Source organism: Xiphias gladius, chromosome 7, assembly GCF_016859285.1.
Source record: "Xiphias gladius isolate SHS-SW01 ecotype Sanya breed wild chromosome 7, ASM1685928v1, whole genome shotgun sequence".
In the NCBI taxonomy this organism is placed as follows: Eukaryota; Metazoa; Chordata; class Actinopteri; order Istiophoriformes; family Xiphiidae; genus Xiphias; species Xiphias gladius.
This window is the reverse complement of record NC_053406.1, coordinates 25,457,727-25,581,451: the sequence shown is the minus strand read 5'-3', so window position 1 is coordinate 25,581,451 and position 123,725 is coordinate 25,457,727. Positions and strand designations below refer to the sequence as shown.

At 40.1% G+C, this 123,725-nt stretch overlaps 5 protein-coding genes and 1 long non-coding RNA gene across 9 annotated transcripts; 2 read left to right on the top strand and 4 right to left on the bottom strand.

Annotated features, from left to right (window-relative positions):
• The first annotated feature begins 4,985 nt into the window (after positions 1–4,985).
• Positions 4,986–8,187, top strand: si:dkey-182i3.11 (leucine-rich repeat transmembrane neuronal protein 4). Its single transcript, XM_040131309.1, is given in 6 exon segments — positions 4,986–5,051; positions 7,186–7,642; positions 7,645–7,760; positions 7,762–8,027; positions 8,029–8,138; positions 8,141–8,187. Coding segments are annotated over 6 exon segments (1,062 nt in total).
• Positions 8,188–8,564: 377 nt separating this feature from the next.
• LOC120791677 (gastrula zinc finger protein XlCGF57.1-like) lies at positions 8,565–17,254 on the bottom strand. Of its 3 annotated transcripts, none has more exons than XM_040130231.1 (8): positions 17,125–17,254; positions 15,655–15,753; positions 14,528–14,747; positions 13,224–13,294; positions 12,401–12,526; positions 11,789–12,074; positions 10,507–11,252; positions 8,565–9,970 (listed from the first exon to the last, which is right to left on the bottom strand). In XM_040130231.1, exons 1-8 carry the CDS (start codon positions 17,233–17,235, stop codon positions 9,704–9,706), a joined length of 1,926 nt encoding a protein of 641 aa, XP_039986165.1. In that variant the 5' UTR covers positions 17,236–17,254; the 3' UTR covers positions 8,565–9,703. The 3 variants fall into 3 exon arrangements, with proteins under 3 accessions (XP_039986165.1, XP_039986163.1, XP_039986166.1); XM_040130229.1 differs by having other exon boundaries at positions 16,890–17,184; XM_040130232.1 differs by lacking the exon at positions 17,125–17,254 and adding an exon at positions 16,536–16,757.
• A 2,323-nt stretch (positions 17,255–19,577) lies between these two features.
• On the bottom strand, positions 19,578–23,927 carry LOC120791676 (zinc finger protein 431-like). Of its 2 annotated transcripts, none has more exons than XM_040130227.1 (4): positions 23,675–23,927; positions 22,005–22,344; positions 21,454–21,516; positions 19,578–21,072 (listed from the first exon to the last, which is right to left on the bottom strand). In XM_040130227.1, exons 1-4 carry the CDS (start codon positions 23,834–23,836, stop codon positions 19,598–19,600), a joined length of 2,040 nt encoding a protein of 679 aa, XP_039986161.1. In that variant the 5' UTR covers positions 23,837–23,927; the 3' UTR covers positions 19,578–19,597. The 2 variants fall into 2 exon arrangements, with proteins under 2 accessions (XP_039986161.1, XP_039986162.1); XM_040130228.1 differs by lacking the exon at positions 23,675–23,927 and adding an exon at positions 23,531–23,662.
• Positions 23,928–28,511, bottom strand: LOC120791675 (oocyte zinc finger protein XlCOF6-like). The gene is made up of 4 exons (XM_040130226.1): positions 27,915–28,511; positions 27,142–27,530; positions 26,696–26,765; positions 23,928–26,494 (listed from the first exon to the last, which is right to left on the bottom strand). The coding sequence occupies exons 1-4, from the start codon at positions 28,330–28,332 to the stop codon at positions 24,912–24,914; spliced, it is 2,460 nt and encodes an 819-aa protein (XP_039986160.1). The 5' UTR covers positions 28,333–28,511; the 3' UTR covers positions 23,928–24,911.
• Positions 28,512–36,605: 8,094 nt separating this feature from the next.
• On the bottom strand, positions 36,606–107,105 carry LOC120792235 (spectrin beta chain, non-erythrocytic 4-like). The gene is made up of 42 exons (XM_040131308.1): positions 106,961–107,105; positions 106,335–106,486; positions 105,444–105,617; positions 99,572–99,663; positions 99,340–99,420; positions 98,874–98,989; positions 98,556–98,668; positions 98,150–98,337; positions 96,014–96,131; positions 95,601–95,759; positions 94,505–94,807; positions 94,031–94,181; positions 93,138–93,274; positions 91,844–91,993; positions 91,052–91,420; positions 90,705–90,919; positions 90,451–90,588; positions 86,700–86,940; positions 86,089–86,247; positions 85,149–85,279; positions 84,782–85,007; positions 81,738–81,940; positions 79,854–79,944; positions 73,155–73,301; positions 57,738–58,001; positions 54,627–54,851; positions 53,876–53,965; positions 53,268–53,546; positions 52,773–52,903; positions 51,841–52,045; positions 51,312–51,557; positions 50,567–50,701; positions 49,817–50,061; positions 48,954–49,092; positions 48,079–48,163; positions 47,673–47,869; positions 46,388–47,421; positions 46,148–46,208; positions 45,290–45,546; positions 40,646–40,816; positions 38,712–38,754; positions 36,606–38,549 (listed from the first exon to the last, which is right to left on the bottom strand). Exons 1-42 carry the CDS (start codon positions 107,103–107,105, stop codon positions 38,250–38,252), a joined length of 8,106 nt encoding a protein of 2,701 aa, XP_039987242.1. The 3' UTR covers positions 36,606–38,249.
• On the top strand, positions 61,674–70,146 carry LOC120791659. Its single transcript, XR_005707714.1, has 3 exons — positions 61,674–61,736; positions 62,258–62,355; positions 67,055–70,146. It is a non-coding gene; the product is annotated as an uncharacterized LOC120791659 (long non-coding RNA).
• Positions 107,106–123,725: the final 16,620 nt, after the last annotated feature.

Here is a 123,725-nt window from a genome sequence, read left to right as displayed (position 1 = left end):
TACCTTTCTGGAAAACAACACAGGCTATTTCCGTCTCCAAAAATATCATAATCGCCGCCTGGTGGCTAAAATCTACGCATCACCTAGAGATAAAATTATTATTATTATTATAGTTATTATTATTATTATTATTATTACTGTTGTTGTGGTTGTTGTTGTCTTTGCTCTTACCCTTAGGACTGTGTGGTGTTTATATCTGTTATGTTAGAAATGTAGTTAACAGTTTTACACACCTACTTAATGTTTGTTCTACGTTGCACTGTGGTCCTTAGCATTGTGGGGGGATATAATTTCTTATTTCTTTTTCTCTTTATGTATGACATGCCTTTATGTGTTAATGATAATATTAATAATTATTATTATTATTCATTGAAATTTTTTATTTTGAAATATATTAGATTACAGATCTCTCATATGCAGCAACTTTTCCTAACTCTGTCGACCAGTCCTTAAAAGGAGGCTTAGGTATCACAAAGGCCAGTTTCAAAGATTGTATCATTTTCAAGATGCTCATCATATATGTTGATATATTTACCCAGACCAGTTTAGCTTTCAGACAGATACTTGTGTTATGTTCCGTTGTTTTGTTTTTTGTCAAATAAATAAATAAAAACATAAAACAAAACATATATATATATTTGTGACAACATCAGAAAACACCATCCCTCACTCCCCCTCCCCCCATGTTTTTAAAGGCACAATCACTTCATTCATGGAGACATGCAGTAGTGTGTCTGTGTGTGTCTGCATTCATGTGTGTGTGTGAGAGAGAGAGAGAGAGAGACATTAATGTTACCAGAAGTTCTTGGAGACTTCCTACAAGGAAATCTGCCTCTACCTCATCTGTGTTTGTTGGCTTCAGAATTACGATTAAGCATAATAAAGACCATTCAACCAAAACTTATTCACAAGTTACAGGAGTAATTAAACAGCAGGCCTAATTACCACGGTTGTTAAGCATTAACAGACCAACACAGTGGTTTTCATACCATGTTATAACTCCTGATACCTTTTTTACATTTCAAGGTTGCAAGTCACACACTCAAAAACAGAAATGATGGAAAAAGACGTGATATCGTATCAGTTTGAAGCATAAAAATATTAAAACAGCAACACTGGATGGCAAGATGGCTTCGCAGTTAGTGAAACTCTCCTCAGCCTGGAATACAAGGATTCAACCCATACCAACGGATAGAGTATTTGCCTTTTTATCACTGTTTCACATAAACAGAAAACCATCAAAACATGCTCTAACAGCATATAGGTTGTTTTGTTTATTTAAAAGATCGTGTTATTGCACCAAACCATGAGAGTAAAGTTTTATTAAGATACATTCTGATGTTATTAATATGTAGTGTGCAGTTTATAAATTCTGGACAGTAAAAATGTGAACCCACAACTACATTCTGCCCAACTATAAACCTACAAAACATCTGTGTTCTAGCGTAATGTTGATTCATTACTAGTTTAAAAGGTCATTTTCTCTCTCAGAATGGTGGCTTTGAATTGCAGTGCAGCCCAGAACTTTTATCTTATTTTTTTACGCTGAAAAACAAATTTCCATATGCATGCTCAAATGGCCCATATAGTTTTAAAAATCTGAGTCCATTCTGGATCATAGCAAACTGTAAACCTATTTAGACATGGGGCTGAGCGCACCCTGATGTATCCATCACCGGAAGATTTGTGAACCAAAGCAACCAAAACCCTCGGACCAGCTACTCTAAAGAAGAAGCTTGTTTATTTTTCTGCCTCCTTTCACATGTGCTGATAATCAATTGGTTCACCTTTCCTCTCACCTCTCATCACCGGTGGAGAGAAAAAAGAGCCCCAAAACTCATCAGCATGGTCGACCTCCACTGATGGTGAAGCTCCCAGCTTCTGTCTCCCCACACCAAACTCTACTAAACACTTTGATGTCTGTTCATTTGTTCACATTTTCTGTCTGGTGACGTGTTGATTTAAAAGCAGAGTAGTGAAACACAAACTCTGTATCCATTTGAAAATTATTTTGTGTTGACATTTTGCCTTAATCAGCTCATTGACAGGACAGAATCAGCAAAGATTTGGGAAGTGAGATTAACACATTTCATGTTAGGTCCGTGTGATTCACAATCTTACGTGATCATCTGCTCTGCAAAGGGGAGCTGTGGTGCAATTGTGTAACTGTGATTTTTCCTTCACATATTCTGTCCAAAAAAAACCAAAAAGCTCTCCTGCAAAGGCACCATGTTATTGTTAAAGAATTTGACCTCATTACTCATTATCTTTAATGATATTAAGGGATCTCTTTTTTTTGTTGCATGCAACATAATGCAAGCCTTGATTTGTGCCCTGTAAACTGCCTAAAAGTTGTTTTTTCTTTGTCAAGCAGCTTTGTTCCTTGTTTGTACCAGAAGAAGTCTACACGCACGCACACACACACACACACACACACACACACACACACACACACACACACACACACACACACACACACACACACACACACACACACACACACACAAAAAACACAGCTCCGTACGCTGTTAAAACCAAGGTCTTAGCTTAAATATTTGAAGAGCAGTAGCCACCATTATGATATTATATCACTGTTCCTATTTATTATGGGGGATTGGTATAAAAATTAGGATAAAAAACCCAAATTATATACATTCATAAGTATTAAATCTGATTTCAGTATAAATATCCCCTCCCTCACCACCACCACCAAAAAACAAAAACAAAAAAAACCCAGCATGGTCATTTTGGAGGAAGTACTTTGCGGAGCTTTTTAAATGTATTGCATTATACAAAGAGTTGTTTCTGTATTTTTGCCTATTCTTATTGATATAAACAGGGCGGATAAAATATTACAAGCATCTGTTCATACAGTTAAATCTACACCTCTAAAAACGTTTCAACAAAAACTGATCATTATAACCTTCAAGAGAGTAGGATTTAAGGCACAACTGTTGTATTAAGCTGCATTAGTTTTAGCTATAGTTGTACCCATTAAAATGGCAACTGAGTGTATATTTATCTTTAAGGGACACTTTTCAGACTGATCAAAAGAACATGTCCTCACATGACTAAATTACAAATTAGAAACAAATCTTACCTGGACTGATCTGGACCTGTTTGAACGCACCCAGGGCCTCATCCTTCCCTCGCACCCCTGCTTCCTGGTTATGACTGAGGCCCTCAGTGACCTGAACCCCTGCAGAGTAAGGGGCCGACGCTGGAACAAGCAGGTGGGCAAAACACAAGCAGATTCACTATCATCCCTCGGAGCACAGAGGAAGAGAAAGAGATTTACCAGGAGAGCAGAGTGCTGCCGCTGAGAGAGAATCGATGCTGGAAAGAACAGCAGAGCCTGTACTGAACACTGTGTTACAGGGTACACCAGCATCATTAGCATCACTGTCCGGTCAGCTGTGCATAAACCAATTAGAGGAAAAAAACTGGATGTTGATCAATACATCTAATGGTCTATGGAAAAGGAAGGAAGGGGAGTGAGTGTGCTTCAGTTGTTTTCTGCATTTGGTGGTGATGTGTGTGTGTGTGTGTGTGTGTGTGTGTGTGTGTGTGTGTGTGTGTGTGTGTGTCTGTCTGTCTGTCATAGGATACTTTTGGGGACAAATATCAGTTAACCAGTTAATCAGGGACGGCTTGTTCAAGTGGGGACAAAAAAAGCTGATTTTTGGATCAGTGGTTAAGGTTAGGGTTAGTCAAGTAGTGGTTATGGTCAGGGTAAGTCTCCAGGAAACTAATGCAAGTCTACATGGTGTCCTCAGAAGTGACCTCGATCAACATGGGTGAGTGTGTGTCTGTGTGTGTGTGCAACAGCTAGTGATTTGTGCTGCTCTGAGCACGTCAGCAGGGATTGATCCAGCCATACTGACCCTGAGGACATCAACACACAAACAAACACATATTTGTGTACTTTGATACTTGTGAGGACCTTCATCGACATGGTGTACTCCCTGGCTCTTCAGCTCAATTATCACAAGCACATACCTTATCCAACCCTTACTCAGAACTTAATATAATTTTAAACTTAATCCTAAAACCAGGAATTGACCCTCAAACAGCGTTTTAAAAAAGTGCGGAAAGGACAAACTAGCCCTCCAAAATCTTTTCACTCTCCAGGTCTAAAACTATAACTGGTCCTCACTAGGACAGAGGCACAGGAGCATCTTACTATACATGTGCAAGAACCTCAGTAATTAATTTCCTAACCCAGACCCTCACCTCCATCCTCACTTTCATACACCTAAATTTGAACCCTAACCTCTGACATTATTCTAAATCTAAACTAAACCACAATCCAAACTATTTAGCTTTAGATATGAGCTACTAACCCCTCCGCTGCAATTTCTCAGTGGTTTTAAACACATTTCAGTAGTGTTTATGCCTTCAAAAACGGGGAGGAATCTCCTGAGGTTATACTAAAAAAAATGGTTGCATAATTTTTTTTAGCATTCTATTGATTTTTGCACAAATTCCTGCTTCAGGTGAAGATTTAGCTAAAATACATCAAATCAATAAAGTCTCATCAGCCATTTGTTTCCTAAAAGCAGATTCATCCTGATTTTTCAAGCCCTTAACGACCGACCCATTGCACTCTGTTTAAGGCCAAACCGCTTGGTTACTTCCTCCAAACTAAAGTTATTGTTTTGATTTAAACTGTGTATACACCATTCGGTGTTGTGGCTGATCAGGGTAGGTATAAATAGCGTACATTTTATTAAGTACTGAAGGTGGAAAAACAGTGATCTTTTTTTAAAGAAGGGTATACCTGCCAAAATGAAAATGCTTTCTTAAAATGTCCTCCTGAAGGTGTAAAAAAAAAAAAAAAAAAAACTCAACCTGGCTCTCACGTGAATACCAAAACACAAACATACTTGTCTCCTCTTTAAATTGGCAGGAAGCCAGTTGTACTGAGCGTTGTCTTTGCCAATCCCCCACACTTCCTCCTAACATGCCCTGAACTGTAATCTGGAATGGATTACAGCCAGACTGACCTACTGTACAGCCCTGTGGCTGTTCAGCCAGCCATGCACCAGACAGTCAGTCAAAGGCACAGACTGACGTCATGTACAGGGATTTTAAAAGGAAACACACACCAAACAAACAGAATATATATTACAAAAAAAAAAACAAAAAAAAGCCCATCAGGAAACATTGGTCTTCTTCACTAGATTGCTGGTTTCCAGTAATGTGCCATAAAATGCTAAGTGTGCATGTTTGGTTTGCAAATAGCAAAAACCAGCTGATTTTACTGATGAACCTCTCCTCAGTGCAAGAGTGTTGATCAATTCCATTGTGTTCTGTAGTCTTTGGTTGCAATTTAACCTGCAGGTTTGAAGGTGACAATGAGCAAGAACTGCATTTCAGAAAGCTGGAACTTGAATGATATATACACGATATGTGCCTCTCGCATCATTCAGAAAAACAAAAAGATTCTTATAAAAAGAAATGGGCAAACACAAGTCTGAACGCCTCTCTTTCTGTTTCTTAACAATCACAGTGTTGAGGTGACCTAAAATGTGGACGTCCAAGAAATAGAATAGACTGCCATCTATTGGTTAAGCAGTAAGAGTAATGAGACACTGTACATGTCACTCTGCACTGGATCCTTTTCATAAACCCCAATTTTATACCAAGCAATAAATATATAATCACACTGCAATTAATTATATGTCTAGTTAATTTTATCTAGATAGTCCAATATCACAAATCACAAATTTGCCTTGAAGGGTTTCACAATCCGGACGGGAAACAACGCCCTCTATCCTCGCACCATCGGTTCAGAAGGAAAAACTCCCCAGAAGAACCCTTCAACAGGGAAAAAATACGTAACTGTATATTTAAACCATGGTCAAGCAACTGTCAACATTACAAATATGGACAGGAGTTCACATAAGCTAAACAAAGCAAAGTTTCTGTCATGCAATGAAGAGAACACATAGTTTAACACATCATGCCCCTTTTAAATACAATGTTTTCTATATTTTGCTATCTATCTGTCTTTTACAGCTTAAACTCAACATACATTAATTACCAAGGCACCATGGTTTAACTGGTTATTGCTCCCTGACTGAGAATGGTCAGTGCCTTGGAGCCTTGCATGTGGTCAATATGACGTAAAACTAAAGTACTCATTTTCTGGGGCACCCCAGTAGCCTAATGGTAAGGGCGAATACCGCAACATCCATGGTTTGATTCCTGGCCGAGGAATCAGTTCATTTCCTTTCACTCACTCACTCTCTCTACATTTTAACTGTTAGATAAAGGCAAAATGCCAAAAAATTAACCTAAAAAAAAAAGAAAAAAAGACTAAACTACATTTGTGAAACCAGTCTGGTATTCTATTCTGCGAGCCTCGGGCAGCAGAATCTGCTGAAAAGATCTTTATTGCTGGAACTTTAGCCTTCTAAATAAATACCTCTTGGGTTTTGATTATACTAAAATCTAGAAGGAAATGTATTGGACAGTTGGGCTGCGTTCTCTCTGGAAAGGTATTTAACCTTTACTTAACCAGGTAATCTCACTGAGATTAAGATCTCAAGATTTTGCAAGAGAGACGTGATTACAGAGCCACCTCAGAGAAAAACAAACAGCTTCTCTTTCTGCCTACCTAAAGTGGGGCCTTCACGAATCAGCAAATCATTATGGTTCAATGAATACGACATGCAGAAACAAAAAACTAAAAATCTATTCAGAACACAAACTTGCACAAGCACTTGTCGAGAATATTAAGAAACTTTTTGTGCTGTTTTCACTCAGTGATTCCTAATTTACTTAATTCTCTTTCAGATCTTGTTCTCCATAATGAAAGCCAACTTGAAAATTATATTTTTAATTCAATACATTTAGCTAAAATTATTTATTTATTGGTTGTACAAAACATTTTTGAATTTTCTGCTGTAGCCAAACATGCTATCAGCCTGAACTGTGGGCTCCTTGAGCCTCTTGGTCTGGATGTCATACCTCTGCCCCCCCGACCTGCCAATGTCTGTACAACCTCACCCCCATTGCATGTCAGGAGAAAGGATTGGGCCTTATCCATGAGCTGCCAAAGGTCACAGAGGAGCTGTACATCTCACACAAAGAGATGCAGGAAAGACCCAGGCGTGGGCTGGAGAAGCTGCAGTCTATGAAACATACAGCCGCCTGAAAATGCTACTTTGTGTGTGATAGTGTGATTTACTGTCCAGACTCAATGAGCTACAGCTGTAGTACAACCGCATCCTGGAGCTCCATCCTGCTCTGCTCACTAAACTCAAGTCACTAAAGAACTTGCACTTGGAGCACAGCGCTCTGAGGTTCCTTCCCACAGGACTTTTCCACAGGATGAGTGACCTCAGTGACAACCACATCAGCCCTCTGCGTCACTCAATCTTCCATGGTTCGGTGACAGTATATTCGCTGACGCTCTCTCATAACCATCTCTCCCGTTTACACTCAGACCAGTTTAGAGAGCTTATCGGTTTAAAAGATTTAAAACTAGACGGAAACCGTACGGGTAAACTTCCTACAAGCCTGTTCATGAATCTAGCAAATCTTTCAACACTGGATCTGGTCAACAATCACCTCTCAGGGCTGTCTTCTGATGACTTTGTAGGGTTAACCCACTTTAAAGAGCTCAGTTGGAACTTTATCAGCTCCATGACATCCCTTTCAACGCCTTCCATCTCTTCCACAACCTCCGCAGGCTTTTGCTAAGGAACAAATGACTGGATAGTTTACACCCTCACTTCTTTGCCCGGCTTTCGAAAACTAGCAGAACTAGACCTGGATGGAAACAAGCTGGATGACTGGCAGCCTAATGGCTTTCAAGGACTTACAAACCTCGAGAAATTGAGTTTGAAGTCCAACCAGATCAGAACAGTGGAGAGTGGGGCTTTGTAGCCTTTGAGAAAGCGTAATGCTGTCCGTCTGTCAGGTAATTTGTGGGACCGTACCTGTGCAAGTGTTGTCTACAAGACAAGCTAGGAGATCTGCTTCTTCTGCTCTTCTCGGGACGGTTTCTCCAAATGTTTCATCACCCCTTACTGAGGATACAGCCCTCTCACACCCAGCAATGCCTCCCTTGTCACAAGATTACTGCACTGCAAATGCTGCAAGCGGCTAATCACCTTCATTTCCTCTAGAAATGCCAATCTGCTCACAATGTTTCTCATAGCTGTCAGCTCATCGTGACATCTTTCGTAGTGGTTTTATCCTCTGTAACCTTTTTTTCCTTTCTGTGCTTTTCATGTCTGCCCTTGGTTTTAAAGTATTTGCTCTCTAATCTCAGTATACTGTAATTTTGAATATCAATAGATGCATTGTGTTTATCGGATTAATTCAAGGAACATTTATACAAATCAGCTGACAGGGGATTTGTTTGTGAAGGATGTGCATGTGTTCGTGAATGCTGTCAGAACTGGCTTGACAACCGGGGGGAAGTCTTGAATTGTTGAGTGCGCTTGTGTGTGCATTCGATTTTGACAATATACCAGTCAAAAGGAGAGAGATTTTTAGCTCTTTATGTTTCTTAAAATGAATTATGAAAGTCATTAAAAGAAAAAGACCCACAAGATTTAGTGTTTATCCATTTGACTAACAGTCAAAAAGCTGAGAAATAACAAATACTCACTCTACAGGAAAGGTTGCAGATGAAACATTCTTAAAAAATAACTCTGTCAGCATCGGTTTTTGTATTTTCTCAGTCAGCATATCAGTTCTTCTAATGCACACAAGGCAACTTTGTTTCCAAAAACTCACAGTTGTATTATGTATTTTAGTTATTATCTGAAACAGTGTTTGGAGAAAAGACAAGAAAGCACTCTTCAAGTTGGTTAAACCATTATCAGCCATACACTTAAATAATGTTTAAAATCCTGAAAAAACCTAAATGCAATAAAATCAGTCAGTCACAATTCCATAGTTTTTTATGGATCAGGGTTAGAGTTCGACAGCTGCCAGCAAAGTACTGCTAAATTTTAACCGTGGCTGGTAAGATTGTTCATGCTACCTCTAGTAAAACTACGTCTCTGAAAGTAATGAAAATGTCTTTTAAACTTTTAAATCAATTTGCCACATTGGTCACTGGGCCAAAAGTTTTGGATCATATGCACTATTAACCCATTTTTCAAAAAGAGCCTATTCATTTGCTCTGCCACTGGTCCAAAAGTAGAAGAATGACATCGACTCTTCTACTCTTGACAAAAATGAGTGATTAGTCAGTCCATTTAATTTAAAGGGACATTTAAGTTTTTTAGAAGCCTACAGAGCCAATCTTTAATGAGGATCGTTTTCATTCAATTGTGGTATGAACAAGTCTCACTCTATTGGCTTTTCTTTGTACCCAGGCGCAAATCATATGGGCTGATTTTATTTCAATCCTTCTTGATAACAAATTGAAACTTTGACTACACTTTTCCGGTAACTACCAGCACAGTGTTCAGATAAAGGCCTAAAAGGCCCTCGATACATGCAGGTTGCTCCAGTGATACCATTATATTTTGTGATCCTTCAAAACACATCATATACTTTTGATTGCTCTCCTTAGTTCTGACTATTTTCTTTCATTTACCAGCAGTGTTTTCTTACATGATTTTAGGATTAGTATGTGTAATCCTTATAGTTGGTTGCTATACAGTTGGTAGTAGGAACCTTACGCCATCTGCTCTGCCACCAGGGCAGACGTCTCATTGTCAGTTGCCGTTCTGCATCAGACGTAGAAACACTTGTGGTCTTTCAGGTTCCTCAGGTAGGAGAAACTCTTGCCACACTTGTCGCACATGAACTGTTTCTCCCCGGTGTGTATTTGCTGGTGGGCCTTCAGGCTGTTGCCCTGGTTGAAGCTGCGTCCACACGTGTCGCAGCTGAACGGCTTCTCCCCAGTGTGGATACGCTGATGTCTGTTCAGGTTGCCCGTGTTGCTGAAACATTTCCCGCATGTGTCGCAGCTGAACGGTTTCTCTCCTGTGTGGACCACCTTCGGAGGAGAAGGTTTAAAGAGAAACATAAGGATTACACCCCATCTTTCCAAACCATCTGTGGTGTGGCTATTTAGAAAATTAACTCAGCTTGTGTTGACATAAAACTGGGTTTACAAAACGGGTCAATACTAGAGTGTGTTTTGTGTCTAATTTACACAACCAGTATCACATCCACCGGAGGTGTGTTTTCTTGCATCTGTAACCACACACAACACCAATGCCAGGGTGTACTGAAGATAACCCGAGTACTCCTTTACATCCTTGCAGCAGGGTGAAAACATTATCCACTGTAAGTGGCCCAAAAAACGTGTTACAGTTTTCTTACAAGTGCCTGAATCAAACTAATTATATTCCTCTTTGACCGCCTAATGCTTTTTTTGGCAATGGAGTCCCACTTTGAACTTTTGAGCTGGTAAATCATGGATGTTGTTACAAACAAGCAACATATTTTTGTTCTCATGCCAACAGCAAAGACACAAGACACTTTTGTTGAACCCGTCCATTATGAAAACAACAGTCAATGTAAACCTACCTGATGTGATTTTAGGCTGCTGTGTTGTGTAAACATGCGACCACAGATGTCACAGGAGAAGGGCCTCTCCCCGCTGTGTGTCTTCAGGTGAATCTTCAGGTAGCTGGAAGACTTGAAACTCTTCCCGCAGAGCCCGCAGCTGTGAGGCCTGTCTACTGTGTGGTGCTGCTGGTGCGAGCGCAGGTCAGTGATAGAGCTGAGACGCCGGCCGCAGAGCACGCACGTGCACGGAATAGTTACTGCATGCGTCTGGAGGTGTTTGCGTAGCGAGTCGACGCAGGCCACAGTAGTGCCGCAAGCCACGCAGGCCAGTGAGTTCTCGCCTGAGTGAGAGGTCTTCTGGTGCATCTTCAAGGCACTCTTCTGGATGAAACACTTGCCGCAGGTCTCGCAGCTAAAGGGACGCTCACCGGTGTGTATCCGCTGATGGCCTTTCAGAGTGTCGGCCTGGTTGAAACTCTTGCCACAAGTCTCGCACCTGAATGGCTTTTCCCCTGTGTGTATGCGCAGGTGGCGCTGCAGGTTACCTTGTATTGTGAAGCTTTTGTTGCAGTACTGGCAGTTATAGGCCCGCTCGCCCGTGTGGACCATCTGGTGCATTTTTAGGCCGTGGGCTCGGTAGAAGCTCTTCCCGCACTGTTCACAGCAAAATGGCCGGACCTCAGCGTGGAGGCGCTGGTGGTTCCTCAGGAGCTGCTTCAGGGTGAACCCCTTCCCACAAACATCACAGGTGTGTGGTCTCTCGCCTGCATATGGGAATAATTCATACTCTTAACATTTGTAATGAGCACAAATCACGTGACCAGAAGTAATGTGAACGTGTTCACTCGCGATGAACAAACACAAAGAATTATCGCCCTGTTTTGCAGGTCTAGTGACCTTTTAGCTCTTTCTTTGTCTCAATCCAATTTTGCTGTATGATTGAGTCTCATTGTTCTCATTAACCCCATTTCCAGCAGCAACAGGTGGCAGGTATTTTTAGCCAACAAGTCTAGGGCCCACTGTGCACTACCTGCCCAGGCCATACAGGAGGCAGACAAAGTTAGAAATTAGCTGGTGAAGAAAGTGGAAGATCTAGCAGCTAAAGAACCAGAACAAAAAAGAGAGTGAATATTTGATTTACACTCACTAATAGGCCAGAAACACATCTCCAAATCAATGTGTAAATATATTTCCTATGTATGTTTATATGGATGTTTCTTAACATGATCACCGTGACAACTTTATAAGGTGATAAGATGTCAGGTCTGCTGGTTTATGTCACATAAAGCTGTACGCTCACCCGTATGAAGTAGCATGTGTGCGTTGAGGCTGCGCTGGAATGAAAAACCTCTGCCACACTGAGAGCAGTGGAAGGGCTTCTCGGCATTCGCCCCGTGGACGGCCTGGTGGGCTTTGAGCTGCAGCAGTTTGGTAAAGGTTTTCCTGCAGTGTTTGCAGCTCAGAGACTGCTGGTTCTGACTCTGACTCTCCTTCTTTGCTCGACCTCGGTGAGACTTGGGCTTTACAACACGTTTAGTTCTGGTGGTATATCCTGGGTCACCATCATCTGGATCTTCTGGCTCCAACTAGAAGAACAAAATGACAATTTGTCCATTCATTTCTTTTAACCCACTGTTTCTTTTCTTGATTTTGGCAGTGGTGGGCTGATGCTTATCCTATAATACACTGGCTAGAAGGCAGTTAATCACATGCTTACCGCAGACTGGCCTTTACCCTCACATTAACACATTTGGGCCATTGAAGAAATCATTCTTAATAATGAAAAGACAGACTATATATGTATGTTAAATTCTTTACATAATAAAGAGAGACAAACAGGCAAAAAAGATCAGTAAAAATTATTTAAACTTTTTAAATTACAAAAATATATTGAGGTATTCACAAGGTCGACCTGGTAGTCTGGGTCGTCGTCATCGTCCTGACCCGCTTCGTCTCTGCACTGACCAGAATCAGAAGATGCCTGGTCAGCGAACGCTTCCAATCCTTCCTCCTTTATTACTACTGGTTGGACACTGTCCTGAGAGAAAGACAGAATAAGGACATATGGACAGATTTAAGAATTTAAATGCATACAAACAGGACTAAAAATAAAAAGAAATGGGAACCCCTCTTGACCTACAGTTGTTTTTTCATGGTTCGGTCCAGAACCCATAAGTCCAGTACAATGGTATTTTAAATGATACTCTGCTCCTAACTTTGTGGCAACAGATGGGGGAGGACCCTTTCCTGTTTCAACATGACAATGCCCCCGTACACAAAGCCGGGTCCATAAAGAAATGGTTTTTCCATTTTGGCTGACTGTGGGCCAGCCCCCTATCAGTGCTGGACCTCACTTATGCTCTTTTGGGGCCTGAATGGGAGCAAATCTCTCCAGCCATGTTCTGAATGATTGTGGAAGGCCTTCACAGATGAATGAGGCTGTTTGTGCAACATATTTATGCCCATGTTCACTAGTCACATATGGGTGAAATGTTTTAGTGCCAACATACTTTTGGCTATATGGCTTACCAATAAAACAAACAAACAGCTTAAATATCATTCATTGACATTTGGCATTTTAATTGCCCATGTTTCTTTAAAAATCCTATTTAATTCGTCCTATCTGATTCATCAGCTGTAATTAATAAGTGTTAATGGAGTGTGAGGGAAAGAACAGGAAGTTGGAAAAAGAGACTGATGCATGAACATCTGTGTGAGACAAGACGGGAATTTACCTCATAAGTTCTGCCTTTCCACAGGTGAATTATAGGTGACCTTTTCACTGCAGTATCACCAGTAGCCACAACTGTAAAAATTCCAGAAGTTATTTATTAGCACTTTTGTAGCAACTTCTGCTTAATTAAACCAAGTACAACGGAGACAGTCAATCTGTCACTGCAGACTATGTCAACTTCTTTTTGGTAGTAAAGTGCTCTAACATCAGTGTAGCTCTTTTACACAGTATTGAAAGGAGGAAAAATGGTTGTCCTAACACACACAGTCATTCCAGATTTATAGCCTGCTTTTTAACCCAGTTCTGCCAATCACCAAAGTCAATGGGAAGAATTAGACTTTAAAGACTCAGACTTCGAAAAACGTGGGAATTAAAAAAAATCTCTGTCAAAGACTGACTGCTGTCGATGTCAGATGAGCTAGTGGTCAAAGAGGAAAGTTGTCCGGATTAGTTGCTGTCTATCCTCGTTTAGTGTTGTGTTAATTATTTAATTCCTATCCTTCCCTACAAAGTTAAATAAAAGCATAAGATAATGACAAAAAGAAACTGAGGAAACATGCATTATTATCTTTAGTGTATCCTGATGTAGAGGTGGATGATATAGATTGATTAGTAGTGAAACAAAGGGCTTGTTCACTCAATTTAAAGGAATAGTTCCATATTTTGGGAAAATTAAAAAAAAAAAAAAAAAGAATGTAAAAAAGGCAATTTGCCCTTTTACATGGCCAAGACCAGTTACTTTCTGGAGTCTCTGGTGGTTGGCTGGTAACTGCTCAAAACCATGAAATAGTCTGGCACATAAACCCGTGTAAAACAGCTAACTGTCGTTTTAACATTTTAATCTCCCCTCCACATCTCTGTGCTGATTAACCAATATATACAGATACACCATTTTAATTAGTGAGCATTAGAGGTGTTGGTAGGTGGATTTTGTTACCTTTGGACGGAGCCAGGCTAGCTGTTCCCCCCTGTTCCCAGTCTTTGTGCTAAGCTAAGCTAATCAACTGCTTGCTTTAGTTTTTTATTAAACGGGTAGATATGAAAATGTCGAACTTTTGTTTTAACCTTATGTCGTGGAGTTCGAGTTTTGATAAACACAAAATATAGTTCCTATTCTTTACTGGGCACTACAATTCCTTTTTTCAACGAAAATTATGAAAATACAAAGGTTACTTGCAATTTTTGTCATTAAAGATGATGTGTTAAATTTCAAAATCGGTCGTAATGCATTATAGGCAACACACCTGATTTTCCACTCAGTGTTTAGTTCAGACAAACAACAGAGTGAAAGGACAAAGTCATCACCTCTGCGTCTCTTCCTCCCTGTGTGGTGGCTGATCTGGACAGTCTCTCCTTCTGCTCCGTTGGCTGGAGCACTCCTGCCCTCCCTCTGTCCGCTGCCTCCCTCCGTCAGCTCCTCTGCTTCCTTCTGGCCTCTGCTACCCTCCAACACAAGCTTCAGCTCTGTCTCTGCCACCTCCAGCCTCCTCCTCAGGTCCTCAATCTCTGCCACACCCTGCGACACCTACAAAACAAAAACAAACTGGCTTCTTAAACCGAAATCAAGACAAATTCAGGATTTGATGTGTTTGTATCTACATCTACACTAGGCTTGGGGGATATAACAATATATATAGTGAAATTATATAAATTTGTCAACATTTTAATTTCAAATTTCTCTTCTTACATGTTGAGATTTGGTCAAATTTTTCAGCACTGCAGCATTTATTCTCGATATTGGCCAAATCCAAAATCAGCACTTAAATGGGCACTGGCCAATACTGTGGAACATCTAGAGCTAAAACTATTAGATGATTGAACGACAAAGTGATCAACAGAAGATTAATCAGCAACTATTTTGTTCATTGACAAACCATTTCAGTCATTTTTCAAGCAGATGTTAAAAATTTGCTTTACATTATGGTGATATCTTTGGCTTTTGGACTGTTTGTTTGGAAGAAAACAGCAATTTAAAGGACTTGAGATGGAAATTTACTGATGTTTTATAGCTCAAATGATTAAGCAATTGATTCAGAAAATGATTATGAAAATAATTATTAGTAGCCGCTCTAAAACATCTTTATTAAAAGGTTTCTATAGGAAAGATATACGTTGTGTCAAAGTTGTTGAAATTCCTTCTCCCACAGGTAAATTAATAACCCTTCAGGATATATGGTACCATATCTAGAAAAATGCATGCCAGGTACAGATATCTTTCAAATTTCTCTAAATTTCGGTGTAACAAACATAAATTAGAAACCCACTTCAACATCATTATAACATGCTGTAATAAGGTCAATACGATTTAATGACACCCTTTCCCGACAATAATAGATAAGACCGTAATCTGAAAACAAAAGACATTTATTTTACCAAGGTGCCTGCAACAGGCTTCTGTGGACAAATATATCAAAGCAGTCAAAGTGACGTACTTCTAACTGCAGCAGAGAGGAACATTCATGGAAAAGCTGGCAGATCTTCTCCACAGTTTCTCGAGCCAGAGACGTCATGAAGACATTCAACTGGATCACCTGATGGGAACAATACAGGCCGCTGTTTGAGGCAGTTAAACACTGGGTGATTACGTATCGAGTGTCATAGCAGAATAAAGGGGTGAAAAAATGAACAGACCATTTGACATAATCAGGGAGAGTAATAGGTACAGTCTAGGGATTTGAAATAATTTTCCAACTCAAAATATGATCAACTTATTTCATATCAGTACATTACACTTGTAAAAAGGGCAAGTAAGGATATGGTGCAATAATAAAATATTATGATTATATATGGTTAATTAAAAAAGCAAAAGTATATATGGTGCAAATAAAAATATTATGATTATATGGTTAATGTTTTCTTCCTATTGGACCAATTAGGACTATTATTCTTATTTTATTTATACCTTATTATACTGTATGTCATAGATAGATTAATACTGAGTCATCAATGTGTGTTTTACTGCTGTATTGGATGGAGATGGAGTTAGTTTTAATTGTATTGTTTTTAGTTAGTCTTAATCAAGTAAATTACAAGTACCTAAAAACTGTATTTATGTACAGTACTTGAGTACATGTACTTAGTTACTTTCCATCACTATGTAGAAGTACAATGTACTTTAAAACACTATGAAATACAAGTAGGCCTAGCTTAAAATTGTACTTATGTACAGTATATGAGTAAATGTACTTGGTTACTTCCCACCATTGAACGTACTGTATATCATTATAAATATAAAATATTAACGGATAAATCGATCATGGTCATGGCACATAAGGGCGAGTGAAACCTGTAGCTGAAAGATTTGTAGACATACAGCAGATAGATAGGCCCGGGCCTTCTGTCCAACTCAAAATGGCGTCCATAGATGGACTCCTCTCGGTCGATGTGGTACCTTGATCAACCAGACTTACGTGTTTAAGTTGAACCTAGCCTGAATATACGCTCCACGCTGAATAACGGCGCTGCGGTCAGCAGTAGTTAGAGTTTAGTCGTTGAAAGCTGACTAAAGCAGCTAGCTAGCTCTTCTATTTCTATGATCAGCTGGTTGTCTGGGAGGGAGCGTCAACACAGAGAGGATTACACAAAAACAACAACAACAACAACAACAGCAACAGCAACAGCAGCAACACAGCTCAGACTGACTGTGACCTCTAACAATTTAACGTACCTTATCATCCGAGCACCCGTGTGTGTTTTCAGCCGTAACTTTGGTCATTTCTGTGACAGTCGCATTGACCATTATCTCCAAAAGGGAGCCTACCTGCGCCTCCAAATCTGACATGCTGGCGAATTAATATGTTGGCTTTAACTGCCGCCGCAGTTCTATAATTTTATAATGAAAACAAATAGCTTGGGGTGCTACAATATTGTGGCTATGGTGAAAAAACACAAAAAACTCGTACCACACACAACACGTATTCCACCTTCTTCTTCCCGGTCGTGTTTTTCAAAATAAAAGCAATCATACTGGGATTACCAGCCGTGCAAATCAGGCACCTGCCCAGAAGCTCCATGTTTACTCCATGTTTACTCCATGTTTACTCCACGTTTACTCCACGTTTACTCCTGTCTACATAATTTGATTGATCACAAATTTGTTATGAAATGGTAAGGGCTACAATATCAACTATGACGGGTCCTCCAGCGTCCATATTTAGCATTAGCATGTAGCATTGTCTTACGTCAAAATGTGGTATTAAGACTTTCACTGTTTTAGTTTGTATTAAACTAATTTTTTGTAAAGTTGTCTTTCATCAAACTGCTTTATTTTTTCCGTGTCAAGTAATTAAAACGTATTTGCATTTTTTTAAAAATGACGATTTATCAATTACAAGTTGCAAAATTGTTGCTTATTAATTTTCTCTCAGTTAGCTAATCGATTAATCAACCAGTCGTGTCAGCTGTAGAGTACTGGTTGGTTTATGGGGAAATAATGGAGCTTTCACGTATAGTTGGGCTAAAACAAGAAGAAACAAATGCAAACACAATGCTGTTGAATTCCCACTTCTTATGGACATGAGTGGCTATGTTTCGATTAAGTTTCGTCTTCTTTAGGTAAATATAATGATGTGATGGTGAGTAAGTAGTCCGGATAAATATTACATCAATACAAGTTTGAAATTGTTTTAATTCTGAAAGTCCTTACCGGAAGCATCACTGTGGCATTCTGTCTCCCTTGACGCGGCTGACGTGAACGTATTTAAAAACGCGAGTGTTTACCGCCCCCCGGAGGCCAAATTAAAGAACTGCAACACTACATGACTTTATGCTTGACATAGTCTTAGTCAGTACAGCAATAATTAAAATCAATACATATATTATTAATAGTGTAATATTAGAAGTAACAACAATAATGGCAGCATTGTTAAAACTCGTATTAGTAAAGAGTTGTTGTTTTCATAACAGTTTACTGTTGACATGTTGTGTTTTACTGCCCCCACTGGTCACAGCAAAGAGAAATAGCAAGGCAGAACGTCAAGTCAGACAGAGCTACGTTGTAGCACTTCCTGTCGCCGTTTTCAAAATAAATTGAATGGCCAACTCGAAGGAATTAAGAAATGAATTAGCAGAAATGATCATGAAACCTTTCTGCTATTGAGAAGTTAATTCTCATTATTCTATCTTAGTCGTTTGTAGTAACCTCAGTAGCGTGCGCTGTAATAACGCACACCTTGTTATTAAACAGTATGAAGCCCTGCAAGATGTGTTCAAATAAACAGCCTTGCACAAGGGGACATTTTTTAATGTTTTGTCTAAAAAACAAAACAAAACAAACAAAACCAAAAAAAGTGAAAGTTTATTGCTGACACCAGAGCAACTGACGATTGACACTTTATTAATTTATGGCTAATCAGAGATATTCTTACTACTATGAATATATACATATCATTATTAGTGTGATTATTAAAAATGTCAACAGTAACCGGTATTATTAAAACTGTATGGATAATTAATTCCACATTATTCGGGTGAATAACAGATATTTATACACATTATTATTACTATTATCCTTTGGTTGTGTCAGTCAGATTATTCATAGCCTTATTATTATTCGTGTGAATAGTTAATGTTTTAATAAAATACATGTTATCAAAGAATATGAAATGGACCAATGCTTCCCATTAAACAAAATAAACTGATAAATAAAGTGATGTGCACTGTAAAGGGATGGTGGGTGTCCTTGGCTTTGAACGGACTTCTTTAAACTTTCAAATTAAAGGGCTATCATGTCATCACCTGGAAGGCTTTTCAAAACAATGACATATCAATTCAGAGAATTTAGTCTCGTTTACACAATATTTATTCTATGCACTTCGCCGTTTTGAATTTATCACAATCCAACATTGAGGGGAAAACTGAAAATATGAAAATGAAGGGTCATATAATTTAAAGCAACCTTTATTTAAATGCAGAATATTTGGGTTTATATTGGCTGTATCTTCAGTTGAGGACACTTGAAAGTTCACAATTACGCATTTGATGGTTTCATAAAGTTGAGAAAAATAGAAACAATTTATTAATGAGAAGACGCATGGAACATGTAAATTATCATGTAGTTTTAATGGCCAGAGTTGAGTTAAAACTGTCATAATGTCCAAGGTAACATTTTCTTCAGGAAACGTTTATCAGAAAATCCCATCCGATGGAATTGGTCCGGCTAACACACCAGGTTTCTTCTGGTATCGGATATATGGTACTAGTGGTATTTTTTGGTTTAGTTTTAGTTCTACAACTGGTCCTGTTTTGGTTCTGGATTTCTTTAGACATCCCATTCATTTCAGGACTGGGTGTTTTGTCCTGACAGAAAATAACAACTGAAGATCAACAAGTGAGTCTCTTGCTGCACTGCAGCACCGTGGAATCAGTGCTTTAGTTTCAGGCCGTTGTGAGCGTGTTCCCAAGCATTTTCTGACATTTCTCACTACAGTTATGTCTCTTGAGCAGCCTTGATTCTGAAAACCCGAGTCCACAGCTGCTGCAAGAATACGGTCTCTCTCCTGTGTGCACCTGCATGTGAAACTTGACGTGTCCGAGCTGCCTGAACCTCACTCCGCAAACTTCACACTCGTACGGCTTCTCCCCCGTGTGGATCCGGAAGTGTCTGAGGTAGTTTGTGTAGATCCTGAAGGCCTTGTCGCACCGCTCGCATTTATGTGGTTTCTCTCCCGAGTGCTGCAGTTTGTGGGACTTGAGAGCCTGACGGATGATGAACCTCTTCCCACATGTGTCACAACCGAACGGCCGCTCTCCCGAGTGGATCCGCTGATGGTAGTCGTACGTGGCTTTGTAGAAAAAAGACTTCCCACATGTGTGGCAGTTGTACTGTGTCTGACGTGTGTGGATCAGCTCATGTCTTTTCAGTGAACCCGCAGTGTCGAAGCCCTTGCGGCAGGTCTTGCAGCTGAACGGCGTCACATCTACTGTCGTTCTGTCCCGTCGGTAGATAACTCTGCGGTTACCTCGCTCCCGGGTGCGTCTTCTGATGACCTGACCCTGTCTTTCGTCGTGAGACACTTTCTGGTGTTTCAGCAGCTGGCAGTTGTACAGGAAAGTCTTTCCACACAGGTCGCACATGAACGACTTTGAAGCACCGTGAAGAAGCATGTGTGCTTTCAGCTTGTTGTCCTGAATGAAACGCTTCCCGCAGACTTTACATTTGAACGGTTTTTCACCAGTGTGAATACGGATGTGTCTCTTCAGGTTGTGCTGAAGGGTGAAGCCCGCCCCGCAGGTCTCACAGGTGAAGGTTTTCCCTCTGTGGACCGACTGGTGCGTCCTCAGCGATCTCCTCTTTATAAAAGCCTTGCCACACTCCGTGCATTTGTAAGGGTGGTCTCCAGTATGAGTGCTTTTATGGCACTGCAGGGTGAAGGCGTACCTGAAGCTCTCCCCGCACTCTGAGCATTTGTGTGGCTTTTCGGTGGTGTGGACGACCTGATGAGCCTGCAGGTTGTGTTTCGTTTTGAAGCCCTTCCCACACGTGGAGCAGATGAACGGCCTCGTGTCCGTGTGTACGAGCTGATGAGTCTTCAGGTGCATTTTTGTTTTGAACTTCTTCTCACAGAGCTGGCACTTGAAGGTAGCGTACTTCTTCTCTTCGTGGCGCAGCAGGTGGTACTCAAAGGTTTCTGTATTCCTGAATTTTCTAGGACACTGGTTGCAGGCGAAGGGCCGCTGTTCTCTGTGAGTGTTCATGTGCTTCATCAGATGAAACTGCCGGTTGAAGCTCTTGTTACAGACGTCACATACAAACATCCTCCCTCTCTTCTTGACCTGTGCTTCCTGTGCGTCTTGGCTGTCGGTGTTTTTGGATTCTGCCATGTTCGTTGCGGAACAATCCTCTGCAGTGTCTGGACAGGAGGGGAAAAGATCAAAGTTACCACACGTGTCCAGAGTGACGGCACTACAGAGGCAAAACCAGGAAGTTTTGTGGTAGAAGGAAAAGTTTTGACACATAAAATCATTACCTTAACAAACTGAAAGTGTTGAGTTACAGAAGCCATTCTTATCTGCTAACAGTCACTGACCAGTTGTAGAACAACGAACTTCTCATCAATTACATATTAAAACTTACATAAGAAATCAAGGTTATATTCTGATTTGAAATGTCAGACCCGAGTCAAAAGTCCCAGACATCACTGCATTCACACTTTATTCAATTATGTTTAGTAGAGTCCTCTTTCCTTTGGATTAATGCGGTTTACTTTCACATTTACTATTTTAAATCTCACCTTGTCTAGTTGCTGGTGAGGACTCAGCTTCAGAATTCACCTCCTTCGTCGACTCTCCACCGTCTGAGCAAGACGTTAGTAGTAAAGATTACAAATGAAAACGCATTAGTCGTTGCTGAAGTCAACCGAAAATGTTGAAAATGTAAATGTTCTGTTCCCTAGTATTAATAAAATATCCGCTGTCGGGTCAAAGTTTCCTCCAAAACCAGAGGGGGAGAATGTTTTCTAGAGCTGTGAAATCCCAACTCTCAATCACTGCTGCGCAGAGTAATATACAGCCTGTGATGTGCAGTTCCTCTCTGTATTTGCGAGGGGAGTTTTGCTGTATTGCAATGATAACACTTTGAAGCTAATCCTGAGAATGCCTGCCTGCTTTATTGCTTTGGATGTCACGTTAATTCCCATTTTTTGCAATTATAGATCATATATTGTTATTTCTTTTTGTAGACCGCAAACATACCCAGCCTTAGTCATCCTGCATTCCCCACTTGCAATAAACTTTGAATAGGTTTAATATTTTTGTCTGGTTTTCTCCATTAATGGAAACTTACCAGCATCTTGTCCACTCTGCGTCCCAGCAGCAGGCGACGAATCTGTGGCTCCCTCTGTCACTTTATCTGTTTTTCTTTTTAACCTCCCGAATGGCTTCAACGTGAAAATCAGCCCACTCTGCTCGAACAGGACCGGGCAGCCGTTCAGGACATTTTCTCTCCACATTCTGGCATTTTCAAAGTTTTCCGTCACGGTCTTCAGCTCGCTCTCCAGCTGTGCCACTGTGGCCTTCAGGGTCTTGTTTTCGTTGTGCAGCAGTGAGGACAGTTGGGAGAAAATGGCGTTGATCTTTCTCGTCGCCTCCCGTGCCAACATTTCCACGACACTGTCGAAGTCTGGCTGTGAGGATTAAAAGAAGGCCATCGCCATCGTTTATTAGAAAAGATCTATTACATAAAAAGTATCTGATCTTGATATAAAGATGTATTTAAAGTGGACACAAGAATCTGATGTTGGTCATGCAAAAGCTGTCACATTGATTAAAAAGTCACAAATGGATAAAAATTTAATATAAACTGGTGGTATGACTGCTGGATAATAATTTAAAAAACCCCCAATCATACTATACAGTGATTATTGCCTTATAAGCAGTTAAACCGATGATCAAATATAGTTCATCAATAATACAGTAACTTTAGCATAATAATTAATCAGATCACAACTAATCTTTACAGGTAGACAGTAGTCAGTGGTGTTGACGTCAGCAAAGAAAGTGATTCATAAGCCATAATTATAATTTAAATTAAATAATTTATGAATCCAGGACTGAATTTATTTTACCACCAGTCCACCCTTCTTATCACTGGACGGTGGTAACCCACCCTGTTGTTTATCAGTCGTCTTTAACACAAAACAAACAAAGTTATTTAAAAACCTGTAATAAGAGCCTGCTACTATATATATATATATATATATATATATATGCGAGTAAGTAGCTTATTAGGTACCCAGACCTTCATTTTTCCCTTCATAACTTTATCTTATAAATAAAGGACTAGCAAGGAAAGTTTCTGTGTGTGAAATGTGTCCGGGGGTTGGCAGGGATAATTGAAAATGAACGTACTTATTATCACAACCGATACAGAGTTAAAAAAAGAAAAAAGAAAAAATGAAGATATTTAGAGACACTTTGGTGGTATTCATTTGCTTGTGTTTTCTTAAATCGCATTGCATCGAGCTCTCTCGGCCACCGTACTAGCTAGCTGTGGCGCATATCGCAACCCATTTCAGAAAAACACCACCAAATCCAATTAACCACAATGTGAATAAGGGTTCTTTGTTGTTAAATAATAAAGTAGGTCCACTTTTAATACAAAATATCGGGTTTCGTATGGCTTTATACATACAAATGGAGCCGTATACTTGCTACGCGACAGTTGAAAAATTCGCGAGAATATTTTCCAATACACATATAATGAAGTATTTTTTAATATAAAACGGCCCCGGTACCGCGCCGGCATTCCGGCACAGTTCCGCAGAACTTTAAGCAATGCGTAAATGTTAGCTTGCGGCTATATAGACTGACATTCCGCCATCTTTGCTGGGATGTCGCGCTGCTTGATTTTACTCTGCCGGTCCAATCTCCCCCGACCACAACATCTCTGACCCGCTTGATCAACATCGACGTCTTATTGAACGGTTGCGTCAACAACAGAAGCCGCTCGCTCACCTTACGTCTCGTATTTGCCTCCGTTTTGGAATTTTCTTCTCTTGGTTTCCCGATAACATCGGCAGCCGTCTTTATGACAGTCTCCATGATGGTATTTGTTTCCAAGTAAAACACTGAGGTTTCTGACATTTTGCCTTCAAAGTTCACAGCCGACTCTTTCATCGGTGGAAACAAGAGTCGGCGCCATTGGCTCCGGAAATGGAAGTAGCTCAAACGCCAAACACCCTATTTCAAAATAAAACTCCCAAGTTGCTTCGATTGCAAATTTTCTTTAATTGCAGTGACGAACGAAAAATAGTTTACTCGCCGCCGGATTGTGTAGACCTGTACAAGTTACAAGTTAGATTTTTACTTTGAAAATAATTACATCTTGGTGGCATTCTGTTTGATTATTGTGAACTCAAAACATAAATTAGTACAAATATAACAAAAAATTACCTTGATCTTCACTTCAATATCAACTCAACTTGTAATAGAGAAAAAGGTTCGGTTCCTAACTCTTCCTAAAACAGAAAGTTGGCATTCTAGTGGCATTTATCACCTTCACAATATCTGCAGAGGCGTCTTACCTCTATTACCTCAATAGCTCCATTTCACACATGTGACTTTGAGATTTTTTTTAAACGGCCACCATGTCCTATAAAAGGTAAACGGCCCCATCTGTTTTTCATGAATTCAACAGCTGAGGTTACTGAAGCAAAAAAGAAAAAGAAAAGAAAAAAACGAGCTATAAATGCCACGAACAATGCTGCTCACCTCTACTGTAAGTACTCTGGATGAGAGCAGAGCTGCCACTACTCACACAATCAAAATCTTTATTAAATGCTTTTGTTTAATCCCTTAAATCTAATAGATCAAGAGTAATGGCAAGTGCGAGTTAGCAGAGCCCTGAAGTGTTAAACTACTACGAGGACAAACAAGCACCCCTTTGCCACTGTGAAGCTATCACAAGCAAACGTTTTGTATTTTCACTTAACTGCGACAACTGAACATATTTTCAAAACTAGAACAGATCAATTGCTTTTAAATAGAGTGAACTACACCAGCTCTCAACAACAGATTACAAAGATGAGTTATTTTTGTCAGTGTCACGCTCGTTCAGACGAGAAATATTTAGTAATTTTCTAAGTAATTTTCTTTCCCTTAACACAACATATCGCTTCATTTATGACTTTATCAGGTTCGCACAGGTTCTCCCATTCGTCGATCGGCTGAGCGTACTGGTGGCCACATCAACCTATGACCCGTCGCAGCTGTGCTTCTTCAGCTGCCTTGAATCGGAGAAGCCGCGGCCGCACTGCTGGCACGAGTAGAGCTTCTGCCCGGTGTGGACCTGCAGGTGGGACTTGAGCTGATTGGACTGGTGGAACTTCCTGTGACAGTACAAACACTCAAACGGTTTCTCGCCCGTGTGGATCCGCAGGTGCCTGTAGAAGTTCCCGTCCGTTCTGAAGGCCTTGTCGCACTGGTCGCACTTGTACGGTTTTTCGCCGGTGTGAATGCGCTCGTGCTGCTTCAGACTGCCGGCGTGGAAAAATCTCTTCCCGCACACGTCGCAAACAAAGGGCTTCTCCCCCGAGTGGCTTCTCTGATGATAGCCGAAAGAGTATTTGTTATGGAAAGACTTCCCGCATATGCCGCAGTTGTACTCCTTGTGCTCACTGTGGCCTCTTTCGTGAAGTTTGAGGGAACACGCGGCGCTGAAACCTCTCAGACATATTTTGCAACTGAACGGTTTGACCAGAGACTTGTTTCGTCGTCTAGTCTGGAAAAATCGCTGCGTGCCGTCTGCCTCCTCATTCCTGTCGGCATGCACGTACCTCTGATGTATCAGCAGCCTGCAGTTGAAGAGGAAGGTCTTCCCGCACAGATCGCACATGAAAGGCTTTCTGGCACCGTGGATGAGCATGTGGGACTTCAGCTTGTTGTTGTCCGAGAAGCTCTTGCCGCACTCCTGACAGGTGAACGGCTTCTCCCCCGTGTGAATGCGAAGGTGCCTCTTGAGATTGTTGTTCAGGCTGAACCTCGCGCCGCATATGTGACAGGTGAAGGGCTTCTCACCCGTGTGGACCACGCTGTGTCTTTTCAGAGCAGTGCCGGTCCTGTACGACCTGTTGCACACAGTGCACACGAACGGAGTGATGCCTGTGTGTTTCCTCTTATGCACCGTCAGGGAGTGGGCATATTTGAACGTCTCGTCGCACATTGTGCATTTGTATTTTTTGGTGTTGGTGTGAACCATCTGATGGAACCGAAGCGTGTCCTTACTCTTGAACTCCTTCCCACACGTCCCACAGCTGAACGGTCTTTCCTCCGAGTGTACGGCCATGTGACACTTCAGCTGGACAGATGTCTTGCAGGTCTTGTCACAAAGCTGGCACTTCAGCATTTGCTTCCATTTCTCGTGGCGCAAGAGGTGGTTTTCTAGAGACTGCTTGATTCGGAAAGTTTTCCCGCACTGATCGCAGGCAAACGGCTTTGGCGGTTTCATCCGCTGGTGACGCTTGAGGTGATTCTGAAGCGACTGCTCTTTTCTGTACGATCTTTTACACCGAGGGCAGGGGAAGGGCAGGGGGGCTTTGCTCGCCTCATGACGCAAAAGGTGATTCTCCAGAGACTTCTTTTCCAGGAAACTTCTGTCACACTGGTCGCATGGAAACGGCTTCTTGTGGACCTTCATGTGTTTGTTCAGTTCACCTTTCCAATGAAAACCGACGTCACAATGCTCACAGAAAAAACGCTTCACCGTCCGGGACTCTTTCTTTCTAAGCCTTTCACCGGAGTTGATTTTATTCTCTTCAGCGCTGTTGCCAGTGGAAACTGGAAAAGGAGGGAAAGATTTACAAAATTAGTGTAATATTATTCAAAGATTTTAATTCAAGGGGTTTTTTTTGTTGTTGTTTTTTTTTTTTTTTTAAAAGGAGGGATGCATCCTATACCTATTGCAAATCCTTCCCAAACTCAAATGAGATGCGCACATCCATTAAGGAGCCACAGTCATGTAATGTAATGTAAACAAACCTTTTTCAATTTTAAAAGTTGCTCTCCTTGTCCTCCTTGTTCTCCCTGGAAGTGCCTCTTCCACGGCTTTCTGTAATACACAAGGAAATAATTTAAGTTTAAATTAAAAGTTGGTTGTACGCAATGATATGCTATCAAAACCTAAACGGTGACGGCTTCCTCTGCAGCACACTTCGTATTATGACACTGGAAACATTTGAGAATTTCTTTTTGGCTCACTCTGTAGTTTAAAGACAGCGACACTATTCATAGAGCCTTTATTGCCTTGAAGTACACATTGTATCGCACCAGGATGGGAAATAAACACCACTGAGATGGATACAAGTACGCAGACACCCTGTCTGGTCCAAGCTAGTGTCATCTGAAAGACATTTTTTACAAATGAAAACCGACAGCACAGTAACAGTTTGGGTATTAGTCAAACTCCACCCAGTTCAACGCCCGACCTTTTCCTGCGCCGAGTCCAGGCCACCGACGGCGCCGGAGTCTGGACTGGGGGCGTCTTGAGGCGTAGATCCTGGCGAGGCTGCCGGCTTGAGGATGAGCTGCGTGGTTCCCGCCGTTTCGTGGGCGGCCGACGACGGCGTGGGGGGCCGGGTGACGACTTGGCTGGCACCCACCAACAGCACCGTGGGAGCCGGGCTGACTCCGCCAACAAACACCATCGGGGCTACTGCCGGTTTAGGGACAGTCACAGGTTCAGCCGTGGGGCCGGGAATGGCTTCACTTTGAGCTGAAAATGCTGGAGGGTCTGGGGTGGACTCCTTTGCAGCATCCAGAGGGGCCGCAGGTTTTGGGGAAGCTTGACTGGTGCAGACTGACAGCACTGGAGCTCCTGTGTTGTTTCATAGAGAGAGACATAATGTCACACAAGACTCATTTCATTTCTTAATGTGCACTGGCTCGTTAAATGAAGAATTAACACGGTGACTGTTTGGCTTTTTTTTTTCAGTGCGACTAATCGATTATCTCAACGGCCGCTGATTATTTTTCTGTCGATCGACAAACTGATCCATCGACTAATCGTTGCAGCTCTGATTGGAATTAACTGTTGCAGCAGCCTTAATGGCCTTTACTCCTCAGCTGCAAACATAGATTAAATATACTTTAGATGACTTCGTCCCAGCTCCCATGTTTTTGAACTCAGTCTGGCTGTCATACGAGTTTCACGTCTCCACCAATGGAGTGACCGATCGGTTGATTGATGAGTGCCCCTCACCTATCAGTGAGCCGTCCTGCAGCAGGATGTGGGTCGGACCTCCCTGAGTCTTGTTGCTGCTCTCACTGATGCTCTTCAGCTCCTTCTCCAGCTGCTCCATCTCTCTGCCCAGCTGACCCACTCTGGCCTCCAGCTCCTGCTCCAGCTGCCCGGCTTTCCTCTGCAGCACGTCCTCCAGCTGCTCCACTTTGGCCCGCAGAGCCTCGTTCTCCTCAAACAGCTCCGAGGAGAACTCCGTGAACACTTTGTGGATCTGAACCACCAGACTTTTCTCTATCTCCTGGACTTGGCCGAACTTCGCCTCTTCCCACTGCGTGTGGGGCGCCTCTCTCGCCCAGACATCCCTGAACACCGACACCACCGCCTGGACGGCGACTTCCACGATCGACGCTACTTCGCTGCCGAACCTCGCCTCCATTTTTCCCCGGATTAGAAGCTCAGCCCGTGGAGTCCGCAAGCTCGTAACGCATCTTTAATGTTAAACAGTAACTTGGATCAAATTCACTTGGACTTTTAACGCAACAGCCGTATACCTTCCGCGTTCACGTAACAATCGCTGCCCTATATGGCGGCCTGTGCTCCCCTGAAAAGATTCCGTACTGCATATCCGTTTCCGGTGTCACATCTACATTCCACAATAAAAGCTCCAAACACCCTACGAAAATCAGCAGGCGATAATAACTAAGATATTGTATGGGGGGGATAGAGCTTCATAATTACTCTTAAAACAGTGATTTTATAATATATTTTCTAGGGAAGCATATTTGTATAATGACTGTTTTGAAGTGTGCTACTTCATCATCATCATCTTCGTCAACATTAACCACAGTAATTCCTGCACACACCCCTCTACAATCCTCATCAATTGTGCTCCATATTACTGCAAGCTACTGACTGGTTCTGGTGTCTTTATGGAAGTCGCTGATTGACTGAATGGTATCAGAAAAATCTGCATCCGTGTTTCCCCCTTGCGGAAGTATGAATATAATATAACATAATATAATATAATAGACATAGAACATCTATCTGGAAACACTGATCCAAACCGAGACATTTTCATCAACAAAGCTCTACATTCATTTCCAGTGAAGAAAGAAAACACTGACTATATTTCACAATAAAAGCTCCAAACATCCTACTAAAATCAGCAGGCGATAATAACTAAGATATGGTGTGGGGAGAGAAGCTTCATAATTACCCTTAGAAATAGTGATTTTAGAATATATTTTTCTAGAGTAGCATACAGAGGGTTTAAAAGTCTGAGGCCAGGACCCCTCTGTATATGTATACTAGCTGACTTTGAAGTGCACATTTCTTTTGTATGTTGAGGCTGAAGTGGCCCACTAGTGTAACCGTGTTTGTTCTTACTAAAACACACATCTTTATTTTTGATGGCGCTGGGATCAAGGCTGGATTACCCACTGGGCAAAATGGGCAACTGCCCAGGGGGCCCAGAACCTGAGGGGCCTCAAAAGCCCCAGGTTTATCCACTCCGCTGGTTTCGGCAATCTGATCAGTGACAAAAGTATGAAGTTATTAGCACCACTTAAGTACATTAAAAAGTAAGGTAGGTCCTGCATTAATAGCTAATTATCTATCCCACTCTCGTGGAGGGCCCCTGCATGAAACTCTTGTTTTAAGACCTTTATTATTTCAGTTTATACGGTCTTTGTGTGGACCATATTTCTATGTTCCTAGTCCTGGTTGCGCATGACTTAATGGGAACTTACACAACAAACACAAATTACTATTCAAATAATTTGCATTGATATAGCTTTTTTCAATCCCCTCATTTAAAATTATAAAAATTACATCTCCTTATTCTCCTTCACTCTTACTGAGAAATCTATGACTATGCAAATTAATTAAAGTTAATTTAAAAAGTTTAACTGCTGGATACAAGATGTCTCCCACCCCTACTTCTTGCCTTAAACTCAGATTTAAACTAAGCACGGAAAAACTCCCCCTCTTCAGCAGATGACTGAGAGATAAACCATGGCTGAGAATCACTCCCAGGATAGGGGTTTGACACTGATCCACTGTACGATCTGTTCATGTGTAATTCAGGGTATGAGACTGTGATTTAACTGGGACACTTAACTTCCATGTTGTCCCTGCAGCTTTAGCAGTACAAGGCTGGATAGTTCTCAGTAATGTTTGGGCAAGTGCGCATCCAGTCTACTTATGGAGACATTGCAGATAAAAGTGTAAGTCTGGGCATCATATACACAAATCATTTTGAAAGAATTATACCTACACTTTAATAGAATTAACATTATTATAAATGTAGACATGTTTTTTTGGCTCTGTTGTTTATATCATGGACTCTGAAAAGACTGTACAGGAACTCATCCCTTGGTCAAATTTAGTCCCAATGAACATCAGCAAAGAAGGTTTTTGTTCTTAAATATGCCTAAATACAGAAATACACAACAAAAGGATATTTTTGTGGGGGATAAATCCTAGGCTATACAAATAAACCTGACTTTAAATAACAGCCCTTTTACATTCAGCGTGCTACCTATGATGAAATGAAATGCAAGAGAAATTACACTGGTCCTCACTTTGTGGCCTCCTTTAACCTCCTGTAAAGCCACAGACCTCAGTTATCTGTGTCACAAAAGACACACAAACTTTTTCTGTCCATATCACAGCTTGTATATATCAATTCAAAGAAACGACTCGAATCGAGTCAATGATTCGCAGTTCGGGTTCTGGTCATTTTATACGTTGTTGCTTCATTCGTTCACCTTTTTCCATGTAGGTAGTTTGTGTCGCCCCGGTATGTTACAGTGATGCATAGTGGAGGGATGGGACTTCAAGACATGCACAGACTATTTCATTCATGCAACCCCTTTGTCCTGATGTGTTTGTGTGGAGGACGAGCGGATCGTTTTCAACCTGGTTTTTGGTACAAATCAACAATCTCACTTCAACACAGACTCAAAAAAGTTAAACACAACAAAGACAAGGTTTCAGTTTCCCAGTGTCACCATGGATAAGCTTATTTCTTATTTCTGTTTTTACAGAAAATACTCCTGAGCAAATACGTTGTTAGACTATCGGGTTGCTGTCAGCAGGCGTACAGAGATAGACAGGCTGGGGGCAGATAAACAGTGTGGGGGTGGGGGGGGGGAGGAGGAAAAGTTTTTTTAAAGCGAAATATTCAGGTTCACACCACTGGACTATCTCTGTGACTGACTGGTTAACTTTAAATAATAACATATAAATCTTTAATTGAAATAATTTTGAGCACAACAGTTTTGGGCTTGTTTAATGTAGAAAAGTGAGTTTAAGTGAAAGTCGATGTCAGAAGTCTGTCTGATGTTTCTGGAATCGTCCTAATGTTGTGAGCCCCAACAATCTGGAGCCCCAGAAGAAGTAGAACAATTGCTACAAATGACAGGCTAAGACCATCTGGCCCAGATCGTTGTAGTTGCTAAGATTATCTCAAGACAAAATAAATAATGCCTGCTGAACAAAAAAAATGAACAAATGAATATGTCCAACTAATCCACAGAAGTTTACAGAAATGGAAAAGCCTGTTGAAAAGTGTCAAGTGCAGCCTCATTAACTGTAAAGCTGTGGACATATACGACAATAAATCTAATGTAACTTCCTGTAAAAAGTCTTGTGCTTTCTTTGTTTTAAAGTAGATATGAACAGTGTCTGTGTCTGTACATAAATAAAGCTGAGAGTTGAGTAATCTTGTGCAGTTTTGTCAAGATTTGTACTCATGAATGAATCTTTCTATATCGACTGTCAAGAAGGCCTTGAAATATTCACTCCAAAAATGTTCAGCGAGTACAGCATGTAGCCCACACACCATGGATGCTTAAACCCATTTAAACTGATGGTTAATTTTCTCTTTAAACAGTGATTTTAGTCATTCTGATCATTCTGTAAGAAAACTGGTATATTTATAGATATTAACCCTCCAATAATAGAGCCACGTTTCCACAGAATCAGCCTCTCTGTCACTGTCAGTGACGTAACTCCACAAAACATCTGAAGTTCTGAAGCTGAAGTTCTGTGTCTGCAGTTGAGTTCAGGAGCCCTGGACACGTTCCTATTAATGAGTGGTTAAATTCACCACCCATGATTGTCCTCAGAAAACACACTGACAAAGGCTAGACTTGAAAAAAAAAAAATACTAAGAAATTTAGGTTTATTGCATTCACTGTCATCTGAGCCCAATTCAGAGTCTTAATAATTTCTTGTTATTATATTATAAGGGCAGTGTGCGTGTACTAGATTTTTTTGTCTGGACATTGGACCAAGCAGCAGGAATTTTGATTGACATATGATGAGCATGTTGTGAGATGGCTGTGGCCTTCTCAGCTCTTCTGGTAACATGTAAAAAAAACATGAGGTATTTTAAACAAAATAGCAACAAAACGCACAATTTCATGGAGTTTTGTCAAGAGAAAAAAAAAAAAAAAAAAGTTAAAATCAATGCACAAACAACTGCTCCTGATATCCTAACATGTTAACATGTAAGTTTCCTGGATCTGACGTCCCTGCTGGATCCCAAACACCACTGATCATCAGGCCTCAACTCTGCAACAGGCCAGCATCCCTAGTACAGAGAAAAAGTTGCATTAGGTCTCAGGTCATTGCTGACAACATAATCATCATCTACTTCATTATCTTCATCATCAACATTCCTGCCCACACCCCTCTACAATCCTCATCAATTGTACTCCATATTACTGCAAGCTACTGACTGGTTCTGGTGTCTTTATGGAAGTGGCTGAGTGACTGAAAGGTACCAGAAAAATCTGCATCCGTGCTTCCTTCTGCTGAAGTATATCACGGTATAATGGTATATAACAGTATATAATGGTGAATTTATATGAAAACATTATATAATATGAGATGTTACATCTCAGTAAATAAAGATGAATTTTCTTACTTCTGGTTTTGATTTTTATTGTCTTTTGATCTGAGAGCAGGAGGAAACACTGATCCAAACCGAAACATTCTCATCAACAAAAGCTCTACATTCATTTCCAGTGATGAAAGAAAACACTGACTATAAAAACATTAATGATAAATCAAAAGGTATTTTATTCGTCAATTCATCTCGGCTGACAGACTGAGGTTGATGTGAACAGAACAGCACAGATGCACACAGACAGGCAGGGTACCTCCTTGCTCATCCAAAACCATCAATGTTTAGATTTTTTTAAGCAAATCTAGACATTTTTGTTTGGTACTTCAGTCAGTCTATCACGATGTTACCCATGTTGACTTTCACATACCTGGTTGTTTTCTGCTATCAGCTGCGTAAAATGGTTCAAATTACAAACTGTGTGATGTTATCTGTTATCAAGTTAGCCGTACCCTGCATGTTCTGTCCTGTGTGTGTCTACAGCAACAAGGTGTGTTAGTTTATTATGCTGTAAGATTCATAATCCAACAGTGTTGCTTTACACATGGAAGGTTTTCTCATTCAAAATTCACCTTTTTTAACTCTGACTGTTTGTTGTGTCCAACATGCATGTAAATGATTGCATTGATCTGGCATTCACTCCTAATTTAGATGCATAAAAAGTGTTGGAAAAAAAAAAACAGATTAAAGAAAGTTACAAGTTCCCATGACATGTTTTATGATGAACACAAACCAGACCAACAGGTCAAGAGAGAATTTAAAATCCTAAAGTGAATAAGGTACAACCTAAAAAAACAAACAAACAAACAAAAAAAAAACCCAACAACACAGGAACAGCCAGATATAATAATACTGTTAGCTCATCATCTCAATATTACACTTTTCAGAAAAGGAGAAGATGATTAACTTTACACTGGCAAATATTGATTTCTAAAAATATAAAACAAATTCTGACTGGGATTCTTGGTCTCTACAGCCGTGGAAATGACCTGCTGATGGAAGATGATGTAGTTTAAAGTCCAACTGAAATCACATCTAATAATTCCTTTTTGGAGTCAAAAATGTTTTGTTTTGCTTTTTTTTTTTTTTTTTTTTTTTAAATTGTCAACAGTTTTTTTTTATTATTAAAAGAAAGAAAATATCAGAAATGCTCCTTTTTGCCCCCACAGCTAGAGGGGCGTGTCTTTGTTTGATTGACAGCAGCTGGCAGGGTCAGCTCCAGTTACGGTGGCAGGAGAACAACGCCGCCTTCAAATGGAACCCGTGAGCTCATGGTTACGACACGGGAAGTCGTATGTTTGGCTTTCTTAAGTGGTGAGAACAACCCCGCTAGGCAACGGCAACATGGATGCCAAAAACTCCTGCTGTTTTACAGTTTGCAGTCATTACTTATAGCTAAAAAGCACATTAGCTAATATTAACTGTTGGCGTCTAAAAGCCACAGAAGCTAACAATTTAGCAAGCTAGCAGGTGGGTAACATAATGCAGGAAATGCAAAGGCATAATGACAGAGGGAAAATTAGGCCGTTGGGAATATCAACGTTTTCCTCAGACATATTATAAAATTACGATATATTATTACGTTAGCATCCAATGAAAAGTGGGCCTCCGTGGCCTCTGCGATTTCTTAAGACATCAGCAAACGCATCACAGTTCGTGAACGCAGAGGTCCAAGTTTGTGAATACCACGGGGGCCTTGAAGTCTTTCCTCTTGAAAAACACTGACAACACTTCAGTTTAAGCATGAATCTCACCTTTGTGTAGCTTGTTGAAGTTTGTTTTTTTCAAGTGTGGAATGGGGTCACCGTTGCCCCTGGTGGCCATTGGGGGAAAAAACACCCACTGCACCCTGTGGTTCTCACCAAGTGTCAAGTTCCAGTGGGTGTTGTTCGCCCTTCGGCCTCAGGGGTCAGTAATGAGCCCATTACAGCTTGGCGTACCACAATGAGGCGAAGAGGACGCCACATAGAAAAAAATCACTTGGACAAGTGACACAAAGTGAGATTTATTCTTTACCACAAGTGTTTTCAAACAGTTCTCTGTTTTACAAGAGAAAAGACTCAAATGGAGAAGACTAACTGGTTGGTTTGGCAAACGTTTGTCTGGTTAACCGCAGCCCCTCAGCACCACTTTAAAATGTGCTACATGTAAGTTTTTGCTATTGCTACACAGCCAACATTAGCATTAACAGCTGTTTACTTACCAAGAGCTTCAGCCATTGTTGCGTTTACAAGGCAAGAAGTTAGAATACGCCCTCTGAGCAGCGCTACTTCAGTAGAAGAAAAGAAGTGATAGAAATAGAAGCAAAACAAGAGTTAACATTGGCGTTGCTGGAGACAGCTCTGGGCGAGTAAAGGAATGACCTTTGATGCTGAACTTGCAACATTTCTTCTAGACTGGTAAGTAAATAGCGGTTAATGCTCACGTTGGCTATGTAGGGATAGCAAAAACTTACATATACAACCTTTAAAGACCAGCGCCACAGCCGCTTCCCTGAGCTTTTCTGTGGGACTTTCCGGGACCCATGCCTTGGATGAGACAGGGCTAGGTTGTTGTTCAAAGTCTGTGGTGGCAGCTGCTGACTGGCTGGCTGGCTGTCAGTCAGTCAGTCAGTGTGTCCATCTGCTATGCCTGTGATAGAGTGCTGACATTGCTGCTTTAACCAAATACAGTATGGTTTAAAATAGAGCAATTTGACTACAATTTGCTGTATGGAAATAGGTTATGTACGTAGATGTAGATCTAACGGTATTCTGAAAAATTAATGGAAAAATAGGGGATGCCATCCTGAAACCTAAAAGTATAAAATATGAATTTATCCCTTTTGGTTTCTGATGTTTTCTCAAATGAAAAGAACAGATGTGTGTGTGTGCTGTAGCAGAAAAAAAACCATGCAGTATAATTTCAGTTGGAATTTAACTGAAAGAATCAACAGTAGAACTGAAATGAACAATATTTTCAGACAGTAGAAGTGATACTGAAACAGCATTTGTATTTGGAAGGATTTTAAGAGAGGATTTTAAATGCTATCTGACCAGGATGCTCCTACCAGGGCAGGAAAGTAACTTAATTCTGCCCATCAGCCTCCGTGGCTGGTGCTTCACAAAACCCCTCAACTGCATCTACCAGTTAAATAGACTTTGACTATTCTCGCTTTCCCTTTTTTCTGTCCTTGTTTTCTTGTTGTTTATGGCTTTCTGGTGAGTTTACAAGAAATTAAACATAATCTGATGTGTGGATGCAGTGTCAGTGGGCAGCAAAGACGAGCTTCTATAGACGAGTGATTTCTCTCCAAGCAAAACATGCAATCTCACAACTTCACACAACCCCTTTTTTTTTTCGAAATATTTGGTCAGTAATATATCTTGGCTGTCACCTGTGTGTCAGTTCATTTACTTATTCATTCAGTCAGTCATTCATTCCTGTCTAACTCTACACTGATGGGATTTTGTAAGCTCTGTAACCCCATTTATAACCTTTGACATGTTAGGCCTGATGAGTTCTATATTTCTGCGTCTGTGTGGGTGTGTGTATGTGTGTGTGTGTGTGTGTGTGTGTGTGTGTAGATCTATTGTAGATCGGACGTGTCTGGAAGACTGAGGTGGCGTCTGAGGGGACAAACATACTAACATGTGAAGCACACGGTAAGCACACAACAACATAAATAACCTGAGAGCTATGGAGACCCCGGGAGCGGAGAGCAGCAGCACACACGCACACACACACACACACACACACACACACACACACACACACACACACACACACACACACACACACACACACACACACACACACACACAAGCACGCAGCCAGTCACACACACACACAAACAAGATATTTTGAATTCTGTATAAAAACGGATGCAACGGATTTGCGTGAATAAATCAGAGAATATCCAACAAGTATTTTGATGTTGTAATAGAATAAAAGAGTAGATGAGGCCTATTTTCAGCCTGAGGGCCTCATTCATTAAAAACATGCCATGTGCAAATTTTGTGCTTATGACCAAAGCCAAAAATGTGATTTATGAAAAACTGATCTTGATGCTAAAATCAGCAGGTTAAAATGAACTTCACCACTGTTTTTAAACATATCAAAACTTAAAACTCTCCACACTTACCCAAAATAGCAATAGCAATGCTGTAATTTTTTGTGCAGTTTTATCAGTTTTTTTAACGATAATAAAAGAAACATCAAACAGTATTTTGATGAATGAGGCCCCTGGGAACCACAGTCTACCATTAGTTTAAGTCCATCTGTTTCTGACCCCTGATCCAAGAACTGTGCATCTGTCTTTATGAATTAGACAAGTGGACTGCAGCAACCAAGTGGTCCTGTAGTCTTTTTTCACAGGATAAACACTTGGTGACTCATCTGTACTTTGATTCTAAATAAATTCACATGACATAAACAAAAGAAAGCTGCTCCATTTGCTCTTCCCGGGCAGATTTCCAACATTAAACTTAAGAAAATTTCAAGCAAATTTCAGGGTTGTGATCTTTCTTAAGGTCAGGATTTCAAGCCTTTGGATGTGTTTCCACTCATTTCTGAGCAACGATAAAAAATTCCTGCTTTACTCTCGTTTTGACGTTCACTCCGGTCGCCGCTCTACTCCTCTCTTGTCTCTAATCATCATCTTTCCATCTTCCTAAAATCAGCACAGCAGCTAATCAGCAGTGTTGATTCATCCGTGATGAATTTAGATGGATGTGGTATCAGTGTTGTTTGGTTTCAAAGTAAAACCAATTTCAATCTCACGTGTTTTCATGGCTAGAGCTCGAGACAGATGGGACAGAGTGGAGAAAACGGTCAACAAAAAAGGTTTCTTTAAGTTTGTATGTTGGTAAAACATTTTGGCATAATTTCATTCTCTTTCGATTTCCGAGGAGGAATAAGACATAGTGTAGGATGTCTCAACTTACAGACGGATAGATACAGTAGATAGGACAGACGGACGAGAAATACATACAGATAGAGCTCATCTCATAGAAAAAACAAACAGTATGTGGAACAGTATGAGCTACGTTTTATCGTACTACCAGCAATCAGTAACAGCCTTCAAGTTAACGTGATACGTGTCCCGTCTCTCTCTTGCGTTAACGCTGCCCGGGGCACAGCGGCAAGAAAATTCCACCCTCGACAGTTCTCCAAAACAGGCACCAGCGGGGCGCCAGTGACTCCGTGTCTTCTCACAGAGACACAGAAGAGAGAGAGAAAGAGAGAGAGAAAGATGTCTCCTGCTCCAAATTCATCCTGTCCGTCCTATGAGTGAGCCTGGGTCAATCCTTCTGTCCTGTGTGTCACTTTCCATCCAAACACAAACTCTTTGTTGACAGTGTTGGAGGCAGAGAGAAGGAGGGGGGCGTTCACTACCAGTCTACAGCCCCGCCTCACATCCGGAGTTCATATGCTTCATCCCGACCAATCTGTCGCCCGGCTCACTTTTTCTTACCGGACTTTTCCGAGCGCTTCACGTCCGACTTCCCGCCCCGATCTGACCTCTCCGACCGATCGCCTCTCTCCCTCTCTTTCTCCCTTTCTTTTTCTGCCCGCTCGATCCGCTCGGCCCGGTCCGAGCGCTCTCCACCTCGCTCTGACCTGTTGTCCGCCTTGCTGCCATCGCGGCGCGTACCCTCGTCGGTGGATGAGGTAGTTGGTTGGGGCTGACCCCATTTGGCAATCTCCTCGTGCTCCGAAATACTGGCGGTGATGTTGTTTACCCACGTTTTGAGGTCCTCCTGGAGGGACAGAGGTCGGGGAGAGGGACCACACATGTCAGCTGATTTACTGTTTACGTTTCCGTATGTTCATTTAAGTGTTTGAGTGATCATTGAAATTAATCCACTGTTAAAATTCCTTCAATTATTCCGATGTGAACAGAAACACAAAATATGTCTCACCTCATCTTTAGCATGAAACAAAAACTCGCTGCCGTCCTTTGTTCTGCAATGAGAGGAGAAGACTCGAACTTAGAAACAGTCTAATGCCAAACATGCCCAGTGGATAATTGTAGTTTTTTTTTTTTTTTTTTTTTTTAAGACCTGGCTCATAGAGTATTTACAATTAAAGGGGGACTCTCGCAATTTCAGTGTGTCACTTCCGTAAAGTTGGAGGACTCACAACACACACATTTGAAAAAAGAAGGGTCAAAATCAAAGCAACAGAGGCTTTGATATCCCGACTTTGAATCAAGCTCCAAAAACACTTGATCCTGCATTTCCCATGATGCTACTCAATAACACCTTTCTTTAACTGCCTGGTGAAAGCCTTTGTCTTTCAAACTCCACAGATCCTGTTTGCAACTCACCAAGCCCAGGCTGAGATAAACGTGATAATATCACCAGTTTCACTTAAGGTGTTTTGTTGGATGGGATTTTCAATGAATATCAAAATGAAGAACCAGAAATTTAGCATTGGAGGCTAGGTCGCTGACTACATTAGCAGCTAGTGCACTAGCAAGCAAAGTAATTTGCTCAACCTTGAAAAAACCTCCCAAAAAACAGACAGTTAAACCATCTACTCAATCATGCATAATGACTGCAAACTATGCCACAGGACTTTTTACAATTTTTATTTTACCTGTGGGAAAGCAGTGTAGGAACGGCTGACTCTACATTGTGCCTGCTCAAGTTGCCGTTGGTGGACCACGTAAATTCATCAGTCAAAGATCCCCAGAGTTGAACAAAACATGAATGCGCCAAACTCACTGCTGATGTAGATTTGGTACAGGTCGGATTTGGTGCCAAGTTATGCTGTTAAACTATTGGTGTGATGAGTGAAAACTGACGCAAGGAGCAGTGGTGTTGCACATAAATCTGGGCCCTGTGCATGTGTAGCCTCAGTGAGCCCCTTCCCCCTTTAATACATCAGTTGTCACGCCTGTACAAATAACTGAATCAACAAGTAAACACATGCATCTGTAGTGGTTAAATTAAGATAATCAATAATGAAGTGTTTATAACACATTTAAGAAAATATGTACGATCTGAAATCTCAGCGTATTTCAGCCTATTTTCTCAACATACTGTAATTACTGTGTGAAGCTTCACAATATTACGGAACATTATTTTGGCCAGTGGTTTTAGGTTTTTATTATTCTCTGGGCATAAGACAAAGATAGGAAGCCATCTTACACTGGTTCTACATTTAGAAGAATTATTTCATAATAAAAGATAACTGAAGAAGATTTCCCTGGTCTTTTGTTTGTAGGTTTTGTTTTTTTTGCTGAAATAAATTGAATTAGTTTCCAACAAGTGCTAGCTAGTTCCTAGCCTAGTCTGTTGCAACATAGAGGAAACATTCTAAAACATTAGAAACTTAAAGGCACAATCCATATATAAACAATGGTTCTGAAACTGAAGGCAATGCTGCTTCATTTATCAGCAAGCTAACTATTATAATATTACCTAGCTAACCATGTTATAAACCAATATTAAACCATTCTGAAACACTGATAGCAAATTGGGTTCACAAAAGTCTGGTTGGTTCTGGGACGGGAGAGGCTCCGTTGTTGTTTTAGATACAAAAACTGTATATGTTCAGCCAACAGTAATGGATTACTTATAATGCTAATGATTTAAAATTTCAAAATTGCAGGTAAAAAAACAAACTTGTAATTTCAGGTTTTCTGAAGGTCCTACCCATGTTAGGGCCCTGGGTACTTAATTCCACTATTCACATCACTACTGCGCCCGTGCTACAAGGAGGGCAAAAACAAAATCCACTCTAAAAGAGTTGCAGATTTAACACTCCCACACAAAAATCACATTCGTGCCTGTGGTTAAAAAGTAAAAAAAAAAAAACAGTAAATGTGAGTATGAAAATAGCTCCTCACTTGAGCGTGAAGACGTTCTTCTTCTTCTTGTAGCCGTTGGTGACGTCACAGTGGCAGTGGGAGAGGTTGAGCAGCGGCTCGTTGTTGTAGGGCGTGGTGGTGTTCTTGGCGTCCTTGTAGAAACCCATCTCACCTTTGTTCAGCACGCAATACAAGTTGACCCATGACCTGCTGTGGTGTGGGAAGGCCGGAAGGGCGAGGGTAGGCAGAGTGGAGGAGGAGGGGAAGGTGGAGGGGAGAAGTATGGGGAGGGTGGGGAGATGGTGATTGGGGGGGGGGAGATGTGAGGAGTCAGGTAGAGCTGCAGATTCGCTCTCGCTCAGCTAACACCTGACTCACCTGACCAGAGCAGACAGGTAGGTAGGCGGGATGGACCGGCGCCAAGAAGGAAGGAAGAAACACACTGCTGAACAAACACAGACGTACGCACAAACGGATGGACGAAGGAGGAGGAGGGGGATGGACGGGTGGGGAGGGAGGCTACGTACAGTTTGTGTGTCTGTGTGTGACGTGCGTGGGGCTTATATATGACTTACCTTGGAGGAGACGAGAGGAGCAGCCAGCAGCACCATGAGGAGAGGAGAAATGAGAGAGAGGAGTTTGGTTAAATGGCATTTTGGCAACAACACAACTTAAAGTCTGGTCATGCATCTTTTCCCTCTGAGCACGTTTACATGCACAGAGCATTCCAGTTAACAACTTACACCCAAATATAGGTATTATTCAGAGCAAGCTGCCTCTGTGCAGCTTATTATCCCGATTTCAAATACCTCTGTGAGCTAGCAATTGGAAACACAACCTGGACCGGAGTAGACCAACGCTGCATGTGCTCTATCATGGATGAATTTAAGAGAAGATAAGGGGAAATTATGTCTCGGAAAACTATGATAATGAATATGCTGAAGTTTTTTTTGGGACGGTGTCTTTTTTTGATAGTCTCACTAGGAGTCACCAGTATCAGAAATGTTCAAATTATACACACAGGTTTTTAAGAACAACAACATTTTAACAAAGAGAAAAGAAACCACTATTTTGCAGGTTAATGTTCATTGTGAACATTGTGAAAAGTAGTTTAACATTTTTTTTTTTACTACACAGCCTTTTCTGGAACTTCCAACTGGCTGAACTTCCAACACTGGATTTTTGGGGCTGATACCGATATCAGTATTTGGGAGTTTAAAAAATCTTGACAATGATATATGGCCAATAGTTTTTTTTTTTTTTTTAAATATGAATGCATAGGATAAAGAGCAATCTTGATAAAGATTAACTGTATTTGTTTTTCAGAGAACTGTTACTAATGGTAATTTTAGAGCTGAAAATTTGTCAGTGCTCTCTGGTGAGACTTTATAAAGGTGAAGTGTTTCTGAACTCCCTTAAACCTAGATAGAATAGTAGTACATTTCTGTACTGATATTTTTTGTTACCTATTGGCCAGCATATACACTGATACTGATTAATCTGCAATAAGTCAACATCGACCTGTCTGGTTTAGAAGTCCAGCTCTACTTCAAACCTCATCTTAATGGTGGAAAGTTCTGGTAAAAGCTAGTAACAAACATTTTTTCTTAACCATTATTTTCTTTAGAATTCAACAACAACATATCTCATCAGTCTTGGCCACAGAGATGCTTTCTAAAGGTCCATTTATACTGTGTGATTTTGGGCTGTCCCGGACGGAAGTTGACAAATTGTGAGAGAAATGTGCTAGTTTGGTGGTCCTAGATCGTACTGCGAGACACGTCCACAGACAGTGTCAGAAATTTAGGGCCAAATTATCACCACGTGACTGCTGCTGTGACCCACGTCTACAAACCAACTGACTGAAATACAACATGAAATGACAAAAAATTCAACAGCAAGCTAGCTGCTTCTGCTAAAGAAACATTTTTATCTCAAATTCCTTTTGCAGAATTGAACCTCCATGTTGCCCTTATTTCACGCTCTCCTCCTTTTATTTTGAGCTCTTGTGATGCATAGGCCAAAGTTTATTTATTGTTTAGCTACATTATCAAAAAATGAAAGTGGGTGATGCAAGTTAATGATGTGTCTCTGCTTGTATGTTTTTTTTTGCACCGCTGGCATGCTGCAAAACAGACATACAGACTGACACAGACTACAACCAAGATTTTCTTAGACCCATCTCGCACAGTGTGACATCCAATGAACCTTAAAGAGTTTGTGATTGCAGAGCACAGTCACCAGAAGCCTCATAGGAGCTGCAGTTGTTGTACTCTAATAAGAACTTTTATCTTTGTTAAAATAAAGTGTTCAAATATTACTATCCTTTACAGTAGTATTTTTTAATCTATTTTAGAATATGGAAAGAAAACCTTGAGAGCATGTTTCAGCATTTCAGAAAGACTGATGAAAGAATCCTTTAATTAGAGACTGACCAATGACAGCTCTAAGCCAAAAGTGATGTGAAACTACTGTCAAATATCAGATTTTTATACCAAGATATGCAATCAGTCATTCACTTCATTAGGCTGATATAAAGAGTAGACACCATTCACACATTTGTTAAAAGTAACACTTGATTATCCTGAATAATACCAGAATATGAATGTGCATATAAACATACCCAGTGTCTCATCATATAGCTATGTAAAAGAGACAGGTTGAATCTCAATCTTTCCTCACAGACTACCCTCTCTTCCTCAGTATTGACTGGAGGAAAAGGTCTGAGGGCCCTACCTGCAGATCCTGTCCTCCAATCAAACTCAAATCAAAAAGAGAGCATACAATAAGTCAAATGAGGAGGTGCTTGGAGATTCACATGTGTGCAGATTTAAGCCATTCAGGATTATGCTTTACCTTGCCATGTACATAACAGGGCATGTACATACGAGACATTCGTCCATTGCCTTGAGTGGACGCGTGAGTGCGACTCATCCTTAGCTGGAAGGGGATGAGCTTTTAGTTGTGCGTGGTCAGCCCAGCCACTAGAGGGAAGTGCAGAGAGACTTTGCCGTCTGTGTCTCTCTGGAAGAAGCAGGGCAGTCGTCTGTGGAGGCCGGGGAGTGTGTGTGTGTGCGTGCGTGCGTGCGTGCGTATGTGTGGGCAGGCTAAGCGACTGCTCACAAGGCAGTGTGCGCCATCAATAGCTTCATCAACCTTCACTCCCACAGCATTCATCAGCTGGCCAATCAGTCTGCTGGCCAGCAAACCACTCCTGCTGTGTTTGATTCTGTGTTAGATCAAGATGGTAAGCATCATGCATGAAGTTTCCACAGGCTGTGAGATTTCTGTGAACTTCTTTTTGAATTCATGTAGCTCCTGTCTTCAAATACTGATGCTGATGATCAGAGACAACATACATCATATATTATTCAGAAGCTGCAGCCTGATATGAGAATAACATAGGAGTGTCTCCTGGTGCCATTATCAATGGGATATTTAGATATCTGCATGCTTATCTTTCTTTATTAGGTGACTGCTTAAATGTGGACAAAACTACACAACTACAAACTTAGAAACTAGCGTGCTGCTTAATACGTAATGTAGTGAGGCAGTCTGAAAGATAATAATGATGGATTATGATATGACTGATATGATTATTCCTAAATAGAAATCATCATCTGTAATCTGCCACTATCAACTGCCAGGCACTGCAACTTCACGTTGTTTTGGAAGAAAAACAACTTCATATTTTGAATGCTGAGAGATTGAGGATGGTGCTGAGAGAAGGCAACGACCATCACAACAAGTAGTGATACATTACAAAGTCACTACTAAATCTTTCCCCTGGATACCAATCTTCATTATGGTACTCATATATTTCTGTCAATTACAGGAAACAGAAAAATATGCCACAAATCTGCCAATGTTAAGATTCTTTGGAAGCGGACAGAAACTGACTAATAGTTCCACTGTACAATAAATAGGCAAAATATCCAAATGTCATAGGAACCCTTGAATCTGAACATGTAAACCTCAATGTCCGCTTGATATCAGAACATACAGTATGTATGCTGAGAAAATCCAAAGCTTTGCTGAGTATTGTCTATATCATGTCAACCCACACGCTGAGGCAACCAATGAGGGACCATGTGTCGTGATCTGAGCTGGTGTCAGTCATGCATCCGTTCAACATGTGTCAGCGGAGTGTGTTAGCTTGGTAGCTTAACATGCTAAGGTCATGCTCCTGTCATCATTTCTGGAATCCGGAAAATGACGGGGCTGTGACGTCATGACACAAACAGACAGCAGGCACAACTACATGTGCTGCAGCCAACATGAGTCAAACAGTATTTAAAAATAATTTTTTGGCAGTTTGTTTTACCCGATTTCAGTCCTTGAGGAAAGGGGTTTGCAACAATCGACAGTAACGATCAGAAATTTTAAATTTAGCAACAACATGGTGGAATGTAAAAGACATGTTGGTATCATTTTATGTGAAAAATAATATACTTGACAATATTTGAATTGCTCTTTTGTGGTAAACCCCACCCATCTGATACCCTTGTACAAGTCAGACATTACCTTCCTGAAGTACCAAATTAAACTTTAAGCTTTATTTACAAATACTATTTGACCATGCACAAGTCTGATACTCATGACACCAGTGTCCACCCCGCCTCTCTACCACTCCTACCATCTTCTCCACGTGTTATGATTATTATTATGACCCTGAACACCCACCTGTTGGTGCTCTTCTTCAGACTCTCGATGTCCAGTTTGCGGAAAAGGAAGCCCTCATGGTGTGCGGTGTGTGTTGGTGGCTGGGGGACTGCCGGGCTACTTTGAGCCGGAGCAGACCTGGACCGGCGCGTCGGATCTCCTGGCTCTTTGGGTCGCGGTCGTCGCCGTGGTTTGGGTCTGTCCCGAGCTCGAGGCCGGTCAGGACGGGAAGACTTCTCTGGTAACCCGTTGGGGAGGCGGGGCACCTCACCACGGGCCTAAGGGCAGGGATGGGTGATAGAGTCAGTAGCAATTTGGTTCATTTGATTTGGATCACTTTTAAGTCTTCGATTTCATTTGCATTGCTAAGTGTGTTTTTCTCACCTAAAGCATGTATGATCTCGCCGTGATTCCCACTGGCAGGCTATCAGGGATCACTCTAACAAGTAACCATAGTGACTTATCTACCAGTATTATCCAATTTACATATATGTTGCTCTACATAACCGCGTTTTCTCTGTCTAGATAGATGATTCTTTGTCTAGATAGCTAAATCTTAAAGTGAAAACCCATGAGGCACAGTATGTGGTACAAGTAGTTGCTGCTGTTCATTTTCTGAGATGAAAGCTTGTCAAGCTATTGTAAGATTTAAATTCAGTTTTAAGAACACTAGAGTAAACTTCACCACGGATTGATGTAGTGATCTCATGAAAAAAGTGATGAAAAAAATATAGTGGTGGTATGGCAAATTTGTTTTGTCTTCTATTTTGTCTTGTATTAAAAAATCACGCCCAAGTGAGCTAAAAAAATATAAATCAAACACTGAGTATTTTCAAACACTGTATTTGAATGAAATGCACAACACATAAAAGGCCAGACCTGTGCTGCTTCTCTTTCCTGCAGCTGCTCTACAATTTCTGCCAGGGTGGATCTCTTTTCCCTGTGGAAAAAAAAACAATTATACAGTCACTCTTCATCTAAAGAGCTGAGGATAAAAATATTCAGTTATTCATATTCTTTCAGCATGTTTTTTCCTGCACAATCACTAAAAATGCTACATAAATGACACAAGACCAACCACACAATTTACAAGACACCTCAGGACGAACAAAGTCTCACCCTCCTCCTGAGCGTCTGTCTGAGTGCTCCTTTCCGGTATCATGCTCACTGGATTCCTGTCTCTCCATCCGATGTCGGTCCCTCTCTCTCCGCCGGCCCTCATGGCCCCCATGGCCTTCCTGCTCGCTTGACGTTTGTCTCTCCAGCGTCCGTCTCTCCCGCCTCTCGGCCTGTTCCCTCCACACCTCCTGAGGCAGCTCGTCCCTACGTGCTTGGATCAGCTGCTCACTGGACAGCTGCCGTTCTATCTTTTGGTCTCTGTGGTAAGTGTGTGTCTGGACCTGGGGCTCAGCATGGCCCAATGGGTCAGTCCTGGAACCCCGAGGCCCTCTGGTGGGTTCACTGTGTACACGCTCCCGACTCGGCTCCTGGAGCACCACCTCGGCCATCACCGCCACCTCTGCTCTCTCAGTCCCTATCTCTCCCATCATCATCTCTCTCTCCCTCCCCCTCTCTCTCACCTTCTCCAGCCGACTGGCTATGATCAGAGGTGTCACTGCGTCATCCATGTGTTTGATTTTGGGTTGCCTTAGATACGGGGATGATTTCACCTCCAGTTCCCTTGCAGCCTGCACTGGCTGGAGGTGATTCATCGCCTTTGTCGCCTGGTCTCTTGCCGTGCTGACGCTTTCTCGTACCTGGTTGGCTGAGACTAGCATGGCCGCCGTGGCAATAGATGCGATCGAAGAAGGTGCGGGCTGGCCTAGTCCTGCGGCCATGCCCACCACGCTGCCATGCCGTGCCTCCAGGGTGTGGCGGTAGCTGGAGCCATTCATCACAGGGGTGTAGTTGGCGACTGTCGACCCCAGCCGACGAACCACAGAAGAAGGAGAGGGTGTAGGGGTGGCAGGCGAGGGCGAGGGAGGAGAGCTGACTTCGTTCTGTTCATAGATTGTCTGTTTCATAACGGGAGAGATTGGGAGGCGGGGGAGGGTTGATGGACTGGGTGAGGCATCTTGGGGGTCCAGGAAGACTTTACGACCCAGTAGAGGGGTTGGGGGTAGTTTACTTTGCTCTGCTTTCAACTTTTCAACCTGCAGAAAGAAATGGAACCAGCTTTAAAATCAAACTGAGACTTATTGTCAGCCAGGACTTCGACATGACTGGATGATATTGAATATTTTATGGAAACATATTTCTCTACATTGGAAATCCTCAGCTCTTAACCATCGATTATAGTGTTTCAGAACTTACAACTTAGCCTTTACAGCAGAAAACTCTCTCTTACACTGGCCAGATTGTGCGTGTATTTACATGATGATGATGGTGATGGTGACGATATTACCGTGGTGAGTCGTCGCAGTGAGCTGAATCGCTCCTCCCACGTGGCGGCAGCTTTGCGGAAGGCTTCATGTCGACGAATCAGCTGCTCCACCTCGTCTACACTCCCGCCAAGCTCGCAGCTGTTGATGAACGGCTCCTGAGCAGTCAGCCACGCCTCTGCCACCACCGCCTCCTGGGCGAACTGGTGAACCTCCAACACTGAGGGGAAGAGGAGAAACAAAAATACCATTCAAAAGGAAATAAAACTCTCTTCTACTCTCTTCTTTATCTCACATTCTCCCCCTTAAACATTACTTGTGGATTTATACTTTATATGTGTGTGTCTTTGTGTTGGTACATCTGTGTATGTTTATAAGCTTTAAGGTTTGAGTGTGCGTGTGTGTGTGTGTGTGTGTGTGTGTGCTCACATTGCTGTAAGAACTCCCAGTGTTTGTCCCACTTCTCAGACAGCTCATGTTCCTTAGCAATCACCTTGTCCAGCTTCTCCTTGATCTGCCAATCAAAATCAGCAACATCAAAATCCCAATATACCAGGAATCAGACTCAAAATTAGTGCTAAAATATGCACTAACCATGTACAGGATATTTCCTGGCACTTCTGCTGCATATATCTAGAGAATGGTTTAGTTTTAGTTCAGTTTCTAGTTACGGTTTTAGTAACTTGCTTTTATAATTCTATTTTCTTATTTACCTCTTTGTGTTTTATGTTGTTTTTGTTTTGTGACTTTGTTTTGTGATTTCCCATTGGGATTAAGGAAGAACTACATTCTTCCATCCATCCATCCATCCATCCAAAAATGGAAGCCCCAAATCATCATCACGGTTTCTTTCTGCAGCAGTTTGCAGACCATGCATATTGTACATGCTTTCATCCTGGAAGGTCAATTTTTGTATTTGTAAATAAATCTCATACCAGAATTAAAGACTTTTACATGACTTTGAAGTACTTTTTGGTAAAATTCAAGGATGGGTTTTCATCTGAGAAGTCTGTGCTGTTTGAATGAGAACATCTTCTGGATTTTAAAATTATCGTACTTTTAAGCCCATCCATTCTTTCTCAATAGTTTTAAGGCTTAAATCAAAAACATTAATGGATTTTCAAAATCCATGGGACTCGTCAACATCAGGAATCTTGTGAAGGAGATGCTATGTAAAAATAATTGAGTTTAATTTAAATTAATTTCTTTTGAACTAATAGCTCCTGCAGAAAACTAGTTTCCCTTGTGAATCGTAAAGGTTTGACTGAAGTAAATAGTCAAGTCATCATATTTCCTCATCACACCTCTTCAGCCGCAGGGTTTCTCACAGCCAGCAGGGTCTTTCCCATCTCGATACACTCCAGTGTGCTCCGGCTGCGAGCCTCCACTTCGCTCTTCAGACTCTGGTGATAATTCATCAGTACCTCTACTGAGGACACGTCCCTGCAAGAACCAGATAGCGCACAGACACTTAGCTCACCAATACGCAAACACCAACACGCTGCTTAGTTACTGGCGACCACACTGTGCCATACTAAGCCACATCACACCAAAATGGTATGTCTTTACTGTATTTTAGAAGAAATAAAATAATCATCCCAATATAATCCATGATATGGTCATAGTCATACACAGAGAATGTTAACAGAAATACAGATGTGCTGTACATGTGTTTGGACAAGCATGTTGCTCAGAGAGACCTTTAATAAAATCTTTAGAGTAATTAGGGTTTTGCATGGATTTGCTGATCATTAGAATAACATTGCAGCATTTATTAACATGATCTGTTCCAACAAGTTTTGTCTGAAATGGTTTGATATAGATTTATTTACAACAAAGAAGCAGTCTGTCATTTGAAAATAGGGATGACCAACTGCTAAAACTTAGTAAATATTGCTGTGTGAGCTGCTTTAAAAAAAAAAACGTGCTCTTGGCCCAGATCGCAGATTACACTGGATTAAAAAAATGCCAGTTTTCAACCTAATTTTGACCCAGAGTCCAATGCAAACTGTGAGCTACAACCATAAAAACATACAGCATGCTGAAACTAGTACCCCGCTTTTTCTGGTCATTATAGATTATTTATTATCCTGTATTCTCCTACCACGTTGATTTAACCCTGAGGTTGACACACATTCTTTGTTCCCTGCTCCTGTGATGAAAATACCTGGGCTTCTCTCCTGTTCCTATCTGACAGATGATCGAGTCCATCCACATGATCTGATCTCGGACCATGCCAAAGAACCTGAGCTTGTCTGTCTCGGTGGTGATTTGCACTCGACACTCCTCACAGGACGTCAGCAGCTCTTTCCAGTTCTGCATCACTTCATGCTCGTGGCATGCAATGGTTTCGGCCTTCTCGCCGGCATACACCGTCCTCAGCTGGGCCGCGCTCTCCTGTAGCTGGCGCACCTGGAAGAGCGGGGAGAACAAATTTTAGGAGGAAGCCAAGCTGAAAAAAGGAAGACATCAAAAAAATGGAAAGATAAAGAGTTTGTTTTCCAAATGATGCAGATGCATTACAAATGACCATCAACGTTCCTACCATACCTTTAACACAAAACTCTCTGTACAGTAGAACAAAATTTGACAAAATAGAGTGGAATATCAGTATACCGGGTAGGGCAATTTAGTCCATGCACACTGGGGCTTTTGGAGTGTATGAAGGCAAATGAAAATAATAATCATAAACATTATTGCTATTTTACTGATTCAAAACGATCATGGATGCTAAACAAACATCCACTGGGTAAGTAAATGTGAAAGAAAGAAAAATAAGCATTAGAAAATGTCATTGGACCATTACAGAGTTATCATCGCCGCGGGAAGTCTTTTTTTCCCTGCATGAGTTCTGAGGGGACTGAATATTGAAGCAGGTGATTTTAGATGCCATCTGTTCATGTGCATGTAGCTGTACCTGCGTGACCAGCAGCTGTATGTCCTGTTCGAAGCTGTGCAGGAGTCTCTGCAGGGAGCTGGTGTTGGAAGTGCTGCCCTGTCGAGCCCGAACTTCTGGCAGTCTTCGATGTTTGTCCTCAATCTGAGCCAAAACCTGGAGAAACAACCAAAAAAAAAACAAAAAAAAAACATAAAGCAGTGCAGAAGTGTTCCATGTATACTGGTATACAGGTATCTTCCAGGCACACATTAAGACACACTGACTCAATTTTTTGTAGTTTTTAACTACCTCCACTGTGGGTTTAGGAAATTTCATAAAATCTTTTCAAAACCATAAAAATTAACTCAAGAGTAGCTATCTATTGACAGTGTGGGGCTCTAATGTTTCTCCTTTGCAACAATTTCTTGTCATCTTATCATATCCTATCATCATCGTAAAACCTGGACAGAAAAAAAATCAATGATACTAAAATTCTGCTTAAATTAAAAATACCTTCTGCTTGGCAAAACAATCAATTGTGTGCTTATCTGGATGCATAATCAGCAGCTTTTTTATATTTTCTCCCTTTTTTCAGATTTTTCATGTTGTCCTCACCACGAAACACTAAAACTTTAGATGTACATGGGCAAAATAAGTTGAAATCAAACTATTCCTTTAAAAAAAAAATTAATTTTTCAAAACACTACATCATATCGTTGTCTTTGTGTCTTTTTTGCATTTTACTGTATCGCTCCACATCAGCTTTGTTCCTCAGGCACCTTACCTCTCTGCAGTCGGAGAAGAACTTGTGCAGTTGGTGTGAGGCGGCAAGCATCTGCGCCCGGGTCTCCATGAGCTCCAGTAGGTCGGCCCAGGCCTCATTCACCCCGTCCTTCCATTCTGCGATAGTAGCGGCCTCTGAGTGGCCGTAGTCGATGAGCTCGTCCACCATCTGGTTGATGGCTGTCACTCGTTCCTGCCCCACACTGCCCGTCTCTGATGCAAACTCTGTGAACTTCTCCTGCAGGACCTGGAGGTGTGGCAGGGGTGAAAGTAAGAAAGGAAAGGAAATATGAGAAGAACAGAACAAAAGATCTAGAAATTTTTTGTTTTATATTGTAAGTAAATGAACATCTATTATTCTGCGTATTCCTTCACAGAGCAGATTTATTAGCTGCTGTTAATTAATAATTAACAGGTGTAACTTGATATAATAAATGATCAAGTGAGACCAGTGCTGTTTTTTGATTTCAGTATGTGACTTGTAAAAAATGTATTATTCTTTCCTGGTCACCATCTATCGACACACTTACTGTCACATGCTCAAAGTCTTGACCCAGTTCGGGCGAGCTGGCAACCACCTCCCTCTGAGCAATCCACTGCTCCAGCTCGTCCACCTCTCTGTTGAGCTGGTAGAGCCAGTACTGCTGCTCCAGACGGCTCTTCCTCTCCTCCACCAGGTCCTTCAGAGAGACGTACAGACGGTCGATCTGTGACTGGCGCTTGCTGATCTGCTCGCTGTCAACGAGAGAGGAGAAAGTGTGTCAGGTCAAGTACAAAAAAAAAACCCGAGGAGGACTATAATTTTCAACTTCAGTTACATGCAGCAGGTATGCAGGCGCTGGTGCTTTACTTGAAACCATAAAGACAGTCTCAATGGATTAACACTTTGTGAACAACCTATATTAAACTTTCCACTGCTGCAAGAGTTTTTTATGTGAGTACCATTTGCCTTCATCTTTTATTTACAAGAAAAAGGCAAGAATATAACGTCAGAATATTTGCAGTGCTGACAGCAAATTTTTTATAAAGAAATCATTGTCATTGTCAGGATTAATAAAACACCAAACAACCTTTGACCAATTCTAAGTACAGAAATGCATCAATGTGAATGACAAATCTTAGGCTGAATTGCTGAATTGCAATTTTCTTTCAAGTGTTTTATGTTTTGTTAGAAACAAAAATTGCTTGACCTGTTGCTTCTCTTAAACCATTGCCAAGTCCTGATATTTGTCTTCGACAGGTCAAACATAATCAAGTAAGGTGAACTGAAAAAACGCCAGTCCTTAGATATCTTTTTTAGATTTATAATTTCAAATAAAATAAAATACTTTCTTTTGTGGTTATAATGCAGAAATACAAGCATTCCTATAATTTATTTTGTGGTAAAAGAAAATCTCTCTTAAGTCGTGTGGGTTTGTGTTTATGTGTGTGTGTGTATGTCTGAGTGTGTTTACACACTCACCAGTCTGGATGCCCCAACTCCAGCAGCTGTCGACACTGCTGTGATAGCAGGCCGATGGTCTCAGCATAGTCCTCGATGGTCTGTTCCAGGATCAAGTGCTTCTTCAGCAGCTGCAGTGTACTCGGCTCATCCTGGAGGTAGAAGGAAATGACACACACGAGGAAGAGTTTCACAAAAATAGTATACACACAGCATAAATGCTCAACCCTGCCTCTATGTAAAAGCCTATGTAAAGAGAAAAGTATCATGCTCAAATTAGGGTTCAACAAAATGAGATGAATGTCAGAGCATGTCGGATGATTTTAGATAAATCTTTTGTGTCTATTCCTTTCACAGAGACTTGTGCAGCTAGTTCTTCTGACTCAAACTTTATGAGGAAATGATTTCCTGGTGATAACAGACTACATGCAGTAATTTTGAAAACACATAATGAGCAATTTATTAGTTGTTTTTTTATTGAAATGCTCTGCATGTTTCAGACAATCACACACTCACCTTCCCCTTCTCCTCGTTCATCATGTGCAGCTCCTGCTCACTCAGCCAGGCCTCCACTTCGGCCATGTCAAAGTAGTACTGCTGGGCCTGGTACATGGCATCCAGGACCAGTTGCCTCCTCTCGGTTTCAGCCCAGAGCACAGCCCACAGCTGGGCCAGCTGGTCGTGGCCAGCCCTGACACAGTCGGCCTCGGGGCTGCGTATGGAGGCGATGATCCCTGCCCTGTCCAGGACGTCATCGATCCTGCTCCTGTGGCCCTGCAGCTCTCTCTGAAGTGTCTGGAGGAGAAGCAGAGGGCAAGGCCAGGACAACACAGATGATGGGTTAAAAGTTTTCTATGTTGTTCAAAACAGAACAATGATGAGAGGATGCACTGTTGTACAGGAGTAAGGTAAGTACATCAGTAGCTACATGAGAAGGTGTACGTGGAGATAAATTACAGCTTGGGGCTGCACATCATGTTTATCTGTCACATATTACTTTTTGTGACTTGACCACGGTGGGTCAAAATTTGGGGGGTGATGATGTATCAGTGAGGGAGCCAGATTTAATTTATGAAATAGTTAAAGGCTGTGGTTAGAATCATCAGCTATTTTGACTGTCTTACCTGATTCTTCTTCATGAGCTGCTGGACTGCCTGCAAAGTGGAGCCATGCTCCTGAGATGTGGCCATCGGGAGGCGCTCCTGGACCCACAACTACAACCGCAACAACACACCGTAGTGAATATTTCTAGTATATGAGTTTTTGAGAACGCATGTCTGCACTGCATGTACGTTAAATGTACCATTATATAAAAGTATGTGTGTGAATCTTAAATCGAAGAGATTAAAAAAAATTGTACATAAACCTGTCAAGTCCCACAGTTTGTTAACAATTTATATCACTGAGAAGTTAAATGTATTTTTTAGTAAGTACTGAAATAAAAATATAGAAATATCCTGCAGAATCCCATTGATAATTATTAAATTATCTATTGGCTGTGATCATACGTCAGTTGAATTTACAGGTGGAATTTAATTAAGCTGTAGAAATATCACAATATCTTTTAAAAGAATATGGACACATCTTAACAGTGTTTGTCACTACAGCAGGGTTGAACTGTTTTGGTTGGACAAAAAGATTTAGGTTTTCATTTTTCAAATGTGTTCGTATAGTCTGAAAATACAAAAATGATAAATTATTGTGAAAATATGAGTCACAAGAATTAATCCGTCAAGTGTTCAGATTGTAACATGAACAAAGACAGTATAATACTCTCTGAAGGCCCCCTGTTTCCATTATGATGTGTATGACTGTGTGTTAGTGTGTGTGTGTGTGTGTGTGTGTGTGCGTGTCGCTGACAGCGCTCCAACTCACAATTTCATCCTCCAGGTCTCGTCCGACTTGGTGGACTTCCTTAGACGCCAGCAGGATGCGTCGTCTCTCTTTCAGCGGCTCGATTAGACGCACCATCCTGGCCTCCACAGCGGCCTGACGCTCTGCAACCGTCTCCTTGATTTGTGTCTGCTGAGGGATGGAGGCTGCCTGCACCTGGAGCTGCCCCACCTCCTTATACCAATCCTCCATCTGTGTCTCCAAAGTCTGAGGGGGAGGAAGAGGAGGAGAAGGATGGTGGAGGAGAGGGGGAGTAGAGTAGAAGTTATCAAAGGAAACGAAGGAAAAGAGGATGTGTTGATTAGGAGAGAGATGCAGGTAGGTGAAAGGAAGAGAGAATAAATTGGGTGGAGGTGAATAATAAATATGTAGTCATGGGAGAGGAGGTAAAGATGGGATGAGTGGGATGTAAAGAGTGTGACAGAAATGCAAAAATTAGTAGTTTGTTGTTAATTTGACTGCAGCTCTCGATTGACAATAAAACCACACGTGTAGTTGTTTTAAAATGTTTTTTAATACTTTTTTTGCCTCAGATTTTCATTTTTATTTTACATTCGATTTTAGAGAAATTTATAAACCAAAATGATCAGATTTGTAACTTACCATAACAATATTATCAAATACGATATAAAAGTGTAAGTATAAAACATTTACGGTTTTTATATAGTGTATAGTTGCACAGTTATGAGGAAAAAACACTGCACCACGTGGTGTAAACTTTTGTGGCCCGTCTGAAAAAGACACAATGACACAATCACAGTAATAATTTATTCATAATTGGTTGCTTGTAATCATTAAAGTAAAAATGATAGAAAGATCACAACAGAAATAATAACTGCAATCCTTGTATCGATAAAGATTTTAGATTATTCCAATACACTGAAGTATGTCCTGTGTTCAGTTCACTGAAATTTCATAGTTTAATAAAAGATGGACATGAAAGCAAAGACGAGACTGAATATAACCCAAAGCAGCAAAAGCATAGTTGACAGACATGAAGTGTAGTGAAGCTTACTGTACCCCTTGTCAGGATGGATGCTGGGTAGTGGAGTTTGGTTTGGAGTTAAGATGATGTGGGAAAGCAGTGCTAATGGCGGCCTGTTAAAGGAAGCTGTAAGCGGCATGCTGTAGGAGAGGAGAGTGAGAGATGTCTGGTGAAATGATGAGGTAATGAAAGGATGAATCTGTGTGTCAGCCCAGGTCACACCTGCCTGCTGTTTGCTGCATAAAGAATCCAACGCCTCCAAACCATTGCTGTTGGAGGTCAGGTGAAGATTTACATCCCAACATCACATGTACAGAAAAACTAGCATGAAAGTAAACCTATTGGATATTTATTTGTTGAATATTAAGTTATGGGTCAGAGTATAAACAAGATAAGTTGCAGTGTCACCACATTGTACTTGTGTATGGAAAATTCATTGGCAGCAGTTTTACCTCTGACTTCAGAGCAAGGTCTGTTGTTGTAATCAAAAACACTGCACTGCAAAAGTTTCTGCAAAAGTCAACCCTCATCTTCACCCCACCATTAGAGACAACAGAACTTTAATCCTGCTGCTTGGATGTTTCCAACTACAGTGCTTGCGTTTGCGTCAATCAATTTTTAAAGCATCGCACATTATTTGCTCTGATGATCGGGAGAGTTTCATGATTCATGATTCATGATTTCAAGGCCTGGTCTGGGGGAGATTAGTGTGAACATCTGAAGCCAAGGACGCCATCTCTATGTGAAGAGATATTTTGCTTCCTGTACCCTCCATAGGCCTTCTGCTACTGTATGTAAACGTGAGTAGTTAGTAATTCCAAATAAAAATGTAAGTAAATAAATACAAAAAAAAAAAAAAAAAAAAAAAATAGTAATAGTAATAGTTGGGGGTAAACTGGAGGCTCTTAGTTAATGTTTAGATTTCATGTTGATTAGGTTTTGGTTAATGGTAAATGGACTGCACTTACATAGTGCTTTCAACTTGAGAACGGCACAAAGTTCAGTATTACAAGCTATGTCAACAAAATAAAAATTAAAAAAATCAATTTCATATTATTGTTGCAGAGATGTAATTTCTCACTGCCCTCAAACAGTCTGAACTGAATAACACAGGAAGCAGGTGCTCAATGTTCAATATTTAAATAAAACAGACATTTTTAGATGATTCAATGCTAGTTTGTAACATAAACTGAATTAATGCTCAATCAGCATATCCTATAGTGAAATAACTAAACACAGGACAGAGATGAAATGTATCCAATCAGTCACAAAACAATCTTAAATATACTAAATAAAATCAATAAAAACTACAAGATCCTGGAAGCTGTATTTAAAAATATACTAATCAATAACTTTCATTCATCAGTATCTGTAAAATGATCTTGGGATGAAACTGGGATGAAAGCTAACTGGGTTGGCATGGAGGCTTCTGTTGTTTCCAACAACCATCAACACAAATTAAATATGAATGTTGGTGTGAAATAAAAGAGCCTGACGTCGCTGAAATGAGATGAAAAGCTCAAAGGAAAGTATTGCAAACAGTGAGGAATGCTGTTGTTAGTCATTTTCAAACATGATGTTTTGTTTAAATGTTAATGAAATGATGCCATCACTGCGTGGCGATAACAATGTAAACAGTGAGTCATTGTGAGACAATTCAACATGTAAGAGGCAGAGCGACAGAATCATATTCACAACTTAGGTCAAAATATACATCATGTTTTTGCTTGCAATGCTTCAATAAATCCTAGAGGAAATAATGGGCACCGGTCATCTCTTTGGCTGCTTCTTAGACTGATAAAAAGAGCTACAACAAGAAACAACACAGACAAGAAACCGAGCAGCAGTGCCATTTAAATGAATCTATCTATATAATCTATCTTATATGTTGTCTTGTTTTCCTGTGAAACACCGAGTGGTTTTAAGCTTCTGAGCCTCCTCTGATAATGAATCCAATGAAAAAAAAAGAAGAAAAAGTCAGATCATTATTTGGTTTAACTGTCAACACTCTACTCCGCCACAATTGCATAATCATTACTCAAAAAGGTTGAGAAACAGTAAGCTAGAGGTTAGAGAAATGGAATTTTAACCAGGGAGTTTTCTTGTACCTGTAGTTTTTTGAGCTGCTTGTTGACAGTGGTGAGGTCTTGTCCTTGGTCCACGTAGGCCAGTTGACCCTCCAGCTGGCCCAGTCTCTGGTCCAGGCTTTCGTAGCTCTGCACCAGCAGGTCGGCCTTGTTGGCCTCAAAGAGCTGGCGGGCTTTGGCCTGAGTGGTGCTCTCCAGATCCTGCCAGCACTCCCTGATCTCCTCCAGCTTCTTCCGGACCACAGGGCTGAGTTCCGGCTTCTCCTGGATCAGCTGCTGGCCCTCCTGGATTGACGAGCGGAGGGAGGAACACAGAGGGAGAGGTGACAACGAGGTAAGACTCTTCATTTCAGAGGGGATTATTAAAGGTGTTAATGGGATACATATAATAATTAGTCTATAGTGGAACGTGTAGAAAAGAGCATGTGAAAATATAACACTAGAAGTAAATATTGAAAACAAAACACACTTGAATTACCAAATGTTGCACCATAATCACCACGCTATATTAAACCCAGCCTGTTATGAATAATCAACACCTTTTATCAGTGAAGGTATGTTTCTACACCACACCTGGGAAGTATCAACATAAACTCAAACATTTTAAGTATACAGTATGTCAGTTTCAAATTAATCACCGTTCCTCGTCACTATGCAAATTTATGCCCAAGATACTCGAATCAGATCATCTGCTCTGAGAAAATAAGCTCATGAGATTCAGGCCGGAAAAATCCAGTTTCTAGCGTGTGTTTTTCTAACTGTGTTTCTTAAAATGAGGATAAATGCTTCAAGAAATGCTGCCTGTAAAATCAAATCACAAAATAATAAATATAAAATAAACAACGATAGACAGACTAAAAAGGACTGGTTGAAGACAGAAGAAAGTAGTACACCATGTGTTGCAAATAAAGAGGTGGAATTTATACTATTTTCAGTGACAGATTATGATCACTTTTATTATTGATTAAACTAGTGATGACTTATCTAAAATAATTAACTGTGTCATCTATTAACTGTCAAAAAAAATAACAATCTGTGAACGTGAGCAATTCAGTCCAACAGACAATCAGAAAACCTAAAGGTATTTTTTTTCATACTGATACAGCGGGACAAAATCTTCACATTTGTCAAGCTGTAACCACACTGCTTTAACATATGGTATGTTTACATGTTTAAAGAAATGTATTGTTGTAAAAGCAGTTTTACAATTTCAATAAACTAGTCAGCTAACGTGATACACTGAAATGTAGAGCTGCAACTTTTAGACAAGTAACTTACCACCAGGTCAACCACCATAAATTTAATTAGGCAAGTTTTTTAAGCAAGAAAGGCAAACTATCACTGGTTTTAGCTTCTCAAACATGAACATTTTCTGGTTCTCGCAATTTTCTATAATAGTAAACTGCTGATTGCACAAAACAAGACATCTGAAAACATCACCGCCAGCTCTGGGAAGCTGTAATAGGTATTTTCCACAATTTGCCAAGTTTTTTAGACCAAATAATTAATCAATTAATTGAGAACATAATTGATAGAAAAATCGATAATGACAATAATCATTAGTTGATGTTCCATTGAAATGTAGTATCTAAACATAATTATAACCAGTTGAGGTCAAAATATAAAGAGGCATCAATCCAAAGCTTTTCCCTGTTTCCTCACATCCCCAAATATTCGCTAAGTCTTATGCTGGGATAATTAGGTGCAGACAGTGTGGAATTGGGTTAGGGTGTGTGTGTGTGTGTGTGTGTGTGTGTGTGTGTGTGTGTGTGTGTGTGTGTGTGTGTGTGTGTGTGTGTGTGTGTGAGAGAGAGAAGAGATTAAACCTCGCTGTATTAAAATGCCTCATAAATTACCTCACACTACCCTCCCCCCCCTCTCTCTCTCTGTGCTCTTTTTTTCATATTTCTGCCCCCCTTTTGTACCTATCCTGTTCTGAACCCCCCTTTCACACACACACACACACACACACACACACACACACACACACACACACACACACACACACACACACACACACACAATGTACATCTGCTCCTTTTGGGTTTTTTTTCTATTTAGCCTCCCCCACAGTGAAATCCTCCCCCTATCCAGTTGTAAATTCTTCTTGTGCAGCCCATGTGTTTATATGTGTGTGTTACAGAGAGAAAGAGGTACAGAAAAAAAAGGCGGGGGGGGGGGGCAAACAAAGAAACAAGAAACCAAAGAAGGACAGAAAGAAAGGTTGATTTATTTACCTCTGTGTCAAACTTAAAAAAAAACAGTGTTGAGGAAAGGAACTTTAAACCTTATCTTTTTGATGCACTACACAGTAACTGATGACATTACAAAGTTACTATCCATTTAGTGTCTAAGGCATTCTCCTTTTTAAATATACAATAAAGTAATGGTGCAATATGTCTGCTAATGGCTATACATGTGAAAAAAGATTAACATTGAGAACTCCACTTGTATTGGAACACTTGAACAAAAACAAAATGTAACTAGTATTTATTCACATTTATTAAAATAAATGCTTTTAGTGTTGCAGCCATACATCTTGGACATATGAGGATTGTTAGGCAGCACATTAAATTTTGATGTGTTTAATGTGTGACCATTAAAACTTTAGAAATGATGACAATTAAAACTGCATGATGCGATAGAAGCATAACAGTTCTATTTTAACTTAATAAAAAACTAACAGTCTATGACCATGCTAGCAGCCCTGTGAGACTGTATATAAAGGCACAGTGCTGCTTTTTTGAAACTATTAAGCAGGTAACTTTTGCAAACGAACAGAAAACACAAAGTACAACTGAGGCTGATTCGATTCGATTTAGTTTTTTTTTTCATCTATCTGATTATGAACTTACCAACCAAAAACAAATGAAATTGTGACTGATGCATGAAAAAAAAAAAAATTTAGAGAGGGGGGGGGGGGGTTTGTACCCAAATTTAATGAAGGTGTGTACCAAAGTCATTAGGATTCATCCCCTGGGAACCATGAATGTTATACAAAATCTTTTGCCAATCCATCTAGTAAATATTTATATTTCACAGGATAGGTGAAAACTAAACTCTGACCTACTAAGGGGGGAAAGGGAAAAGGGACCATCACCAAAGTCGAAAGGATTCATCAGGAACCATGAATGTGTTATACATCCAATCCCTTTCCAATATTTATATTTATTATATATATTGAAACAGGGGTGAAAACTAACTCTGACCTACTAGTGGTGCCCAGGGGAAAAGGCAGGGATCACCAAAGTCGGTAGGATTCATTCTCTGGGAACCATGATGCACCGCACCACAGACAGACTGACATTGCCAGCTGTGCTGTGGAATGTGGCATGGCTCTAGAATGAAATGCTACAATAAAAAGTTAAAAAATTATTATAAAATTTATTACTTACTAGTTAATATCACAACAAATTAACTCAGAATAGAAGAATTAAAAGTTCATTTTTGTTTCATGTTAATCTACCTCTAAAGGTAAAAAAAAAAAAAAAACACATAAGTTATAACAACAAGTAATAAAAGTTAACATTTTTAGTAATTTTTAAAAAATTCAAAAAACAAATACACAATTTTTCCTTTAAATTATATAAATTTTTTTAAATTTACTGGCTTACTCAACTTACTGTAGTTTGGAATTAATTTTACTGTGAAACAAAGATTTTGAAACTTCAGTACAAATAAATTACTGGCCTGCCTTTTTCTGACCCTGCCTCTTTTTCTGACTTTCTTTCTGCAAAGACTAAACTTTCCAGCATTTGGTGTTTGGCAGTTGGTAGGTTCAGATTCTGCCTGACAACAGTAAAGTAAAGTACAGCAACTTAAGCAGCGCACAGGCCAGAGGACCCCCACCACTCAACATCACACACAGAGAACTCATACACACACACACACACACACACACACACAGAGCTGCTGATGATGATAAAAACTGGGGCACTCACATACCACCACAATGGGTTCAGTCGTGCTGTGAGAGCATGGGTTGGGAAATCTCTGTTTGGGCAGCCCCTAGGTGTGAATGTGAGTATTATAAAAAAACAATTATATAACAACAGATACAAAATTAATAAAACAAATAAACCAATGTTTTTTTTCTTCTTGTTTCTTTTTTTTTTTCTTTTTTTTTGGTTAATTTTTGATATATGATTGTTATATAACTGCATTAATGTGAATGAAAAAAAATATAAAAAAAAATAAAAAAATATATCAAAAATTATTATAAAAAACCCCATATAATATATACTGTATATAAAATATATATGGGTATATTATGTATATAATATAAAGGTATATTATATACATACTAAATATGCCATAACATATTTCTATATATATAATATTATATTAAAATAAATACTAAATGTGTGGAAAAAAATAAAAATAAAATAAACTGAAAAAATGTAAAATAAAAAAAAATAAAAAAAAAGAAAAATTAAATTATAAAAATAAAAAAAATTAAAAATAAATTTGAATAAAATGTACCAGCGGCATACAGCTGAAGAAGAAAGAGTAGAAGATTAACAAATTTCTTGTTTTGCTAGAACTACAACAACTATCTTCTTTGAAGAACTGCAGTTTATTTCCAGTTGTTCCAGTGAAGCCAACTGGAGATGACAGGGTTTATAATGGACACCTCCAGGTATAATGTGTGCACATACATAAACACATACACATATTTAAAAGCAGTACAGCAGGCCACACCACACCACTCACTCACTGTGTAATTTCCCATGTTAACGCGTTACGTCAGCTTTCATTCCGGTGTGGTGTTTCTCCAGCTGCTGATGTGTGCCGGCGGTGAGTGGGTGGGCCGCGTGGGCTCGAGCAGCTTCACCCACCGGCTCAGAGCTCCTACTCCACACTCACACATACTCAAAGAGGACCAGATATTCCACTGCTCATACAAACAGTATCTGCAGAGATCCCACAGCAAAAAGGAAAATCTACGTCCAACACATAACAACGTTTTCTTTTTAAAGTTAAAGTGGCTCTCGACTGACTGAAGATCAGTTTAGTCAGCCTGTGAAAACAGTTGTATAATGTTCTCTATTGTAATCAGGGATATCTTGGCTTAAGCTTGGACACAGACATTTTTAACAGAAAGCCTGCGTTACAAACTGGTGGTGTGTAGTTTGAAAGACACCGTCTTTGACTAGGTAGGGAGGATCTTCTAAAAGGGTCCATCGAGTTGCATTAATTAAAGGGAATGAAAGGATCAAATGCTTTTGGACCTTGACCCCTACCAGGATCTAAAGGTCAGGTTATCTCGGCCTTGACCACTCTTCTAATCTTTCTCTTGCAAGTTACCTAACTCTGTTGATGTGTAATACTAAATCATGCGTGTACCCATTTAAAGCGGTAAGGGTATGTGTAGTTTGTGCTATGAGACTGTCTGTCTAATGTGATCAGTAATGTTATGCCTTTTCCCTTTTCTGTTAATGAAACTTGAGCTTCTTAAGATGGGGCTCTACCATTTACCATTTCATCTGGTGATGGAAGTAGGTATTTACTAAACACAGTAATTTGCTTTTAATAAAATAAATAACTAATTTAATTAAATACCCTAAATATAATTTAGAGAGGAAAATTTAAAAACTTTCATTTGATACCTACAAGCTGAATTATTATCGTATTATGGAAATCTATGACGTCAGAAAGTATTCCTGGGCGTCTCGATAGCCGATTGGTTAAGACAAATACCCCATAAGCAAAACATCCTCAGTTTGAATCCAGCATCATGTCTGCCTATACACTATCAACTATCCATTAAAAAAAATAAATAAATAAAAGAAATAAACATTCACACCACCCTCTTTCAAGTAATGATGATAGGACAATAATCTGCTTTGCTACGTTGAAGATGATTCAAATTCTACATTCACATATGAACCGCAACAAAACAAAGAAGAAGAACTAGGCAAAGTGAAAAAGAACAGGAAGATGAAGTCCTGAAGGACAGAGAGTTGGGACTCCAGAGAGGACACTGACTCTAACAATAACAGAAGGGCCATCCTCATTCTGCTGTCTGGTCTGTATATCACAGCGGATATCTGCTCCTTAGCGTCCCTGCTGACACTGCTGGTCAGTGTGTCTCTCATGGTCAGGCCACTGCAGCTATTGTGTCAATATTTACTTTAGATGTGAAAAATCTGCTCTTCCAACCAAACAGCAACAACTGTTTCTAACATTTCAGGTTATAGCTATCCCTTTTTAAATAAATAATTGTTGAATGGTGACATTTTTCATTTTCAGAATATGTTCTGTACATCACTCTTTCCTGAGGAAAATCTTCAGGTGCAAAAGGAGTATTGCAAGCAAAAGCAGGAGCAATAGTCGTAATAGCTGAAAAGATAACAAAGGTGTCCCAAATCTATACTACATATTTAGTCAAGGTAGGTTTTTAGTATGGTGTGTGTACAGTTTTTTAATGTGTGCTTTTGATGCGCACTATTGTCCCAAAATGCATTTCACAAAAGGACGGAGCAGCTGCTTGGAGCTGGGAAAATAATAAATTGTGGTTGGTAGTGAGACAGCTCCAGTCCTTGGAAAAACAATATTAAAAAAGCATTCAATCGTAGGAAAAACATTTTGAAGTTCAGTTTGCAGGTTTTTTTTTTTGCCATACTAACTATTTCAACAATATACTATAATGATTGGTATATAATATATACTGTATATAATAATTTGTATATAGCATGGAATTCCACCCACTGAAAATCATCCCTTTTCCATATAATATACTGTATTATTTACTCTAAGTAGCAACTATTTTCTACATATTTTCAACAACCAACTGGTAGCACGATTTCCAAGTCTTAACACAATGCTAGGGAAAACAAATGGAAGATAAACTACTGTCAACAGTACGTTTTTTGGCCAATGAAGAGAGGAAAAAAAAAAAAAAAAAATCAAGATTTTGTGACTACATCCAGTAACACCTTTGTATCTGTCCAACTATTATTTTTTAGCCTACTCTGGCTAATAAAGTACAGACGCACAGAAACACAAACACACACGCATGCACAGCTCGAGATGACATATTTTATAGAAGGTGCCCAGCTAGAGGCAGAGATGAGCGCTGTAGTCCCTTCTACCTAAAAAGTGCCCTCCTTTCCTTCTCTGTACAGCTTTAAAAGCATCACTTTGACTGGAGGAAGAGATGGACTGAACCTGTTTTTGTTTTTTTTTAAAACTTTTGTCTTCCACAACTCTGAGTATGGCTTTTTGTACAGGGAGCATTAGAAATCTCAGAGTGCTCCAGGATTTCGGAGGTATATGAGAAAACAATCGCTGCACATTCCTATACAATACGAACTTATTCTAAGTAAAGAGATAATTAAATTAAACTTTGTGATGGTTCAGTCATGAAATAAGACACTCTTTCGGAAGTAACATTTATTTCTTTGAAATCTTTCTGGTATAAACAGACTACTGATTTTTGTATTGTATTTTTGCTGAAAGTAAGGTGAACAGATTTAGGTTTAAACCCTTCTGGTGTGCATGAAGGCCAGTCAAAGCGAAGCTCTCTTTGAAGAATAAGAGTCTTAACAGCAAGGTTGCAGTGCAGACAGAGGAAGCTATCATACACTATCACTATGAGATGTACTGAGGTCAGAATCAGCAGGTACAGACAGACACAGCTGCAGGAATAAATCAAAAGAGGCGCTCCAATAAGTGATTAGAAAGTGTGATCGTCCTTTTCTTTTCCTTGAAAAGTCCCTCTTTTTTTAAATCTACATTTGTCTATGGGTGAGATAAGGAAGGAAACACAATTTTAACACCTGTAGCTGTAGAATGCTAGAAAATAATGGGTGTGGTGATAAAAATATTTACAAGTTGTAGCAGTAAGTAAAGCAGCGTATTCAACTGTGGATATGAACTGAATTTTATTATAATGTAATAAAATATGGGAAATACATTGTGGATCAAAGAGTTGCAGATTGGACCTTCAACTCTCTCTTTACAATTCACTACTGTATCACTATGGACTCAATTCAACTTCTCAAATACACTGAATTCTAAAAAGTTCAGGAAATGCCAGAGCACATAGACAAGTTTTAACAGAAATACTGCAGCCCTAAAATAACCACTGTCCAGCTAAGTTTAAAGTAAATTAGAAAAACACAACCTGACTTAGACTGTCTTTCAGCTCTTTCCATCTTCCTCAGCATCACTGTCTCAGTTCAGTCCAGTTCTGTATGCTTTACTGGCATGAATGCTGTATGAACAGTCATGTGAGTAGAAGTTCTCCATTGATGTTCTCATAGCAAATACTGTATATAGTAGTTGACCGGTGGTATGAGGAGAGGGTCAAGTGCTAAAAACTCACAACGCAGAATAATCTTTAGAAAAAGACAAGATAGAGAAACAACAGTCAGCAGTCACTGAGATATGGCACCAAATCAGATGTTTTAACATTAAAATACATTTCTTTCATTATAGCATCACTTTCATTTAGACATCGAGCTACTTAATGGTTATTTTCACTTCCACCACTATACATGTCTTTATTAGTGTGTGATACAAAACAGAGGGAGATAGTGGAAGTGGGATCAGGGCAGCCGAGGCTGAGACTGTCATTCTTAATGAGTTAATGAAGAAGGCGATTAATTATTAAGCATAACGGAGAATGGGACAGGAATCAAAAGGCCGATGGGTTTAGCCTATCAGCTGCATGGTGAGGAAAGTATTTGCACTGTGCACTCACGCACTCCTCCACATATTCAAATACACAAACAAACACAATCTGCTGCAACTGAAGCAAATCAGCTTTTAGAGCCAGCAGTCTCTACTCGGTCAAATCACTGCAGAGTTACATTACCAACAGAATGACTAGGCATGTCTTTACAACCAACAGAACTCCTAAAGGCGTGCAGACTGCTGTTAAATTGATTTCTAGCTCTGTAAATAGAAAAACTCAGGTACTATTTTCACTGGGAAACCAGAAACCTGCAAAAGTGGCTCAACAAAAAGGACTCTTGCATCTGGGCTGTTTGTTTCGAAAAAATTGTTTTCAATCATGTCATTCATTCATTCACAAACTCTGTCCAAGTTTCAAAGTAGAAATATGACCAATATATATATCCTGATTTGTTTATCTGGCCCGTTAAGGAAGCCCAGTCATCCTGCAGCGACAGAACAGCAGTTATTGATTAAAGATTGCATTACACATTCAGAACACTGCAAACCTCAGCGTAATAGATTTGGCCCCTTTACACTACACTAAATTAACACCTGAAGTTGTGGGCTGAATCTCAATACTCCGAAGCAACTTTCTTTTGCTCTTTTTGTCTGTGTCTTCCTGTTAAATCTCAACCTGTTTCCTGTCCCCTGGTTAGATGGGAGACGACTGAGACAGAGAGAGAGGAGGGGCAGCCAACGAGGAATGACCTTCACATATGAGCTGTTCAAAGAGAGGAGGGAAGACAAGGAGAAGGGAGTGGGGATTGGACAGCTGTTGCCTGGCAACCGCTGCAAGCACAGCAAAGAGGAGACACGTCTTTCCAACACCTGCCAGCTGTTTGACGTCACCGCAAAGTGACACAGCACAGAAGATGCATCATAATCATCCAAAGCGGCCTCCTATGCTGGGGTGTCCCCTATCACCAACACTGACCTAAACCTGAGGGATTATCATTGTTTTAGTCTTCATTTGTGTGCATAAAAAAGATGTCTTTTCAGACTCCTACATATATATGATCACATAACTCTATGGTTGATAAACACAGATGTAGTTGATGGTGTCTTGCTCAAGGGTACCCTGTCAATAGTCGCTGATAGAGGAGGGCTTTACTCATCATGGGTTTTCCCAGCCCCTCCAAGCAGCCAGTGACCTTGGGACTAGAACCTTACTTGTGATATTCTTAGACAGACATTATTCAGAGAAAATAATATCCATCCATCCATTTTTCCTGCTTATCCGAAGTCTTGTCGCGGTTGCAGCAGGTTAGGCAAGACAGCCCAGATGTCCCTCTTTCCCCAGCAACGTTTTTCAGCTCTTTCTGGGGGATCCCGAGGTGTTCCCAGGTCAGATGAGATATATAATATTTCCAGCATGTTCTGGGTGTACCTGGGGATCTGAATGTGCCTGAAAGACCTCCAGTGGAGTGCACCAAGGAGGCATCCTAATCAGATGCCTGAACAACCTCAATAGGCTCCTTTTGATGCGAAGGAGCAACCGCTATGCTCCGAGCTAAGTATATATATATAAGCATATATAAGTATATATAAGCATCTGTCCAGTCTTCAGTTTGCTATCACTTAATTTTGCTATGCTTGTCTTTCCAAGCATGAGAAACTACTATCTATCAGTGTAAATATCTCCTCAAACCAGTAAGACCTTGTGTCTCTGCCCGTCTCCTTTATTTGGACTAGTTTGTGTTCTCAGTCTAAGAAAACAGAAAAACAGTTATTTTGAAAGAACAGATACATTTTCAGTTTTCTTTTTAAAGTTATTTGGTTCCCCCAGAGTTTAAACATGGACATACCTTCTCCTCTCGACAAACACATTATGATCCTGATGTTAGCCTTTTGATAGCTAGGCCTTCGGCTAGCTAAATGCTCTGCAAAGTATGCATCTGCCTCTGGGTTTAAGGATGCTGCTGATGAGCAAAAGAAGGGGAGGTGGACACTTAAAGAGACCTCGATGTACAGAATGCTTTCAGTGGAGAGGAGGGGATGGCGAACAGGTGGACTAACAAGCAAAACTATGTATGTGACTATAAGTCAAATATCATCTGTAGCTACCATAGACAGTCTGGAATACTTAAATCCAACAGATCAGGTAAACTTGTTTGGGCAATTATTCGGTTCCTTCGTAGAAGCTCATGCATATCCTTTATATGCACTCTACATTGTATTGTACTGTGCTGTAATAAAGGTACCCATGTAAACACAGATGACTGATGCTACCCTAAAAACAGGCAATATGCTTCACAGAATCCTTCACGGCAGACTGGGGTCCTACCCGATTACATTAATAGACTGGAGACTCTCAAAGGACACAAAGAGAGAGAGACACAACTGCACTGTGCGAAAGGTCAGAACAATGTTTATAACACTAGTCAGCAATGTGTCCAAATCCTTATCAGTACTGCAGTGATAAAATGTTAATCCTATGAATGTTATCTTGCAAAAAAATTGTAAGTTGCTAAGCAACGGCCATGGAGCAGGCTTGTGGGGTGAGCCCGGCTGCCATGTACAACTTCAGAAGCTAAACCCTGCCTATCTGTCAACAGCCACAAGGCCTGGTGTGACTATAGTCTGCTACTGAAGAACATGAGCTGGGACCACTAGAGCTGGATACACACCAACACACCCATACACGTTTGTACTTCTGTACGTAAGAGGATCATATTGACATATTATAATCCCTACCTAACATCTAAACCCTAACCTAAACCTTAATTTAACACCAACCCTAAAACCAAGTCTACAACAGCTCTTTGAAGAATTGGTGATGAGCCAAAATGTCCCCACTTTCGAAAAATCTCCTCATTGTTATGGTTTAAAATTGGTCTGCACAAAAACAGGAGAGTACACACATGTAGAGGACACACAAAAAACACACAGACCTTTTCTTTCCACAAATGTCTTATTAGGTCAATTTCTCTATCTGTACCAAGATGCTCCTTTGAAATAAAAATGAAAATAAAAAAAATAAAAATACTCTCTCACCCAAAACAAAACATGTCACTGATCTGCTGTCGTTTTTGTTAGTGTACCTTAGGCTGTCTTTACAATGTATAAACATGTTGATACACAAAGTGTAGTTTTTGCTGACAAATTATACTTCCTTTGATGGTAAAATGACAATCACCATCTGACTATCCAAATCCAAATGCGACCATCTTTTTCTCCATCTCTCTATACATCAGAGCAACAGCAGATTTGATATTTCTAGAGGTGTAACCGATATCTTACAGACAACATTTCTGACAGCCAAAGCCATTTTTGAATTGTTTTCCAAGGTTTTGCATCATTTAGGCAAATAATGCAAATGCAAAGTAGAAATGCATCATTTTTGTCTTTTATAATACATTAAATTTTTTTGTTATTCAAACAACATTTACAGAAACAGCCTGGTGCTCTCGGGCTGCATAGTGCTGCTCTCTCTGTCTACATTATACAGTATCACTGTATATCATTAGTCAGCCAATTGCCCCACATCATAAACCCACATTTTAGATGTGCACACACGCTAACATGCACAGCAACACAAACACACACATTCTCACACAGTGCCCACTATAAAAGAAGAAAGAGAAAAATGACTGCATACTCAGCAACAGGCGTACAGTAATTACACATAATGAGCAGCTTATAGGGCAGTGGTGGGTGAAGCTGCCTATCTGTGTAGCCATCATCCACAATGATAGTGATCAGCAAGCTGACTGGACAAGGACAGAGAGATGATGTAATGCTTCGACTTCACTGGTTTATTTGAGGCATTTCTGTTCTGACTGTACAGACAATTTGTACCAGAAAATCAACAGTAAAGGTTATGCTTTGTAAAATGACTTTTGTGGTTGTGCAAATAATGCTTGTCCTCTTTTATTGGCTAAGGTTGAGATACCTTAATAATAATAATTATTATTCCGTCAAATCATCATACGGTAGATGTCGAGGTGGATGGTTGTTGATCTGCACTGAACACATTCACTTAACAGCTCCATCCCATATGTACAGTAAATGTCTCTAGCTACTTCTAAACAAATTTCCTAGTACATTTTATTTAAGCTGACTGATGGACTATCATGTTACCAACATTTGTAGTTAAGTCATAAAAAACAAAGCATCCGTACCTGTGTCTCAACTAGGGATGCAGATAATCATTTTCATCATTAATTCTGCCGATCACTTATTCAATTAATTCATCAGTTGTTTGATCTAGAAATGGCCAGAACATCGTGAAAAATCCCTCATCACTATTTTCTAGAGCCAAGAGTGATGAAATAAAATCACTTTTTTTATGTGACCAACAGTCCAAAACACAAAGAAATTGAGTTTAATATAATGTGTGACAAGAAAAAACTGAAAATACTCACATTTAATAAGCTGGAACCATCAAACAGCCGACGTTTTTTGTTTGATTAAAAGTATTAATTGTCAAAATAGTTGCTGATTAATATCATCTAATCAATCAATTGACTGATCACTTAAGCTCTGGTCTAAACCGTGTTGAGGGTTGTCTTAAAGTACAGTATGTGTACGGATAACAACGCATTATGCAGTGTTGTGCCTTGGCTCTGTTCACTCTGCTCCCACAGGGGAGTTCAGTTTCAGCCCTGCCCAGTATGAGACTGCAGAGAACTGGGCCATTATGCCATAGTCGACAGTAGGCACCATCATAGCAAAAGTATGATGAGTTTTCTGACTGAAAGAGACTCAGTATAACCATATCAGTTAGTCAGTTCAGTTAGTTCAGTTAGTAGCACAAGTGCTAGGTTTTATGATAATAGATGTAGTGTGAGTGTAGTGTCTCTTCGCTAAAAATACAGTAGTTCTTTGGCTTTCTTCAGAACCGATACACCGCAAAGATTTGTTTATACTATACACCCCATCAGAAACAAGTGCAGCCTGCTAACTAAACAGTCACTGGTTTGACTTTCTACCACAGCCCATATCGGTCCATCAGCATCCATGTGTCCTGTCAAAACTCAGCCACTCACTGTTACTCACTCTGAGTGCTCTGAAGAGTCGTCACATACAATATCTAGTTTTGTACTGATAGACCACTGAATGCTATCTGCCAACTTTGTTTTTATACCATCTTTTATATATTTTCCTCTCTCTTCACATGTACACACACACAATCCATGATCATTCATTTTTCAGAAAAAGTGTTCATGTTCTCTGGGGATCCTAACATTTAACAGGTGGGGTGCAAACATTTCAGATGAAGCAACTTCAGAGATGCAACAATCTATTGACAACATAGATAGTAACTTAAAATCTAGGGTCATCTGCAGAATTGTAACATGAGCAAATGTCATTGAGCTGTCGCCTTCACTGCCTCTCACAGTCCAAACACAGAGGAGTCCACACACAAAACAATGTGTGTGACTTTGCCGAACATAGGATCACAAATCAGTGATGAGATCGAATTGGCCTGAGGAAATGTGGCACTGAACTACAGCTGCACTGCCCAATAATGATTCTACACATCCAGATTCACATCACAGCAGCCACTCCGAAGTGTGAACATAACAGCTCAGAGTCAACCCTGTGAAACCTGGACGTGCAGCTTGGGAAACACTGGCTAACCCAATTACGTCTGTGTCGACTGCAGCTTGAGACAAGAGGCTGATGTGCCATATAAATGTCCTATCAGGACAAAGAGCAGTGCTGAGGTTTACAGCGCCCCCCTCTCTATTTAAAACCCCTCTGTAATACTTTCTGTCCTTGCCACTGGCTTTGTCATGCTTTGATTAAGTTAAGTTTAACACTTTAGTTTTTGACATTAATGAAAGGCTGCGCAACTCTGATGATTGATGCCCACACTTTGTTTACATCAGTGATGCCTGTCTGATGGGAAACAGACATAAGAGGTCACTTTTCTCTTTAAAATTATATAAACAAATCTTAACGTTCAGTGAGCAAACAGATTTTTGACAGCTGCTATAAATCTTCCCAAATACACATTGTTTTCTCTTACTAACCATCAGCACAGTAAGCTAGCGGGCATCTACTGTATACATCAACACGAGTCAACATAAAGACATATCTTTCCATTTGTTCTTCACTTTCTATCTCTTATGTTAATTGGTTTTTAAACTGTAGATTCAGGGACAAAAAATGGCTAAAAATCAAAGTGCCCCTCTTATCTGTAGGGGGTAGACAAAATAATGAAAAAATTTATCTCTGAAGGCACTTAATCATAAATGCAAACTCTGCTATAATGGTGTGTCACAAATGGGCCGGGTATTCAGCACTTTGAGCACTTTGATACGTGAGTTTTCAAAGCAACATGTGATAAACAAAGCTTCAAAGTTGTCAAATTATCTGTGTAAGGAGAGCAGAAGCATTGGTAAAAAAAAAAAAAAAAACGAATTAATTAATTTATTATATATATATATATATTCTGCTCAGTATGAACTGTCTGCAATGTAGGGTTTCTTTAGTAACTCACTGGGCCAAAGCCCAAACAAATGACATGTTTTATTACAACTCCACACCAATATTTCATTTCCTTCCTTTTCCCTGTCTCTATCCTGACAACCTCCATTGCCTACTGTCAAAAGAAACAAAAATATTGCATAATAAAATACACAAAAACATATTTCCACATTCCTCAGTGGCATTTTGTCTGATTCCAAGGAGACGAAGGTCATAAAACACCTGAGTGACCCAGTAAAACTCAAGCGAGAGAAAAAAAGCACCAAGACTGTATCAACAAGGCAGGAACACGCTATCATTTGTATGACGAGCAGCACTCACCTTTTCAATTTTGTCCAGCCATTCCTTATTCTGGGCCAACTCGGCCATGAAGGCCTGGTGCTTCAGCCATTTCTTATGAAGCTTCTGGGTCTCGTCTCGGCTGCTGTCCCTCGCCATCAGCATCTTCTCACACACCCAGTCCCCAAGCTGGGCGAGAGAGGCAAGGAGAAAATGAAAGAAAGAGAGAGGTGTCAATACTGGATGAGTATAAATACTGTAAATAACTGTTGGCGTAGGGTACTGTTGTTGTAGAAACTGATTTCTCATTTTAAAACAACACTGTCACACGCATGAATAGGTTGCACACAAATGCTGAAATCATGTCCAGTTCATAGGAGAAACATTTGTTTGATTGCATAAGAGTCATATACTCACTTACAGTGCATTATCATAATTCACACATTTATGTTTTCATTAGCTTCTGTTAGTAGATAAACACGCCAGCAACACATATAGTGGGAAATGCAAGGTCAAACACACAGACATGAATATTTAAGGACGCATGGCAGGCACATGTAGGCAGACCCACTTGTACCGACAAGCATGGCAGCAAGAATTCATATGCACACACAACATAACAGATCACAGTGTCCGCAGCATCAACATGCACCCGCACTGTACACAACTCACATACACAAAACAAACTCCAATCTCCATCAAAGAGTAAAACCTGCACACACAGATTGTCTGTGTGAGGCAGACACAGACTGAAAACACCTCACGCCTGCGCTCACAGCATCACCAACATATTCAGGTCAGCATCAGCACTCTCATCTCTCCGTCATCAACATCCTCACACCTGCTTGTAACATTCCACCTGCACCTCCACCACCGGCCGTAACCAGTCTCTCCTAACCCAACTGTACAGCAAACAACTCGTTTACCGGCGGTGTTTAACAGGAACAGACCACGGGGATGTGGCCGCTACAGGCAGCCGCTGGTATCCGCATCCTCGCTGGTCTGCCGTCACACACATGCAAAGACGCTCTTCACCGCAGAGCCAGATGGAGAGGGTGAACGAGGAGGGGAAGGAAAGGAAAGAGAGACAGAAAGAGAGGCGCCTTCTGGAGTGCTGAACACAAGGGAGCAACACAAAAGGTGTGCTATGAGGAAAATGCAAGCCATGAGGGTAAATAACAACAATACTGGAGGCTGAAGAGACAGACTGGAGACTTCAAACTGAGGCTGCGCTCCCTTCTATCCTCTCCCCTTGCTGTGTGGCTAAGGAATCGCTGTACGCTCAATCAGGAGAGAGAGGAGGGGCGGGAGCAGATCAGTGACGAGCGAGAGGGCAAGATTGAGGATGACTGAGAGAAGGAGAAAAAGAAAAAAAATAATCCTTTTCCCCAAAACAATAAAATGGCAGGCAGCAGAGCTGATGCACGGGTGCCCCTCCGCTGCCTCACACCTTCAGCGAGCAGGCGAGTGAGTGAGCAACCAGGCTGGTTGGAGGAGAGATGGAGGAGGAGGAGAGGAGAAGGAGGAGCAAAAGACTGGGATTGGGGATTTTTGGGGGGCAGGGGATTCAGGCAGCGCCTCCAGGCTCACTGGTCACGGCTAATGATGCTGAGTGGAGTAGGTGTAGGTGGGGAGGTGGACTTTAAATGGTGTCAAAGCAGGAGGATGGATGAGTGTCAGGGACACAGTGAAAAACAAAAGAGATTGTGTTTTGTTTTTTTTTGCGCTGCTTTAATGGATTGAAGCAAAGCGGTCTCCGCTAACAGCCAAGCTCATGACTCCTCTATGGCTGCTTTTGTTTTATTCTTCCCCTCCTACACACCACCCCCCTCTACCATCTCTCTCTTCCTCTCTGCAGCAGTCACAGGCAGCTGTACTCTCTGTCTCCAGCTTGCCTGACGCTGCTGCAGTGGTGAAGCAGAGAGAAAAGAGAGAGAGAAACAGTAGAGGTTCGGACCGAAGAGAAGAGAAAGAAAAAAGGAGGTGTGGTAGTGTCACCTCTTCCAGAAGCTATCGTGCACAATCACACATGGGTAAGAACACGCCAGCTAACATGAATAAACACGCCTCTAACATTAACACATATGCAGTACATGCAGAAACAAAAAAAAAAGTGTGTACACACTCACACTCATGAGGAGTGTATAAACATGTGCATGAACCCACACAGACACACAGACAGACACACACACACACGGGTCTCATGACTGCAGAGGTCATGGTGGGTTACAGCCTGGTGACCCCCTTGAGACCGTAAATGAATTGAATGGGGGAAGAGGAGGAGAGACGGATTGTGCGAGTGTGGGCTGGGGGGTGGCGGGGAGACATCGAGAATGAATGAGAATGAATGGGTGGGGGTAGGAGGGGAGGAAGAGATAGAGAAGTACTGTATGTCTGGTATAAGAAGGGAAGAAGGGGAAACAGAAAAGAAGAGGGAGAGGAGGAAAGACGATGAGAGAGGGTCAAGGATTCCTAGCCTAGTAGTCATCACCACATCATCAGGCTTCATCGCCACATTGATCTCCCACTTTTAGTCAAACAATGTACGTCTAACAAAGATCTCATCAAGAAAGCTTCTCTTGAAAACCAACAGCTCTGCCACAATATAGCACTTTGGTAACACATTGCAGAAAGTTGATGAGAATATGTGCAACTAAAAATAATTAAATCCATTATTCAATGAGATCGGGAAATTCATCAACAATTTTTATAACTGATCAATTGTTCAAGTCTTTTTTTGGTCGTAAATTAAATATCTGAAAGGATTTCAAGACTCGCTGGTTACTAATTACATATACTGCATACAGTATAAAATACATAAATAAAGACAAATTTGTACAATACATGGAGAAACCAAATTCCCATCTGTTCACCAACTCTAATAAATATACGTTTCCCCTCTTTTAAGGCAAGACACTACAATCAAAAACAATGTTTTTTTTCTTGCACTGGTCAATTTTAAAATGTTGGGCTATTTTGCTGCCATAACATATCTTCTTCCAAATGAGTGCAAAGAAAACGTCCAAAATACACATTTAGGTGTTTATTTTAGTACACTCTCTATTTGAATCTGTAGATTTCTCCTAAATTCACCGAAAGTTGGCATTCATTGACTGAACCGTGTCATGTTGTACTGTTGTAAAGCTCTCTCTCTCTCCTGCACAATTTTATCAGATCCAGACATGGTCACTTCCTTTGTATAAGATATTGTGTCTGTAAATAGCCGTCTCCAATAAAAATGTAAGAAATGAAAATAGTTTTTTCTCATACACCGAGCCAGAAATGTCCACTTCAGTAGCACTTACATATATCAAATTTCACAGTTTTATTCCGATCTATATTCTGAAGGTTTTTACAGAGGGTTTTTTCATGTAACATTCATAGCCTGATTTATATAAAATTTTATTCCTAAAAACATGGCAAAAATAGATTTTATATGGCTGTTTACAGTATTTTCTTATTTATAGAGTGATAAAAAGAGATATCCAAAATCCCCTGCATAAAAACCTTTGACTCTAATATGTCAACAAAATGAAACAAGAATTTTGAACATGGCTTTGTCCAGTGTTCAGATTTCTGTTTTGGAATTGTATTCAAATTAACACACATTTAATTAGATGATACCTTATTTGCATATTTAAACAACAGGATGGCACCCATTATAATGGCTACCTCCACTAAGACCAAATATTGACGAAAATGTTCAAAAATGCTCTCTCTCGCAATGTTCGGGAAAAGTAATAAAAAAATTCCTGGATCCACACCAAAATTTAATGGGTTCTTCCCTGGGCCATGCCCAATCCCTTTGGTGCAAATCAGTTCAGTACTTTCTGCAAAATCCTGCTGACAAATGAAACATACAAACCAACAGTCACGGGTGAAAACCTCCTTAGCAAAGGTAATAAAATTTCAGAGAACTTGTAATACAAAATATAATTTTAGTTTAAGTAATTAACTTTAAGTAATCAACTGGGGAAATTTCATGGTGATATCTATTAGTTAAAAAATTTACCATTCACCTCTAGTGACTTGCTTTAAAGCACTGGACCTCCGGAGAAGCTTTGGATTAAGACTAAAAAAAAATTTCCATGTGCCCTTTTTCAAGGTATTCGTGCCTGGGCTGAATATTCAATTTAGTGTTTTTCTGTAACAGCTAACATACCACCTTAGTTGCATAGCTTTTGAGTATACAAATCATTAATGAGTTATCAAGTGACAGGTGAGTCCAGGACAAACACTAGTCCACTGCACATACTGTATGAATAAGATGTATGTAATATTTGTGTATGTATAAGAACTGCTAACAAAGACGTTTTAAGTCTGGAGAAAATATTACCAGGTTAAGTGAATTTAACACTGTCTAACAACAACATACAATAACTTGTCAGAGTCTTCAATCCATAATATATGTGACCTGACAGAAGAAAAGCACAAAAAAGCTGAAGACTGGAGTGAATGTATACAGAGTGAATTATCATGTGTTAAACCTATTGTATTATATAGGGACACAGTGTGTTTAGCAATGCAGCCCCTTTGGGCATACACCTGCTCTTTTCTTGAAACAGACCTGGAGGTGAGTCTGGGTAAAAAGCTACAGTATGAGTTCACTTCCTCAGTCCCCTATTGTCCTGAAGATGGAGTCGTACTGTAGGTAAAGTGGAAGAGACAGTTTGAAGAGGGACTTAAGGTTATACAAGAGGGGTAAAAAAAAGAAAAAAAAAAAAAGAAAAGAAAAAACAACAGCTATTTTTCCCAACATTTTTAGACTCGGGTATTGTTCACAGCAAGCACGGCCACAAATTCCCGGGGCAGATTGCCTGAAAATTACAGTGTCCAATCACCGAGTGAACCGAGAGCCCAGGTGAATGTCTTGTTGTACTGCCGTTGTTATCGGCAAATAACTGAAAAAAATAAAACATAAAATACATAATTAATTTAAAATGCATAAAACAAATAAAAACACAATTCAAAAATTAAATGCACCAAACTTTTTGAAAATAAGTTCTGTTTTGTATGTGGTAATAAATAGCACTGATTTGCGCTGATGTAATTTCACTCTAACACTAACGGTGCCTTACACTTTGTCCCTTATCTTTGTTGAAAAGGAAAGTATTTCTAAAAGAGCAGCTGCATGCATGAAGTGTTTTGCAATTACTGTACCTTTAAACATATGTATTATTTAATCAGGTAAAGCTTGTCAATCTAACATAAAAGATGATGACTTCCTGTAGCACCTCTTGCACTTATGGTTTGATTTTTGCAACGTCAACCTTCAGTTGATCAGATGATTTTTTCTCCTTGAATGTTTATTGAGCAGCACTGAAAGTTGCTTTGAACAAAGATCTGTCAAATCTACCCATAAAGATCTAATAATATAAATTGTAGATGTGCTCTTTTTTTGTACAACACAACTGATGGTATAAAAGTCACTGTAAATGTGTTGGTGAGTGGCTAGGGAGTGACAGTGAGAAGCAGGAAACACGAGGATGCAGGCTGGACTGAAGATGCATCCTGTCAGCTGAGAGCTAAGGTTCCTACGGAGTGACGCAGTGTCAGTCGCCCACTGTATGTTACACACACACACACACACACACACACACACACACACACACACACACGGTCAGGGGAAGACTCCTCATGCATACTGTATTTCTACAGATATACATACCTCATACAAGCAGACAGACAGATATATGGCTGACACACACACACACACACACACACACACACACACACACACACACACACACATACACACCCACCCACCCACCCACCCACACAGTGAGATACACTCTTCCTCTTTTAAATTAGTGATGAGGAGCTGTGCTACTGAATTATTCAGGAGAGCCAAAGAGAGAAAGTTGCTGAAACTAAACAAGGTTTTGGCCCAGAAAGAAGCCAATGGCTCAGTAGGGTGAGAGAGCACAAACTCAGGAGCCAGAAGAGGTGACCTGTGTGCAACCAACTGGACACACACTTGAGGTGTGGACCATGTCAATGATATCTTACATTAAGAAACAAAAAAACAAAACAAAAAAGAGGATTAAAGTGGTAATCCCTTAAAGTACTTTTTTGTTACCTTTGCTCATTGTTGACATAGCACTTCTCAGAATCACAAAATCATATATATTAAATTATAATCCGTCTATAACCATTATATCATTGTACACCCTCATGTACTTAGTTATAAAAAGGACTGGTGTTGTCAAATTACAGATATAGATCATCATCTTATTACAAAATGGTAATTACACTCATGACAAACTCGATATAGGCCAGGTGAAACATTTCCTATTGTGTGACTATGACAATGACAACATGGTAGATAAATCTTATAGGGGAAATATTTATATGCACATTTAAAATTTAAAGGTTTCACGAACCCCATAGATTTGACTTTTGTGTCCACAATTATTGAATTTCAGAATGTAAAATAGCAGCTATTGTTCTGTCAAGACAACAAATTTCTCTCATTAGCCACAACAAGATTGTGCACTTTAATGATGCAAAAAGGGGAGGTTTTCTGGGTAATCGAGTCCGAAAAATGAGAAGTTATCTTGTGCTGCCACTAGAGGACACAAAAACAAGAAGTTGGCTATCGTAACAAAAGAAAACACGAGATTACCATCCTCTTAATTTTCCCTGGGAAAATGCTCTTAAACTGATTTGATTCACTTCCTCATGAGATCGCCTTAAGTCCCGAAGAGTTCAAGCAGTAAAACCAGTCTGCTGGCCTCCTACCTCATGACAGTCCTGGAGAAACCTCTGAAGTTCCCACTGGTCATTCAGTTTTTCCAGCCACTGCTGGGCCAGCTCCCTGTTCTGGTTTCCCCTGAAAGAGTGGGGGACAGGCCATTAAGTTTCAAGGTACAATAATTAAATATTTAACACAATTATTCCATATTTAGGTGCGATAGTGTGTATCCATCTCAGACTTTCCAGATGCTGAGATTTCTGAAAATCAAATCTTGTTTATTCTGCTTCAGAACAATAATTCTACAAACATTTTAAAAGCGGAGTGATTGCGGAGGGTCGAGTAAGCAGGCAGTCAGCTGTGCAGCACAATGTACCCTCAAGCAGTGAAAGCAGTAGTATTAGTAAAGTATTTCTAACTACGATGTATCATGTGTTCATACATTATTTATCTCAATAATCAGATAAAATAAAGTACATTGACTCAGAATCTTGATGTTGCTAGAGTTCTTCTTCTGACAGAGGGCAATAACAGACATACATTACTTGTTGCACCTTTGTGAAAATACCATCGTAATAGTGAAGAATATAGATATTATTTGTTTTTAAAAATATGTGTAAAATGTGCTCATTTATTTGTCCCCACTGGAGAAAGACAAATGTCCACTGAGTTAATTCATGTAGATTAAATCTAAAAACCATATGGTTCACCACATTGCTATTGTTGAACACACACACACACGCACATAAAAACCCCAACCCCCACTCAATATACACACACAATCACACACACACACACACACACACACACACACACACAATCACACACACACACACACACACACACACACAATCACACACAATCACACACACACACAATCACACACACACACAATCACACACAATCACACACACACACACACACACACACACAATCACACACAATCACACACACACACACACACAATCACACACACAATCACACACACACACACACACACACACACACACAATCACACACACACACACACACACACACACATACACCACCTCAGCCATCACACAGATTTCATGGTCAGGTGTCAGTTCTGGACCAAACAGACCAGGCTCTGTTTTCTGTGTTTTGTTTCATTTACACTTGTGAGTCCATTGTCTTCAAATTCTTTAGCTGCTATTATTCCTTTATTGTTGTATTGTGTTCCAACAGCTGCTTAGATCTTTGTGCTTTAAAATCAGCTCAACGTACAGCTAGGACAGAGTGTGCTGCAGGTGGTACTCTGTTTGAACAGAGCCAAACCCTGTGTGTTGACGGCAAGAGACCTGAAACTTTTGGAAGAGTTTCATCTTAAATGGAGATATCCAGCATTTAACAAAGGAGAATAAAACTACTGAGGGCGTTTACAAACTAGCAACTACTTAAACAGTATATAGTATATAATTTTTTTTTTTTTTTTTTTTCACATTTATGTCAGACATGTACATTTCCTTCTCCACTCCATTATTGCCTCCATTTTGCGCACAGTAAAAATAAAACCCTTAACCCTTAAGAAAAAAACATTCCCCACTGGTTCCTTTTCATATAGCATGAAAACCATTTCCACAGAGCAGGACAATCCATACACAAATCTTTTCTTTTATACGGTAAAGCTGTATGTTTTATTGTTCAAATAATGTTCTATTATTATAAAGTTTGAATTATTCTTGGCACACTTATCAAATCTTGCCATTAAAAAAAATCGCTAAGCACGAGGAAAACTGAATAGTCAATGTGAGAATTCAACATTTTAAAGCTTTTTTGATGAAGTAAAACTGATAGAATATTTAAAAAACTGCTAAACACTGACATATCATTTTCTGCTTCAGAGTTAGTCTAGGCTTTAGTTTAGAATTTCCTTTATTACTCCTTTTGTTTTTCACGTATGTATTTGGTACCTGTTGGCGAGGGTGTTGACGCGTTCCCTGATGCGTTCAGAGTAGATGTTGCTCTGGCTGATCAGACTCTCTCCAGCCTCAATCACAGCTTTGATCCTGTGCAGGTTCAGCTCCATGGTGGTGGTGAAATCCTTGTGTTTCTTTATGGCGGCTTCGACTGTTTCCACCGTGGTGGGCAGCTCTACGTGAGCAAGGGCTGATTCCTGGGACATAAAGATGCGAGCTGTGAGGTGATTTCTAGGTTCAGGAACAGACACAGTGAAGTCAGGAGATGATCGAAGAAAAAGGGAAAGAGCCCACAATACTATGAAAAATATCAGAAGCACAGAATAGTTCAGACAGATTCTTGAAATTTAGGATCACGCCTAATTTTGGCTTTTTTGTAAGAATTATACATCAACTAAGCCATACAACGAAGAATCAAAGGGGCAAGAACCAGTTTTAATATTTACGTTTTAGTCAAGCAACAGAAAAATTACTGTTAATCAATTAAGTCATTTTTCGAGCCAAAATGCCAAACATTCCTTTTCTTTTTCAAACTCTCAAATCTGAAAATGTGCTGCTTTTCTTTGTCATACGTGATAGTAAATTGAATATCTTCATGTTTTGGACTGCTGGTCGGACAAAACAAACAATCTGAAGACATCAAATGGAGTTTTAGGAAATTATAAGGGGATTTTTTTTTTTTTTTACAATTTTCTTTCAGTTATTACACTAAATGATTTATCAATTATTAAACAAAAAATAGACACATTGAATTGATAATGACAATAATAAGTAGCAAGGCCATATTCAAACTCTACAGTAAAACAAATCATTAATATTTTTTTGCATTATTTTTTCATTTTCCCTTTTGTATTATGAGGTTTTTTTTAAATTTTGTTCTGTCAATCATTTAAGATCAGAAAATATCGGCCTTTTGAAACAGATCTACTCAAACAAACCATATCATTATAAATGTATAGGGTCTCTGGATACAGGGAAAATAAATTAAACTGAGGCAGAAACAACAGGGAGAGGCAGACAAAGATCTATGGCCTGGAATGTCTTTGATAGTTACTGAAGAAGAAATGCTGCTCTCTAAATAACCCCCCCACCGGGCTAATAATGAGAGCTGGTCCCTGGTAAAGAGCTGTTAGCAAACCAAAGGAGACGTTCTGGCCAACACACAAGCTTATACGTGCTCACTCACAAAGACACACACATGCACACGCAGGAGTCAGGGAAAGCTCTGCCTGTGACATTTCGGACTAGAAAAACAAACCTCTGTGCATGTGATACCGACTGTTGTTCTCTACCACACGACACAGGCTAGTCTGTGGACCTGGAAATGTCCTTAGATCATATTTATATGGCAATTTGAAAGAAGGTGATAATTATATTCCAAAGACTGCTATCAGGGAATTGGGTATTTAAAAATACTTATATAGATTATAAAAGAAACGGGATAATCATCATTCAACTAAGGTAAAAGTACTGACAACATCGAAATCAACTTTAAAAAACTTAAATTTGTTTCCACAAAATTCTTGCTTAATAATTTCTGTCTGTGCCATTTGCTGCTCATATTCCTAACATGAAAATGAGGCAGGATATTACGGCACTTAATTAATATCGCTAATCATTCATGCCACTAAAATTTTGGTCAAAAATAATGCAACATCATATTTTGTTAAAGTAATATAATCTCCCTTCATTCATGATACTATTGAATTATTTAAATCGAGCTAAGACTCAACGTATGATCTTTGCAAACCAAATTCTTGCATGCTAACCTACAACTAATGGACAGAATTTAGCCAATATAAAGGATATTGTATAATTTACAATACACACATGGACACAGACTTGAGCATCAGAAGGCCACCAGCAGTTCCTCTTCCTACACTTCATCATGAAGCCACAATGTAGATCTAGAGTTACTAGAAGCTGCTGCCTCGACAGCTCCTGCTCTGATATCACATAACACAGAGACACTCTGCAGAAAGACACCTGCTGACAAACACACACACACGCACACGCACACCCTTTTGTTTTCTCTCGTTGGCAGTTATAAGCGGACCACACCCAGTCCAGTTGATTTTCTGTGCATCTCTGCTGCAGTCAGAAGGCATCATTAACCCTGCTTATAGAGAATGTCTGCATACAGACACCGGGTTATTTAGGTAATATAGAGTATGTCCTTTCACCATGTCTTAGGAAAAATGTAGTCCACTTCCTAATCTGCCCCTCACTTTGCTTCAGTATTGCAATACATGTATATTTTTACTCGTGGTCCAAAATATATCCATATAAAATACCCTGACATATAAATGACACAGCACTATTTGAGCTGCACATTCTTTTGTTCTACTGATTTTGTGTGCAGTTTATAGCTCCTTCTGGTCTGTTAGCATCAGAAGAAAAGACAAGTTGAAAGTGGAAAAATAGGCACAGCAAAGGAGACTTGTGTCTACCTCAGTGGCAGCCAGACAAGCTCTGACAAACAAAACACCTAAAAGCTGCTACTTGAAAACAGCAGCCTAAAAGCACATCATACATGTTGCACACAGCAGCTTCTTTCATCTGGCTATCAAACATCATTTAAACAGATTTCTGTGACTCAGTGGGATTGGAGCAAATCAAAGAGGTCTTGCTAACATGTACATCAGGTAAGATGGTGGGAATATACTATTACATACTGTAGGAAGCCAATCACATTATCACAACAACTACTAATGTCATGAAGAACAGTGGATCACCACTTTTTCATGTAGCCTGTTGTTAGCCATATTTCAAGCTTTAAATCTCTAACGTGTTAGCTGATCAACAACAGTTATTAGGATTCATCCGCTATTGACCATGAATGTCTGTACCAACTCTCAGGGCAATCTATCCAAATGTTGTTGAGATATTTCATTTTGAACCAAAGTTTTAGGCTGACAGACTGACTGACATTGCCATCCTGAAGCAATATGCCACGAGGGCAGCTAAAACACCAGAAAGAGCTGCCCGGAGACACTCCTTTGTAGCTCCTAAAACCTACTACGCCTTCCTTATTTCACCTGATTATTGAGGAAGGACTCCGCCTGTTTAACATCTCGCAGGAACAGATGGAAAATGTGAGCCTGCACCAGAACTTCTCTCCTGCTCTCCCACATCTCCAGCAATTTATTCCAGCCGACATCGAGCTTCTGGAGCCACTGCTGCAGGGCGGCCTGGGGTAGAGGAGCCTCCTCGGACTCCAGCAGCTCGTTCATGGCCTGCAGGCGCTCGTAGTCCTCTTCATACCTGTACAGACAGACAACAGAGATCCGATCAATTATTTTCTGAACACCTTATGTGTTTGTTAGGGGCCCTCAGGAGGGTCAAATTAATGATAAGATAACATCAAAACAAAGAAAAATCTTTCATTGTCCTTCAGCAACCCACCGTCCTATCTCCTCCTTGAGGGCAGCATGTTTGTTGATAAGTCTCTCGGCCTCCTCCAAGTCGTTCGGCAGCTGGTCTGAGGCAGCAGCCGTCTGGGTCTGGACCAACCAGGTGAGGAACGAGTCCAGGTCCTGACAGGGTGGAGAGCGAAACGTGAGTTACATTTCATCAATTCTACTGTTAGTCTACACTATAGAGGTTTGTGAATACTGCCAAATGTGTTGATGAAAAATAATCTGAAGCCTCTTTCGCACATACGACCATACGTAGGTTTCAAAAGGTTTCTGTGTGGAAAAATGCAGATCATGCAGTTTGTTTCCAGATTACCAGCTGTGTCAAGACGCTACTCTCTAGCGTGCAGCAGAGGCAGCAATTAAACCATTTTCACAATATATCTCGTTGTGGAAAGTAGAAACCCAGCCTCACCTACATTGTGATTTGTTGGCAGATAAAAAACATTTCGATCAGCATCTCTTGCCCCTTTCCTGGGAAGGGGAACCTTTCCCAGCTTTTAAGAGGCACAGATATTCTACATGAATTGCCTTGTTTTTATGTGAAAAGATCTGAATCATTCCTTTAACTTCATTAAAATATTTACCAAATGTTTAACTTAAATGACCGATAGATGAGGTTTCTGTGCTATAGTATTCTCTGTAGCACCAGAGAATACTGTGTCTGCATGAGCTGCTGATCAATACTTCATAGTTTCTTTTGGCTTGACATATCAACTAACTCAGGACAGTATTGTGTTTTACATTAGCAGTTTTGAAAATGTGGTTTTATTGTCTATGTCAGTTACAGGCCAGTATCACAGGAAGGTGAGGGCACAGTAAGACACAGAGTGCGAAACATGCTGTTACATGCAGTTACTTTTGATTATCAGCAGGAGTCGATCAGGGTGATAGATTTTTTTGCTGATGTATGAACGATCCCTTTGTACCTGTATGAAGCTCTGCAGCCTGCTGGCCACCATCAGCGAGTCCTCACAGCCCTGCAGGGTGCGTTTCAGCTCCTCCCATTCCACACTGATGCCATCAAACGGCACAAGAACCTCCATGGCCCGATCCGGGTGAACTGTGGCCAGATGCTCTGCCTCCTCCTACATCACCAAACAGATACAGCATCACGGTGATTTTAGCCTTGCATTCTGCAGTCTGTATCTTCCGCCTTTTTGTACACCCGCTGTTTTTTTTAAATAAATTTTTTGGACTAACCATGCATGATTTCATATTTTCTGACGCATTATAAATTTCTTGTACCAGAAAAAGTGATTTGTTTCTAATAAAAAGAAAAAAATAAATAGATAAATGGAAAAATAAACAAGTAGTTAAAATAAGCAGCGATAATTCTTACGGCTAACAAGACTTGGACAAGAGTAAAAAAACTGAAAACTGCTGAACTGCCACTTTCTGTGTACGACTTTTTTAACTTATTTAGTTTTTGTGATGGAAATTATCTAAACAGATTTTTATTTACATGGTAATACACAGTTAAAAACTGTCACCTTCCTTAAATATTGTTCAGTCAGTATATTTTCCCATGATTTCCTACCTGCAGATGCAGTAGTTTGGGCTCCAGGACAGACAGGGCTCCCTCCATGGTGGAAAGGCGTCTCTGCAGAGCCAGGACGCCTCCCAGATCACTGCCCACGTACTGGGTGGCGTCAATGGCTTTTCTCTTGTCCTGTATCTGGGACTTGATTTCGGCACACTCCAGCAGGTAGTTCTGCAGGCGTAACATCGAGTCCAACTGATCTTTCTTCTGCTCAACCAGCTCCACAATACTGTTCCACCTGGTATGATGTGGAGGCAGAAGAGACAGAGTAATAATGAAATTGTAGTTTGAGCGGGATGAAGAGAGGGGAGTGTGGTACAGTGAAGTAGAGATAATGAATAGGGAAGACACCTGTGATTTAATGGGAAATTTTAGACCTACAGAAGATCTTTCTCATTTGCAGAATTAAGTAACAAGGTTTTCCAAACACAGTCAGTTTTGATCATTTACGTACTTAAAGCAGCATCATACAGAGATAAGTTTTGATAAATTCTAAACTGTAGGACTTTCGTTCCAGCCCTAAGTTGTTCCAGGTCAAAAGAAAATGCAGCAGACGTGTCAAGCAGCAGATCATACGTAAAACAAAATACGTATCAGCTGAAAAATATTACCGCTAATAGGATTCAACCACCAGTCATATCTCTAGAAATGCTAGGTCTACTGCTGATTATAAATGTTCTTGTTATTTTGTCTGTCTGCTCAGTCAACTGAGATGTGAAAGAATTGAATAAAATTACATTGGTTCCATTTGCATATTCAAGGTCTTCTTAAAGCTGGAGTGCAGGACTTTTACATATAAATGAACATCAGTTACATTCAAGCCCTTGCCAAACGAGCTCACACAATGCTGATTAAGCCTATCAGCGCCAGGTAAATGTCTCTGTATTTCTCATTGGACCGAAGTTTTAAATTTGGTGTCTGTGGCGATATTCCCTCGCTGCGCACCAACCAGGAAGTTTGCCAGACTTGAAGAGAGAAGCAACCATAGCGACGGAGACAGAATAGAAAATCATCTTAGAAAGGTTTTTGATGCTACAGATAAAAAAGAAACTGAAACTCCGCACTCAGAGGAAAGACTACAGTCTAAAAAAGAAAGCGATCGCCGGCGGGGACAAACCTGGATTACCGTTGGTGTGGCTTTTCCTATTGGAGGGCGCTGAAAGAAGAGAAGGGTCTGAGGGTAGACACAGAGGTTGCCTTACTGCTCTTGGACAGATTAGGCAGTGTAACTATTACATCTACACTAGCTAAAAAATGAGTTATTGCCTCAGGACTTTGGAAATTTTTCTGGATTTGACAGTGTTTGTGTAATTACTCTTACTGCCAGACGGGAGAGACAAAAATTCCGTGTTGCAGGTTTAGGTTTCTCTATCTGTGACATTAATCCTGACCTTGGGACGAGACATCATGCATCATTATTAAACATGTTAGACCTGTTAAACTCACTGTTATGATGACCTGATATGAACTGTATGAACAGTTTTATCTGAGACAGTTGATTCTTTTTGCTCTCTGCTCTGCTGTGGTTTCAGCCTAGGCCTCGTCTGCCTACCATACCATCATACCATATGTTCTCCTGATTCTGCTCCAGACCAGCAGGTCTCAGTACACAACCATTCAGCCAAGAAACACACACTCACACACACACAGATCCTTGTGACTGTAATGAGGTAATGGCAGTCGCTGAGAGGCAGACAGAACGCTCAGCAGGCTGGAAGGAAAACAGCTCGGTGACACTGACCTCAGAGCTGCAAAAGTCGTCTTACAGATCAGACCAGCAGTGGTGGTGGGTTTTGGTGTGAATGAGTGGGTTCGCTGCTCCACAAAAATGAGCTGTTTATGTATGTATACAAGGATGCAGTAGTGAATAAACTTACCCAAACTGTTTACACAAAGCACATTTTGTTTTTATGTATTCATCTATGAAATGAATGTATGCTAACAAAAATCTTTATGATTTTAAATCAAAATACTAATTATGAAAATTAAGTAAGATTGTTAATATGTAGTAATATTGCAGTAGTAAGTGTTTACTCTCTAAATTAGTAAAACTGTTGCCACTTTATGTTCATGGCTTATACCTGGATAATTCCATCATTTCCATTGTCCAAAATGTCACTAACCATGTAGGCGAATGTGGTTGTTAGTGGTCTCGTTTGAGTGGTACTTTAAGAAATAGGAAAAGATCTCTAGCTGAAAGCTATTTCAAATGTAGAAAATGTAAAGAGGAAGGTTCAACTGACTGAGCTATTAACAAATTGACTCAGTAGTAGATGAAACTCAGTAGATTACATAACTTTGTGCTTAACGGAGTGTAAATAATAAACTATTCTGAAATAATAAAATTTTCCATTTAAACAAGATTAATGTATTTTATTCCACTAAGGTTGTTGATGTTTCATTGTATTTTATAAAGTTAAATGGAATTTACATACAATAACTCCAATACTGTTCCCCAATGCCATATCTAAGGCCAGCAAAAATGTGATGATATTATGCAGTTAGGGTCCTAAAAGTGAAACTGAATTTTAATAACCAATACCAGAGAAGGCATTGAGAATGGAGAAGTGTTTATTTTGTATGTTCGTTTTTATGTTTGGGACAAGTGCTCTCGACTGGCCTCATCTTGAATGAGGCAGCCAGAACAGATGGTCGCCCTGAGACCACCTCTATGTGCCAAGGTCACAAGATTCGTGGACAACCGGCCGTCATGGACACTGCTGCCAGACGTAACAGTGGTCAGTGATATCACAGAGACAGATAAAAAAAAAATCCTATCACACGGTCGACTTGGCCCGGATTTTACCATCCATTAACATGTCGGCAAGAGAGAGAAAGACTGGTGCAGCTGATGCGCAGAAGAGACACATACTGCTACTTTACATTTATATCTCAGATATTGAGGTAATGCTCTAGGAAGACCAGAAGGCAGGTAGGAGTCAGCATCTTACTAAGACAGCGACTGACAGGATGGGAGCAGTTGTCAAGAGAGAATTAAAAGAGAAATCATTGTAACCAAAAAGAATGGGAAAATGGTCTTTGTTTCGAGAGTATGAATTTCCCCAAATAATTACACAACCATACAAAATTTCATTCACTCTCCATCTCTAATCTCTCTCTGCAAGTCAGTCGACCTCCCTCCATCTTCCTCGACTCAAACTTACTCCTCCCCCTCCCAAAAGGTAAAAAGGACAGAGATTTGGTGAACCAATGCACTTTTTAACAGGCAGAGAACTGAAGTTATTTTTGAAAATTTGTTTGAAAAGCATGTACTTATCTGACTCATTTATACAGGAAGCTAGAACGTATGTTTAACATACTGACTCTTTAGGTGTTTCAGCGTTAACAGTAGTTAACAGCAACAGCAGTCACTAATTACAGGCCCGTGACTGAAATAAAGAGTTTTGTTAGTACTGGTTCAAAGATCTGATGACCACAATCTGCTGCGTAGTTCCAAGCAGTGCCGATATCGCTTTAACTTAGTCAAAGCACTTTGTGTTTGAAAAGTGTGATACAAATCAACTGCCCTTGCATTGCCTAGAAGTAGTATTAGTAATATCGGTAACAGTGATTTTACTTTTAGTTTAGTATTGTGACTGTCATGTCATGTAGTAATAGTCGAAGTACTTCTAGTAGTAGTAGCAAGGGCACCTCTGTCTCAATGTTGGTGTGTTTGTAAAGCTGTTAATGTCATTAGTATTGCTAGAAAATAGTTTCAGCTGTTGGGAGGCCAATTTTATTTCAGTACCTGGAGTTAAGATGGTCCTGACAACCTCTGACCTCTGTAGAAGACGGATGACCTCCATCCAGGAGCTGCTGAACTATTTGATTAACATCCAGGATCCTTCCCATAAGGCTGTTCATTTCCTGGTCCAGACTCTCAAACCTACAACAAGGGGCATTGGTGCAGTGGATCAGTCAGAGCTTGTCACTCCTCAGCTATGTTAAAAAAACAAAAAAAAAAACAAAAAACAAACATAAATTGTTCACTCTCCTCTTCACCTGTGTGCCACCACCTCCACGTCCTCCAGTCTCTCGGGGATCTCCATCTTGTCCAGCCACTGCTCCTTCTCGTCGATCCACAGCTCGCAGGCATTGACCTCACTGAACATGCGGTAGACAGCGAGGGCGTCATGAAGCCACTGCTGTCTGAGCACCGCCACCTCTGCAACCTCGGTATACAGCTGCTCCACCTCTCCCATACGAACCTGCACCTCCTGTGGAGAGGAGAGGAGAGGAGTGAAGAAGTGCAAGGACAAAAAGGGTAAAAGATACATGATGCAGATGGACAAACAAAATACTTTATACCAAATAATTAAAAAAATCTTGACCCTGCTCCCTCTACCCACCTCCTGTTCACGGTACTGCAGAGGCAGCGCCACCATGTGTTTGTGCAGCGACACCACATGTAGACGATGTTTGTCAATGGCCTCGCTGACCCCTCTGTGTTTCTTGAGCAGTGATTGAGTAGAGTACTCGTCATGTCCAAAGTCTTCGCTGGAGACCAGGCGGTAAGCATCCTGCAGCCAGGCCACCAAGTCGTCTGTCTCCGTGGAGAACTGAAAAAAGTTGAGTGCCTCCTGCAGGTGGCCGAGACGCTGTGCTGCATGGTCCTCCAGTTGCTTCCATTCGCTCTTCACCTCCATGATTCGTTCCTGGATCCCCGCAGTGCCAAAGCTCTTCTCGCTCAGGATCTGCTTGCCTCGCTTCATGGTGTTCTGGAGCAGCGGGGAGAGAGGAGGGATAACAGTGTTACTCTAAATTATTTCACACTGGGTGCAGTAAAGTAGAACACTAACCAACATTTTAACTTTAATGTGCATTTTAAAGTAGAACTGTGATGTTTCTTTTATTTGAGGGAGATTGTGGAATGACGTATAGTCAATGACGTGGTCACGAAACTGGTTTGCAGTCAGTTAAAACCAAAACATTATAATGGTCCAAAAAGTATTTTGTAAGAATACTTTGAGGAGCATGGTACAATTACATAATATACAGTAAATTCACTGGATTTAATTTTGACACATTCATATTTTTGTTAAAGCGAACACCAGTTGTTTGGTAAATTTGCCTTCAAACAGTTTGAAGTCTGCACAGACATCACGAACAGACTACAAAAACCCACATACACACACACACACCTGTAGCAGCGACCGGTGAGCCAGCAGTTCTCCAGCCAGAGTCTTGTGTTTTTGGAGTAACCTCAGCACACTGCTAAGGTCCTTCCCATAACTCTGAGCTCCCAGGATGGAGCTCTTCTCCCTGATCCAGGCCTCCGACTCCTCGAGCTCCTAACAAGAGAACAAACAGACAAACTAGGTTACTTTTAAACAAAAACATATTAAAAAATAAATGTATAGGCTTTATAACCCTAACCTCACCTTTCTTCTTAGAGAGAAAAAAAAGAAAAATTAAATGAAAGTACAAAGAGAGATTAACTAATAATTGTTAAAAGAAAAAAGAAAAAAACATCTCAGAGATAAAAGATCTCTAATCCCAGTCTGTGTTTGACAGCCTCACAAAAGGCAGATGGAGAATTAGCCAAATGAATCAGTAATGTGATATAATTAGTGATTCAATAATGTGAACCAATGACTCTTTGGACAAAGAAATCCACTATTCTCCTTATACACTCACTACTTTCAAATTTAATTATAAAAGCTTATTCAACTTATTCATCAGCTGTGTTATTAGAGGTGACAAAGCTTTTTCAGGAGTTGCACAGATGGCTGCTGAACAAGATGAAATGACGCAAATAACAAAGCCCGAAAGAAAGATCTGTGATAAATGAAAAAAAAAAAAAAATGCTGTTGCAATTCTGATTGCTCCTGTTGTTCTTCAAAAGATTAGACAGAAAAGGACATTTTAATTTGTACAACATTTCTTTCACCAGGATTAATACCATTGTAGGAGAATTACCAATCTGATCCAAATTTTTAAACCTCTGTAAAACTCTGCTAAAGACCTGACAACGTTGTTGCAAAACCTTGGCCAGAATTAGAGATTGATAAAGGTATAATAAATGAATGAATCCACATTTAAACATGGGCCTGTCACGTTTGTTTAACAGATTGAGGTGCTGAATTAACAAAAAACCTAACAACCCTTGGTCTGTATATTTTTTAGAGGCATTTAAATGAAAAGTGATAGAAATAATTGTTTTAAGAATTAAAAATCAGAAGTTCAAAAACTGCTTACTCTCTCTTCTCCACACAGATGGCCAATCACTGTGTGAAGTGTGTGTAAATGTCAGATTGTCAGTTTCCTAAATTTAAAGAAATTGTCGTATGCAGCCCCCCCAATTCCGACATCAAAAAGGTGTGAAAGGAGCAGGTTTCCGCAGCTTTTTGAAGCATTCAACAAGAACTTCAGGTGGAGGACAATGGCCCCTTGGCTGGCTAGGAATATTTAACACAACCTGTTGGACCATCCTACCTGAAAAAAGGCCCACAGTTGTCTCGACTCCTCAAGCTCAGCATGCCTTTTAGCTGCCAGTTGTTTCAGCTCCTCCAGACAGGAAGAGACGTGGTTGACACGGTTACAGATCACCTGTGGGTCACATGGTTGGTAACCTGGGAGGCAACAAAATGAGATTCAGGACCATGAAAGAAAGAAGACATAATAGGTACAGCACTTCATTCACTACAGTACAGCGTGTACTGAGCAGATCACCCTAATGATATCAAGTTCCAAAGATCAATTTTCCTGTTGTGTCAGGATCAAACAGTGTACATCTTCGCTTGACTAAATGAAATCAATACTGAATCCTTGTTTCCTGGTTTAATTTAGTCAGTCTATGACAGATTACAAGCACTGGGGAAAAGAAAACAATCGTTGCCTCTTCTTTACAATCCAAATGACTTTTCTGAAGACCATATAATGCAAACCAAAGCAACAGAAGTCCAATGACCAACTCTCAGACACAGTCTCAACAGAAAGTGAACATTATAAGCTTTACAAAGGCTAAGTTTTAATATTGTAAAGGTGTTTTCCTACACACCCTGAATCTCTTATCATTGCATAACAATTAAATCTTAAATTGTTTTTCTAAGCGTTCTGATTCATGGTCTTGGGGTTTAAAAAACAGATGATTTTCATATTCATTAGTATTCAGCATCCATTCAGCAATGGATATTTAAGGCAATGTTACAAAATGTAAATCTCAGTGTACTATGCTAATTTGCTTTCAACTGAGATCATTCCTTAAACAATGCAACCTTGAAACTTTGTTAGGACTTTTGATATCATAAAAAGCCACGGACAGATAAAAAAAGAAATACTTTAACAATGATATACAAAGAACAAAAGCTAAGTGTGTGTGTGTGTACCCTCTATCGTGGTGAATTTGAGTGCAGATGTGTTGAGTGTCTCGACCCTCTCAGCCTGCACAGCAATGTCAGCTTCCTGCAGGCTGTGTTTCTGCAGCAGGTCGTCCACCTCCAGAAGATGCTTCCCAAAGTCCTTCGACAGCAGCTGGACCTGAGAGGAACAAAGGGATGGAGGGGGAGGAAGACAACAGCGATATCTTTTTATTTACTAATTTCATTTCTACTATATTCTTCTACTCTCTCTTCATTTGTTTTTATAGATCAAAAATCATGGACACATTCTTCTACTCGGTTTCTTTCTTCTTTGACTCTCTAGTTTTCTGGATCTTCTCTTTTCATTTTCACTCTTAAGTACATGCATATTTTACATTTTCTCCATGTTTCTGCATCACCACTGTTTCTTACATCTCTAACTACTGATTATACAGGTGGGGTGTCTCTCTCATTCTCTCTCCCTCACACACCCTTCATTACCTGTGTGTCCTCCATCCAGTCGATCATGTAGACCATGTCCTGAAAAGTCTTCTGCAGGGCCAGGTTCTTCTCCAGGCGAGTCCTCCTCCCTGCCACCAGCTCCTTCAGCAGACCCCATTGCCCCAGGATGTTCTCCTTACGTGCTAAGATACGCCGGATGTCATAGTATCCTTCCGCCTCCATCTCGGATGCAAGTTCCACCACCACTCCAATTCGCTCCTCATACGAGGCTATGTCCGCCTCGATGGCCTCATGTTTCTTCATTGCTGCCTCGACTGCTGGTAGGTCATAGCCAAAATTGTCCTAAAGGCGAAGACAAGGAAATAAAGAAAGAAAAGATGGACGGTGTGCAGCCAAGGAAAGAGTGGGGAGGAGACAAAGAATATGCTAAAGAGGACTGGACTAAATTTAACACTGAAATTATGATGGTCAAAGAAAAACTTTATTACACACACACACACACACACACACACACACACACACACACACACACACACACACACACACACACACACACACACACACACACACACACACACACACACACACACACACACACAGATTCTACAGCCTGTCAATTCATCTAAACGATACTTTCTGTTGCAGACCTACTGATGCAGTGTAAGTTACTGTATATCTTGTACAGCTTTTAATTATATGACTATGCAGTTTGACTAATGGTGATCACATTGTTTAACTGATACTGTTTCAAAAATGATCTGGTACATATTATTGGGTTTCTCATCATCTGCAATATTTGATTCCATACTCGTGTAAAGGCTTGACTTAATCATTTTAGTTCACATAAAACAGTTAGCATTAAACATTAAATAGGATTTCTAATTTAAGGGGAACATGAACTGCTCATTTAAAGCAAAATGGAATTTAGCAATACATCTTCCCTTCCAAGAAGTCAAAAGACGAACACTCTCTTATTCATTGCTTTAACGTCAGTGGAAGAAACACATTCATATCGCCGTTGCATTAGATTAGATGAGTAGAAGTACAAAGAAAACATTCAAACAATGAAACATAATTTTAGACAGAGGAGTATTAGTCCAATCCTGCCCCACCCAACCCCTCCCGAGATCCCTACCTGTGATACAAGTCTCTGGTTTTCATTGAGCCAGGCTTGTCTCATGGTTGTTTTGTGGTCAAAGCGCTGAGCCAGCAATTCCAGCTTCTCCTGACGAATCAGCTCCTTGCGCAGCGCCACGCCTCTCTCATGCTCCGCCTTCTCCAGCCTCTCCCAGGCCTGGAAAGAAAATGACAAAAAAAAAAAAAAAAAAGTTTATTAGAGGTAATGTAATGAAAAAATAGAAATAATAGAAAATATAACTGGAAAACTGTCAGGGGTTAATGTAAGATGAAAACTCTGGAAACTAAGGTTGACTAGAGGGTTTTCCCTCCCCTGTTAAAGAGTGACAGTGACCTTTTAATTTATCAGAAACTTGAAAAGTGAAATACTGTATATAAAATAAAAAGCCCCACAGCTGTTGGATGTATGACCTTGTTGATGTCTGAGATGAGCTTCCCATCATGAGGCACATAGGGTTTCTGGTTGTTGGCTCTGAGTTTGCTTTGGATGGTGAAGAGAAGGACCTCGAGATTCCCCTTCTCCTGAAACCTGAGTGAGAAACAAAAAAAAGATTAGTTAGGGATACTGTTCCACATTATGACCTCTTCTCTTTCAATAGACCCCTCCTGTGTAGGACACATTGAAAGTACTTACAACTTTGTTCAAAGAAAAACTCAAAAAACACTGAGGTCAAAGGAAACACTCAAGCTGCAGCTTGGCAGCTGCTTGTTGACAAGGAGGCCTGAGGACTCTGGGTAAAGGGCGATTTCTCTGCTCACTCTGCAAACCTGCTGTCCAGTATCACGGCCATTCATCACTCTTGGCACTTCTACTGTACAAACACCTGGGTTTTTATTACTGCTTCAGAGCAATATGGTGAAAACTTCTGAACAAGCGCAGAACCCCGTAATAAATAAAAAAAAATACCTTAAATATAAAATACATTTAGGACCTTGAATTATGAAAGGTGTTAATATGTGATGCAAATGTGTCAGTTTTCTGGAAAAAATGAATTTATTCAGAGAAACATGCCATCTATGGCTGGAAGTAAGGATTATTTTCATTACTGAGTAATCTGATGATTATTTTCAGAATTCATTTTTTCATCTATAAATTCTCAAAAAATATTGAAAAGTTACCTTTATAATTTCCCAGAGTCCAAGGTGATGTCTGCAAATGTCTTGGTTTGTCCAAATAACACCCCAAAACCTTAAGATATTCTACTATCTATTATTATATGTGATAAAGAAAAACAGCAAATCTTCACAATGGAGAGACTGGAACCTGAGAATTGTGGACATTTTGGAAATTCTGAAAAATGACTGATTAATAGATAATCAAAAATAGTTATTGATTAATCTGCTGATTTCCTTGTTCAACTAACTGCTTCAACTCTAATGTCATCATTATCAGGAGAAATTCATACAGTAAATTTTGATGGTTTTCATGTTTCAGATCCAGTTGAAAAAGTACACAGTACTCTATGGGTTTAGCAAGTTGTATGATCCTTAGACATGAAACCTTCCAAAATCCCACTGAATAAAGTAAAATAGTCATCCAGCTGTTTTCTGGAAATCATGAAAAGGTGTTCAGTTTGGAGACAATATCACCATGCTACTGGCAGCACATCTCAAAATGAACTGTAGTCCCATTAAACACTGAGGTGCTGTATGCTGTATGTATGTACTGTACAGTGTCTCTGCATTTGTAGAATCAGCATCACAGTGTGTGTATACGTGTGGCTATGTGTGCTTGTTGGCTGCTAGTCTTGAACAGAAACACCTAACTGTTCCAGAGCGAGTCAACTGGACATTAACCCAGAGTGTAAGGGCCAAGGCCAATGTCAAAAAACATACACCGGAATTCAGAGAAAAAAAATTAAAATTCGTAGTAAATGATCTGGATCTGCCCAAAATTGTAATGGGTTCTTCCCTGGCCCATGCCCCATCCCTCCACCAAGTTTGGTGCAAATTGGTTCAGTACTTTTTGCATTATCCTGCTGAAAAACGAATCAACAAACAGTCACTGGTGAAAACGTAACCTCTGTGGCGGATATTCTATCATAGTTTGTGCACATAATGTATGTGTCTCTGTGTTTGTGTGTGTTTGCGCGTGCGTGTGCGTCTGTGGGTATCATCTGAGCTGCCACTGTGCTTCCCAGTGCCTGTGGGGTCATGAGTGTAGTACTGGGCGGTTCGTAACGCTGATCCTGATGATGTTGGACAAAAAGCTTAAGGCTCTGTGGCTCTGTGTTTGAATGTGTTTCATGCCTGAAACTTATTGTTTCAGGACTACCTAACATTATGAAATGCAATATTAAAGCAGCAAAATAGACATGAAGTACCTGTATTTAGCCACAATCGGTCAGAGTAGAACAGATCACCAAGTTGAAAGTAGTATTTACAAGCAGTATGTTAATGAAATATATGGTCTTCAGAATGGGGTATGCATGAAATCATCATATGCATGTGAGTGGGCATACTTATGTTTGTGTGTGTTAGGAATTAAATGACACAAAAAAGGCATTAAAATATAAAAATGCCATTTTAAAAATTTACAAAACACACTTGATTGGCTTCTCTATGGTGCAGTAGGTTGTGAAGGCCTGTAGCTGCTGCTGAACTCCAGTCAGTGAGTTGGCGAACTTCTGGTTGCTGATGACCGCGATGGTCTTTTCGATCCACTCCAGCAGGTCTGACGCCAGAGCCTCGTAGCGGTTGATGATTTTCTCTGCCTCAATACAGTTGTCTAGTACCTGAGAGAAACAGACAGAAGATGGTTGGGAGAAGATTCGAAGGGGAACAATGGGATACAGAGTTGAGAAAAAGCAGAGAGTGGAAGACAGGAAGATACAATGACACACAGAGAAATTTTGGATGTTTTTACATTTCTCTGAAGCCCTGCACATTTTGATGAATCATTACTGGATATGAAGGTTCTATATGTATATCTGCAGATGAGCGTATTTATTACCTTGCCAACCCTCTTGCCCTCCACAATAAGAGCCTTCATCTTGGAGAAGTAGTGGTAATAGGAGACCACATAGGTGATGATGGACTTCTCATCTGGGTTCTCTGTGTTCACATCTGTACAGGAGGGGGGTGATGGAAGCAGAGCAAGAGGAGTTAATATCTGCTAACATTCAGGTTGAGCCACAAGGTAAATATTTATCTAGGTGAGAAAAGGAAAAAAAAAAAAAAAAAAAAATCACTTTTATGTCACTATTCTGGATATTTCTGTATGTAATGTGGTTTAACTGCCATTAACTCAAAACCAGTTCAACTTTCTCACCCTCAGGGTCCAGAAGTTTGGTGAGGCCCAGGTGCTGCTCAGCAATGTTGAAGGCTTGCTGGAGGTTATGGGTTGCATTGGACCGCGTTAGCTTGTGGAACTCTATCAGGTCAGGTCTGGAGGGTACAAGATGATGAAACGGAATTTGTCATTTTTGCATGGCTCTAAATCCTAAAACTGAATTTAAGTCAAACCTGTTTCACATCTTCCCACTTTATCTTTGCCTGTTCATCTAAATGCATGTGTAAGCTTCCTTTTTCTTTTTGTTTCAGCTGTTTTTGGTCATGTTTTTTTTTTTTTTAAATCATTTACATCTTAACATCTTAATTACATCTGAAATTACTGGAAAACTGAAAACTTCTTGTGTAATTAAAAAACCCCAAAACACAAAGACACTGCAAACTTTGCCAATATTTTCTATCTGCTGCTGTCATCACATGATAGCTATGTTAAAAATACTACTGACCTGTGTCTGTGTATGAGGGCATTGAAGGCAAGTCCATCTCTCCAGCAGGTGGTGAAGTTCTGGATGTTCACCTCAGGGTATCTAGACGATGGAGAGATCATTGGTAGCTTTAAATGTAAACCAAGGAGAACCAACATCTTACACTATCACACCAACTTAATACATTACATAAATGATCATGAAATACACTGTTGCAGCTAACAGTTTCCTGTATTTTTATTTCACTGCTCACCCTGCGGTCTTCATCTGGCACCAGAGCAGCAGGGCATCCTTGGCAGAACGAGTTTCTCTGTTGTCCTCTGTCTCTATTTTGATCACCTGGATCTGAACAAGAACACAGCAAAGCTACAGTTCAGCGTAATTTTGGAGAGACAATATGGTACAGACCCTTTTCTTTTTAGAAACATACATTCATATTTTAGGAATTAACTGTCTCTCACTGGACACTGGTTCTGCTAGTTTGTTGTTTAGCAAACAGAATCACTTCCTATTAAATGTATGGTACATATTGACTGTCTACCATTATATTTTAGCATCGGAATTTGTAGTGTGAAACTTATGCAGTATATGTTGCCTTCAGTAGTTCCCACAATGGAGGGAAAAAAGTAGTGTCCATGCACACTACTTTCTGCTAACAAGCCCAGAATGCAATGCCTTGCATCCTATATTGGTGCAACACTGTACCTTTCAGTGATTGTTTAGTGTCTGGAATCTCAAGTTACCTCTCAGTACCCGGTAAACTACTAAGAGTAATTTCGGACACAGCCTGAGTGACAGAGGCTGTCTGGCTAACATTTTTAAGCTAGTCAGCAAAGTAAGCTTAATTATTAGCTACCTGTAGTCATGCTCCCAGCCCGAGTCAGATGATTTGTATTTATTACATAGCTATAGATTATAAGCAGTGATTAGATCAGTGATTAAAAGTTCACAGTAACCATGTGATAAAGTTTAGCAATGTCACCAATTTCAGTCCTGCCCATAAAGGCTCTGATTGGCTTAGTTGTTTCAACAACTGGGTAGACAGTCAGTTCACAAGAGCAAAATCGGCCCTGTGTAGATCACTTGAAAGAAAGAAAAAAAAAAAGATCTGGATGGTGACTGAGAGGTCGAAGCCAGTCTAGAGCAAAGGTCAGAGTCCTGAACCCTAATATACACACACAGTGAGAGAGAATCAACAGTAAAAACAGACAAGCGCAATAAGAGCTGAGGATTTCGGTGCAAAGAACTGCAGAGCCATTACAATGCTAGATGATGACAGGTGACAGTGACAGCTATTCAACCAATCACATCACAGTGACATGATCCAAGGTAATTGGGGACCTCACAGCCCCGAATCAGCTGCTACCCATGTCATTAGGCACAACATTGCGCACATGCGCACACACACATGCGCACACACGCACACGCACACACACACACACACACACACACACACAGAGCAGCAGAGACATCATAATTTCTACAAAAACAATGCATCAACTGCTGTTAAGATCTGAATATGGAAAAAAGCCTAATTAATTCAAGCATAGACATTTATTAATTGCACTAAATATTTATTTTTATAGTAAAACTAATTTTATTATTTCTTATCAGTGAAAATGACCCAAATCTAATACAATAAATGATAAATGATGTATTACTTTCATTGTTTAACATTTAAAAATACCAAATATTAGCTGGTCACAGCTTTAGAGATTAGAAGAACTGCTTTCTTTGCACTTTTTCATACCCATATAAATCAAATACTTGAGAGAAAGGAGGCAGTTTCTCAGGCACCTCTATGGGCTGGTAACTTGTGAGTAATTAGTATTTGTCATTATTTTTGACATACAGATGGATTGAATGATTAATCAATAAATCCAACAAATAATCGATGGGTTATCATTGCAATCTACCAGTAAATGTTAGATCATAATGATTAACTGTGCTAGTGGGAGAAAACCAAGGGAAGACACTCGGACACTTTTTTTTAACACGGAAAAGTTGTTCTAATTAGGAAATATGACTATGATCCACAATTCACCATTAGTTCCATGATTTTTCTGTTTTGATGTCAGTGTGTCTCCCTACAGTGTTCATGCTTCCCTGCAACAAACTAAAGAAGGGTAAGAAAAGACAACATTGTGATGCTTAAGACAATGTTTCATATAAAGCCCAAAGGGACTATATAAAACATTAGGAACATTTCCCTGATATTAAATACACACAATCTACATCTTAACCATGTCAAGAGTGCGAAAGCTACATCAATGCTACATCTCGATTCAGACTCATTGTACATAGCAAGCAGTGTTAGGTAAGCACGCACACACACACACACACACACACACACACACACACACACACACACACACACATGGACACATGGACACACAGCCAACCATATGCACACCTATAATTGAAGTCAATGCAAATAATAGCAGCCTGTTATTAATTGTGTATCGTTCTGTAAATACATTAGGATTTCCTCTTCCTTTGCCTATCAATACTCTCTCGTCTTTCCTCTCTCTCCCTCCCTTTTTATCTGTCTCTCTCCCTCTTTCTGCCTGTATGCAGTTACTGCGGTGGTTTGGTCCTTCCTGCTGACTGAGCAAAGCAAACTCTCTTTCACCACAGAGGAAGGGAGGAAAGGGGAAAAGAGGTGGGGATGAGGAGAGACAAAGTACAAGAGGGAAAGATAACTTGAAGCCACTCCGACAAAATAAACCTCTACCAACCTGCTGACGTGACTCTTAGCACTTAACTCTTCAATTACATTAAGTTATTGACCCTATAAACATGCCTTTGGATTTGGAATCAAACCCCAGACTCTGTTAGTATCATAGTTATGGTTAAAAAAAACAGTTGTGTAATGGCTAAAATCCCAGGCCTGGGTCACTTGCAAACTATGAAATGAACTGTTTCTTGGCTTAAAGCTTATCAGTACAAAAAAAAAATATACTGAGTACCTTCAAAATGTAATTGTTCCAAGAGCAGCCAGGTCTCATATCATGTAATCTGAGAGCATGAATTAAGCACATTGTCTTAAGTGGAAATAATATGTGACTGAACGTGAATACAAATACAGTATGTTTTGAATGCTTTACATACTAGGTAACATTGCTAGTTACATAACCAGAATAAATCTTATTCATTCAAATTTGATGTGAATTTCTTTGTTTTATATACAGCTTGGTTTTTGCTATTATTTATTTTATTCATAGTCATTTACTGGCTTTGCTTTCTACATGGTCCCTTGATATTGTGTGTATTTCGTTTTTATCTCAGTATTGTCCTCTTACCTCAATTGGCTTTTTGTCAGGTTTTCAGTCTAAATAAGCTTTTTAAATGCTTAAATAATGGTAAATACAGCAGGTGTTAGGAAAAGTTGACATTATAATGAACAGTAGGAATGGCAGTAGCCTAAATTATTATAAAAGACAACTTGTGAACAAGACAAGTGATAAGGATAACAGGAAAGAGTGTGGTACACTGTGTGTAATCCAAAGAAACTGATTTTTATTTTAACCTTATTTTAACCCATTTTTATTATCAGAAACTTGACCGATCACACATGACTAATGTTGAACACTGACTGAATGTCACAGTCAGGCCCCACCATCCTTTCCCTCGGTCCTCGCTTCTTTCAGTATTACTCTCTCTTTCACACGAGCACACACACACACCACACACACCCCCACACACCCACACACCTGAATATCTGTCTCCTGCACTGCGCTCCTTTCTCAGCATATGCAAAGCTGGGTAGGCCATCGACTGTTGGCTCCGGGGAGCAGGAGAGCTGGACGAGCCAAGGCTAACGACGGGCAAAGCTAGCAGGCAGCTAACAGTACTGTAGCCTAAACTATACAGTTACAGCTGTTCAGGTATACTCAAAACACATCAATGTTGTGGAGCATTTTTTTGAGAAATGAATAATCTAAACTAGGTTTTTTTTTCTACACAGCCTACTGAACTAATTACATAGTAACGTCATTCATATTAAACACTGAAACTTGACTTTAACTTACTTTGATACAATACTAGTTCCTTTAGTTTGCAAGGACAAAAAAAAAAAATACATAAGTCTATGCATGGTGTGATTTTATGATTAAATTACATGTCAATAATGTCCATCACGAACTAGGTTTCAACAGTGAACACCACACCACAAATTCACTCTTTTCAACGTTTACACTGAAATTATGAGACCAGTCAGAAATATCGCAGGCACACATCATTCTCCTTGCCTCACTAGCCCGGCTTTCAGAGGGTCACTTGACATACTACGAGCTAATTCTGATAGCAGTGCTGTTAAATGTGCTTTCTGGTAGGTAGCCAGCCCAAGCATGACAATACTGAGCCCCAAGAGACAGCTACTCTAGGCAACTGTGCACCGTGAATGTTACAGAAGGGTCTGAATAATGCCAAACAAGCATTTCGTGCCGAGGCCACACTGCAGCACTGAAGCGCAATAAAGAGGAGTCCTGGGCTTTTGCTGTACTTACGTGGCAGGAACTGATCCTGTATCACTGCTGCTAAAGCCTGGAAACCTGTGCACATGTATGAGCGTGTGTGTATATGTGTGTGAGTTTGTGTGATAGTAGGTGTACGTCAGTATGTGAGTACATAGGTAGGAGTGTGACTAGATAGATAGATAGACAGATAGGTAGATAGACTGAGAGAGTGTATATGTGGGGGAGCAAGTGCAGTGTGGGTGAGCGTGTGTAAGTGTGTCCTTGTCGAAGAGCAGACTGGAAGGCGACTGCTACCTCTAGGCCGCTGAGCCCTGAGTGACATTCAGGCTTTATCCACCAAGCACTGCTGTTGCCGTCGCACACTGATGATGCTGCAGCTGTGACAACCTCCCAAAAAAAGCCACCGCTGATTATAGCATCCCGGCGCTTTAGTAAGTAGCTTGAAATGCCTATGTGATGCTGCTAATATCAGAAAGCTACCAGGCTGGAGGATATAATCCTTTTCATGAAATCGAACTCCCTTTTTTGATACTATCTATCAGGGTGTGATTTGTGAAAAAAAGTGTATGTGTTTGTGTGTGTTTGTGTGTGTGTGTGTGTGTGTGTGTGTGTGTGTGTGTGTGTGTGTGTGTGTGTGTGTGTGTGTGTGTGTGTGTGTGTGTGTGTGTGTTTTATGCATGAGTACGGGCCCTGACAGTGAAAGCCAATTTCTGATTTTATTGTTGTTTGCACTATAGACTGTTCTCACTTTGCAGCACTTTACGTAGATATATTTCAAAAATATATTTCATTTTATATGGTCTGCTGGTGAAGTAGCATTAATCACTAAATCAATTTTGTCCCCAAAGAGGGGTAAAACCTCTCCACCATCTTCACCAGGCAAACTCCCTCAGTTATTATTTATGGAAAAAAATTTTCAGCAATGTCCATTCAATGGATTTACATTCTGTAAATATTCTCTCTATATTGTAGTTTTTTCTCTGTTGTATGTTTTTTTTTTTGTTAGTGGTGGAGTCCATCATTCTGATGCTGGACTCACATGAAATATTGCGGCATGTAATCCAGTTTTCATGCTCCTAGTGACAGCTGCTTTAAGTTACTGCTAATGCAGACCAAATTTCCCACTGCTGCTACTTTACATTAAAAATGTTCAAATGGCGAAACATGGCTTTTATTGTGAAGCAGTCACGAGAAACACAATGTAATGGTCCACAAAGTTAGCACTGACTGCAATCCTTCATCAAAAATGCATCTGCAAAACTAAACAAGACACGGTCATTTTTCCTGGCATTTTTCCTCAGCGAATAATAATCTTCAATATTGCAGGGATTAACATGGCAACAATGAGCACTCATAGTGAGCTGCCAGATAAAGAGCTGCTAGATAAAGAGCTGCAGGCAACAGGCTATATCATCAAATTATGTTGATACTGAAACTGAAAACTGATTACAATAGTTATGTATCACATTTCCGAAACACAGAAAACCGAAATGATTTTTTGCTCACTGCCAAAGGAAAGCTATGAGGTCAAGATTTTTAACCCTTAGCCATGACTTCACCTGATTTAACACTCCAAGAGACATCTCCCAAACCTAGCCACTACATTACCTAGGTGTACCTAGGTGTTTTATATGTCTTCATGTTTACCTGGAAGCGTAGAATGATGGTCCAGATAAGGCCCAGGGTGAGGCGGTGGTTTCCATCCACAATGTCATGGGAACCAACATTTTCCAGGTGAACCCTCTGTTCTTTAAGGAACTGCAGGGCTTTGTCAACGTTTTCCAGACAGTGGATCCGCATACGACCCCTAGTAGGCCTCGGCTGGGGGAAGACAGAGGGATGAATTACTACTTTTGATACCAAAGCGCTTTTTAAAGTACTACATGCAGCATCATGTAAAATTAGCATTAGCTTACGTGTAACAGACATTAATATAATTACCATTAACAAAGATAATTTTTAAAAAACATATGCAGCCATCAGGTTGGATTTTACTTTAAAAAGGAAGAGTAAAAACAGGATTTGAGTTAAAGCTTTGAGAATTGTGGGACATTTTTGGTTTAGTGACAGGTAATTTCTTACATTTATTCTCCTCAGTGAAGTACAGGAGAAAACAAATCATAAGAAGTATATCAGAACATCCAATTCCACTTTGCATACTACTTTAATAAACTGTGCTCCACAGAACTGATTTTTTCAGAAAATCGGTTGGTGATGGTTTATGCCTGCTACAGTTCAAGTAACTGAAAAATACCTGAAACTAACAAAAGATTACAAAGTAACTGTAACATACAAACCTTTCCGTGAAGCAGTGGCTAATGTTTTAGTATTAGCAAAAATGAACAACTAGCTGGCTAGTGAGTAGCTTTACGCATGTTTAATTTTACAGTTATTTACTGATGTTCAGGAAGGCAGCATATAGCACCTTTAACACTACAGCACACTAACTTCATGTTCAATGAAGGACCAATTACGAGAGACTACAAAATTGATGCAAGGCCCATTATGATTTGGCATTATGTATTTGTGTTTTCCCACCAGCAGCTCTCCGCTGAGGACCTCTAGCAGTCTGGTGAGCATGTATCCATCTCTCAGGTCGTTGTAGAGGTCAGATATGCGACAGGACACTCTGGCCAGATGAGAGTTAACCCACTTGGTAAAAGTCTTCTTCTGCACCGCATCTCGTTCATCTGAGAAAAATACAAGATCATCAACTTTACATCCGAGGGAAGGGGACGGGGAAGAACAATCTGGTTCCTGATAAAAACCATTGCTTTCTCTCATCGCTTTCTCTCAAATGAGACAGTATATTTCTATATACAATATTAAATCAAATATGCTAAACAGCAGCACCTAGCAATAGCATTTAATCAAATTGTGCTCACAGCTTTGTCTTGTGAGGTTACCTGATGAGACTTTTTAATATATGAGATCTGTCTTCTGTGTTTTCTGGGAGGAGGATTTTATTACCAATTTAGCACTGCTTTACCACTAAAACCATATTAAAACTAGTATTAGTGGGTTTGTGGGGTCAAATCAAGAATAAAGACTCAATACCACGCCCTTGGTATATTAATATACCTACTGTTGCAGGTGTGTTTGTAGTGTGTATGCCTGTATGGATGTGACTACACATTTGTGCTGATCTGCGTTTGACCTCTGACCTGCCAGGGCCTTGATGCGGGAGCACTCGAACAGCTTGGAGCTGGTACACTCTGTCTCCCAGAACCCAGAGCTGATTGGTCGGTTGTTGTTGTTGAGCTGGCGCTGGGCTTCCGCATTGTCCAGGTCTGGGGAGGCATTGGCCATCGCGCCCGACGCCCTAAAATACACACACAATTGCAGGTCACACATACATTCACAGTCACAGAAACACAGGTATAGATGTGTGTGTAGCAACATGTGGGCACTCATTAGACTAATAATAACAGTCAACATTCGACTTTTGTTAAAATTCTGTGTCTGCCTTAAAAATAAAGTCTGTCTGATTACAAACATGCAGAAATTCAGTTGTTGTCGATTTTAAAAATATGCTGATTATACGGCAAACAAACTGACATGTATCTGAACATGAAGGTACATTAGATTATGGCCAAATATCCAGTAACATTTTATAATTGTGATCATCAGTATAAGTAATGATGCTCATTTTCAATGGAGAGTTTTGGTTAAAATGGTTAAAATGCTGTTTTAGAAGCTTTACACATTCACGTGTACAGACAGCATACTCACATGCACATACGTGTAAAGGCATGTACACTTTTACTGCGCACACACACACACACACACACACACACACACACACACACACACACACGCACACATACACACACAGGAGAGCGAGAAAGGTGGTGAGGAGGACAGGTGCTATTGCTGTGTTCTAGTCCTGTGTAACCTTCAAACACATCACCACAGGTGACTTCAGAATTAAACTCTTACTGAGTTCACACACTTCATCACACACCTTTAAACCCCTATTTAATATTTATTTCATATATATCATTCAGACAGGGAAGAATATGTGCAAACCGTCGCACAACATTCCCAATTTAACTGAGAATCAAAATGTACAAATAGTATGACTCAAAGCAAAAAAACTACCCAGGGGTCCATAAGTAACAGTTTCCCGTTCATGAATGATGCAGCACCTGTCCTTGGCAGCAGAGCATTTCACAACAGAGAAGCTTAAAATAACATCTCTCTGATGATTCAAAGGATGGTGGGAGACAGAGTAAAAATTATTGGGCTCTCTCATCTCTTGTGCCTCTTCCAGTGACAGCTGTAAACCCATGATAAAAATAACTTCACCAAGAATTCACACAGTACAATGTGAGAGGTAAGAAAGGGAAATGTTCAAAACATCAAAATTACGACGAAAAGACTTAGAATTGGTTCAATTGTCTGATATTCATCAGTTTCAGTGGCATTCGTTTGAATAGCTCATAGAGCTGTTTGAAATCAACAGCAGATTTCCATTAAAACTCAACGAAAACTAAAATAAAATCTTAACAGAAATGATGGATTCACCCGGCGTAAACATTATACTTCAAACACCGCATGCTTCTGTTTCAGGTTTCCATTACAAAATCAGCAGACTGGGTGAAAATTTAAACTCCTGGTTCTCTTGTGCAGGAAAAGCCTGGCAGCTATCAAATATGAACTTTGTCAGTTTCTCACTGTCGGGCAGCTAGTTTACTGATATTTCTAGGACCACAGCTAAAAGGGATGTAGCTCCGGTACAGTATGTCTGTTTTAGCATTTTACATGCTGTTCCTTTTATTCTATTGACCCCGTTTAAAGAAATCCATGTATCTTTCTTTTGTTTAGACATCATGTGTCATGTGGAGTGTAGTTAGCTCCCAAAGTTTATAAATTAAAGTGATGGATGCTTCTGACTAAAAGGCAGTGGACAGAGCGAAGCATTCAGCCATATTTAAGCATGGAGTGGTTTGAGAAGTTAGACATTGAGAATCATCTCTTATCTGAATCCTGATGAATACAACACTGTCATATTAGTTTTTACCTGGTTCTCTGTCTTTCTTTGTGTTACGCATGTGATGGACGGATGGAAAACACATGCAATGATTTCTCCCAGTAAAGAGCAGATGTGCCCAGAGGACATGAAATATGCCATTTACTGCTCTTCTCCAAAGCTGTTTACATTGGGGGAATACATGCTTGCATGCATGATTGGCCCCCGTGGGAACAAAAACCTTATCCTTACTAAGCTTTTTTACATGTAGGCCTAAGATAAAAACTGATGATTTAGAAATGTGACTAGGGGAACACCATGCAACTTCTTATTTATTTGTTTAACCCTGATTTTTTCTGTGACTCAGAAAAGATCAAGAGTGAAACATTTTACATTGTTTAGACCAGTGATGGCCCATGATTTTGTTGAGGACCACTTTTTTGACCAATGGGCACTTTCTTCTTTGGCTCTGGTGTCGTATATTATATTTTAACACTAGAAAGCCAATTAAAGTTGGTGATGGCAGGTTTGAAGCTTGAAAAAGCACTGACTAGAATCTGTCACACCCTCCGCGGCTTCTCCTCCTCCCAGTTTATTTACAAACCACTGCAGCTGAATTTAAAAAAAAAAATTTTTTTTAGATACAATAGTATTTCCTCCCTCCGTCAGATGTTTGCTGGGATTCTCTTAAAGCAATAAAAAAAAAAAAAAAATTGGCATTTCTAGTGTTCACCTCGCCCTGCACCCATTGAAGCCTGTCCTTGAAATGCCCCGTAAAATAACGCAGAGCACGAATGAAAAATGTTCTTCCTTCTTTCCCTCTCAACCCCCCTCAGCTCACTCCCTTCCCCCATCTCTCCCCAATCCACACACAGACACACACACTCACACACACACAAACACACACACACACACAATTACTGGATGGATAACAATCAAACATGTTAATAAGACAAATGCACTGGTGCACAATTTACAAAACAAACAAGATTTAATGTGAAATTGATGAAACTGTGCGCAGCATCTTGTGTGGTTATATTGCAGGTTTGCATTCATTAAAACTGGATCAAAGGATTTTCATGATCATGAGTTTGTGACTGATCAATTAATTAGGATTTCAATTAAAAGATTAAAAGTGTGATCGAAGGTTTAAGGGTTTCTATTTCATTTTCTGCTTCAACCTTTTTGCCATAAATCTCTCTCTTCCCCTCATCCCACCCATTTTCTGGCTTCTTCCTGTGTCTCCACCGCAACAAAAGTCCAAGCTCACAGTTGTCACTATACCTAAACCACTGGAAAACAACATAGCCATATCCAGTAAATGTCAGCATGCCCTGCAAGACAGAGAGAGGAGGGGTAGATGTTCACATGCACTTAGCTGTTCTCCCCGGAGAGAATAACAGCAAAACATTACAGTGCTTTCTGTCTGATGATGAGGCAGATAGAGGACTGCAGCAGAACCCTACAGAAGTGAAAACTACAGGAAATCATTTGAATGCATAGGTTCACAGAATGAAAATAATGAAAACAACAGCTTGTTTGCAGCTATATAAAGGTGCTAATTCCACTGTGCCATTCAGTCAGGGAAACAACAAACCAGTTTTACAAAAAAAACCAATGTAATTAGAGGTACTGTAAGTGATACATGTAAATGTATTTACAGCTACATCTAATGACTATTTTATGGATTAGTCTGCTGATCATTTTCTTGATTTATCGCTTTGTAAATTAAATATCAGAAAATAGTAAAAAATGTCATTCAACAGTCCAGAACCCAAAAGAAGCTTTAGGAAGCTGGAACCAGTGAACGTTTGCTATTTTTTGCTTCAAAAATGATCATTTATCAATTATCAAAATAGTTACCAGTTAATTTTTTGTCCATCAACTACTCAATTGAGTATTTTTAGCTTGTAATGTAATTCATGTAATTACTTAAGTAAGAAATAATAATAATAATAATAATAATAATAATAATAATGATAATGATAATGATAATGATGATGATAAAAATGATAATGATAATAATAATAATATTATTACAAATTTTACTAATATATACTAATATATCCTAAATATAATAAAAACAATTTTTGAGTGCAGGGGTTTTACTTAATAAAGTATTTAATATTTAGCACTGCTACTTAAGAAACTGAACAACTATCTGGCTTGTAATTGATTATGAGGTACCAAGACCTACAAAGAATGCACTGGATGCATCTTCAAAAATCATTATATTAGTTTATCTGCTACATTTTGTCTCTGTGGAACTGGTACAGTATCTTCTTCTGTGTCTGATTTCTTCCTGTACGATTCTTGAATGTTGTAGCAAACTGGCAGCTCTAGAAAAAAGGCTTTTCTTCTTTGATCCTGAAGAAATGACAGCAAAACCAGACATCTCCTCTTAAACATGAGTGAAACATTTTGTCTGCTATCAAACTCCCTTGCAGCTATACTGGAAATATCTTAACATGACTTGGTCTATTCAGTCCGTAAGTCTCAGATGAGTGGCAGCTGATGCTGTGATCTCAGATGGTGCAAATGAACCAGCCCCATGTCTAACCTCCCTAAATCCCTATACATTTTTCACCTGTATCACCCATTTGGCAAAATCTTTCGCCAGCATTTCCCTTCAGAATGCGTGGGAGCCAAAATCAAGGTTGGTTGCACATGGTCCCCCTGCAGACTGAACTGACTGATATTACAAACCGTGAATTCAGCAAAGGTTCACACAGAGATACTCCTGCCACAGAGAGATGGGAATTCGTGGAGAATAAAACAAGGGAAGGTTATCTGAGATAGCTACTGTTATATTTTTAACCATATCACTGTCTTGGCTGTCAGCAGACTGTAAAATGACTGTATTGCTATGAGGTAGAAAGCGAGGCTCATAGTAGAGACCTAAAATATAAGGACAGACAATACAACACATGTATAATATCACAGTTAGACATGATAAGATAACATCAACAAACTAAAACATGTATGAAAAACCATCATTGGATTACAGACTAGAAACAATAGCTGTATCACAGCAGCAAGTCAACATTAGTCAAACTGTTACACTGTCATGTCAGTCAAAATACTGTGTGTTTGTGTGTGAGTGTGTGCTCATATATGTCCTCTGCTGTTCTTGCCGTGATCCTCGCCTAGCCTCAACCACCTGGTGTCTTTCAATCAATCAGATTCACAGGACCGCTCTGATATGTATCAGTGTGTGTGTGTGTGTGTGTGTGTGTGTGTGTGTGTGTGTGTGTGTGTCTGTTATCTCCTTTACTCTAATAATCAGACTCAGCTGTTGAGGAATCAGCCGGCCCCAGGCAAGAGACTCGACACTATGTCTGACAATCTCCCACACACAAACGTGCACGCACACGCGCGCGCCTGGCTATCCATTGTCTGTTCTATAAGTAACAGCAGCAGTGAGATGCTTCATGATTTACCTCCAAAGACTGGGCGCAGTCTGAAGGAAATCTCAGATGATGGAGATAAAAAACAAAGGAAAAGGTGACCACGCATTGACCTCAGAATGGTCTTATCTGCATTCAGGGCAGTATGAATACAATGTCTGCTTTTTCAACGTCAGATTATCAACAGTAAATTCTTTCGATATTTTAGGTGGAAGCTTCCGTCTCACATAAGCAACGACAACCATTACCAAATGTTGAGGTCAATGCGAAAGAACCTTCAAGGCATATTCCGTCTATTTTTGAATTACAGTACCGCAACATTGGGGGACTGATCAGAGACAGATTTGATTTTTAAAAGAATGGTTAAAAGTAAAGGAGCAGGGGCTGAGATGTCCTGAGTTAGTCTCTGATATGGCTCAATCTCCCAAAATCCTACCATTTCCAAAATGCAAGTCAATAGAATATTTCATTAGACCATCCCTGCCTCCTAAATGTCCACTTTTCTTGCAGATCCTCCAGAAAACCCTGATGACATCATAAGGGTTTTTTTTTTTTTCAGACTTTAAATAGCTTTCTCCAGAGCCACAGGAGACATTTAACAACCGTTTTCACAGGCTAAATAGTATTTCTTGTGAAAAAGACTGAACCTTGTGTGTTAAAATGGTGGAGTGCTACTTTAAGTTGCATTTCCTCTAATAGCTGATGATTGCTGGTTGAATAAAATAAAATAAAGAATGTTAAAGTCAATGGCAAAACCTAAATCTTTTCCATAAATACAAAATAAATAATTTTTTATAATACATTAGAAATACTTCTAATGTATCTTTGTATATGATTAAAAAAAAAAAAAAAAGGATTTCAATGACAAAATATTAAGGAGGATATTGGGAGGTGTATATTTGAGGGTGTATTTGCTTGATTGACAAGCTTCAACAAATCCCACTTTCCTTTCCTTCTGTTTGTCTGACCACAGGGTAAAGTTACACCAAATGCAGCGAGGTAGGCATAATTGCCTTCCTCTTTTTATTGTCTATGTGATGTGGCACAGCTGGTGAGGGACGCACAGGCACAACAGAGGGTAGAGGGAAAAAAAAAAAAAACCTGTGACCTAAGAGGGGTGCAAAATTGCCGCATGGTAATCACATATTGCATCTGTTGTATATTTATTGTGATACATTTGTCATTCGGAACTTAAAAAATAATCTAATAAAAAACTGCTTCTGTTCCTGCACAGATCAGTCCAAATAAGAGGATGGATCATCATCTGCCTACATCATTGTTTATTAAATATTTTTATTAATTTATTTAAAAGCTCAGGCACTGCTCCTCTTTGTGCTTTGATGAGTCAGGTACAATCCAGAATATGTATGGCTGACAAAATGCTGTACTGCATGTTTTCCAAGTATCAGATCTGCAGACAGAAAACAGCAGCTGCAACCTAAAAATGACAACAGCTTCTTTGAATGTGCAGCAATCCTAGCTACCTTACACAGACACAGGAGCAATCAACTTCCACCGACTCTAAATAGTTATGATGAAAAATAAACTGTAGGCACAAATCACTTCCTCGAAAAGGTTGCAAAAAAGACTGGTAACAGCTTCTTGACTACAGTGTCAAAAATAGAGTGCTGAGTAATGCTGCTGCCCTCACAGCAGCCACTACGTGAAGTTGGTCAGTAATCAACACCCAAAACCACAAAGTTGTAATAAAATGCAAGTGATGGGACTAAATCTGCTGCTGAATGCTTTCATTTTTGCCTAGTCCATTTTTACTGCTCATAAATATAATACAGGGTCAGAAAGTTCTCTTCCGTAAATCTGATCTGTGAATGTTGTTCATTTATAATGACGACAGCAGTGTAGTATTTTGTTTCACGCTGTGTTCGTTAAACCTGCTGAGATGTATTAATTTTGCTGGGATGATATTACGTAAAGTCGAAGATCATCTTTGTGGTATTTAAAGGAAACTAACAAATGATAATCTTAGTACTAAACAACACTAGTTGTCAAACACTAAACCTGGTGCAGAAAAGTAGGGGAAACAACAGAATGAACATAGGATCAGGATAAAGGTTGTTTCTGGACCTTTTTGTGCTTTCCCAGACTCAAAAGGGATCTGCTTCTGGTTCTGAGGTTTGTCCTGTTGGACTCCAAGGGATTATAGAGCTCACATGGTTCACTCAGCCCAGGATACAGAGACTACTGTTGTAACACTGAAGGATCAAACACTTAAACAGCAGCAGCCTCTGATCTCTCCATGGAGCTGGAAGACAGAGCAGGAATCACCTGTGTGTGTGTGTTTGCGTGCGTGCGTGCGTGCGTGCGTGCGTGCGTGCGTGCGTGCTTGAACATCCCACATACAATGTATGTGGGAAATCATGGTAGATACAGTGGAAAAATACACTGTCTGTCTTAGAGACACAGTTGCTAGAGACTGCAGCCTTTCTTGAACGTAACTGTCTACTGTCTATTCTCGTGGATGTTCACATGTTGTATTTTTAATAGTCTTACTGCAATATTAATATACAGAAACTTAAACTTTTCTATTACGCAGCAGGATTTTACAGGTGTGTATTAGAACTGCAACTAATGATTCTCATTATCCAGTTCTCTCGATTATTTTTTTTAAATGCAGCATTGACCACTTAAGTCTTTCTACATCAGAAAATAGTGAGAAAAGTCCATCACAATCTGCCAGAGGCCAAGATGATGTCTGCATATTGCATGTTTTGTTCAACCAATAATCCAAAATCCAAAGACACTGAATTTACAATGATATAAAACAACATAAGAGATTGATAAATGACTTATACCATTAATCGATTATCAAATTATCACTGATTAATTTTCTATTGATTTACTATTCAATCAATGACCTAGTAGTGTCAGCACTATTGTATTTATGTATGTGTGTGTGTGTGTGTGTGTGTGTGTGTGTCTGTATAAATGTCAGTCGTTATGCTTTCTCCTCTAAACCTCTCAGTGTTATTATTTCCCTCTCTCCCAAGCTGTGCTGTCGCTGTTGGTAACCACAATAAATCACTGTTACACCAATGGTGTAGTGAAAGCGTCAGCCCCCCACCTCTCTGCTCTCGCCTTATATTATCCTTCACGCGTTTTAAACCGTCTTCTCCCTCTATTCCCATCCCTCCCTCTGTCCTCACCTCCCATCCTCTCTGCCTGGTCTCCACAACTTGTGTTTCGGCTATTACAATTTGGCGTGATGCCTACATACTACCAAAGAGTGACAATACTCTGATCTTTTCAATTCATGAGGTGCCAACATCAGGCCCCTTTGAAACAATCACTTAATCCTGAAAATGTTGCAATGAAGATGTTCAGTCACCAATGGTAGTCTGTTCAGTGGCCTAAGTCTGTTCAGTGGTCTTGTCTCCGTTGTAGTTTCTAAAGGTCGTAATTTATGTCATGTAATCCAAAATACAGTGGATGCACATTAGAAGACAAACTGCAGTTGCTAAGAATTTTAAGCAAAAGTCCATTTTAGGTTTTAGCAACTAATGGGATTGGAGTAGTTAGTAAAAAAAAAAACTAGTCAGGCCCAAATCCACACTTTAGGAACCACTCATATGGCCCTCTCGAGCAAGAGCATTTTCCAAGACCCTTTTCAATGAACTTAGTTCCAGTTTTGGTTACTTGGCCATTGTTGCTGTCTCTCAAGAAGACTTTACTTCAGAGGTCATATTTTCTGATGTCCCAAGAACTATCAGGGTGGATTTTACAATACTGGATGCCACTGACTAACAAAACATGAACTTGACTAAAGATTTAGTCTTTAAAAATAGATCATGAATATAAATGTTCCTTAAAAAATGTTTTAATTAATTTCATAAAAGTGAGGCAGCCAGGTGCTGTATGGTTTAGAAAATGTTACTTAAGTAAGTAAATAGTGTATGTGTATTTGTGTTGATTGACTCAAAATAAACTACAGTATGTTCACCTTAACAAAGGACCATGTCAGTCACTGCAAGACTGTGGCTCACTAAGTGTGTTTTTCATAGTTTTTGGAAATGGCCTTTACAGGTATTAAAATGCTGTGGAAGCGAAATTATGGCAAAGGAAAGTTTAGTTCCTCTTGTTTAGTTCCTGGAGCTCTTTGAGATGTTTGAACAATTTGTTTTCAAAAGGTGCCACTACAGCTACAGTTCAGCCCCCACTGGGCAGAGGTGTAGTGCTATTTGTACTAGAGCGCAACTACGAAGCAGGTGCATGTGTGCGTGTGCACGGTTAAGTTGGGGCTCACTTTGAAGGTTCTGTCACCACTGTTCCTACGGTGGCAAGTTTACATGCATTTGTCAACTGTAACTGACCACACAATCAAATGTTATACTGACGTCATGAATAGTTTCATCATGTTGAGAATATTAAGCAGCAGTCAGCCAAACAGCTAGCTAAGTAATTTTAGACAATACCATGGATGTAGTGAATTGTAATTGGCGTGGAATTAAGCAATATAGGTGAATGAACACAAGTAGTTTTTTGGTTTGAATGATTTAATTTACTTACTTGTGCCAGATGAAGTCGCAACAGTCGAAACAGTCATTCTGGCTAGGCTATGAAAACGTAGTCAAGCAAGCCTTCATTTCCTGCAGGCATTGTGGATGCAGCACAAGCTGTCCGAGTTTAATAGGCCGGCTTTGTGATGTTTCTTTGCAAATGCATAAAGAAGCCACCAGAAGAGTAAATGATGAATGAAAGGATGCTCTGCTGCCTTTTCATCTTCTCAAGTTAACGTTAGCTAGGCAGAAAACATAATCTAATTCACTGTGCTGCTCAAAGGCTACAGGCAGCTACCAGCAACTTTTAAGGCGGAATGTTTTCTTGCATGTTACTCAGTGCATGAGTTGACATTGTGAATCAATCAATACCTTAAATATTAATTTGACAACTTTGACCATTCCATTTGTTTTTATTGGCTCTCTTGCAGGACATACATTTTAGTAATGACTGAATCTTAAATAATTGTATGTGAATTTCATCCAGATTATGCGAACTGTGAATATTCCATTTCCTCACTTGGAAAAAAAAAAGTGGCGGAATGTCGTTGTGCTCCAATAGCACCACACATATGCCACCGGGGAAATGTAAAGGCTCTCTATTAATAGGAGCAAAAGCAATAAAATGAGATAAAGCAACACTAGAACAGCCTTAAATTTGGTTCAAATAGGAGTCTTGGAAAAGATTTTTTAACGCTGAGCACCCGTGTACACTGGCATTGGGAAAGCTAATTTATGGTGAATATATTAAATAGTATGTGTCCATGTTTTATCTAAAGATTTCTAACTTCCAACAGGAAATTCACTTAAATATGGATGAAAACACACTAACCCCTCACTTTCTCCTTACACATGCAAGCCACACATCCTGTGTACCTCCCACTATATGATGAATTCTTCAGACGTGGGAACGATTTAAATGATGATGTTGTATTGTTTGTTTTTTTTCCTGTGAGCATAGTGCTGCACTAATGATCCAAGACTGTATATATAGATCACAGACGGTCTGACTGTCCATTGCTTTTGATTTAGATGTTAGATTTAGAGATAGACAGAAAGAGTAAGAAGGGCAGGCATAATCAAAAGACATAGGGAGAGAGACTGAGAGAGAGAGAGAGAGAGAGAGAGAGAGAGAGAGAGAGAGAGAGAGAGAGAGAGAGAGAGAGAGCACTGGTAAGATAGGAGGCTATTTGGGAGAGAGAAAAATAGACGGTGACGTTGTAGAAAGGAGCTGCTACAGAGAAACAGGAAGGCTGACATGGAAGAAGAGAAGTGAAACAGAGTGAATGCGCGGAAAAAGAAAGAAACCAAAGGAGCAAAAGACAGACGGGAAAGAGAAAGAAAGAGAGAGAAGGAGAGAGAGACAGCTGCCAGTGTTAATCAGTCTGTGGCAGCAACTCTGTGTCTCCGTTTCTCTAAGGCTTAAATTGGAACCAGACCCTCCATGTGCTTTCGCCTTTTTTAACCACACACACACAAAAGCACACATGCACACAAGCACAAGTCCTCATCATTATTGTCACATGCAAATCAAAACATCTTGGGGAGATTTATCATGACTTCTGTTATCTAGCCAATATGTAATCTGCCTACTAACAATTTAGAGGATCATGCTCAGCCTCTGAAATTTGTCTTGATCGATCAAATGTTCAAGTAAATCTTAAAATCTCTCTGGTGGGTCGGAGGAAAGTTAACAAAACTTCATTATGATCAAATATAGTGCAGGATGTCTTTCCCTATCCCCTATCATTATATTCAGTACGAGGCCCTGTGGTCCTTACTGTGTGTCAGTATGTTTTTCACTTTGGCTATCAACAAATGTCACCAAAATCCCTTTCTGTATATAATCGTTACGTGGTATATATGAATGATTCTGATGACGGATGTTATACAACAGACTACAGCCCAAAAATGCATCTTTAATCCTGTGCAACCTCAACTGCAAAAAATGGTGTTGTAAGAGACATCCTAAATATGGAAAAAAACTTTGGACTGTCTGACTGTTTCAGAGGCATATTGTGAGGACAACATTACATGTTAAAAGTGGGAGCTACTACACTGTAGGCAGTGCTTGTGAAACACCATCTAACATGATGATGTGCGGTTCACAGTTTTGCTGCTCTTATATTTCTACTGTGTTACTGCCATTCATCTAACTGTTTTCTGCTTTGCTGTCCTTTTAAGAGCTGTGGTGAACTTTGTTCCTCCTGTGCCTTGTTTCTTAATGGTCTGTCAATAACAAAACAGGGAAAGATTTACAAATTTAGATGTATTTACCATCTTTTAGCCACAAACAAAGATTAAAATGTACATTTAATGCCTTTGGACTACCTCACAGTAAATGCCCTGCAGGGCTGCCGTTAAAAAACGCCAACTGAGTAACGCAATGAATTTGACAGTTTTTTGGAAAATTTAGGACATCTGTATTTAGTCTGATGCCATGAGCTGCTCTATGAGAACCTAAGCTTAACACTAAATTTGAATTTAACCATCATTCTAACCTAAAGATTTATCCTAACTTTAGCCAGATTGATCTCACCTTGCAATAATATCTCAAATTTGGATTGATCATACAAGGATGGAAGCTCTTTCTCTCTTTCTCACTCTCACACACTCTCACACACACACACACACACACACACACACACACACACACACACACACACAGAGGATCCTTCCCTGTGACGTCACACAGTACGCACTTTACACACTGCACTGAGTCACTTCCACTCACTTCACCTCAGCAGAGTGAAACAACATCTGTAAGCAAAAGCAGCAGCCGACGCCCAGTTCTGAGTTGGCGAGAACACAAGTTTTAATCAAAACAGTCACCTTGCGGTCCGATAAACATCAGAGCAGCAGTAGAGAGCTTCAGTGTCCCAGAGAGGCTCCCTATCAACCAGACAAGACAGGGATGACCACAAGAAGAGTGTCAAAACACTATACTGATATAGAGCTGGCGGTACATTGTAATGTGAGATATACACCAATAATCATTTTGCTATACCACTGTATTTTTATAATATTGACCTCAATAATATATCATAGCTTTATTCAGTAAATATATAATGTACAGTATGTGTATGTATGTACAAATATAGTATAATATCAAGCACTATAAAAGTTACTATAATTACTGTACTCTATAATTTAGCACCAGAAGTATCCACGTTTAAGACATTAATAATATGTGGATATTTTTACCAGTTTTGAGGACAAGGTGTCAATGTGAACAAAATCTTGAATATGAGAGATTTATTTTTGTATTATATAAATATATGTGATACTAGACAAGATTTAATACTATGAAGTGTATTACATTCACCATAAAGCAAACTGCTGAGCACCACAGACAAAATACAACACCCCAGGGGTGTGTTAGAGACATTTTTTTTGTAACAACACAGTACTTTAAATTTCATAAAGTACAATGAGGTAAAAAAAGGAAAACACTTGCCCTCTATGCACCATAGCCTGCTATGAATCCCCACAGGAATATGAACGTGAGAAAATCAAACTAAATGTCACCAACTTACTTGCAGTATTGTTAGCTGTTTGCTATTATCCATGATTAATCCTAAATTAAATGAAAAAAATGATAAAAGCCGTTGCTCATTGTGACTGCCTTTTAAAAATAGCACACTCCTCTGTTTTCCTCTTTTCTTTTCTGGTCACCACCATCACATTCACACACCTTGCACCAACTAACCCGCACCTGCCTGCACACCTCTGTATGAGCTCCCCGCAGCACCTCTGGATATTTACCATAAATAGCGACCATATCCAATAGCCAATGACAGTCTTGATGCCTAACTGAGGTTGTAGTCACCGTTCACTGCAGCTGTGATCAAACAGACCACATTAAGACTTAACAGGCTACAGTGCATGTGCTCCTTGCGTTGCTAAAGCGAGCTATGCTGCTGTTGGCCTTGTCCCACTAAAGCATACAAATAACCTGAATGAATTTACCCCCTACAGAAAACCAAAATCCCGTCAGGATTCAGGAATAACTGATACCACAAGGGGCAGAAATACCAAAGTAACATGAGGTCACATAGTGAGACCACAGACACACTATAACTTCCTGCAGGAATATATAGCATTACTGTAGAGATTTGTCGCTTGGAAAGTTCTGTTGCTAGTTGCATTGGGGCTCAATTTGCCAGAGGACAACAGAAACCAACGTACCCATCAATAATTTAAAGTTATAGGTTATAAAGATTCCAAAATTGAGCCGGTATAACATGCAAAAACAAACCACAGCCCGTAGACTAGGCCGCTATTCTGCATCTTAAACCATTTATCCTTTCAAATTAGACAACAAGCTCTGGTAGGCTTCATAAATACTTTTCTATGCATGCATCATCTAACACTTGTAGGTGAAAAAAAAGACATGAAACATCACGTCCCCCCACCGGATCACTGCGGTACCCTGCACCCAAATGCAGGCCGGCGTCCCTGCAAAAAAAAGGAAAAAACACCATGCACCTCGACACCTTGCACTCACACAGGGAATGACAACATGAAACGACATCCCATGGAGAAAGGAAGCATCCTGTCGTTATTCTATCGGCCTTACCTTCAGCTTCAGTGTCAGTTTTTGGGGTTGGTTTTGTCCTCCTCTTCTTCCAAGACGTCGCCGGGCTGAATCAATGAGGAGAGCGGTTTATCAATGGAGGAGACGGACGCTCCGCTTTTATACCAGCAGGGTCTTCCCTCGATTAGTCCCTTTTAGAAGAGGAAGCGGTTTGTCTGGGCAATTGCAGAAGCAGTCCGGGCAGTCTGTGCCGTGGAAATACAATGCCTTGGCGTAGGAAAAGGGCGCTGCGTGCCTGCAGCGGTGACCGCCAGCCACCGAGATGCTTTCGGTGCGGAGGATGCGAGCCGGTGGAAGGCACTGATGATATCCATAGAGGTCCCCGTTTCCACCTGACACAACCTCCCCTTCCTCCTCCTCCTCCTCTCCGCTGGTGATGCTGGAGAGAAATATCAGCATCAGTGCGGCGAGCTGAGAGAGAGAGAGAGAGGGGAGAGAGAGAGAGAGAGAGAGAGAGAGAGAGAGAGGAGGGGGACGAGAAAGTGAGAGAGACTGTGATAAATTTTAGCGAGAAGACACAAGAGGCCATGTTTTACAGTCATTTCACAGCAGCAGATGCGATTTAAAGACAAAAAAGGTTCATTGTTCAAAAATTTCAAACCCAATTGTGGTAAAGGAACAAAAAAGAAGAAAAAAAACATACTATGCTTGAGTCGTTCTCCATTTTTGAGTTCGTTTGAAATCACTTTAACTCATATTTAATTGCAAGCTTACGCTAGTTTGAACGTAGTTTCAGAGCCGGCTACCCAAATGAAGCGGGACTGCGACCCACCTTAAAGTTATGAGTTAGGTTCAACATACCTTATGCATGGTCTTAAAAATTGGGTAACTAACTAACCAACTGACAAGCTAGCTAGCTAGCTAGCTAACTAACTAACTAACTAACTGACCAGCTAGCCAATTGACCAACTAACTAACCAACTAGCTAACTAACTGACGGACTAACTGACAAACTAAACTTTCTGTCGTCCCATCCTTCCCCTTTTTAAAGCCTCTATTCCATGTAGACCAAGCAGGCGGGGCCTAACGACTGTCAACCAATCAAAAGCTTCCACCCAAGTACCAGGTTTTTTTTTATAACCATAAAGTTACTGACAATACAACCTTTCCTGTTTTCAAGTGCTGCCCTTCTTGAACTGTTAATCATATCATATACAATTGTATGGAAATGTTTGAGTAATTTACATAAATTGAGGTGAGACGAAGTACCGATGGGACTGTCTTTAAATGTTAATGCATAATTCATGACCTTTAAAAAAAAAATTGAAACATGTCACATGAAGTAACTGTCACATGTGAAAAATGTGGGTACCCTACTTAGTCAATACTTACTAACCAACCCTTTGGCAGCTGTGAATCTTGGGTGTGGAAATATATTACTTTGGGATAGTATAGAAGCCAGTAGCACGGGAAAGTATGCAGGAAAAGTTAAATTCACATCTATTTATTAAAATACAGCAGTGTCTTAAAGATTGAGGTTGCTTACAGAGCTCCGGACCAGACTATGCATCCCTGACAAGCATACGGCATTCACATCAGTTCACCAAGTCTGAGTGACTATTCTCTCCCTGCTCCAGCAGATATTAGGTTTAAACATAGTAAATAACATTGTCGGCACGGTCATCTTCTTATTGGCTGAGACCTCCGTCACTCCTCAGGTATGTGCCTCCCTTGTACGGACATTTCACTCTGGACATGATTGACTCTCCCTATTTAACGACTTATCTGTAGAAAAACAGGTAGAAAAAGACAAAACACTACACAGCACCCAAGGACAGTTTTTCAAATTGTCATGCCGTTTCCATATAAGGGGTTGTTTTTCACATATAGACAACCATATATCTTTGGGTGCATTCTTTACAGAATAACACCTCTTTAGTACAAGCACCTGAATTTAATAAGCACCATAAGCTGCTTTCTTTTAGTCTCATAGTAAGATAATATATAAAAACATTTAAAAAAAAATAACCCCTTCACTACATATAGGTTAACAAAATAAATAAATAAAGAATTTAGTAACAGAATTTAGATCTTCATGTTGGGAAAACTTATATTTTATTTTAAGAACCCATTATTTCCTAAGAAGTTACTTCGTCTCATTTAGTGTACATCACCCAGAGAGTCACCGCACACTTTACAGGCTAAAATATAAACAGAAAAACTGGTTGCCACCCTCGTAAAACACTCAGCCCCCCCCCCCCCCCCCTAGCCACACCGTTTCAAAATTCCCGGAGACGCCACTGGTGTTCTGCTTAAATACACTTTGTCATGTGGACAAGGGAAGACAGAAATCAAGCTGCCTCAATCAACATAAGTCTCTTCTAGGTATGCTACGCCAAGGTCCTCACATTTTACATCAATAGTCAGTAAATCCTGTCAAAGCTGCAACCAAACTTAAAGTCCCTCGAATAACCCTATAATTATTTCAAATCTTTCTGT

Excerpts from the sequence above, each read along its gene's own strand:
- LOC120791675 (XM_040130226.1), bottom strand. The coding sequence starts at position 28,332 with ATGGAGGCGAGGTTCGGCAGCGAAGTAGCGTCGATCGTGGAAGTCGCC. Across the intron at positions 27,531-27,914 it reads GCAGGACGGCTCACTGATAG|GAGCTCCAGTGCTGTCAGTC; the intron begins GTGAGGGGCACT and ends GAAACAACACAG. Across the intron at positions 26,766-27,141 it reads TGGACTCGGCGCAGGAAAAG|AAAGCCGTGGAAGAGGCACT; the intron begins GTCGGGCGTTGA and ends TGTGTATTACAG.
- LOC120791676 (XM_040130227.1), bottom strand. The coding sequence starts at position 23,836 with ATGAAAGAGTCGGCTGTGAACTTTGAAGGCAAAATGTCAGAAACCTCA. Across the intron at positions 21,517-22,004 it reads GCAGAGTGGACAAGATGCTG|ACGGTGGAGAGTCGACGAAG; the intron begins GTAAGTTTCCAT and ends CGTCTTGCTCAG. Across the intron at positions 21,073-21,453 it reads CTCACCAGCAACTAGACAAG|ACACTGCAGAGGATTGTTCC; the intron begins GTGAGATTTAAA and ends CCTCCTGTCCAG.
- LOC120791677 (XM_040130229.1), bottom strand. The coding sequence starts at position 17,003 with ATGTCAGATTTGGAGGCGCAGGTAGGCTCCCTTTTGGAGATAATGGTC. Across the intron at positions 15,754-16,889 it reads ACGGGTGCTCGGATGATAAG|GTGATCCAGTTGAATGTCTT; the intron begins GTACGTTAAATT and ends TGTTCCCATCAG. Across the intron at positions 9,971-10,506 it reads GCAGCCTAAAATCACATCAG|GTGGTCCACACAGGAGAGAA; the intron begins GTAGGTTTACAT and ends TCTCCTCCGAAG.
- LOC120792235 (XM_040131308.1), bottom strand. The coding sequence starts at position 107,105 with ATGGCCAATGCCTCCCCAGACCTGGACAATGCGGAAGCCCAGCGCCAG. Across the intron at positions 98,669-98,873 it reads CAAACTTCTGGACCCTGAGG|ATGTGAACACAGAGAACCCA; the intron begins GTGAGAAAGTTG and ends CCTCCTGTACAG. Across the intron at positions 86,941-90,450 it reads CAGGACCATCTTAACTCCAG|GTGGAACAGTATTGTGGAGC; the intron begins GTACTGAAATAA and ends ACATCATACCAG.